The sequence below is a fragment of the Cololabis saira genome, chromosome 10 (genome assembly GCF_033807715.1).
Source record: "Cololabis saira isolate AMF1-May2022 chromosome 10, fColSai1.1, whole genome shotgun sequence".
NCBI lineage: Eukaryota > Metazoa > Chordata > Actinopteri > Beloniformes > Belonidae > Cololabis > Cololabis saira.
Genome location: NC_084596.1, coordinates 28,284,429 through 28,428,607, shown reverse-complemented (window position 1 = coordinate 28,428,607; position 144,179 = coordinate 28,284,429). Strand labels below are relative to the sequence as shown.

Genomic DNA, 144,179 nt, shown 5'->3' with positions numbered 1-144,179 from the left:
GTAAGAAGAAAGTTATTCCTTCTCCTCCTTTTCCTGTGGTGCCTTCTTCATTTGTGCCCTAGTTAACATTTATATTAAAAATAAAACCCACTAAAAATAGACAAAATAAACGTTTCTTCTGTCACTGTTAAAACCAGTTAGGATTTAAAGACCCATAATTGATTTTGTTTTCCATCATTTTTTTCCATCGCTTTTTTCTTTAAAGGCTCTGAAATTTATTACAACTTTTACTGTGTTGCACAATTTTTTTTGTTATATGGTTGCTAATGTCTTTCCTGTTTGGCATGGTGTTAAAAATCACCTGAATGCTCAAAACTGAAAATTGCTCATGAGCAATCAGTCAAGTGCACTTGATTAGTGGGATTTGGACTGGCTTAGTCTGCATGGAACCAATATGGATGTATTGAGATTTTCCACACACAGCTTTTGCCTTTTGGCTTATTTTATGTTAAAGGGAAGGTGACACAACATAATGTGTCAGGTTGTCTGAGGATGTATTTACCCAGTATTAAGACCTGCTTAGGATGGGATGATTTCTGTTTTACCCTGGTAAATAAAACCTCAATCATACTATTTCAGCTGTCACCAGGTGAGGCGGTGGCACCAGGGGAATATAATCCTTTGTGAAAAATAATAATGATAATTCAAAAGAAAAAAAAAACTAAAACAAATGTAGACTCAAGATAGCTTATTAGTTAGACATAATTCTTTCTACGTGAGGGCTATAATGCTTTGTTTTTGTCAAAACAATTTAAGACAGGTGTTGAACAAACTCAAGGGAAAGGCTCTGACATTTACTATTTTGTGATGTAGAATTACACCCAAATCTTAACATCTATATATCATATTATGTAACAATGGTTGATTTGGCTTAATTAAATTCTTGATTTAATCCCCCAAATTATTGGTGCTTAACCTAAAGTACAACGGTTCTCCTCAGGTGGAACTTTAGTTTTTGAGTTTGTGTTTTTGTACTATTTTTATTCTTTTCTATTTGGGGGGCGACACCCCTATAAAAGGCTATGTCCCGCCTAAACTTTCCATCTTTTTTCTGTGATGTCTTTGGGTTAAGGTGAGCTACTATTTTGTTCTTTTAATTTAGCATTTTATTGGTTTTAACTAAATATTTTATGTCACTGGGCATTTCCCATGTATATTTTTTGTGTCTATGTTCATATTACATTATTGTGACACTCTTTTTTCTGTGATGTATCCGGAGAAAGGGATCGGAAATAGAATTTGATAATTGAATGGCTTGAATCGCAGAAGGTACAATTATTTAACCAAAACTATGTGATATTAGGGTATTCACCCAAAAATATTAGATGTTATCATTCATTCTGGGTCAAAACAGCAGAAAATCACAGATTATTTTTCTTTTTAACAATCTAAAACCTTTTCCACTTTTTTTTATGATTTAGATGATCTTTCGTCAACCCAGTTGTTTTGTTACTGCAGCTTTAACAGCAGTCACAAAAATGACAGCAGCTGTGACTGAAATATCTTTTGACACCCATGTTTGGGGCAGTTCTATGCCATAATCCTTGCCCTGCCTACATTTTTAAACATCTTGCTGCTTCATAATTTAAACTGCTTCATACTCCCATTTTACTACATGCCACGCTGATAACGCCACATTGCATTTGTCATTTCACACCCTTTAGTTTGTCCCTCCCATCATCCAGAATTTGGATAAATAGTATCTGTGAGCACTATAAACTGTGTGGGGAGGCTCAACACTACTTAAATAAATTTGACAAGTCAAGGGGTGAACGCTATCTACTCAGAGCTGGAGCAAGAGAGCAACTCAAAAACATGACTGATAGTAGTGTCAGACCTCTTATTTAGATATCTGTGGTGTTTGGCTTAGCTGGTATGTTTAAAAATCCATATTTCTGCATGTTGACAGATTTTGTCTTTTTTCCTCAGCAGTTTAATTCCTGGAAACCTTTTTTTGTCTTCTGTATTGATTGCACCAAAACATCCTTGGGTGCTTCGTATATTGTGTACACTAAAATGTACATTGTTGGCTCTGTCAAAATGTCAAACCATTGCTACTGCACAACCTTCACTTTCTGAATACCAGAATACCTACTGAGGATTTCTTGAGCTGAAGAGTGAATTTTGTCATACTGAATGGTGCTTCAAAACAAGAGGTCAGGAAAACATAACCTTCTTGTTGGGTCGGTATGCTGTGCAAGAAGCCGCTGTTTCTGCTAATTCCCTGTGCAAGAAAATCCAAACAACATGTCAACAAACTCTGTCAGTGCAATAAAATTACACTTTATAGGATCTTTTTGTACGATACACTCAGTACAGATGGGTAGGAAAAAACATAATGCCATGTTTAAATAAAATAACCGGACCCAGAAATTGAGCAAATAAATGATCTATCATTTTGTGTCTCAAAGGGTGATATGATTTGAAAACCTTACAATAACCTTAATGAAGGTCTGCAAAGCACAAATGTGGACAGGTTGTTGTTTGTGGTAGAATAACAGATAACTCAGGGAAATTATATTAGGTTCACATTTCCAGTCTTCTCTAATATTACATCTGTTTAGAAGTAAAAATTTGAAAAGGCTTAAATGTAATCTAGGAAAAATCGAGTGAAAGACAAGTTTAAAAATCGATGAATATTAAATAAATGTGTTTATTATTATTATTATTATTATTATTATTATTATTATTATTATTATTATTATTATTATTATTATTATTATTATTATTATGACTTATCAAATAACAAAAAATCCCAAATAAATCTAAACACTTCCTTTCACCATCTTATTTGTAAGGGGAAATGAGGACCATCCAACTAAAAATTGGAGGAGTGTAATATTGAAGGAAATAAAGGAAATTAGTATTTATGGGAGAAATAGGACAACGTCTCAGATTAAGTTACACATTTTTGAGATAATACATTTGAGAAAAAAATGTAATTAGTTCATTGTTTTTCAAGGGGAGAACACAGCATCACTTTGCAAGACTGATTAAAGTAAACAGGTAGCCTCTCTGTTGGAACACCCCCACAGAGGGCAGCTGTAAATTTAGATCCATCTGGAAACCTCGAAGTTCCTAGAAATTTACAAGTAATGTAACCAGTGACATTCTTACAATTGTCCTTTGCATCATTAATTTTAGCAAAAGCAATCACCTCATATAAATACATTTCTCATTTGTTCCTTGAATAGATCATGTCACAGTCTTCAAATTCATGCTGGTGTTATTTTGGAGCTATAATAAGGATCCTTTCCTTATTTCTATCTTGTTATTAAATATGTATGTATATTAAGCCTTAGGCTACAGCTTGAAGCTTTGTAGTTCAGTAACTGTGTCTTCCAATTTGAATGTATCACTTTATTCTCAGTGAAAATCTAAGCAATTGCTGTGTATTTGTTTATTTTACCGTTTTAAATGGTTACAAAAAAATAAAAAAATAAAAATTTTATATTTAAATATTTTTTTTATAGCAGGAATGTGTGTAACACTTTAAAACTGTAATGATTTGTTCGCTGAGGAGATTTTCACCAGCAACATATTCCTTTAGTTATATATTCTAACATATTTAATTTTTATTTCAAGTTAAAAATATCGCACACGATATCGCCGATGTTTATAGCCGGCAACCTTGAAAACACTATTCAGTCTTGAGCAACGTTAAAGCTGGGCTTAAACCGGTCATGCTGTCAGATCTGGGCCTGAGGAGCACCCACTAACTGAAAAGTTGCATCCATGTAGAAACCTTTGAGCATTTCCATGGGAGAGATTAACCCAGTCCTCTGGTGTTTGATGTGGTTGGCTCATGCAAAGCACCAGAATCAACGCAAACCAGTTCCCAAACTAATGCTTGGAAGTTGGTGTGTGAGGCATGTGGACGTGCTATATGAAGCATGCACTGTGCTAGTCCTCTTAACAGCTTCCAGCCAAGGATGATGTCACTTTTTGCCCTGCAGAGGAGTAATCAGTTTCCTACAAGCCTGAAGGGCCCCTTAGGAGTTATCATTCTGTAATAGTTGGTACTATCGCAGCTGATTCAATCTGTAACACTGTTTCAGGCCCCCAGTGAACATAAAACAAACATACTTAATCATATCCGTAGCCTGAAATGGAGTAAATTCTCTGTGAGTCTCCATAGTTATGTTCTAGTTGCAAGGCATTAATATCAGAAGAGACAAAGTTGTACGCCTTGCAAGAGGTACGATGACATACACACATGGCAGAGGAAGACAGGGAGCGACAGAGAGCAAGCACAGATTCCCATGCACCGGCACCCGCAGGCTCAGAGACTCACACACAGCTCAGTGTGCCACTTCCTCATCTCCTGCTGCTCTGTCCTTAAACCTCTTCACCCTCCATGCAGGGAGTAGACACTGTGCTCTTTTCTCTTTGTCATGGTAATAACACTAAGCCTAACTGTCCCCCATATTGCCTGTCAACTTGCATTTATTTTGTTTTCCTTTTTCCTTTTCTGTCTTCGCCATGTACTGTCAGGTTTCTTGGGGTATGTTTAAGTCCCTCCTTGCAACATTCACCACTCCTGGAACCAATTATATTATCCGGTCTGCCTATTGAATTCCAACAGAGGGAAAGGACAGAGAAAAGGCAGGATCTCTTCTCCATGCCAGCATCACACCTTACTTACCTGAAGATTTTTATTCCTCGGGCTGCTTTCGCTCTCAAACTGTTCACTCTGTAGTTTCTCATTCTCCCCATGACGCCTCCCCAGAAAGTGCGAATATGGTTTAGTCGTCGGCGACACCAGAATACTGCTGTGTGACACATTTTCTGGTCTAGTCTGCCACTGCAGCAGAAAAAAGTATTGTCTGAGCTTTCACCCCGCCACTGGTTATCCACTGTGCTCTGGCCTCAGGCTTATCCTCAAGACTCTGCAAAGCTGCTGGGCAACCGTCTCAAACAACTTCCCCTTTGTATGATGTGAGAGCTGCTTTATGCCAGTATTTGCTGTCCATCTATCTATCCATTTATCTGTGCATCTAAAATATCTGATAAAGTCAAAGCAACATATGCCAGCTGTATGGAAACAAAAATATGAGTGAATTTAATGGTGATAGTATGTCCTGGTGTTGAGCTACCAGTAGGGCTGGGCGATATGGACCAAAAGTCATATCTCGATATTTTCTAGCTAAATGGCGATACTCGATATATATCTCGATATTTTTTCTGTGCCTTAATTGGGGTTTCCCCCAAAGCATTATAGCATAGCATCTCTGTTAGCTTCATTTTTTTCGGAGGCAAAAAACAGTCAGTTTTAATACAAAGCCTCGTGCCAAATGTCACACAGGTTCCTTTATTAACAGAGGTCTGCACAATATCAAAATGTATAAAACAAATGAAATAAAAATAAACTGCCTGCATATATAGAATAAAAATGCTTATTGAATAAAATAAAACAAATATCCCTTTCCTGCATAACAATTAAATTAAAATACACTGTGCAATTAATACAATGTAGACAGTAACAGGCAGACTTTTCCACTGAGGTTGCCAGTTGTGCAAATAACAAAACATTTGTGCAAATCTCAAATAAAACAGTCAAGTCAATTTGTCACAAAATAAGCTATATCAAAATCATTAAAAAAAAAAAAGTAAAAAAAAAAAAAAAAAAAAAAATTTAAATCGATATAAACGATATTGTCTCGTACCATATCGTGTTTGAAAATATATCGATATATATTAAAATCTCGATATATCGCCCAGCCCTAGCTACCAGTATGTCCTTATAATATAGGATGGATGACATCACCATGTATAATTGATTCATCAGTTCCACACTGTTTTAAAAAAATCTGAAAGTGTATGACATGTTAAGGAGGATTAATACAATTATTCTCCATGTGAAAGATGTAATGTAACAATAACATGACATCAAAAGTTTATCTCTCTCAATCTGCAAGAGCTTCAAATCGAGTTCGTCTGTTTTGTGTTGTAGCAGCTGTCTGGCCTTGCACACATATGAGGCCCCGCCATGCAGTCCAGAGCAACATTTTCCCTCTCCTAACACACGTTGTTTTGTATTGATGGACTACGTGTTTTTGTGTTACGTACATTTTATCTATTTGTTTTGGTGGTGGTGTAATTCATGTATATTTGTTGTGAGGCTGCTATAACAAGAGCCTTTTATAATGACTTTCAAATCTAAGTGTTTTTTTGTGTGTTTTTTTGTCTTTTTTTTAATTCATGAGGTGGATTTTGAAACCTTGTACTCTCTAAATCAGCATCTGAAGAATATTCACTCTGACACAGTCACTTATCTTCAGTAAAAAAAAACAACAACAACAGCAGTCTAACACTCTGGTACAACAGGCATTCAACCTCACTGAGAACATGTCAATTGGACCAGACACACTCACACACACTGTCACTCTGACAAAAAACAGAAACATTTTGACCATTCTGTTTTCATAGTCATAGGAAACTCATATTTTTAGCAACGGCTTACTCTGTAACAAATTCACTTTATTTTCATACATAAATAATAGGTCAGTTACAGTCTTTTACAAGTTAATGTTTTCCTAAATGTAACAGCTGGTTGTGAAATACATATTTAGGGATTTAAAATCTTAAAAAAAAAAGGAATACAGAAATTCGCCAAAGCAACTGAGAGGAACGGCAAGAGTGAAGGCAGCCAAATTCCCATAGCACATTGCTTCAATGTCTGCTAGAGTCATCAGACTCTGTGAAGCTAGTCATTGCAATTCCTTTGAGATTGGTGTATCACCAGTTCTTTTAAAGAGGTTTTTCTCAGCTCTCTGACATTGAGTTTTCTCTGCTTGAAATGTGATCCTCAGATTAACACAAATTTCATATGAAAAGTTCATTTCCCCATCTTCAGCATGGTTGCTCTGACTCCACAGCTGGTGACCAGAAGTGTCTGATTTTAAGCTTCACCAGCAGATCAGGCTCTCAGAGATCAGATGAGTGTGTGGTTTGTTTTTTTCTTCTGGTTAAGGGAACACATCATGGGCATAATGGCTCAGACACTGTCTCGTCTTGGGTGGGAAACCTTTTACTTTGTTGGCATGGCACAAAGTCGTTTTCTTTAATATCGGTAAGGTGCTAAAAAAAGTAACGTGAGAGGAAATGTAAAGTGATGCTCAACAGAAAAACCAAGTTTTCTAGTATCACTGACTGCAACCAGGAGAAGCATGAATGGTATATAATGGTATTTAGTTTACTGGTCAATAATAAATCAGCTACACTTCTCCACTAGCAACAGCTGCCACTAAAACAAGTGATTCAATTAAATGCATCTATCCGTTTTATGAGACATGTAATGATTTTGTACTTTAACTTTTACAACTGTCCTGTCCAAATTTGCTAGTTCCATCGTAAGGACCTGCTGCAGCTTTAAAATAATGTGAGCATTGAGCAACATAGTGGCCTATATCAGTCACATCCACGTATCCATAATTTATTAACTTATTTGTGTATATATGTGTGTGTGTGTGTGTGTGTGTGTGTGTGTGTGTGTGTGTGTGTGTGTGTGTGTGTGTGTGTGTGTGTGTGTGTGTGTGTGTGCGTGCGTGCGTGCGTGCATGTGTGTGTGTGTGTGTGTGTGTGCACGCACATCTGCATGTTGATTCGTGTCCACCGCGCTGGGAAGCTGTGTCCTGCAGTTGGAGTCAGTGTTTGAAAAATACAGACAGAACGAAAGTGAAACACATGAAGAATTGCACTGATTGCATCGACAGAAGTCTGCTGACAACTAATGATTGTTGAACAAAATTATGACCTGTGAAAGTGCAAACATATATGAACTCATCAAATGCATAGATGACAGAAATATCTTTTATTCATTTATTTTTACAGCAAAGCTTTCTCCAAGGCGCTTCAATAACACATTCCAATATAAACCAAGTAAAACTGTACTTGCAATATTTAAAGAGATCTAGATATTTTTGGATAGTTTTTTCTTTTTTTTTTCTTTTTGCTACACGAGAAGCATAACATTTTACTGTTGAAATATGAAAAGTGTATCAAATATGATCAAATAAAGTATTTAATAGATGTATATAATGGAAAAGCAGCATTCAGATACTACAGGTTGTGTTGTTAAAGTATTTTCCTTACTAGCTGCAGTCTCCTTGTGGAAATTTATTAGATAAAATGAAGGACTTAACAATCCAACAGATCTCTCAGGATTTTTTTTCTTTCCTTTTTCTTTTCCTTTTTTTATTTGAGTTTCCTCCAATAAACTGGTGACTGGTAGTTGGGTGGATGGATTGATGTTGGACACTGTTGCTCTTTTTTCAGAGATGTATTTTGAGCTTTGAAAAAAATGAATAAATGAAGCATTAATACCTGAGCCATCATTTTTTTGTGAAATTAAGACAATAATCTGTAGCCCTTGTGGGTTATTATTTTGTGAGTGATTTCATAGTCAATACAATACAGAGCTACATTCTCTATTCAAGAAAATTAGAAGAGATATTTTATATTCAGCCATTTATTGTTCTTAGTAAGAACTAATGAAATCAGACCTAAAACTTAATAACTTTACAAATATCTAAAAAACTGTAATCGTAGTGCTTCTAAGTGTCTGACTTTTCAGAGGTAATGTACAGCCCAGGAGCCTGATTGAAACCCCAGTACTGCATTTAAACTTGTCCTCGGGTTTCAACCTAAAGTAGTCATATATAATTTTCCCAATCGTACATTTAATATCAGTACAGCTGTCAAATACTCCCATGCAGGATAATGCACATAATAGCTGAACAAACTTGTTAGGGGAACTCAACAATATGTCAGAAAAGTTTCTGAGTGAACAAAATCATTCAACTGTTGTACTGTGACACCTGTGACAACCTTTTACAGAGAAGCTATAATCAAATACTCAACGTAACAGGATACATGGGAAATACTAAAGCTAATGTTTTTAAAAATATATTTACTATGGCTTATGATCTGTCCTTTTGGTTTTGTTTGTTAGCCCAGGCAGCAGGCATCTTGTCCAAAAGAGGATTTTTGCTTCTTTGTAAACTTTAAGATATAGATTTTCAGCTTAATACAGAAGTAAAAGCATGGAATAGAATATGCACAAAAATAATAGCACATGGAGAAGGAATACAATCCTTCACAACATCACAGAACCAAAGCAGATTGTCTAACATACAGCAATCATTTGGAGGCTCTTAGAAGCCCAGTGTAATTGCAACACAAAATGCATATTTCTATAGTGCTGTGTCCATAAAAGTGCTTCTTGGGAATGCTTGGCACGTTATTTCATCATTAATATTCCATTAGTTTTTTTTCCCCCCATAATTCAAACATCATCAAATTCCAATGTCACTGCTGTGTTATGTTACTGCTGTTATGTTGTTATTATTAATGACTGTAGACCCTGTTTGTTCGATGTATTGTCCTCCTCTGGAGAATCAATGTTAGTTGACTCAAAATTCAATATCATTATGAGAACATGTGGATTAATACACAATTGGATAAGTGCTCACAAACATCATTGTAAGGAATGGAAAACGTGAAACGTTCTCAGTTTGTTGCTACGCATATGTTACTGCGCTTTGATGCAATTTTGTCCCTAAAAATTGGCTGTCCAATAAAGAAAGTAAGGAAACAGCAACACATGATGTAATGTTATGTTACCATGACAGCTGCTCTTCAAAAGTTACTCTTTTCATTGGGCCGTAAAAAAAAAACCCATATAAAATCAGCTTTAAATAGTTACTGCTGAAAAACTCCTTCTATCTGTTGATAATCCAAACTCACATGCTTTTGAGTGGATGCAAAAAGTGAGCAAACAGGTGTGTTGCTGTCACTGCAGGCTTAATAAAGCCCTTTGAGAAACATTTCTCACAGTTGGAGTAGCTGCTTAAAGTTCACAGTCCAAACAAAGCAACACATTATTGGCTCTATTTTCTAAAAGACTTCCCTGTTTTGCATTGTCCTCTGCTCCAGACGACTAACGAGGTGGACAAGACTCGGATGATAGGGACATTGTCTTTCAATTTTAATATTATGATTTGATCCTCAACCCCTCCGAGTGTCAGAGTCTTCAAACAAAACACTGTGCCCCGCATGGACTCCTATATACTCAGTGGTGTGTAATGATGAAAGTACTGCATTTAAGGAATACATTTAAATTAAAAATGTATAGCTGTGTGAAAGGATGAATGACAGACGCATTGTAAAGCTCTTTGTAGAAACAACCAACAAAAAGGATCAAAAGCACAATACCAGTGTGAGTCACTGAGCATTTACCTCGAGCTCTCTGAAGGAATTTCTAGCTTTGACCAGGGGCAGCCATCATTGAGATGCAGAAAAGATTACCCAAACCTAATGTAGTCAGCGGTAGCGGTTATTTCCCTTTTCATCATTATTGAATGTGGGATTAAAGTCTTTCACTGAGAAACTGAAGACTATGTATGTTCATATGCAAAATCTAAAAGTATCTAAAATCTGTTCCTGGTTTCATTATGAATCGGAAATAAAAAATTGGTGCCACTAACATTTTTTTTTTCCTAAATTTTAATATGATTCCCTTTAGCGGGGCTGTCATAGTCTCCAATGGTAGAGATGGAAAAACAGATGAGAAAAATAGACAGGTATGTGTAATAGACAAATGCTATGCAACTCAAGTGCTCTGTCCCCAAATATCGTATGATATGCGATTAAAATTAATATGAAAAGAAAAAAAAGGCAGTGGTGTGGTGGTTGCGAAGAAGTTATTGAATAAAGCTCGGCTGCTCAAGCAAGGGTCCCATATTTGCACAGCAGCCAAGCGAGTATTGATCTGAAGGTGAAAATGTTGTGATTGCAGATGTTGTCATGAGATTCAAGGAAGCAACAATTTTAGCGGCCTGGGCAAAAGCACGATGCAGCACACAGAGCTTCAGCAGGAGACGCTTGATACTTACGTTACTGACACTTCAGGCTCCCAGATTTCTGATCTGGTAGCGTGTGTGTGTGTGTGTGTGTGTGTGTGTGTGTGGTAAGTCTGTTAATGCTGGGAGGAGGTGCAGATACAGACTCAGAGCGCTGCAGGCACAATCTTATTTATATTCATTATATGGATTCACCCTGACTCATCATGAAGCAGGAGAAGTATTAAGACTGCTGATGCATGTCGCTGGATGAGAAAAAAAATCCTCTTATAAACTTTGTCAGTGATACTATCATAGAAAATCAATCACTTACATTTGACAGTTGTCAATATGGCTTCTCTTTCATACACACACATGTTTATATATATATATATATATATATATATATATATATATATATATATATATATATATATATATATATATATATATATATATATATATATTTCGCCATTATAGCTACAAAAATCTAAAATGAATAAAAGATCACCAGATTCCATCAAAATCACTTCAGAGTCATCTGAGCGTCTGAGTGTTCGATTGAGTTTGCAAACCTTGTTGCCAGTCCGCTGCCATGTACTCCGAGAGATGAAACGATGCAGCCACACCATACTCTGTAGGGATGTTTTATCATATCGGAATAGCAACTGCTCTTTTTGATGCCACGAGCCACAGTATAGAAAATTCACAGCTGCCTGTGTTTAAGGGTCTATTAATTCCAGCCATGACTGCTGACAGATGAAACAGCTGGCCATAAACTATCTTGACAACCTTGTGTGTTGTGTGAGAAAAAAATAAAAAAAATGAGAGAGGGAGAGAAAAAAGGACAACCATAGTTAGGCAGCCGGATTTGTGTTTCCTCTGTCATCACTTGTGCTCAGTTTCCCAGCTCTGTCAGACACATCACATCAAAAGAGGGAAAGAATATTTCATTTCTAACTATCTAACTCTTCACTTAGGACGTTTTCTCAGAAATCCTGAAGGACCACAGGTAGACCTTTTTCAGGGGTTTTTATGCTTGCGCTCTGCTTTCACTGACATGAAAAATTAAACAGATCCTACACGAAACAGCTGGGAGTATACCTCCTTTCTGGATTTCTATTCCTAAAGCTGTAAATAATTGTCTATGTGGGCAGCATTGGTCAATCCACACTCGTCGGCCAAATAATATAGTTAATGTAACATGCAAGTTATTAGTCTGTTTTTGAACGTCAGCCTTGAAGATGCTTTCCCTTCTCTTTCATGAAGCCAGCACCTCTTGGGGGCAGTAGAGGCATCAACACTTCCTTTCATCTCATCCCAGTAGCATGAAAGTGGCAAGGTCAAAGGGGATTTAAGCTTGGCCCACCACCACATGTTTTTAGCTTGCCCAGGCTTGCTTAAGGCACAGATTATCACTATATACTGGCTACTGTTAAAATCTACTTCATGGCTGGGGTGATATGCAACCAAAAGCTCCTTCCTTACTTCACTGATGAAAATAAACACAAACATCATGACATTTAAAGGACTCTTTAAAGTGTTCCCAGCCTAAATATACATCATGACAGAGCTAAAAGCCTTTTAAAGAGCTTTAACATGAAACACTTTATCAGTGAAGACGGCATGTCATTTTCTATTAGTAAAGTCTAATGTTTTGTTTTTATATTACATGCTCTCTGGTTGATATAAATTGGTCTTTTGGGAACCACTTCTTGCACTATTTGTTCGGTTGTTTCTACCTGAGCATTCAGCAGAACAACCCTTTAAGGATTTGATGTTTGCAATATAAAGCTTTGGGTGTCCTTTCAAGAGTCTTTGATGCATGTCCCCTTCATGGTCTGAATTTGTTTCGATTGAACAATATTCATTCTAAAAAAAAACAACAACAAAGGCTTTCTGTTATAGTCTCCAAATGACTTATACGTGGCATAATTTTAATGATGATTTTGTGCCGCATTAAAAGCATCAGGCAGAGGGTGATTAACAACAAAGAAAATAATATGTTGGAAATAATAAGCAGTAGATGTGTTTCATCTCAAAGTTTCTTAACATTGAACTCAGTCTTTTTCCTAACTTCACACTGTAATGCTCTGGATACCTTTTATATGTATATTTTTCAATGTAAATGGTGTGGTATTTTTTTTAAACTAAGCCGCGATGCTTCTCAACCCTGCTCAAAGAGGTTTTGGTGCTTATATCTAAGTTGAATCAAAACTGATAAAAATAAACATCTCACATGAAGTCACAGAAGACTTGAACCATGTGGATATGATAGATCTAAGTTAAAGAAAAAAAAAAAAGAACAAAAAAAAAAAACAAGAACTGACAAGAGACTTCCAAATCTCCAGGATAAAAAGGTCCCGAAAGTTGAACATCTAAACACTCAAACTCTGTCACTCACTCACAAGTTGAACAGTCCTGCATGTTGCCGGGGTGCTAGTTATATTTGAATGGGCTCTAATATGGCAGAGTCCATCTTTTGCGAGACTCATGGTTGTATTGGACCAATCAGCATCGTGTACTGGCAGTTGTAAATGGGGACTTAAGGTGTGATGACAGTCAGCTCCTGAAGAGATAAGACAGACACAGACGTCGTCTCTTATAGCCAGACAGGAGAACACTACTCTAATTAAAGCAACACGAAATGAGACGCTGAAAGCTTTTCATGGTTGAGAAAATACTTTTTTTCATTACAAATCTTCTTTCCCCCAATAGCTTTGACAAGTTTGATTCACTTGCAGTTTTCTTTATCTGGTTGGTTAAAGACAAAAGACAAACAGATCGGTCGTTGTCTTTTTTTGAAAGCACCTAACCCTTCTCTAACAGTTTTCAACAAAGACTTCCTAGATATTTTAGTGTGACTAATGTTCTGGATTGTCACGTTACATGAGTTTTATAATTCAAAAGGTTCAAAAACAGGACAGTTAATAAATATTGTTTGCATTTTCTTTTTAAAGTGACAACTTTTAAAAACCTTCCAAATAGAAAATTAATACTTTTATCATTATTTGGAATTGCACCTATTTATTAGAAGAACATAGAAAAATTGACATTGAAAGTGGACCAAAGTTTGAATGGTGTCTCATTTTATTCTTAAGGTCAATATTGGCACCTATATTTCTCTCAGTTAAAGTCAACAGACTTGAACTCTGATGGCCTCTGAATCTTACTGATTCCCCCATAACAGATGCAAAACTAAATACCATGAAACCATTATTGTTTTATTTAGGCTCGAGTAGGACTCCGCTAAGACTCCCAGTACGGCGAGGTCGAAGTCATTCAGCAGTGGCCTCTGTCTGGCATTTTACCCAGAGCACATCCTGTGGGAGTAGGAGCTTTGGAGCCGGCTGCGCGACCACATCAAACAATGGCTTTTTGTTGTAAACAAAGCCAGGGCAGCTTTCCGGGGGCCCTCTCTTTCTGTCTCTCTCTTACTGCTCAAAGGTTGGATCCAGTCTGCCTGCCATTACTCTGGACTGTCAGACAAGTGTGTGCCAGTGCACCACAAGTCTCTCAATTACATTTGTATTTGTACATAAAGACCACATCTCTGGCAGGACAACAGACAAAGTCATGTTCATCAACAAAAGTCAAGCAAAATGAAAACTAAAGGCTCTCCTCCAGAGGAAAACAAAATCACCTGAAGAGTTTTATGACTTTGTGTCCTGATGTTTGTTTATTGGTAGATTTAACTGCTGTTGCTGCTTGTGTCTGGAGGATAAAGCACCAGTTGTGCATAAAACAATTCATGTGGAAATATTTTCCTCAAATAAAATATTACATATGCTCGCTCATGTTCTCAAGCATTTTCTTGAGATGACAAAACATTTTATCAATAACTTCTTTAACTTTCCACATTTCTATTTTTTGCTAAGGATAAATACAATTGTATTTCTTGATAACATTGTAAAAAGAGATAGCAGTACAGTAAGGCAGTGAAGCTTTCTGTACACTTAAAAAGTCATTTTTCGGACCCCATTTACACTATCTATGAAGTGGAATGAGATTTTTAATCTTGTCAGAGGCTCAACATAGCATTTTATAGTACTGATGTTCATTTTAATTGCCATTTTTGTATACACTTATATTCTGTTCTAACTCAAAACTGATTCAATTCACTTTGTTTTGGCCTCTAAAACAAAACTTTACACTGCTTAGCATCTAATAATAGACCTAGAAAATGATCTAACTCCAGAATGTTCTTTTAACTGTTTTCCTTCAGTGTCCTAGATAATACTTTTAAAGAAAGTTATCAGAATCTGCTTTATTCCTCCTTTTTACGCACTCTACATCTCCACCGAGTTTCAATGAAATTGTTCTGGCGGTGCTTGCATGATCTGAACACAACTGAGACAGAGGAGTTGTAGCTTCTTCTTCAAATCACTTCCTCCATCGTAGTTTCTGTATTTGGTGAATGAATCTGTATAACCCAGTAAATATTAAAGAAGAATATTTCATTTAGAGAAACCAGTCAGACGAAATCAACATTCAAACTAAGTTTTAGTCTTAGGCCAAGGTTGCCATCTCTGCCTCACCAGTTACAGCTTTCACTTGCTACCGCACAAAATTACTCATAACTGTGCTTCAATTGTTTTTTTCTAATACTGAAAAGGTGATATTGAAGTAATAACTCAATTTTTCTCAAACATGTTGAAACAGCATTTTGCTTCTGTAGGTTAGAATATAGATTGCCAGCATGATGGAGCAGTTAGCACAGCGACTGGTATAGCTAACAAACCACACGCACCATGAAATTACACTTAATAGGTGCCCAAAGGTTCTAAACTGCAGAGTCACATTACATTGAAAAACCATTTCAGGGATCAGGTACAATTCCAAACATGACCTAATGCTGCAGACCCTGCTGCCTCATGTTAGAGCCTTTGCCTTTCGTGCATCTGGTCTGTGCTTGATCAAATGTGACAATGCAGAGTGTTTTCATAGGAGAGCTTGGGCTTATCCGAGTGATTATCACCACATTATCCTCAGGGGTGTTGACGGCACATGGTTGTTATACACCAGTGATCGTGCCTTAGCTATGTTAATGAAATATTTTAAAACCTCTGTAATTGAAACAGTGGTGCGAGGCAGCAGCTGGGGTTCCTACTCGGCTGTTATCGCTACTAATAGTTGTGATTGGAAAGGCAAACAGGAAAAGATAGGGGAGGTCCATCGATGTGTCCCAGGAGCCCTGAGGGCCCACACAGGCTATCTCTTGTCTGTTTTGTTCTGCTATATATGACATCTGTGTGCCTATACACTTTAGCCAAACTGATATTCTGTCAGCAGCTCGTGCACAGTTGCAGAGAATACGGAGAGCTGCTTAAATGCAGGGTTGGCAGATAATTGTTTCATTAATTTGAACATACTCCCATTGTTCCTGGCCAGGCGCACGGGCCCAAACCTATGCAAAACTTGGCAGTAGTTTTTAAATGAAGGGGAAATGGAACAACCTGCTTCACTGCCCCCGCTGATCCCTGGGGTTTCAGCTAGTTTTTCTTTCCTCTCCCTTACCTTGTGTGTCAAGGGCATTCCCTATTTCCAGGCTTCTGGAAACATGCAGAGGTCAATTATTCTAAAAGCTGGCGGAGGCGCACGGCAGGGGAGCTGATTTAAGTACTCCCCTAATATTCTCTCTGACAAAGTGACCAGGACGTTTGCTGTTACAAAATATCACAGCTGGAGCAGTTCTATAAAAATCTCCTCTTTAAAGAAAATGTACGCCATAATGTTCAGGCATCATTTGTATTGTTTCTGACAAAGGCAGATTAGCATCCTGTTAACATTTATATCCTGATTCTGTTACATATGAAGTAGAAATTATACTGGATTGAATTCAAACCAAAAATGCGCATGATAATCATGCCACTTTGTTATCTGAGACCCACCATGGTGACTGCTGAAGGGGAAAGATGCTCCTATTGATATTATTTGAATCCATTGTTGAGCACATGTTTCACTCTCTATGCTGAGGACTAGGGTTATAAAGTGTGGCGATGGGAAGAGCTCCAGAGGGCGGAGGCTATTGGTTTTACTGCTATTTGGAGCACTGCTGTGTGTCTTTGAGGTTTAAAAAGTTTGAATTAGATTTGCTCCAGCACTTCTCCAGCTGGGTCCTATGTAAAGTGACAGTAAGGGACTTTGCTGCAAGAGTTAAAACATCTGCCATCAGCTCTAAAGCCAACGATACAAGCATTTTAGGTCCTCTATGGGTTATTTACAATTTACAATTCAACATGTACCAGCAACTGAATAGGTTCCTCTTATCTGGTGGGCATCTTATGGCAAGAATGCAACCATATGAGCATATCCGGCTGATAAAATCTGCTTCCAGTCTTTTTATTCAAGAGAATTATTCCAGCATGAAAATATTTTTCAGCCTGTTTTTGTTCTTTGAGCAAAACAGGATGCCGGGGCTTTTCATTCAAGAGCAGTTTTACAAAATATAGTGAGACTTCAGACCCATCAGTTCCTCAGCTTTGAATCACAGCGTAATTTCTGTGTACTGCCACCAGGATCATGGCTGTCGGTTGCCTGCTGTAGCCTGTACACCCTGGGCAGTGCTTTACTGTCAGAAACAACAATCCCCCGTCGTGGCTTGTGGCCAGTTTTTCCTTGATCTGCAAAAACCTGTGAGGAGTCGAGGCGCCTTCGCAAAGCAGAGCGAGGGAGGAAAAAAAAAAAGGCAATCATTTATTATTCAAATGAAATGAGGTCCAGCAGATGGTGGAAGAAGGGCCACGGGCTTGCGGCAGAAAACCTCCTGCTCTCTACCTCTGTGATTTCAGTCAGGCCGTGACGATGTAAAAAGTTCAAAGGGAATCAGTGATCGTGACGAATCTCATTAGCATATTTCCAATGAGCAACATTAGAGGCAGAGGAGGGGGAGCCGAGGGTTTATCCTAGGCAGGAACTAATCAATGTGTGCTGTGTATACATGATACTGCGGGCTTTACTCTTCTGTACATTTACTACTGAGTGCACAAGAACTTCATCCTGTTTCAGACAAGTAGAGTCAGTGATGAAGAAGTGTTCCCACGAAATAGAAATACTCATCTGCTGCGTAGCTAACAGCGGGTACAACAAAGTCCTGAGTATACAAGACACAAAGACTTCTGTTTATAGAACATATTTGGCTAGAATTAATTCTCTGAAGTTTCTGAACATTCTTAGCCATTTTTTCCATTATATAATGTGTAAAAGGAGAATTTTCAGATTTGTATTGTATTTGAGCATTTTGATGAAGGGATTTTCTATTTGCCTACTTATTCAGACAACAAAAGTATTTGTAAAACAACAGAAACACAAAACAACTTATTTTACATGAAGAACGTTACACTGAATGATAAAGAAAAAGAAATTAGAAGGAAAATTAATGAATAGAAATATGTGCTGCAAAGCTGCAAGTCATGATCGGCGGTTTTATGTACATATATTGCGGTTTGTGTTGTTTTTTTTCTTTTACTTTTGTATGTTTTCTTATTTTAACGCATTAGATTTGAGTTGGGAAGATGTGTGTGAGGTGTTGTAATGAGGAATGAGGATTCAGCTCTGATGAACTGCAGTAAAGGAGACCAAAGCCAGACGCATAACACTCTTTGTAGTTTCGACACTTAAAGTGCATGCACACGCAAATGCCGAAATGTGCATGTGCATTCCTACCGCGAGATTTACAAAGCTGTGAGTACATTTAGGTTTCTTTTATAAATCTAAATCATTGTGAAATTATATGCACATGCATAAACCTGATTTTCACTCCCATTTTTAGTCACAAAAGCATGCATACATTCTCCTACTTAGCATATAAAACCATTGTTTGTTCCAGAGCTAAATAAACACAAGAATGAGAAGAAACAGAAAAAGTGCGATTTTATTGACTGGGATACAGAGAGTCACATTTCAGTGAAGTAAAGAAAAAGAAATCTATTTTATTTGGTGATCTCAGTTCTGGACTTAAGGAGCAGAACAAAAAAAATGCTGGATGGAAAATAACAGAAGAGATCAGCTCTTCAAGTTCAGAGCAGTTGTCTTAGAAACGAGAAACCCAAATGTGCATCAGTTCTCACTCCTCGTTTTATAACCAGCAGTGAGATGCAACTTATGAACGCATAGCTTACATATTGGGTCATACGGCCTTGCATGGATATGATCAAGAGGGAGACGCAGAAGTACAGAGGACGTATGGTATGCCGGCTTTCTGGAAACTCAAAGCAGTGCACGGAGCAACTATTGTCTGGTTCCAAAAAAAAAATTAGAATGATTTATGTTTTATGATGTTGTTTTTTTCATTGTCTTTTCAATATATCACAGCATTAAGGTGCTCAGAGTATACTCGTATGGACAGGCAACATTCTTCTTTCAAATCCATGTTGATGTGTAGAAAAAGAACATGTATGATCTCATGTTTTGGTGTCCAGAACTGTTGTTTTGTTGGCCACTGTTAATGCCACCAATTCAGGCGTTTGGATTGGATTGTCAGACTGTTTGATGCTGCAACTTTGTTAAAATTGGGATACTTAATAAACACTGTACAACAGATGCAGTAAAGGGTTTTTCGAAGAAGTCCAGAACGGCTCTATTCTTTCTGAGAACTCTATGTATTATGGAGGAGCATTGTGTCGTGCCATTTGCCTGTGAACTATAAAACACTGCCATGTGTGGGGTCAAGCAACCAAGGCTGGGCTTGTAAAAAGCAGAAAACGCTTAAGCTGCCCTTCAGACACATAAGACTTGAGCACCTGTCAAGGGGTTGCTTAAGTGTCAGCCTGTAACCAGGTGCACTCAGGAGCATGCAGCTCCACGATCCTACAAGGCGCTCCATGTCATTCAGCGCATTATTCTCCAAGAGACCATTCCCCCTTCTGTTGAGAACAGTGAACCACTCCATCTTTGATTTGAAATATTGGTCCGGGAGATGTTCTCGACCGCTAGGCTTGACTGTATTTCAAAAAGTGAAATCTGAGGGAGTTATTCTGAAGTTCCCTGTGGTGCTGTTCTTGTGGACTATGACAGCCCACAGATCTGGCAGCAGAAGGCTTTTCTCAGAGAAAATACAGAGGAACATCCACCCATTAAAAAGCACAAGAGGAATTTGGTCAGAGAAAGAATGCAATAAAATACAAAAAGAAAGCCAAATTTGACTTTATACAAGGGATCTAAGACGGTCACAGAACTAAATGAGGGATATAAAGGAACAAATAGATCACAATCCTTTTCATTTTGGGGCTATAAAGAAAGGGATGGTGTTGGTTATCACATGGCAAAGGAATGTTCTGTCTGCACAGACTGGTGCTGGATATAAAGTCATGCTGTTTGTGAAACCCTCATTTTAAACTGATTGTGGAAATAGTAGCCACAGTTGGCACTTCTACAACTTGTTTTAAGCACATCAATGAATTTAATAGAATTAAAAAAAGGGGAACGGTCTTTCATTTTGAAGGACTGGGAGAATCATAATGAATGTCTTTCTAAATAAACTTTTGGTTATTTGGCTGAGCACTACTTTGCTTTTTTGTTGTGCACAAATGACAACAAAGCCTCCCATATTGCTTTATTGCTCACAGTCATTGTTGCAAATGATTCGTTTGAAGATGAATGGCCAAAGATTTTGAAAGCAGAATAAAGCCAAAGCAAGAGGGTGGTGAAATGACAGTCTTGACTTAGAAGGTAGATGATGGCTGTCTCACAGCCACTTCCTGCTGCCAGATAACCAGAGCTGTCACTGAGGGGTTTTTGCAGCTCACCAGACATTCTTACAATATCAGTTTGTGAATCCTGCTCCTCAAGCAGAAGCACTTTGCAGTGTCACCTTGTACATTCCTTTGCTCTCTTTCTCCATAGAATTTAGTGCATGGGAAAAGAAAAGACCACCATGTGTTTGGAACATAGCTCTGCTCACAACAGGTTCTTCTTCCTCTCCCTTTTTCCCCTTCGTTTCAGCCAGAGTCCCACCCAAACACGTAGTCCTCTCCGACCAGAATAGAAGCAGCCAAGTGACATTGACGAGTCCACTGGGCCTGCAGGTTGATGTTAGCCCACCCTGGGATGAGGCCGGTGAAGGACCACCCCGGCAGGCAGCTCAGCCCACGGTGCCTGGGACAATTTATGATACCTACAACGGAAGAGTGCACCGTAATCAAGTCACTGGGTTCTGGACGTGCACCGCTTCTGCCTTCCTTCAGTCACAGCTGCACTTCTTGTTCTTTTATATTTATCACACCGACACCTTTCCTTGTTTCCTCTACTCCTGTGATTTCTTTCTTTTTTCCTTCAAAGCTCAGAAGCTGTTTGTGATACAAATACTGTTGATTCACATGGCTATGAATAATGAGTGGATGGATGGATGGATGGATGGATGGATGGATGGATGGATGGATGGATGGATGGATGGATGGATGGATGGATGGATGGATGGATGGATATTACACCACTTATTTCCCACAGTTTTATAAACAGAATTTATCTCAAGCACAGGCTCGTGAAGGTTATTAAAGCCTGAACAACTCATGCTCTTGGATAGGACATTTCTTTTTCTTTATATGCATGATCATAAAAGTAATTACATATCGGAGGATGGAATTTTGTCAAACTGTCATCAATGTAATAGTTATTTTAGGTGATGAAAAACTGTGTTTTTCTGTCATTCAGTTGATCCAGCTTTGTTTCCCAACTTACCCAGTACTTCCAACACTTTATTTTGTTTAAACTTCATCTTTGTTTTTACACTGTTTGGTTAGATTTAAGTATTCCTTGGACAGGGTTAAGAAAACAAGGCTTGCCTTACTTACCTCTGGCTTACAGAGTGACATTTCCCACACCATCTGCAAAAGACGGAAAACATAGTGCAGGCAAAAAAAAAAAAAAGTCTGTAAATGATATTCATTACTTTGAAAGTTATACTGAGTGCCATGAAAAAACAACAAGGAAAACCCTCAAAAAACAAAAACATGCCTTGCCTTACTTATTTATGCCTATGGTGCAAAATACTATAACGTCATATGCACAAGCAAATGATTTTCTCAATGTATATCGTTGATTGTTGCAATAATGATTTATATGATGTACACAAGTTACAATACCACACATCAGATTTATGTCTTATTTATAGTATTAAGTCCAAAAATAATTCATGTTTACTACACATTAGTACGGTGTATATAGCAGAGGATAAAAGCAGCAGCTGGTTTATGTATTATCAACCAGCTGAACCAGTTAATGTATCATGTACATGGTTTCTGAATTTATATTCCACAATGTTTTTACATTGTACAGGGGGTTGTGATGTCGCATGTGGCCCAAATTTAACTATACCCATGACATATTCCACTCATATGTGAAAATTCTCAGGATGGCTTACTGTCAGCTTGAGCTCATGCTCAGTAGAAAAACATGTTTTAGGTTTCTCCACATTTCCAAAATGTAGCACTGTCACAATCCAGGATAGGCAACTGCGAGATGGCAACATATCTCAACACTGTTGGTTTGTATAAGGCAGAGTCCACAAGAGGTGATGAGAAAGCTTACCCACATTTTTCTAACTTTAACCATCTATTCTGCGATATGCAAACATGTGCAGTGCATTAAAGAGGAAATAACAAGATTTTTTTCAACCTCTTCCTTCTGGCCACCTCCAAAAGCCTCCCAAATTACACATCACGATGACGGTTGTGAAATTGATGAGGTTTAACACTGAAAATAATTTCCGTTCGAACCCTGGTGTATGGGTAGATCATTCAAGCCCATTTTAACTGTGTTAAGCATGATGCAACCGAAGGCCAATGTTCCAACTTCCAGGTCAAAGTCAATGTGAAAAGAGAAAAAAAAACGTGCAGTTCCTCTACTAACCACTGGGGACTGGCTCCAAACCCGAGTCAATTTCTACTGACCCTCCATGTTCAAATGACCAACTATGCAGCAGAAATAATTATATTCATATCCTGGTTCAAAAAATGGTTTTGGTCTTCATAGCTAGATTTCACAACTGTCTGGGGGATGAACAAGTTCAAAGTCTTGCTGACTGGCAGAAAGGGTAATCAGCAAGACTCCACCAATCATATCTGGGGTTTTTTTTCACATTAATCTTTTACCACTGATCACTTGTTTAAGTTTTTATTAGCGGAATGTAAAAAAACATTTTTAACAATATATTAAAAAACTCTCTTAAATTGATCACATATTCCACCTTTAACCCTAACTCAAAACATGTACAGTACTCCCAATCATTTGCAAGTGAAAGGTAGAGAGAAAAATGACAGGACATCTGTTAAATGCTTGGTCTTAGTCTTGGTCTTATTGTTCTGTTATCATTTTATTAGACATCTTAGCTTATATTTACTGATACTTTAATAATTTGTGGCTTTTATATTATTTTTTAGCTTTGTTTTGTCTTTATTTTTTAACATGTGTAGCACTTTGATTGGCTGAGGTTGTTTTAAATGTATTATAGAAATAAATATTGACTTAACTTGATAGTGGAAAACATCATAAACCATCACAATCAATGATGTGACTCATATAAGTTTGTAAATTAACTCCTCCCACCTCCTTTTATTAAGTTTTTGTCATAAAATCAAATGTGCCAAACATGTACATGGGCGTGATGATGGATGCCTGTGGACGTGTGTCATGACATAGTAACATAAGCTGCATGTCTGTGGGGAACAAAGTAAGGAAAAACTTGTCAATGTATAATTTCACACACTTTAATATACAGTATGATCTGGTTCCGTCAATAAAGTCCATCGAACCTAAGTTGTCTTTGCATCTCTGTCACTGCAATGGCAAAGTCTATATAACATAAAACATTCTCACTATAGCAAAGTAAATAAGTGTTACTGAGACCATTCAATTAAAAATCAGACTTAATGATTTTTTTTAATGCAGGAGGCCCATTCACTTGCATTATTTTTATAATTTAGTATCTCCATACATTTGAAATGCTTTTTTTAACTTAATAAGACTACTTATTATTCACTTAGTAGATACAGACAATCTCATCATGATGACATGAACATTTTTTTTGTGATATACTGTTGCATTTAAGTCTAATGTAGGTATACTTTAAAGTCTCCATTAACTTTGATTGTGTCTATAACTCAGTTAATATGTTTAGGCTGTTTGGATTTCAAACCATCATAAAGCAATCCAAAAATAATGCAGCTTTTATTATCATCGACTCCTGAAATTCATCACGTGAGTCTTCAAAGGTATCGGCAGTAATCAGAAGCACCCCTCTAGTGTGAGCGCACAAAAGGACTAAAATTAAGACCAGACCAGACTGTGGACAAGGCATAATCCACAGCAGATTCTCGCCTCAGCTTGAATAAAGCTTTCCAGCGAGGCGCTCTTCTAGGTCTCCTTGCTCTGGTAACAAGCCTCTTCTGTGACTGGAGAATTCATAAGCGAGGAAAAGGTAGGGAGAACCTCCCCTCCCTTCCTCTTCAAACAGAGGCACACTGAGCTTCAGTGGAAATGGTGGTTGTAAGGGAGCACATGGGAGCATTCGAGCCTCTCTCCCCCGCAGCCCACGCTTTTTTATCCAGCCTTTTCCACGACTCAGTGTGCATGTGAGGCAAGCCAAAATAGATAATCAGGAATGTCAGCTTAGAAACAGAAAATCACCTCTGCCAAGACCAAACTGTTCCAGAGCACTGGCTTGCATTCCACAGCAACTGTGAGTGATTTATTACTCCCCAAAAAAACAAGCCCCCGAAAAGACATCTAGCTACACAGCTGGTTAATGCCAACTGGTTGTGACTTGTGATGAGTAATGACATCCCTTTGACTCAGTTGCTTTGTTCTGTCGTGTCTGGATGATGGATCATTCTTTTTAAGTCATTCCCAAGAAGAAGAGATTATTCATTTCAAAATAATTATTTTTTAAGAGAGCCGAGAACTATAAGAAGTTATTTCCCCCTCCATTGGGTCAGTTGTGTTATCACGTTTCTGCGGAGTTGGAGCAGCAGTTGTCCACTTTTCACAGCGCTCATCAACAGTAGATCCAGAGTCCATACAAACCCGATTAAGAATCAATTTGAGCTAGTGTCAGACAGTCTGGCGCCTGGAGAGGGGTAAATGCTTTTAATATGAACATTTTATCGTTGTCTCACAGTCTTCCATCGTCTAACAGTCTGGCATGTGTAACGTATCTGTCATTAAGCCATGGGCCTGAATACTACCACAGTAGCTCATCCACAGACCTCAACATGGCCTGCACATGCAAAGAAAGGTGTATAAAAACTTATATGTGGACCAATCCCATCTGAACTGCAGAAATCCCCCCAAAATCAAGGCGAATGGGACTTGGTTGGCCAACATGATTGGCATGTAGATTCTGCTTGCTGCTCAGTTTTTGTTTTAGTCCCAAGACAATTGCCATGGCATGAAATTCACTCTTGATGCACGTCAAACATGTCTGACGTGGGCCCGGAGTGTTGTGATATCCATAAACGCTTTGAAAAACTGACACCTTCGCTGCCATTATCTATGCTTCCTCCCACTTCATCTACCACAGCTCAAGCAACAGAGACACAAAAAGAGCTACAGAGTATATTTATATCTGCACGTCTTAGAGTTTGTTTGTTATGGATATAGCTCGGTCTCAGCTCTTATCGTAAGAAAAATAACATCATTTTTAAGACCAATTGCATGTTTTATGGCTGAGGTTGTATAAAAATGCAACAAGGTCAGGCTGAACAAACATGTTGAGCTCTCCGTCTGTTTTTACAGCAGACATATGCCATTTATAGTGGAGCTATCAAAACAATTTCAGGCTATGCTGTGTGCCAGGTTGCGCACTGCAGATGTAGTTTCCATCAGCCCAACATTTCAGGTAACAAGAGCCTGCGACAAAAAGCAGACAATGCCTGTCAAATAAGAGCCTCTTCAGGGTGGCTCTCTCCACGCTGACATAACTGTGGCTGTGAAGTGCTGTGATTATCACTTGAGGCAACGCTGTGCAGAGACGATGGCTTCTAACAGCAGAGTGGCAGTCAAGAAATGAGTAGTGTTTTCTGAACATGTTCAACTCAGCATAAGGGTGATATTTGCACAAAGACCCTCAAGAATGGCCATAGTTTTCCATGTTTTTATTGATTGAGAAATTAAGGTTAGTTGTGCTGTTCTGGGGGTCAGTGAAGAGAACTAAGGTTAGGCCAGTTATTGACAGGATGAATGCTTTGAAGCAGCATAAACAGGCAGTGCCTCGACAGGTGTGACATTGACATTGCAAAATATCTAACTCTGCCATGGCAGCATATTGGACCAGAAATGTTGCCCATGCTTGAGATTCTTTACAGGTAGACACTGAGTTTAGACTTAACCTCCTAAGACTAGAGTTCTGTTTTCAATTGATTTTTTTTAATTTTTGCTGGACTTTCATTCTTTCTGGTGACCTAATGCACAACAGTGTTACTCTGCTGATATTCAGCTCTAAGTTTTCAATAAAAATAATTACTGCAGTAGCAAATAAAACCATGTTAAAAAATAACCATGAATTAAATAATATTGTTGTGTTTTTATTCAGCAACATTTAAAAGTCATTGCACCGGTAACTTGATTATGAGCATCTGAATCATGAAAGCATGCTGTTAGACTGGATCAAGCTGAAGGGCATAGCCAGAGGGATCCCTGTTATATCTGATGTTACAGGCTTAGAAAGAAATCCTTTGAGGAAAGTCTGACTCTGACTTAAAATTGCCTCTGGATAATCATTTCTTAATGATTAGACCATAAATATAATTAAAGCTGCAAGCAGCGATGAACGGGCCCTCGCACTCACGGCCACCGCCCCCATAAGCATATCAGAAATGACACCACCCACGACTCTCTATGTCAAACCATTCAAAAGATATAGCAGAAAAAAGGGACAACCAATCAGAAGAAGAGGTGGGGCTAATTCAGGCCAATGAAGGTCAAGGACTCCATACAGAATCTGATGACACCACCCACGACTCTCTATGTCAAACCATTCAAAAGTTATAGCAGAAAATCGGGACGACCAATCAGAAGAAGGGGCGGGGCTAATTTTCACCAATTATGGTCAAGTACTCAATACCGAGTCCCATGACACCACCCACAACTCTTTATGTCAAACCTTTCAAAAGTTATGGCAGAGAAAAGTATTCTAGGGGGCGCTGTTGAGCCGTTAGGCCACGCCCATTAATGCAAACCATGAAATATCAAATTTATCGCCAGGCCTGGCTTGCATGCACGATTTGGTGACTTTTGGAGAACTATCAAATATGGACCAATCAGATGAAGGGGGGCACGCTTTTTGGTGTCTAGCGTCGCCACAGTAACACTTTTGAAAGAGAAAAGTAATGTGCGTAGTCGCAAGATGAAGACGCACATTTTGATGTATAACACACCTGGGTGCACGTTAAGGTTCGGGCCGTATTAATTGCCGAAAGTGGCATAAATTGCGCCAAAATTACACAATTAATTCAAAATGGCCGACTTCCTGTTCAGTTTTGGCCATGTCGCCAAGAGACTTTTCTTTAAGTTGCCACATGATACAGGTGTGTACCGATTTTCGTGCATGTACGTCAAACTGTATTGTGGGGCTTGAGGCACAAAGTTTTCCGGGGGGCGCTGTTGAGCCATTAGGCCACGCCCATTAATACAAACCATTAAATATCAAATTTATCGCCAGGCCTGCCTTGCATGCAAAATATGGTGACTTTTGGGGAACTATCAAATATGGACCAATCAGATGAAGGGGGGCACGCTTTTTGGCGTCTGGCGTCGCCACGGTAACACTTTTGAAAGAGAAAAGTAATGCACGTAGTCGCAGGATAGAGACGCACATTTTGATGTATAACACACCTGGGTGCACGTTACGGTTCGGGCCGTATTAATTCTCGAAGGAATGGCTCATATTGCTCCAAAATTACGCGATTAATTCAGAATGTTCAAAATGGCCGACTTCCTGTTCGGTTTCGGCCATGTCGCCAAGAGACTTTTCTTTAAGTTGTGTACTGATACAGGTGTGTAGCGATTTTCGTGCATGTACGTCAAACCGTATTGTGGGGCTTGAGGCACAAAGTTTTCCGGGGGGCGCTGTTGAGCCATTTTGCCACGCCCATTAATGTAAACCATTAAATATCAAATTTTTCGCCAGGCCTGACATGCATGCAAAATTTGGTGACTTTTTGGGCACGTTTAGGGGGGCAAAAAGGCCCTCCTTTCGTCAGAAGAAAAAAGAAAAAAAATTCCTACAGATACAATAGGGCCTTCGCACTGAAGGTGCTCGGGCCCTAATAAATGACAATGGAGAATAGAGAATACGGTAATAACTTTAGTTCTAGTATCCATTGAAATAAGCAAAAAAACAAACCATATGTGCAAAATTATCAATTGAATCTAATGAAAACGGCAGACTGCTACACATGTGCAAGGTTTTCCGTGGTGTTTCACTATTTTTATGGCTTTTTTCTGAGCTCTGTGGCTTAAGTGGTCATTACTAACTGGTATTTCTGTAAATGATATCCATCTTTTCCATACATTTTCAATGCAACATCACAGTTCATCCCTCTGCACCAAACTGCTGTGAACCTGTGAAGATAAGTGTATCAAAGCACTACCATCACTGCTGTTGCAGGATTCTCCCACTGACTTCTCTTCTGGGTAATCAGGTCTCCCCTTTTTGCTTCTGGTTCAGACAGCTAGAGTTAATCCAGTATAAACCATTGGAAAAACTGTTCATGTCACTTTCACTGGTAATTCTTTGAGTTGGAGATAACAGAAATTGTCTGGCTCAGACAATACGTCCCACTCGGTGAAAAGACCTGCAGACACGTCCGCAAACTGAACGGCTACAAAATTCCTAGCCGAATAATTCTCCGCAGCTGCACAGCTTTTTTCATCTTAAGCAGTAAAAACTGAGCTTGTTAGGTCATCTGAAAAGGACATCCATCAGCCGCCATCAACCACAGACCAGTGTGCTTATCGAAGGCTAAAGTTTAGTCTTGCTCTCTCGGTTGATCTACTAAGTGCCGGAAAGAGCCACAAGGAGAAACCTCATTGTACCTTTTAAATGTCCTTACATTTGTATCCTCTCAATTTATTCACTGATTTAAAAATGTTATAACTTGTATTAAATGCAGTTTAAGGTTTCAGACAAGCTTATTTTTTGGGCATGCGTCTGATGGATGAACTCGTCTCAGGTTTTCTGGCGCTTTTGTTCTTCCAAAGCACAGGACAAAAACTTCAGGCATGGAAGCTTTTAGGTTTCTGTCAGATTAGTTCATCTTAGAGGCTGCAGAAAAAAAATGTGAAAAAAGGAACATTTGATGTAACTTTTCATGCATATAATCATAATGGTAACCTATTTGTCAATCACCTTTAAAGCTCTTTTAGTGGCACTAACTTGTGCAGAATTTGCTAAGTAAAACACACTGACATGACCTTTCATAGAACTTATGCGCATCATTTTTAAAAAGATACTATTTTAGTTTTTATTTGGTCTCACTTGCTAATCGACAGTGACAAACTCATACATCAGACAAGGCATTCATTTAGACAAGGTTATCACCGGGACTAAAAACCATAGAATTATCTTGGAATAATGTGGAAAAAAGTGTGTGAAAGGACAAGATGGAATTATGATAGGTGTTAATACACAATTCTATAAATAATTGCTTTCTCCTTTTTCGCTTCAGCTGAATCATCCATTTCATTGCCGCTCTGTTTTCTCCATATTTTATTACTGGATTACAGAGTGCAGCATACTTTTACACAGTGTTATCGTGTTATATTTGTACCCAAATATAATCTGATTATATCGTTTTACTTTAAAAGACAAGAGAACAGCCGCCAGGAGAACTGAAAAGTAAAATAGGGAAGAGTTTGTACACAGTCTTCGTAAAGGGTTTAATCAGCCAGCCGATGTAAACGTTATGAATTGTTTTTTTCTTGATTAGAATGGAATCGAGTGTGGATTTATTATATGCTGCAGACTTATAAAAGAAACCCATTTTGAAAAATAAATTGTGGACACTAATTGAGCCGAAGCTCGGAAAGTGACAAATATAGCCTCAAAGTCCCACCTCACTTCAAGGCTTGCTGTGTTCTTCTCACATCTATTCCACCATGCATTTTTGCATAATGGGTTTACTGCACCCAATTTTCCCACTGAGCTGCTTTGCAAATTATTGACTTCCAACCAACCCTTGAGTGGATAATATCTTCCTGTTTGGCACATTTATTATTTATTGTGTCTGTGTTTGTGTGAGGGTTAAACTGTATAGCATGTGTCTGCATCTGTGCTTCAGTTACTAAAAATAGAAACAGTCCCAAGACTCATGCTTCAGTGACAGGATTCATTTCCTTGGCCCTATTCCTTTTCCCCCAAAAAATGTCACCCACAATAGATATAGGTAGGTATTTCAACAAGTGTACTTGTACATTTTCTAAAGCCAAACAACCTAGTTCAGACCAAATTTTAAAGATACATTTCTTTCTTTATAGTGAATTCTCGTAAACATAATGTAAAGAAAACTTAACTCGGCTCAAGTCTGCTACTGTTCAATGGCACCATCAGACTTTTTTTGGGGTCTTTTTTTCCCTTTCTGACTTTTCACACTGGAACAATGAGCATCTGTTTCCATTTTTCTGTGTTTCGGCTGTGGAAAAGCTCAGACTCACAACAGCAACAACACTTGAAACTACACGCAGGAGGAAAAACCCTGGGCATCCGAAACCAGATTAAAACAAATGTTCCCAAGTGCCTTAAAATGTGCAGCTACAGATTGCGATGCCTTTTTCAGATAAGCTTGTTTTGGGGCTGAGATGCAGTGATGTTTTTGGACCAAATCACACAGTTGCAAAGCAGAGACTCTGGTACATTATATTTATTTGTTCTATGCTTTTCTCCATATAAGAGCATTTTTGCAAACGTTCAAGGACAGACGAAGGGGAATATTCTTAAAGCCAGAAAAGATCTAGAAAGGAGACAAGTCTAGATTCATGTTGCCTGTCAGATTTTATCCATTGTAGGAAACTGAACGCTCTTTCTATGTGTTATCTAACTTCTGTCAGTGGAATCTGCTGTTCACACAAATCTCCAGAGACCATGTAACCTAGTTTTAAGAGGATATACTCTGCTTCCATGAAGAACATAATAAGATTCTGAAAATCAAAGTGTCCTCCAAAAAAAAATTTAATATATATATATGAACAAAAAAAATTATATATATATATATATATATATATATATATATATATATATATATATATATATATATATATATGAACTGATAATTGGATGTGCTGTTTATGCTCTGACTCAGTGAATGTTCCTCTTGGTTTTGGTTGTTTTCACTTTCATCAGTCTTTTTCAAAATCTGCCTCAGCACGATTGCATTCAAAATGATTTATTAAGGGGAAATTTATTCACAGGTACATTATAATGGCCTAAATTTTGAGATCTTATGCAGTTTCTACCCTTTCTAACCAATTGCCTAACAGTGTTGCAAATAGTTTCATTGTATAAAACTGCAGTTCATTTCATTTTTGTGGAAATATAACGAACCAAACAGCTATACGAGCCAAGACAAAGATCATTTTTTCATATTTCTATTCCTTTAATTAGGGGACTGTTATTGTTTAATGGAACAACTCCCCTGGCTGTCATTCTAACATGTTTAGACATGATTAGAGTAATAACTCACTTCAGCTGTAAGAATTATTTTTTGCATTTTGCTGTTTTTTGAGATTCATAGTTAATTGTTGGTGTAGGGGACAATGTTAAATAGAAATGTAAGTGACCATTTTTAATTTCCTCTTGACTAAAAAGCACCCTAAAAGGTACTACCAGTACTCTCTGTGCTTCTTCACTGTTTGTTGAAGAAGACAGAGCCGACTTTCTTTATAAGACCAGGCTGAATTTCCGGCCAATAATGCAATGAAGTCTGCAAATGTGCAAATGGGTCCCGGAATCATTACTTTTGCACCAATATAAATAGTAGATTCACTTTCAGTAACACCTTCTCCAAATACTGTGAAATGTGACTTGTTTTTAACACCCAACCCAGTAACTGCTTGGATAATTAGTTGGCTAAAACTGTCACAATGTTTGCAGCATTGGAGGACCAACACGCAGAATAGAGGTTAAGGGGTGCAGTTGTGCAGTTGCAAGAATCTGCACAAAAATACCATTAGCAAAAGCCAAGGAGTAGATAAACTAAACAAGCAATCAATGGAAAACTAGATGTGTATGACAGGAACAGAACCTAGGTGAGGAACAATTCTCAAAAGCCAGAACATATGTGGAGAAAGCAAATACAGGAAACAATGGTAATATAAATGCCCAAGGGAAGAACTGCTTTGAAAATATGACAGGAACTTAAGATAATCAAAACACGGAACCTCCAAATTCCCCCCCAAAAAACAAAAGACTAAGTTCAAGCAAATGTCAATTCTACAAATGACGACATCTAATACTGAAAGAGTGAGATGTTGTGTAAAAGGTCACCAAATATAAGAGGACATTAATGAGGTTAATTTTCATGAAGATATTCAACATGATGATATTGACACACACCTGTTAATTTCCATTCACTCCAAAGCAACACAATAGTTTCTTGAAAACATGTTGTACAGCTTATTTCACACATAAAGTTTGGAAAATGTCAGATGCTTCTAGCATTTCCTCAATCAATGTGTTTTGCTAAATTTCAGTATGACTTCTGCAGGACTTTCACAAGCACACGGATGCCAGAAAACTCAACAAAAGAGTGGAAACAATATACAGGAAAGCAGAAAAGAGAACAAAGCTGCAGGACTCATTAGCATGCACATTGAATCTCTGAGAAATCTCTGAACAGTTGACTGCGCACAGCCTCTGTCAGACATTACCCAGACTTTGTACAACATACATGTAGGTAGCTGCTTGGGTGAGGTCATTGTCTGGTTTAAAAGAAATTGATTTTTGTGTTCATGCGTGGAGTTGCTGAAATTATATTCCTTTAATAATGGAGGCCACTTATAAAAGTGATATTTACATTTGCAGATTGTGCTGAATCTTAATGTTTTTCTTGTTCCGTAAAGCATTTTTTGTAAGTCATGTGTACGGATTTTTCTTTTTTCATTCTTGATTTATTTGCTCTCTACAGAAATTGGCTTAAAATGCATTAACATATTTGTGTAATGATCTTTTTAATTTTAATAGTGCAACCCGATTTAGAAGTGAAACTAACCAGTAGGCTAAAACTTTAGAGTGGCTGTACACATAATTTAAGAGAAGATGTGTAAGTAACACAAACCCTCATTTTAGTCAGAAATTAGTTGAGGCATTGTCCTATTTAAAAAAAAAGTATTACATTGACCTGATCTGAAGGACCATGAAGACTACAATTACAACAGAATCATGATGATCCACCACAACCCCCAACTGCCACAGTTTTTTTAACCAATACCCAACCCTGCTGCTTTGTGAATATAAAAATACAGAGAGCTACCCCAGTAAAACTGATGCCCAAAGAATTTGCTTCATCTCAATGCTAAAAGAATAGAGAGAGCGTCTTTCTGCAATGAACAAGAGCACTTAACAAATCCCATGGAAAATCCTGAAAAACTCAAATCCTTTGATTTTACTTTTCTTTTTTTTCTTTATTTCAATAAATAGCTTTCCCCTCCAAGGTTTGAGATTGCCTTTGAATTTGTGGCTTTTGATCTTAATGAGTAAAACCATCTAATAGTGACTCAAGACATATTTGCCACAGCGTTTCAAGCTACCCTCTTTTTTAACCGCACGGATGTTTGTTGAAACGCCTCATATTATTATGAGGTTTTCCACCATTGTGTGAGTGGCACATTTGGAGCAAGAACACACACAATGTGTTAGAGTATAAAAAAAGAAAAAAGAAGACAGAATGCAGAGGTGAAAGAACTTGAATTATCTGACTGTGTATCTCTGTGAGGTCGCTACGTTGCAGCAAAGCAAGAAAAACGTTACCACAAAGACATTTTTGATCATAACTCCTATGATTTAATGAGGCCTCTGAAAGTTGCATTCACACGAAGAGGATGTGTATTCTTATACATATGTTACTGTTTTCCTCCGCTTGTGGACCTAATTTACATGTCAGAATAAAGCGAAACATCAGTACGCATCTAAAGCAATAGATAAGTCAGTGCAGAGTTTTAGGTTCAGTTTTAAATTTGTATTTAATTTATTTCCTTTATTTTATCTGCTATATCTCAAGGGATTTAGCAAATAAAATAACACTTACCTCTAAGGTAAATGTTATTTTACTTCTCAAGAAAAGTGTAAAAAAAAAAACTCCCTTGAGTCTCTTTTCCTAGATTGAACTGACAACAATACCAATTAAAATAAAATGTTTAAATATGTTGTAAAACCATACTAGTAAAAATAACACTATACTAGAATCTCCAAACAACAAATTGTCGTAGTGTTTCACGAAAAACAGCCACATCTTCCTCACCATAGCCTTTATGATACCCACAAACTCATCAAAAAAAGGCTTTTTTAATTTCATTTCTTCCTGCCGATTATTTCATGTCCAAAGAGCACAGTAGGGAATGTTGTTTTCCCTAACACAGGTACGGTCTGGGTTGCTCTGAAAAGCAACCACTTGGCAGAGCCGATAGTTGTAAAGCTCAGGCGAAGAAGGAAGCAGAGCTGAGCTGGACTTTTACCCAGTATGGCTTTACAGACAAAGACATTCCAGTACTTTTGTCAGTGAGCAGCCCACGAGTCGTACTGTACCTCACCGAGTAATGAAAATTACAATAATGAGCATAAAAAAAAGTGTGCCTTACCAATGAGACGTGAGGATGCATGAGTCAAGGAAACATGGGTCAATAAAATAGAGGAGGCTGTGTGCAGGTTTATAGTATCGCCTTAATTAGTCGCAGGCACAAAAGCTGCTTCCTTATCTTCTTTTAAACATTAAGAGTAAGACAGAATTTCTTTCTAAAGAAAGAGTTTTTTTAATAAAAAAAAAGAGAAAAACCAAACTTCACTTGAACCTTTTCAATATGAATATAGGTAAAATGAGAGCTTGCTTTAACAGCAAGTATGAACTAAAAATTATGTTCATACAATATAAGCAAAATGTATAAGCAAGTTTTAAATGTGTCACTGACTGAAGCCAATCAGCAGGGTGCCTGTCTCAGCCTTACATCAAGCCAAAATGGCGCAAACCCCAGTATCCTAGCAACCACAAGCAATCACAAGTGATATAATGTGTATGTATGGATGGGAGTTATTCATCCTATTTCTAATTAAAACTAATTTAGCAGACATGTGGAAGTTAAGCTAAGGCAGCGAGTGAGAGCAGTATAATGGAAAAAGAAGCATGCTCTTTCGGCGCAGCTATAATTTCAGCTTGACTAAAAACTCTGTGTTCTTAACACCTACTATTTACGGCATTGTGGAGTGCGTTGGTTATCTGCTCTTGAGTCAGCAGCAAAACTGAGGATTGCTTTTAGCCGTATGGTGATATTACTCTGGATTTCGATTGCACACTGCACGCAGACGAAAATGACAAGCTGCAGTGAGAAAAAGCAAACCCGAGCATATTTTTGACCGCTTTATCAAAAAAAAGAAATAAAAAAAGGGTAAAAACAATAAGAGGAGAAAACAGAGACAAGGCCCAGCTGTGTGTATTAACATATACAGTACATTGACCACAGTGAATAAAACACAACAAGTGAAGCTCTCCCGGGTCAGTTCAGATGAAATAGAGAGTTTACACTTTCAGTATAGGCTGTGCATAAACATTGTTTCTCTAAATAAGGATGTGAGCCAGTGGATCAGCAACATGACATCTGTTTTCTTTTACTTGGCTATTCTTTATTAAGTAAAATACGCCTCAGAAAACATGCGAGCGCTGCACTTAAGCCTCTCACTTTCCACCTGGTGAATTTGACCCAAATTCACATTTCCCTGCGACCAGAGGACTGTTTTTTCTTTCTTCGTTCTTTATTTTTATTGAAGCCATATGTAACAGAGACCGACCTGGCTATGCACTTTGGCACATGAGTTGAACAGAATGGATATTCAGAATATTAATACCTGATCAAGTGTTTGTTCTCAGACTTTTCTCAAGAAAATACGTCTCTTACTTGAATTTTCAGCACTGAGGTAGCTCTTTTATTACAATGCTGCAAAATAGATATCTAAAAATAGGAGTAGTGTTAGGGGAGAGTGAAAGCTCCTACTAACTGTATAATATCACGTTCAAAGGAAAGCTGCATGTGGCTGAACTTTAGAAGCTGGAGGAAAATGTTACCCTAAACCTGCCACCAGCTGTGTGGATCTCTTTCCTTCCAGTACATTGATTATTGTGAAATGAGAACACAAACTTCACATGATACTTAGAGGAAAAATGACAGAGCTTAGACGGCCTATCAAAAATGGCAGATTCTCAAAGAAAAAAGGTTGCTGTGCAGAGACACCACAGCTTGCATTAAGGACACAGCTGGTAGTACAACTCAGGTAGACTCTGCACATCCCATAAAGTTGCCTGTGCTGCCTCGGCTTATCAGTGGTGTAATGGTTTTAAATAATAGCCTGGGTGTACTTGCTGAATAAATCAATGCATTATGAAATACATTTATGTCTTCATTTTTTTTCTCCTGTTTTGGAACACAAAACAGTGCGCAGCCTGCGGCTGCCACATCCAACACGGTCAACAAATCATGACTGAATAATTAGAGATCCACGGTGCAAAAAAAATGGTGCTGTCCAGTTTGTCATTAAGATTGTATCATATATCTGCAAATGGCAATTTAATGCTAATGTTTTGCAGCTTACAGTAAAATCCTAATGGACTTTCAGCTTTGAAGTGTAGTTTCATCGTGAAAAGCCAAATCATTTTCACTAAGCTCGGTTATAGTTTCATGATTTTGGGGTGCCAAGTTACTTACACTTCTGGTCTCTATTCGTGACCATAAAATTGGGATTCAAGTTTCGCCCCCTGCTTTGTAAGCAACAGAGGAGACATGGTGTGCTTTAGAGATGAAGCAAGGATCATTGAACCAGAACATTCCTGCATAAAGGAGAGTTCTGACTCAAAGCCAAGGGTCTGTGGTTGCAGTAGCAACACATTACACATGACACATGCATCTTCTTTTCAGGGAAAATGGTAAAGACTCCCTCTGAAACTCCATCTTTCCAAATTATTTTACGGAAGGCTTGTTCTTAATTATAGCTATACTTGAACAATAAGATACTCATGAAATATCACAATATTGACTCTCTATTCTGTTCTTATCTCATGTTTCAAAAATATGCTCATAGCATTCAACGGCATATTATGAATTTGTACCACACTGATATTAGCCTCAATTTGAAACTGAAAAAATCAACCACTCAGCATCATCCAGTTCCAATCACAGACTGTTTCAGAACAAAATAATTAGAGGACCCTATCTCATAGCAATTTGTGTCCCTGAATAAAATCTATTAATTTGTGTTCTTGGGCATGATTTCTTCTTTTCTTTCATTCACATGGACCCAAGAGGAGTTACAAGCAGGCTGGAAAGAAACATTTGGGGGAACTGATTTTTGTTTTCCCATTTGAGTCAGCAAACTTTTTTTGTGTTTTACAATCCATTCATTTCACTAGCTATTCAGTTTTACTTGCTAATTGGTTGCTTTTTACACAACCACAATAAGTCTGAGCATTACAAACTAACCCACTCGATGAGCTTTTAGAGACTGTTACAGGAGAGCTGTAAACTAAACCATTTCCTTTAAAAACCTGGAGTGGGTTAAAAAAAACCCAACTAATTTTGGGATGATTTTAGTAAATGTAAATAGTACATTTACAACAGGTACAGTATATGTCAGTTTTCCTCAACACTTATTGTGCACATGTTGATATACACATTTCCAGAGGTGGGTAGTAATGAGTTACATTTACTCTGTTACATTTACTTGAGTAAGTTTTGGGAAATTTTGTACTTTTAGGAGTAGTTTTGAATCACTATACTTTTTACTTTTACTTGAGTAGATTTGTGAAGGAGAAACTGTTACTCTTACTCCGCTACATTAGGCTACGTTGATCTCATTACTTTTCTTTTATCCCTTTTATCCACGTACACGTCAATCTCATGACATCACTGAGTGATTCTTTGGGAAAAATGTTTGTTTTTGCATGTTTTGTCACATTTACACAGACTCAAACACACACAGAGTTTCTATGAGTTCATGGGCTTGTTCTAGTTCTGCCTGGTTAAAAAAGAAAAGTACAAAGGCTTGAAATTTTGTGGTACTTTTGCTTAATTTATTTTTTTATTCTGTTATTATTTTATTTATTTTATTATTTATTAAAGTACTTGAATTTACTTTAAGCTTATTTTAATTTAAGCTATTTTTTATTAATTTAAAATAATTTTATTATTTTATTGATTTAATTTGCCTGAATAGGATTATTTTGTACTTTTGTCTGTTTGAATGGTTGCGTTAAAAAAATAAATCAGACGTTACTCAACAGTTACTCAGTACTTGAGTAGTTTTTTCACCAAGTACTTTTTTACTTTTACTCAAGTAATTATTTGGATGACTAATTTTTACTTCTACTTGAGTCATATTATTCTGAAGTAACAGTACTTTTAATTGAGTACAATTTTTGGCTGCTCTACCCAGCTCTGCACATTTCACAAATAACACTAGTTATGCAGCATCCTTATTGTAAATTTAAGTTAAAAGGGATATCAGAGATTCTGTATGATTTATCATGTCGATCACAGATATGTGAAGTGTGCTTTTTATCAAAGATAATAAATAGGCATAAGACCTGTACTTTAGACAGCTGAATGAGGTCATTCAGATCTTCTAAGAGGCCACTGGTTTTAATTCAAAAGCTTTTATTCCAGCACATTCCTGGGCCTCTTTTGTATGGAGTTTGCATGTTCTCCCTATATCTACGCGGATTTTTTTGGTTACTCTGGCTTCCTGCCACATTCAAAAAACCTGCAAGTTAGGTTGTTTGGCGATTCTAAATTGACCGTAAGAGTGAGTGAGAGGCTGCGAGCTTGGCTGTCTTGTTTGTCTCTTGCCTGATGACAGCTGGGATAGACTCCAGACCCCCGTGACCCTGCATAGAATGAAGTGGGTATATACAGAACGCATGGACAGATGGATAAAAGCCAGTTGAAAAGCCCATGAAAGTGGGTTCCTTTGCCTCTTTTTATTCAAAATCATCTGCATGAGGCTCTGGTGCTGCACAAGAGCCAATAAATCTGGCCCAGTCTTTTCCAAGCCAATTTTCAATGCTGTTCTTAATTCAGATTTAAAAGTAAAAGAAAAAAAATATCAGAATCCCCCTGACTATTCTCTTTCTTGGTATCCACTGTGCCACCTAATGCCAAAAACTTTCTTGGCTTTTATAATATTAAAAAGTTGAACAAATACCCCCACCCTCTCTAATGTATCTAACTCCAGAAGGCATTGTTAGCTGATTTTCATTCCGTGCAGGGATGAGGAAATAAATAAATAAATAAATAAAAATAATGAAAAAAAATCAATGGACTTCTGCAAAGTAAGTGTGGGTGTTTGTGTGTGTGTGTGTGTGTGTGTGTGTGTGTGTGTGTGTGTGTGTGTGTGTGTGTGTGTGTGTGTGTGTGTGTGTGTGTGTGTTTGTGGGGGGGGGGGTTATTGGTAGCCTGAAACTTCCACTAGTTAAGTTTTTTTTTCTATTACACGACTTACATGGACCCTTACATATCTGCATTATATAAAAATAAATAATTATTAGAGAACTTAAGACATCTGCTGAAAAGTGAGCTTATATTGTTTAACATATGAAAGAGACTGAAAGTGACCTAACACAAATATGAAGATGTCCTAATTAGTTGTTTTTGCAGAATCATATTTGTGCATCTGCAGTTTCCGTGGAACACCATAACATTTAAGCGTCTAAATCCTGTTTCAGATGCTTTTTGGTACTGAAAAGCATAAATGAGATGCCGGAAATTCAAACATCTTTCCTTGAACATATGGGTGGATACTAAATGTTTGCACAACATCTGTTCTTAAGTACTGATTGAACATCACTGTCAGTGTACCAGTACTGTTGGTGCGTGTTTGTTGGAGTTTTGATTGCTGGATGTATGTTTGAAGACATAAGGGTTACGTGAAACTTTTCACGAGAAGGCACTTTGAAAGTTGAAGGAATCTTAATATCATTTTACAGTGCACCCGCTTGCTGGACCTACCATTCAAAAGGGTTTCTGGAGTAACTCCACACAGATTTTGTGGTAGATACCATAGCTAGATAATTCATTTGTTCTGCACATGTTCTCTGGTTTACTTAGTTGCCCTCATAAAATTTCTTGAAGCCTCAGTTTTTTTTCTGGCAAGAGGTGAGTTTCTTATCACCTTGTGGCATTTTGTATTCAGTGCTGCATTCAAAAAGTCTAAAGTTGGCCTCAGCCAATTAGGCTAAACCTTGCTTCAGTCTCATTATTTTTGTGCTGATATGTGTCTTTTTATTATTATTATTATTGTTATTAATACTAATCGTCTAGGTGAAACCCTCTCTGCCCACACTCCTGGAATTTTAATGGGGTTAAAATGAGTGTGTTATTTACATGAACTGCTTTTGAGTGAGATGGATTTTTGGTAATTAACTCCCTTCGCCCTGCCCTGATGAAACCAGGGGATCATTGCTGATTAAAATATTCCGTAGCGTGGCTCGCGTCCATCACCTGGAGACAAAAACAAAAAAAAAAACAGAGTACAACTTGTTTGCGCTTTTAACACGAGCGTGAAATGTGAACACAAGTCAGATGAAGAAGCTACACAATGGCCCTAATTAAGGCTGATTTATGGTTCCGCGTTACACCAACGCAGAGCCTACGACGTAGGCAGTGGTGGACAGTAACGGAGTAAATTTACTTGAGTACTGTACTTAAGTACATATCCAGAGGATTTGTACTTTACTTGAGTATTAGATTTCTTTGGTACTTATTACTCTTACTTGAATACATTTCCAAGACAAATATTTTTACTTTTACTCGAGTAAATTTCTAGGAAGGCTGAAAAGTACTCGTTACTTTCAGGTCTGCTCTTTTTTCTTCTTCCCTAAAATCCTATTGGACACAAGCTGTTTTTGTCACAGGAGGAGACCTATCACAGTGCACGCTCTCCACTGGGATGTACGTAAAGCGGAAATATGTCAAGCCTCCTCAAAACGATACCGCCAAAGTAGCCTGCGTTTGTCAAGACAGAGCCGCAACAAGTCAAGACATACTGTAGCCGCAACAATGGCTACGCCTGCGTATGATCCCATTCATTTGATTTGTTTTTGGTGTTTCTGCAGGTTTTATATAACATTGTGGTTCTAAAAGCAGCACATCAGTGCAGCTGGTTTCAAAGAGTTAATTCTCAGAAACAAGAGTTAAAAGATCCTTAAATTAATTTAGAAAAAATATAGTAATTTACTTTTGGATACTTAAGTACCTTTAAAAGCAAGTACTTTTCTACTCTTACTCGAGTAATATTTTGACTGAGCTACTTTTACTTGAAACAGAGTAAATTTTGACCAGTAGTATTTGTACTCCTACTAGGGTTGCCACCCGTCCCGTAAAATACGGAATTGTCCTTTATTTGAGAAAAAAATGGACGCGATTTGTCCCGTATTTTCATTAATTTTTACACCATATTCTAGTTGAATTATTGAAATAAATTAACTTTTACACCATATTCTAGTTGAATTATTGAAATGAATTAACTTTTACACCATATTCTAGTTGAATTATTGAAATAAATTAACTTTTACACCATATTCTAGTTGAATTATTGAAATAAATTAACTTTTACACCATATTCTTCACCTGTAGGCTATATTACATCTGGGCTGATATGGACATACGTAGCATAGGAGGCTATTTCAGTTGCTATATGGTTGGCTGTCTGTACAGTCATGCAAGTTCAATGCTATTAAAGCACTTTAAACTTTAAATCAAAGAATTTTGTTTTTTCATATAAAATAAACACATTTTTATTCAGTTTAGAAGTTTTGGGGCTTTTTTTTGGCTCCTGCGCTGCTGAAATCAGGGCGTCCCTTATTTCTATTTCTGAAAGGTGGCAGCTAACTCCTACTCAAGTACTGGGGTCGAGTACTCTGTCCACCTCTGGACGTAGGGTACCGCGGCGACGCGCACCGTACGCCGTGAGCTCCGCCGTACCCGACGGCGTACGCTCTGCGTCGATTTAACGCGGAACCATAACTGGCTCCGCGGCGTGCCGGGGATCCGCGCCGGGTTTTGCGCGCCGCCGCGCCCGGCCAGCTGCTGCAGAGCAGAGCTCCGCTGCGCCGCTCCTCCTCGGCTCGTCTGCCTCCAGTCCGACTGCAGCTCCGGCGGCTTGTCTGCGCTGCGTGTGGGGGAAAGGAGACGCCACCAGCAGACGCAGGGCTGAAGAAGTCCCATTCCCGGTCCTTTACATTAAGACTTTACGCGTCCAGCAAGAGCTGACGTTGCTTCGGAGTTCCCATCGTGCAGCAGCCACATCGGGGCGCATCTAAGTCTCCTTGAAGTGATCCCATTTTTATCCGTAGAAGCGCTCCCCGTCGGAAGGAGTCTGGGTGCACGCACACGAGGAGGGGGAAGAGGAGGAGGAGGAGGAGGAGAAAGGGGGGAAGCAGCGATCATTACTTTTGAACAGACCCCTTTTCGGTATGGAGCTGCTCGTCCGGGTCCCGGGCGCACACACCGCTGAGAGATGAACACTTACCTGCGTCTGGAAACCTCCTCATCCGTCCACCGTGAGCGACGGCGAGACTGCAGCACAGCTCCAGCTCGATTCTGTCTAGTTTTTGGGCGCTTCTTTTAAGGAAAAGAAGCCCGGCGTTCATCAGAATCTGATCACACTTCACGCCTGGATCTACGTATTTTTTTTTTTTTTTTTTGCCACAGCACAGTAAGTAGCCCCTTTTTAAAAGCGCATGCTGGAGTCTTTTTCGTGGGGAGATGCTGCCGAATCGATACCGTTTATTTACACTCCCATGGTAGGATGAGGCAAATGTCCGAAAACGGTGCTCACGGGCTCCTCCAGCAGTTTGAGCTGCTTGGATGAGATCAATATAGAGCTCAGGGTGAAGGATGTTATTGTGTGGGGGACCGAAGCATCCACACATCAAGTTAATAGGAAGTTTTTCGCCTTCTGGCATCACTAGTGCTCATATGAGTGTATAGATTTTGCATAGTGCATAGATTTTAATGTAAATAAAATTAAAATAAAGTATACCAGTGGATGCATTTTTATTCCACAGTCAAACTAAAATTGTTGTGATTTAATATTTTGTAAATTGGATTATTGTCTAAGATGCAGTATAGGGAAGGGGGATATGACCTTTGATTTGATATGACCTAAAATCTTTTTTAAAATAGATACTCCTTGAAAAATATTGAAATGGATAAAAGGACTGAGGAAAATAATAAAAATAGAAAGGAAATCAAAAAGCCTGCCAGTCCAGAACATCAAGGAGCTCAGGATGTCTGTTGCTGTCTCCATGTACTTCTCCATTTTGCGGCTGTAGAATAAGATCATTTCACAGGACATGTATAATTCACAGACCTGAGCCAGCCATGTGTGATGATGGGACACACAAATACACACACACTCACACTCACACCAACACACAGTTTTTACTGGCTGAAGGAACCATATTTCATTCTTACGTGAGGCTTTTAGAGATTGGGCCGCATAGACCTCACCAAGAAATCACAGGGGACCCCGGCTGTACCGGACCGTACTCCAGCTTAATAACATTTGCCTATAGTACATACTGTCTATCCCAAACCAGGATAGTGGTGCAGCATTATATAAGCCAAACAGGCAAGTTAGAAAACTGAAATGCTTCCTTGGCATATGCTTATATAACGGCTTAATGCTGGAAATTATGGATGACTTTATGGTCCTGGCAGGCTTTTTTTTTGGTCAGTACCTGGCTAATTTCTCTGTCCAGTTTGTAAGAAAAGCAGAAACATTATACCGGCGGCTACCGGAGTGCGAGAGACCATCTCACCACCTAAGAAGTCCCATCATACTTTGACTGGTGAAGTTGTTTTTTGTGCGCCAGCCATTTTAGAAGACAAAAAGTCTCCTCCATTGGAATCATGTTCTGCCTTTTTGCTGAAAGCTGATATTTCCATCACTGATTCCTAATACCTAAAAGCCCCCCTCACCCCCCACCCCTGCCACAAGCAGGATGCTTTATTATTAACCACAGATTATATATTTTTATGGGGAAAAGTGACTCCAGAAATGTTTATTGGAACAAATACTTGAACAGTGAGACGTAAGGATTCAAGTTGTTGAGGGAGTGGCGGTGGTGGTGGTGGTGGTGGCACTGGTGGAGACAAATGGTCCGTTGCCTCTTCCTCTCACCCCCCACCCCACCCCTTCCCCAATACTCTTTTTTTTTTTCTTTTTTTTTTTTTGTACCTCAAGTCCATCTCTCACCCTCCCAGGACATGCTGGTTTGGTCCATTTGTCTGGGCTGCAGTCTCGGGAGGAAGTGCCACCCCATCTCACATTGCGCAAATGGTTCCAGTGCTTGCTAGTGTGAATTCTAGCAGGTTTTTGTAACTGCCAATTTCCATATCAAAGTGTCTGCATTTCAATAGGGAGAAGTTGAGCTACCAGCCCCCCCTTGCTCCGAGCAGTTTTGTTCTGATGAAGAATTGCGGCTGCGGCGGCGGCTGCTGCTGCTGGCGGTGGTGCTGGTGGTGGTGGAGGAGGCTACTGACAGGATTTCTGGATACGGCAGTTGGTTGTGTGTGTGTGTGTGTGTGTGTGTATCTGTGAGGAGCAAGTGTTTGTGTTGGAAGCAGATTGGGGGAAATTTGTTGGCAATAATCAAACACCAAAAGCTATGTTTTAAGTGAAAATTGTGGATGCAGCTCAGGTCATGTCAGAAGAGATTTTTTTCTGTTAAAACATTTTCTGAACTATTCTTCTGGACGAGTAGAAAACTTCAACAAATATTTTATCATCGAGAAGAAAAGGGAACCCACATTGTTAGAGAAAACAACAAAGAAGTTGCAGAAAAACAGTTTTTTATGCATTGTAGTGATTTTTGGCTGCAGCAGAAATGAATTTGTTTTCAAGTGCTTTCTTTCACACCCAACGGTTTAATTTGACATTGATTGAGTGAAGATGTAAAGACAAAGCTTTCATGCTTTGTGGGAGACGCCGCGTGCCTCGTGGTGTCTGATTGTTTTTCTGTCGCAGAGATAATATTTATTCCCAATTCTGTGCAGCTGTTGTTTGTCAGAGAAAGAATGCAGCAAGACACTGTTTATTTTGATGGATCCTTATTCTCCGTCCCTCTTTGTCTGGTGATACGCAGCCTAATGCTCTTTTCACTTTCTCGTGCAGGTTAAATGGATGAAAATAAACTGTCTGACTCATTCGCACAATGCACAAAGAGAAAGGCAAAAACAATTTCTTGCCTTTGTGCATGCCCTCACTATGAAAATGAGGATCGGGGTACTGTAGGTTAATAGTGAAGGAGAGTTCGCTGAGTGAAATGTTGTTACACAGACAGGGAATGTAAATGCCATTGGAAGGGCTATAAGGGTCGGTGGTCCCTTCATGGTCATCCCGCTCCTGAGTAATAACACGAGCCAACTGCTCCCCAGCCGGGTGGAGATGGGAGCTCTCTTTCCTCTCCTTCCTGTCTTTCCTTTGTTCGGACAAAGTAACATCACAAAACCACGGTGCGGCAGGTCAGTTTCCAGTTTGAAGTCCAAAGAACAGGATGCAGGAGGGGGGGGGGACTTCACTTCCTATCCTCAGTCAAGAAAGGCAGGTTGACAGCTGTCTGGTTGAATTCCACCAATTCATTTGTTGTGAAAAGTTGAAGGCAGAGATGACTGCGTAATGGTAGATGGGTTTAGATAAGATCGATCTCAGAGGAAAAATGCTGGTAAGATGCAATGCACGATGAGTTTTCTCATGAATGGTGCAGTTCCCTCCTGTTAGTGATTTCTTATGTTTCTCAGTTCTGACAAAGCCCCGACACAGGCGGCCTGCATTCTTTATGTGTAGGAGGATAAGGCAGGAGCAACTGTGGTAAGTTTGTCGAGTTGAAGGAAAAAAAAAAAGTGAAGGTGGAGAGGAAACCATGCTGTGGTGCTGAGCTGAGCCCGGCCGTTCAAATTATTAAAACGCTGCTGAGGATGAGAGGTACATGCATTCTACTCTGGAGGCTGCTGTCAGGGAAGTAATTGGCATCAGTGCTCCCTCTAAGGTGCATTTCCTGCTTCTCTCTTTAAACCCATGTCGAGTCGAGGAAGTAGTCGCTACGTCTGAGAGAACGACACAAAACCTGATGTTTGAGGGTGATGCTATGACGACCTCCCCCACTTTAAAAAAAAATGTTGTATTTATTTAATTAAAGGTGTTTTCTCATTTTGCACGTTGGGAGGAGAAAGAAGATACATGTGGAACAGGAGCATGTTGGAAAAAAAAGAGGAAAGGGCGTTTGGAGTACTTAAATTGCTTGAGAGACTTCCTCGTTCACTGCGAAGCTCGTTGTAGCCATTTTGTGGCTTGCCTCAAAACTAAAGAGACAGATGAGTGGAACAAATGCTTGTGTATTGGGGTAGTTAACCCCAATTGATGGATATATGGCCTCCCCCCCCTAAAAAGTACTTCTGAGGAAGAAAAAAAATCTTTTCTCCACATCACCACCTCCTGTGTTTAAAATGACGGTTAACTTTCCCCCACTGCTTCAAAATGGATGTTTAATGATCAACAGAGGCTCTGAGCTTAGGATCTCGCAGTCACACTGGCTCTGTGTGTGCACTCGGCTAAGAAAGCTACCCCCTCGGTGTCGTCGTGGGACGCTCCACTCGAAAGAGGCTAGTTCTTGAGTGATGGATCATCAGAGGTCTCTTTGGGATGTGTGTTAACCCTTTGGAGTGTGCAGATCTCTCTCGGTCGGGGAGCCGTCGGCCGCGGATGATGGATGTGTCCCGGGTGTTTAGGCTCCATATATCAGAAGATTAGCACTGACCTGCGAGTCGTCTGGGCCGCCCTCGGAGCGTCTTGTCCAGTGCCGGCCGATATTAGCATGTGAGGACACTGCTCTGTCTCAGGGGGATACAAAGATAGTGTTCTTTATTCGGTTCTGTCGTACTACAGGTCACAGGAAGTGTGTAGATTAAAGGCTGAAGGCTTTGTGGCGGTATTAGGTGTATCTGACAGGTCATCTGTCTTCAGAGCTTGTCTCTTCCTCAAAATACTAAATAGCACCGTTCAATTAATCTAGAAATTGAAGTTCAGGCCATGCTTCACTGCAGTTCCTGTTCTGTGGTATTCATGAATCGTATAAATATGTAAATTGTTCAAATGATATGGCGCAATGCTGTTATTTCTCATTGCATTGAAAGAAAAGAAAATTGAGGTGTCCATCCATGTTTTATGTTCCAAATGAGTAATCTGCATAGCCGCTACATGTGATGGATGGCTTGATTTCTTCTTTTAAGTGCTTTCATATGAACAGCATAAGCCCATTTGCCCCTTATGAAACCAGTTATTCAGGGCTTTAAAAGGCTAAATTAAATCCTACATTGGGACTTTTTCACTCACCTCAGTTTTCTGGAGCTCCTTTCAAATGATCATGAAATCTTTCTGCATTTACCGCTCTCACGCAACACTTTAATGTCACCTCCCACGGTATCGTTGGCAGTTGTTCTTGTTGTCTCTTCATGTATAGAAATTATACTTCAATTGCCAGCTTCAAAGAGCCGGTTTGTGCATCAGTGAGAAAACGGCACAGGATCACCTGTAATCTGCAGATTCTTTGTCTGCCATGTCGAATGGCTATTTGATGCCTACTTGGTGTCACTCGGTGTCTTGTGATGAAGCCAATCTGTTTTCAAGGTGAGGCGATATTGTCAAAGCCCTTGAACGGTGCCCAGGCTTTGATTGGCAGGCGTTGTCACGGAGGATAAGGAGTGAGAGGAGTCACAATACAAAAAGAATCTATTACCTTGGGTAGCAAAGGCGTGCTTTCACAATGTGTCAGCGAAGTCAGCCATCTTGCACGCGCTTGGTGTCTCGAATAGTCTCTTGTCGGGGCAACAAGGGAGCAGCCTTCAAATTTAATTTTTGTATTCGCCATAAGTAATACTACTGAGGTTTTATGATGAATCTTCCTGTAAAACCTAAAACATAGAAACGTTCATCAGTGTCAGCGAGTAATCTGTTTTGTGATCACTGCCAACATTAAACAAAGCAGTGTTGCAACATAAATGGTACTGTGATACAAAAAAAAAAGGAAAAAAGAGACAATATAGAACTCCAAAGTAGGCTGAGCTCTTTCTCGAGAAGTTGTGCTGATTTCCGTCACTTCAAAAGCCTCTTTAGTGTCGAGAGAAAAAGACTGCTGCCTCTGTGAGTTTCAGCGAGAGAAGGAACCTTGTTGATGATCAGCCAAGCAAATCAGATCTTGATATTTGAAGAGTGGAGTTGTGATTGCTAATCACTCCACTGCTGGGTTTTAATTAGGAAACTCATAACCATTCCGGTATTTCTCAACACATCATAGCCAGGCATCAGATGTACTTTAAAGAACGAATAATTAGGTGTTTTAGTAGCACGGGCCACACTTATTTTTTACTCCATAGATGGATTTCATTCTTCAGTGATTGAAAATTGTAGTATAGCTTCTTTTTCATACAACGTGGTGTTCTTTGCACATCCCCAAACATTCACGACCTTATTACAATATAAATTAGACTTGTGTGGACACCTTTTTCATGTGCTTATATAACCAAAGGATGCCGCCATCTAATCTTGAGCTTTTTATGCCCAGATTTTGCTATAGATCGGGCCGAGCTTATTTTGAATGGGTTGGTTTCTGTCCTGTGCTCCTAAGACCTTTGTTAGGACATTTTAATTACAGCAGAGCCGGGTGTAATTGATCTGGGCTTAGAGGGATTTCACTGTCAATGTGAATGAGCCTGGGCGTTAATACAGCCGAACAAACGCTTCCACCTCTGTGCCGCACCAACTTACACCCACGGTCAAGCAGAAAGCTGGTGGAGACCAGAGGAGCTGCGTCTTCTCATTGGCTGTCCTTTAATTCAACGAGGCGTCTTATCCTTTATGTGTAACCGGCTAGTGCAGATGAGTCCCCCTCTACCTCCCCTTTAACATATCCGTTGCCAACATTGTTGCTACCTGGGGTCTCCTCTTACGAAGCGCTTTCTTTATGGTTCTAGGTTGTCACCCACAATGTTCAAATTTTTATAAGGCTGTTAGATAATGCTTCCCGATGACGGTGAATTATTGATGGTCTTGTTCGTATGAGTGGGACAGGCTAGGCTTTTAACTCTCTGAGCTGCATGGTCTCTTATCCGGTAACTAAGGGACACCGCACAAACACCCAAAGGAATGATGTCCTGGAGGAAGGAAACAAACGGAGGCAGGGGGCTGAAAATAAAATAAAAGAAACCTGCATCCTTTACGCTGCTTTTGGGCTAAACATAAACACAAGGAAAACTTTGGCAACAGAGAGATGCTTTGCATTGACATTGTTGAGGCATTGAGAAGCTGTGTGGCCGGCGGTAGTGCATGCGTTGCTTATGTTTGTTTATGCGCACATCAGTCTGGCTCTGCCTGCTCCTATTGTGTAGGAACAGAGGTTCAGATTTTCTGCATATTAACATAAAATTTTGGAGAGTTGAGTGGACAAGTGAGCTTTGTGGTCACCAAATGAGTGGAATAGGTTGATGAGCTTATCAGATGGAAATGAATCTGCATCCTCTTTGCCTGCAAACCGGTTTCAAGTCCACCTTCAAACAAGTACAATCACTTTTAAGTCTATTGTCTCTGGTTGGATTTGAGGTTTTCCCTGTCTTTGAGATTAATGTGTGCACTCTTTGAACTGCTGGCATGACAAGTCAAACAATAAGAAGAGATGCCACATTGGCCTCTGGGATTCAGGGACAAGTGCATCTCTCTAGTTTCTGACATTTTACAGAATAAATGAGCTGTGAATGAATCACATAAAGGGCCAACAGATGCAATGGTAAGGAAATTAATCATTACTCTTTCAAGCAGGAATTTATAGACCGAATGATGCAGAACATTCACAGTCCATTTGGTCTGAGTTGACTGCTTCTTAAATTGAAGCACATGCGTCCTTCCACAATTAGTGGATTAAAGCAGTTACATAAACCTTTTGTATTGTTTTGTAGTTAATCCAGTGCTGCATAGAGAATTTCTGAACAACATTTTCATCTTGGAGGAAAGGAAAAATAACCCACATCCTATTGGATCTATTTCTATGGTGAAAATGAAGTCTGAGTTTCTTTTTTGACTATGGGTGATAAATTGTGTATCAGCCTGCAGAGACACATCATTTGTCTATATCTATGTTGGTTGCAGAAGGAGCCCGGTTTTCATGAAACTACTCCTTAACTGTTAATTCTGGGCGTGCACACCCTGACAGCTGTCCTAAGTCTTATTGCATATGCTCTCATCATTGTTCAGATTCACTCTTTCTGCACTTGTATAGGCCTTGTGTTTGCATTACAATGGAGCAAGGAGAGCAAACTCTTGGAAATACTTTTTACGTGAATAGCTTAACATGCAGAAACTCAGCTGTGTGGTCCTTGAAGCTTTTCCTTGGGTTTTGACATTCATCCAGGTTTACAGCCAAACATGTTTCACTTGCTCTTGAAAACAACTTTTCTTCATTATATGACAACTTTTTTCATTATATGTGGATATATATATATATACATATATTATATATATATATATATATATATATATATATATATATATATATAATTTATCTTTTTTTTTTTTTTACTCATTTATTTTGAATTGATTTGAACATTCTTTCATTCCCCATTTAATTTGACATGTAAAAAGTTATGCTTCAAAGATTTTTCTTTTTAAATTTAGCCGGGAAAATTCAGAATAAACATGTGAAGACATAGATACTAGACACCCTAAGCCAGAGGGTGTCTCATAAGACAGGAACGGCTCCACAAAGCAATTATGTAAAACGAAACAAGAAGATCGAGTCCAACCAGTCTCCGTTTCCCAGTGGAAATGTTGTAGACAAATGTTTCCTTTGGAAACCCAGACAAGAGCCAACAGAAGAGGTTAACAAAATAGAATAAAACCAATATTAGGAAAAAATAAGATTGCAGAATTTATAACAAGGAAACTTGTCCAGGCCTACAGTATATTACTTTCATGGCTCATTTCCAAGTCCATTTAAACAAATAGTAGACCTGGGTAATATGACTAAAAGATATTAACAGACAGTGTAAGTCTAACTGTAAGATCGGATCTCTACATAATGATTTTCCCGCTAATAACTACTATTATGTAGAACAATCAACCTTTTAATAATTTCTCTAAAAACAAACCAAAAGTATTCATGATCGCCAAGAATGTTAAATGTTGCTTTAGACAAATTAAATTCAGTCCGAAATTGTAAAAGTGATCATGTTCAAAACTGTACTTTTGCAACACATAATTTTCCAGGTTTGTCTCGAGCTCTCACTGAACCTGCTTTATGTCAAGAAGTTCCCAGAAGCGAGCTCCCACCTTGCCACATCTAACATGCCATTAGTCATGCCCAATTTTCTCTCGTGCTCTTTCATTAAATGAAATATAAATACATTTCTAGTGCTTTTTTTTTGTTAACTACCTTGTTGAGTGCCCCATTAGGAATAAAGGAGCTAATCAGCACATTTCATCATGAAATTACGAAAGCCCCAGTCTAAATCGCTTTTTGTTTTGGGAAACTAAAACCCTACTGTTTTGTATTTGTTTTTTGTTTTTTTGTTTATTTTTATACTATACATATTTAAGCGACGCCAAACAAATGTTATAAACGCAAACAACAACATGAAAAAAATGGCCAAAGTGATCATCGATATCTACATTTTGTTGGAAATGGTTAAAACTACGTAGATAAAACGACTACATGCAACGGGAAAGAGTCCAGTCATACTTCTGAAACCACTCAGGGAAACAAAAAAAAAAGAAACTCTGTAATGCACCTGCACATAATCAAACACCAGACAAACAAATTTAGCGACTAGCTAATAATGCAGTACTTAGGAGATTAAGAGCCAGATATTTCCCCCAGGAGTTTTGAAGTCTGCAGCAGAGCTAAAAGTGAGTGCATACTGGCCAGAAAAGCGTCTCCAAATGAATAATAATTCTGGTGTAGAACTGCTGGATGTGTAATTAGGCCGTTGTTTGCGAAGACTGTCTGAAAGCGCTTGGTAATAATGTGTCATTGTTGTGTTTGCAGCTTGCTCTACTGATCCTAATCCTCGAATTAAACTGATTTAAAAATAAAAATACGAGCAATCCCGTTTGATGCAAACCTCCAACAACTGGTGCAATAGGATGCATGAAAGTGAACGTCTTAAAGTCACACACACACACACACACACACACACACACACACACACACACACACACACACACACACACACACACACACACACACACACACACACACACACACACACACACTATTGCCACTGCTGGAGGAACTTGATAATATTTCGAATAAATAAAAAAAATATATATAGGTGATATTGATAAACATATATTTACCATCTCTCAAAAGTACTGATTACTTGTCAATTCTCGCCACCATGAATCAAGTCTGCAGAGAAAAACAATGGATTTGAATGAGAACTCAACACAGATTCACAAGTCTCACCTTTAAATTGTGGGGATCTGACAGAACGTGAACTAATGCCTGAATATTATCACTGGTATTAATAATGACCTTCAGAAAACACTTTCATCTGAGTCTGAAGTTAACTGGCGCTGAGACTCTGAAAAATGAGCACAGTGTTGAGTGTTCTCAGGGTTCACCTGCGGAGAAAAGCAGGGAATATCTGCTATCGACTGTTAAACATGGTGGTGTGTCTTTAATAGTATTGGCAGCCCTCTCGTGGGACTCATTAGCACCGAGGATTACTCCACACAGTGCTGTTATGGCCGAGGTGTGTGGGGCAGTTTTACGGGACCACTGTAGCTCGTGCAGCAGCGGTTTTATGAATTAAATCAAATCCCGGGGTCTAATTTCCCACTGTTACCAGACCCAAACTTCCTCTAACATAATGGAAAATCCTGGAGCGCAGAATAAGTCTACACCCAGATGCAATGAGGCTAATGTGAGTTATTATTGTCAGCACAGGTGAAAATGAACATTTTTGACAATTTTTATGTAGAGTTTCATGGAGTGCTTTATTTGTATTATATGAGCACAAACTGGAAAATTGTTCTGTATTTCAATATTAAAACGAATATCAGCTAGAAATAATCTTTTCTATCCTTCCAAATCCCAGAGTTTTGCTTTAGCAGGATCTTGATTTATATTTTTTTTTTTCTTGCAATTTTGCTCCAAAATATTGAAAAATGAAACATTTCCTATATTTTGGGTGATGCTTTCAGATCTTTTATCTGCTTTGTTTGGAAAAACAAAAAACAAACCCGAACAATAATTTCACAAATATCAAAAATCAAAAATATATTATTTATAGGAACATACAGTAAATGAATTATTTCAGCTATTGTTCTTGTTTGGGCTAAAATACATTCACAGAAATAGTCCCTGCAACAATTCTTCCTTAACCTGTTTCTAGTGTCATCATCAAGTTTGCAGCTTCTGCTTGTGCTGAATGGTGGTGTGTGCTGATTGAAGCCTTTGAATAGAAAATGAATTCTATCCTTTCACTACAATATGCATGTTTTATAGTTTCAGAAACACCACTTTTGTTTCCTTCTTATCCTTTTTTTGCGTGTTAATGAGGTTGGCACTTCTGCTCAGCCTTGAAGTGGATCAATGTATGTCAGTCACTGAGGTGAGAACGCTGCATTAATTGAGACCATGCAAACCGACAGCAGCCTGATTGGTGCGCCAGTAATGTGAAGCTGGCCAAAGTTTGTACAAACATTTCTGACAATCCACTCTAGGAATGTGTTCAAACCGAGGGGATGGATGTACGAGCGTGTTTGAGTGTGAGGCGAAGCATGAAGTTGTCATTGCAGAGGAAATAGTCACTGCAGGAAATTGTTCCCGTGCAGCAGAAAGAATTCATATAACTTTAAATAGCTTCTAAAATCTGTATGAAGGTGCCGTGAGCGCGAAGCATAGACAAGGATGTCAGGAAAGCCTCACTGCTCGTCTGAGGGATGTAAAATCCCTGATTAACAGGATGTTTTCATGAGCAAAAATAGTCTGCGTATGTGAGAAATATTAAAGCTGTATGTAAGGCTGAAACACGCAACGGCAAGACTGCATTACAGGCTGATTTGAAGAAATTATAATTAGTGTTAATGAGGTTTGTCCAAAGACACATGATTTTGTCTCATTTGTGCTCAGTGATAATTAAACAAATTAATAAAAATTAGTGGCTTTGATAGATGGAAAACAGTACATTTTCAAATGGTGTCTTTCTTTCCAAAATGTAGTTTTTCATAAACTTTACTCGTGTATTAAAAACACGGATGTTATTTCAAAAATGAAAATGGACATAACGATGTATACTTGCTTTAAATCTGCATTCGATTTTCTTAAAGCGTCTATTAACCTAATTACTGGTTTTACAGAGGCATGTTTATTTTGTTAATTGCAGTTGTTGTTGGAGTAAAATAGACTGAAAGTTCATGATATTGTTAACAATCCAGAATGGCATCTGAACCGTAATCAAATAAAAAAAATTTAGAAATGCAGTGAATCTTATTTTCATTTAGATTTTAACTTTTTTATCAAATTCATTTCAATTGCCGGTGTACATCTATTCTCATTGCAGCCTCTCAAACAGAGTAATGATTAGTGAAGTCCCGATCTGATCACATGGCTAGAAATTGCAGCTGATCACGTGATATCTGAATGATTGGGATCGGCTAGATTGATTGGATATTTTTCACATCACTAATTTACATTTTTAGTTTATTTATTGTCGATCAATAAGTTTCACCGTTAACAGTTTCTATCAGACAGGGAGTAGGCTTAACCTTCAACCAAGAGTAGCAGTTGTAAATTGTGATTGATTTTTTTTTTTTTTCTTTCAAAAAAGCAACTTATTAAATTAAAAATAAAAGAGCAATTTTTTTCAAGTGCCTTTGAAGACTTTTGTGCTCTCAAACTTGAAGGCTCGTATTGTTCTCACTCTTCTGAGCGAGCAGCCGGTGCTGCTGTGCGCCCCGTCCCCGCACCAAAGCGCTCTCGTGCAGCCCAGTCCTCGGACAGCAGCCGCTGTGAGCTGCAGCCAGAGCACGAGACGTGCAACTCTCTGCATGCAGGCTGCAAATACATCTCGGGATCCACTGCTGGCTGATCTGGTACTGGCCCAGTGCCATTCAGTAACAATAAATAAGTATTCATATATAATTCTAATTTCATTTAATGGTTAGAATAAATATTCAACGGTGCTGCACTGCCTACATTCAGGACAAAGGAGGAGAGTTGCAATTGTGACTTAAAAAAAAAGAATTGACAAGGTAAATTTGTAGTTCTAAACTTTTGCAGTCTTTTTTTAAATCCCTTTTTATCGCTCCCACGACTTGTTTCCTCTCTCCTACAGCATCCATTACAATTATGTGCAAATTGTAGAGCCAATACTTTCCGTACTCCAGGGTTGGCACCGCCGGCCGACACAAACCTAGAACAAACTTGAAGCAGCCTCCTCGGTATTTCACAAATTGGAAATATTTCATGTTGGACAGTGAATGCGCTGCTACAGCAGCTTTTACTGTTTGTAATTTGGGAATTAGTTGCACAGAAACGACAGAACTGCTCCTGTTTTTTTTCCTTTCTTTCTTTATTTTTGATTGCCAAAGTATCTGATCAGGACTTGTTATCAACTGATTTGTTTTTGTTTTAAACTGATTTTGGATGCAGCATTGTTTTTCCTGTGCTCCTGTTGAGCTTTAGTGATTACATTTGCCCATTATTCTCCATAATTGCTCATATTTTTATGCTTTTTCCTACCTTTTTAGCTATATTTTTGGCAACAAACATAACTTTGTCATTAAGTGACAGCATCCCATTTAAACAGGATTACTGTTCGCAGGATGGTGGCAGAGAAATGTAATGGAAAAGGGAGCCTGTGCCTAAATTTGAGCTCCCTCTAAAGCTTGTCATGTCAGTCACTTGTGTGTATTTTAGCAGTCAGTTCGCCCGCCCCTAGCAGAAATAACCTCTGATAAGACCCCAGTTACTCTCATCTGAAATGACAACCCTGTGATAGTTTTTAAATAATGTGTCACGTCCTTTGAAGAAAGAGGGACTTTGGGGCTCTTCTGGCTTTCACCCTGGAACATGAGATCATTACAGTCCATATGTAATAGGCCTATTTCCATTGTTTAATCAAGTTGCCATCAGTTGCAGAAATTATGTTTGATTATTTTGATACATGCAGCTTTGGTACGATGGCAGCGCATGAATGGAGTTGTGTAAAGCTGGAGACTGATTAAACGGTTTTGTCCTTGCCTGCTCACTGTTTATTAACATCCCAGATGTTATGCATTAGCTTTATGCACTCTCCAGAGCGGCTAATCCACTCTGAACGGGACTCCGGTGTGTAAAGATTTTAACATCACGTCAGTGCATTTTTCTCCCAGAAGGTGCGAACATCAACATTTCGCTCGTTGGTAAAGCGGCGAGGGTGAATGATTCTGTTGTGCGTTGATGTGCCGCTCACGTTTAGTGAGTTCAGGTGGGGCTGACATTGCCGAGCCAGTTATGGGGGCTTGTAAAAAGTGCAGTTTTAACACTGAAGAGAGCCAAAGGTGAGAAGAGCATGCGTGGGTGTGTTTGTGGATAAATGAAGGGGAGTGTGAGAATCGAGCATGGGAGGAGGTGAGAAGTTAAGCTTTCAGAGAATTTATGAAGAGACTGATTGAAATGAGAAACCTTTCTTTTCCGTGCCAGTGTCAAGCTGCTCTCTGCTCCTCTCTGGTGACCTTCCCGCTCAACCAACTGCTCTAGGGGTCAGTCTTTTCAATTCGGTGCAAAATTGAAACTGCAATAGAAAATAGCCTCAATATTAGTAAATAAAACTGGTGCTCAAGTAATTTACTCTTTATTTTTAATACATTTTTTTTTATTTATTAAGGTGCAGAATTTGTATTATGACTCAAAACAATAAAGTCAGGTAGCTCTGATAAGCAGAATTATAATATTCAGGATTCTGATAATGTATTAGTTGCTTTTAAGCAAAGCACCAACATGCAGTTTATAGCCTCTCAGATGTAAGTATTAATTATGATAGCGTTATTAGCACAATCTGTCCCCTATAAACAATTTCAAAGCTGCCTTTTCCTGAAAACCACATTCAGAGATTTCACAATCCCCAAAACACCCAAATAAACCATGTAATATACATGGGGACTGAAGCAAAACATAATGTTCTGTTTCTGTTTTTGATGCTCTGAAATTACACATCAAAAACCCGTAAAATGGGTTGTTCAGGATATTGTTTTCCTCATAAAGCACAGAACTGCTCTAAAATCTATTCATGACATTTAGAAGTCCCCGCTCTCTCTGTGAGCGCAGCTCCAAATCAAAAGCTGCCTCTCGCTGTGAATCCAATATGTTTGGGTTTTGGACCAAACAGGATGCTCGAAGATGAACTTTTAGGGCGATTTGAATCACAGGTTTCTTGTGATGAATCATTTCAAGTAAATGGTGATGTTTCTTTTTTTTCCCTTTTCTTTTAATTTTAGACAAACCATGCTGAGTCCTAGCAGCAAACATTTTTGACACGATTTATTCGGTCATCAGATTATTTAACTCAGGAAATTGTCTGAAACATAGTGTTCACTCGACTACGGAGCTTTTTTTCATCTTATTCTGCTTGACACTAACGTGGTTGTTCAGCTTTTAGTCTTCTTTGTTCTTTTTACTATACTAAGCTTTTTCTGCTCAACCCTCTCTGTTTCAATATGTCCATTTGCCCCTTGGCACTGTATCGTATCTCCTGCCTCGATCATTTGGCAAAGAGTCTCCGAACACACCAACTGTTGTGTGCACTCGGTAAAATAAAGACCCATTTCACCTTACAGGTGGTTCCCGTGTGAGCTTTGTGAGTTGTGCTGAATGCTATCCCACCTTTAAAAGCGTATTTAACTTCTCCAAAGTCTCTAATCTAGAACCACTTTTCCAAAGAGAAACGTTTGTAGTTTTGTATTCATCTTATGCTCATTTTGGCCCATACCTAAATGCTATCCAATATTTTATTACTAGTAATGTTTTTCTTATCATGCAAAGTGGTGGAATAAGTCACAGTGTGAGAAAATAAAATATCCAACAGGGCACTACAATCATATTGCATCTACCCAATATACTTTTTTTTATTAGTTTTTCAATAGATGTTTTGAATATTAGAGGTGGATTTGTAAAAAGTCTGTTATTCCACATAAAAGGTATAGATTTATAAATACCGTATTTTCTGGACTATAAGCCGCTACTTTTTTCATAGGTTTTGAAACATGCGGCTTATACAAAGGTGCGGCTATTCTGTGGATTTTTCTTCCACCGCTCGGGGCGCTCTAACCGGTATTACAATCAAAACTAAGACAAAATAAATGCAAAGAAGAATACGCTACTTCTTCTTTAGCAGATAGAAGTAGGTAGAAGCAGATTTCAAACAGATAAATAGATAAATAAATACCGGTTATTTTCTCTTGGTTCTGTCCCGTTTTAATCAGCAAAGTTGCTGCCGTGTTAAAAGACACTGTTAGGAAAGGATCTATTTAGGTACAAACATGTACATCATTTACAGTTCAAAATCCTTCTGTACATGTAGTAAATATCTAATCTAACAACAGAAATATCTGCGGCTTGCATATCTTTTTTTTTTTAAATAGAGCGGATGCGGGCGGCTTGTATATCTTTTTTTAATTATTTTTTAAAAAATAGAGCGGGTGCGGCTTATATACAGGTGCAGCTTATAGTCCAGAAAATACGGTAGATATTACCAATGAACATGTAGTATAGCAATTAAAGTTTAGGAATTTTGCCTTCTGGGCTAATGTAAATCCATTAATCGATGAATCAGAAAGCATTTAGCTGTAGTTAAGATTTAGCAGACATATTTCAGTGTTCCAGAGTGTGCAGCTGTTAACCCTCCTGCCTATTAATCATAATAGTGGGGTATCTTATCAGCTAAGTGTTGATAAAACTCTCTTGGCAGACTGCGCTTTGTGTTGGTGCATTTCTGCTTCTGACAGCTGGTGGCAACTTCTCTTCATCACCGGTGGAGCCAAGGAAATGACATCATGTCCCTGCGGGGCTTGAAGGCGCGGACCTGACAGGACTGTCATGACAAAAGAGTCTCCAGGAACATCAGGGTGCAACCAGGACAGAAGAAAGTGTCTTGAGGCCATGTTTTCTTAGCTCTCGCTGTTCCCATCCACCATTTCTCGCCCATCAACCATCTTCTGGTGTTTGAAACTCCCTTCTCGCATGCGTGTCTTTTTTTGGGTCTTGAATGTGGGACGTGGGGGTGGGGCAGAAAGTTCTCCAAATTAGTAGTTATTCAGAGAGTTGGAGGACGATTCATTGTGCTGGCGAGAGATCCAGCCCTACACAGCCACATCTCTATTTCACTTGTAGGTTTTCAGCTTACACTTGGACTTGCGAATTAGTTTTGTTCCCGTCTTATTTGATATGTATGTATGCACTCTTTAGCGCTCTCTTCTCGGTGTTGACAATTGAAAATAAATTAACATTCCTGGGGCTTTATTTTTGTCTTCTCCAAGCTTGTGAAGAAAACGCGGAGGCGAGCCCACGAGGTCAGGCCATACTCACAGCCTGTCAATCCTCCTCTGTGACCCCACTGCCCCTTTCTTTCTCCCCCATTCCATTCTTCTCCTCCTCTGTTTCCCCCCACTCGTATCTATTTAGACCCTCCTGGCTTAGAAACCCCGAAACTCGCCCCTTTCTCTCACTCTTTCTCTGGACGCCCCTCCAGCTTGAGTGAGGCAGACACAAGCTTTGAGGAAGGAGCCTCGCATTCATTCAACAGGCTGTTGCCCACAGCTTTGTATTTCATGTTAAGACATGTGGGCTGTCTCCCTCCGTCCATTTATTTTAATTATGTTATAATTGCCTGCTGTCCTTTTATTTTAAATCCTTGCTTATTATTTCTATCACGCCGATGTGAAAAATTTGCTGTGGACTGTGATTTTCTCCATTAACCGAACTGATGATAGATCTCTCTGCTCCGGTTTCCAGTGTCTGTCTGAAGAGACGAAAGAAAAACAGATGTCATGAGTGTTTGTGAATCATTTTTCATTTCACTGGTGGAGTTTTATGTCCCATTCCAGAGAGATGTACCGTTAATGGAGAGAAAACCGTTGGGAATATACAGTATATCCTTGTATTTTCTTTAGGAAACGGAGCTCAATGCACAGATGAAAATGAAGAGCTTGTATCAGTTATCCTCTGGTGTATATTACACGTTCGAGCCCATTAGATATAGTCACACCATAGAGTGTAGGTGGTGACAGTTAGTCATAACTGTGTACATTTTTTTTTTTTCACTTATCTGCCTCACTTGAACGTCATGATCATAATGCGGAAATCACTGGCCCGGTAACAAATAACCTCAATTCCCAGGCTTAAAGGGGGCTCAGTGTAGATAATTCCTTTGCACAATATCTAAGGGGTTAACGATGCCTCACTTACCTCTTGAAATAATTTTTTCTGCCTGAGAACATTGTAGCCCCCCCCCCCACCCCTCACCCCCCACCCCCGTTCCCCTGGTGTGAAATTATGATGCATCTGTCAGTACTTGTGTAAAGCATCTTCACGTTAATCGCCTAATCCCTTTATCTCAAGTCCGGACCGATGCAGTGATGAAATCCCACTAAACAAAATCATGTTTTTAGGAAGATGAGCATGGCTGTTTCCTCCACCAGCTTAAAGGAGAAAAGAGGCATGTTTCTCAGCAGGGCCATAACTGATCAGGAGAAAGAACCCCGGGGTGGAGAGGGCAAGACTTCATTTGCAAAGGCCGGGCAGGCTCTCGCCTCCTGGTGTCTGGAGGGGCTGAGTGGCTCAGCAGGTCCCGCTGGCCAGCAGGGCAGGGGCACGTCCCCTCCCAACAGTTTCCAATCTCCTCCTGTCAGCCTACATTATGGTTACCCCATGGCCCCAGGCTTCATATTTGGGGGGATGATGAATGGCTGTGGGAGAAGACCCGCATGTCTCTGGAGATTTGACGCTATGCCCCACTATCGAACTGGTGGCAATCTTGTTGGAAGACTGAGGACCAGGAACTGTGAGACTTCCCGTGCAGGAGAGCGAGCCCCCCTCCACTTTGCTCTTATCTGATTTGCTTCGGCGCCACTGCCAGATAAACAACTGTAAGGCAAATAAAAGCTGCAATTATTACGAAGCCACCCATGTTTCACTGATAAATCACAAGTTGGCTGCATGTGTCACCTTGGCAGAGACTTTGCTGCACAACTGCTTGATGGCGGGGGAACTCCCAGTGTAAATAAATACTATCAGGGTGGGTGGAAATCCAAGTTTTTGCACCACTCCTATACCCGACACAGATCACGTATACAATAAATCTAATAGTGACATGAATAATGGCTTGGTATGTTAATGTGAAAGCACTCTGTGTTTTGTGGGTTTTCATGTTGGCAAAAATAACGGAGTGTGCTAGCAAAGGCCCGGAAAGGGATCAGAGCTGACTACTCTGCTGCTCAAATTTAGCTTCATTATAAAATAATCAGACTGGTGGACGGGTGAAGCACCAGGAAACATTCACTCTTCTCTGCATAGCGACGGATACCAAGTGACCGATCCTGCGTGCGTGTGTGAGTGCGTGTGTGTGCGCACATTGAGGAGATGCAAGATGGTAGCCACAAGAGAATAAACAAGATACTGATGTTTCTCTGAGCTTCTGATTGTGTAGTTTTCTAGATGTTGTCTTTGAATCTGAATCCACATCAAAGGGGCAATATTCTGACTATATGTTTTCTATGCCGGTGTGTTTGTGTGCGTTTGTGTGTGTGTGGCATTTCACGTATGATGTGCAACACATTCTCCTCTCCGTTTCACATTGGTAAGCAGCTTATCTGTCTGGTGTGTTAGTCTGTCTCAGCCTCTAACCTTTTGCTGCTTTTGCAGACAAAAGGCCTTTTTTTTTCTTCTTTTTTTTAATGTGCCGCCCCTTGATAAGGAAGGAGACAAAAGTGGCTCTCAGAGCAGCCATGTCTCTAATGGCGTCTTGTGTGAACTTGTTGCCGGAGCGACAAGCTTTCTCCCGCGGGGATCTGGGAGTGAATGGGGAAGGTGGTACATACAGGAGTGGGAGAATGAGGGAGTGTAAACATTTAGTTGTAACACGCAGCGGAGTGCTAAATAAGTGCCGAGCAATAGGCGCAGTGCATGCTTTGTTTTTATAATGAAGCCCCCGTAAACATGTGATAACAGAAGCTTTAGTATTTCCATCAAATGAGCTCACTTGAAAGTGCTGTGGCTTGCTTGATGGAAGTGCAGTTAGTAATCAGACATTTGTTTGGGGACATCACAAATGACTCACACTTGATTTCCGCACTTGCACTGCAAAAACATGCTTCTACTTAAGAAAAGGAACTTTTTTCAGGAAAATTAGAAGACTATTTTAGACTACATACATAGTAAACTATAGTTTTCAAAATTTTTGTAAAGAAAAAGTAACTTTTTTTGCTTTTATTAAGATCATTTTGATTAGATCTATGGAATATTACGCTTTTTTATAGAGGGGCTGTTTTTGCAGTGTGTTGAATTCCGATACACCAATTAAACCAGCAAAGGTACTTTAATATTATTGATAACTGCCCTTTGTTTTTAATGCAGTTTCTCCTCTTTCTGTTTCTCCAGATGAAATGATGAGTGGTGATGCTTCTCAGAGAACTACTGATCGTTGACGCCGTTCCAGCTTTCCATCCTCCCACTTCAAGACGTTGAACCGCATCGCGCCCCTGGATCATTTGCTTACAGCAACACAATGGCATCCGCACAGTGGCGGCGTCCAGTACTACGCTGCCTCCTGCTTCTTCTCTGCTGCTTTCACTGCTCGCAAGGTGAGTTACCATGGAGTTGCATTTCAGAGAGCGGCGTTAATGTGATTCTAGAAGCTCTTTATTATTCAGCCCAGAAAGTGTTGAAATTATTAATGCACATTGTTGTGGCCACTTTCAAGAAGTAAAAAGCTGCTGCTGCGGCTGATGCGGTAAGGTTGCCACGTTTTTCTTTGATGTTTTATCCTTGAAGTTCCTGAGAGAGGTTTTTTAGATTCAGACATTTGTTGCTGAACTCACTGAATATTCCTTGCGGCACATGGATCCTGACATGTGTCTTCCCTTTCGTGCCTGAATCCTTCCCTTCAACATGTCATGACTATACACATTCTGCTCCAAAAGAGCCACAATATGAGTGTGCTTTTAAGCAGTGCTTTTACTGATAATGTATGCCTTTTTGTATTTGATCGTTGATAAGATTTCTCTGAGCAGCCAGTTTACCTGGAAGCATCAAAAGCAGTGGACCAGAGTCAGGAACTTGGAAATCATGTGGCTCTGGTTTATATCTGTAATGACATCCCAGAGCTCTCATTCTTTGAGTTCCTTCTTCCTCCCCTCACTTTTGATTAGTATGTTTAACAGTAATTACAAGTACTGTGTTTTGCCCATCAAAGCTGATGTTATACGTCTGCATTAATGATGATCATTTCCTTCTTCCCCTTTTCTCTGTCCCATTGTACACGGAAACAAAGTAGACCAAAATCACATGCTTGTGTGCCAGGCATTGATTACAGATAGATGTTGAAGCACATTATTTTGGGGCTCTCTTAATTTGGATATTTTTTTTTCTCTCCCTCGCTGTTTTGTTCAGTGACAGATTTCTTTCTTTTATTTTACAGTAGAGTTGGCTTTGGCGTACAATTTGTTAACAAAGACAGACTATGGAGCAGGCAACCCCAGCAGTCTTTCAGGCAGAGACCCTTTTTTCTTTGACTTTATTATTATTTTTTCCTATTAGATTAGCAATTTTCGGCACATGGAAGAGCGTCTTGCTGAAGCACTCGGAGAACAGACCTCTGATTTGGCCCGGCTTAGAAAACTGAGTTGAATGGTCCTGTTGAATTTCTAAAAGAGGAATACTGCTTTGGCATGCAGAAAGCGGAGGTTTTAGGTTTCAGTTGATGTGAGGGCTCTCAGGTTCAAGAATGCATATTTGCCGATCCGTCAATAAAGGAACGTGTGTGTGTGTGTGTGTGTTTGGGGGGGCGTGCATGTGTCCATCTGAAAACAATATCTGATTCTGTCCACATGCCACTCACCTTCAGCCTGTCCAGCCCTGAGGGCCCGCATCCCGGCGCTCATGATCTAGTTTCCATCGGAGTCCCTGCAAAGCAAACTCCACTTGATAATTACCTCCTGTCTCTCACCAGGAGAGGGTTTAATCACGTTAAGATTTTTCACCCAAAACATTCTGAAAGCTTTGAAATCCTCACTGACCTACAGGAAAGGGGTCTTTTTTCTGTTTCTTTGACTCTTGCAAGGAAAGAATGTGTATGAATAGAAGATGACTCTTTTCTTGAATATTTTAAGAAATATTATTTTTTTATTCCCGTCTTAGTTCCAAGTGCAAACAACTTGTTTGACAAGTGTCACAGTTTGCGAATGCATTTGTAAACATTTATACATTTTTCAGTCCTTGTGGGGATTTATTTTTTTTCTCCCTTTCTTCCTGTAAAAGGCTTCCAGCTCCGGGAGTCTTGGGCCATCACTCATGCATAGTTGTTTTGAGGTCTGTCCACCGATTTTCTATAACCTGTAGGTCCAGGGACTGAGAGGGCCACTGCAAAACCTCTTCTTGCATCCACAGCAAAAAATCTATTGCGGATCTGAGCTGTTGTAGGATCATTATCCTGTTGGAATCCCACTGTACTCCCCCCCCTCAAACATGTTTCCTTCCAGTAGTTGCTGTTTTGTTTTTTTTTCTTCTCTTTCTTACCAATGCGAACGGCAGCACACACAAGCTTAAAGCATGATCGATCCACCGCTGGGCTTACCAGATGAAAATCTGTTTTTCTTATAAAATTCCACAATCTTTTCTCCTTCAACGTATTTTCCGCTCATTGCAGCCAAAACTATTTCAATGTCATCAGATAAAGGGCTTTTCGTAAGATGTTCAGTTTGAAAAGTTTGTGGTGAGGAGGAAGAAAAGCTTTCTTTTGTTGCCGCTCCCATGAAGGTTGCATAGTGGAGGTTCACGGTTGAGCGGACTACCACCTCGGAAGTCTACTGAAGGTGTTCTGCACTCCACCAGGCGCCTTCCCCTCCTTACAATCCTAGTAGCTGTTCTTTCGGAAAATCTTCCTGGTTTGCAGATCTCAACTTAACCTTTACTGTTTCTGTTAAATGCCTTTTCTTAATTAGATCACATGCTGAAATGACTACCTGAACACATCTTATATCCTTGTTCTGCTTTGTGGGCATCAATTATTTTAATTACCAGAGTGCTTGGCAGATGCTTAGAGAAGCCTGTGGCTACTGATAGTTTGGACGTGGTTAAAGGAGGATAGAAATAAAGGTTTAAATTTGCATCACCTTGGCTTGCTTAATAACCGTTGCCCTAACAGGCACATTAAGCTGTGAGACTTTGGTGAATGCTCTTAGAGCATTTTTTTTTTTTAATCTTTTTTTACTCTGCAAGTATAAAGACACAAACAATACATTCAGGTGGAAAACATTTTTTAAACATTTTAGTTTAAGCTTCTAGAGACCAGGAGACACATTCTTGTTCCCACTTTTGTGTACTGTAACAACAAAACTAACAACAAACTCAAATATTTAGACTCAGATTGCTTTTTATAATTACCATTATTAGCTATTATTATTCCTGTCTATTTGACAATGAAATATCAAATATCAATGTGAAGAGGGCTTTTCTCGCCGGATAATGAACCCACACAGAATTATCGCCTAAATCTGCAGCTCTGTTCAGCTTTGCAGAACTTTACGGCAAGTTTAAAGAAACTTTGATAAGCACACTTTGCACTTGCTGACACGGTAAACAGGAATGGATGGCAGTCATGTGGTGGACATAATGGAGCACTTAGCATGTCCCACAGGAGCTGGTCAGAACCAAAAAAGAGAACTAAAATGACAGGAGGTGTTGGATTTACATTCTTCAGAGGAAGAGGTAAATAGATAAAATTAAAAACACTAATGCAGGATTACATGCATGCACCATTTTTGGATCCCCTGTGTGTGGAGAGGAAATTTTAAATCTGTGTTGGATCAACGGAGGGCCCCTCACAGGGATGCGACTCTTTAGGTAATCCGGTGTTCGATTCAAATTCTTGCAGTCACAGTTGAATTCACAGTTCTCCGTTGATTTATTATGAAGGAGTGCTAGTTTCTGTATTTGTTCAAGTCCGCCTTGAGTAAAGAAAGGAGGAGTGAGCTTGACAGCAGAGCAAAGCATGTACATTGACTGGCCTAAAACAAAAAGAAAAACGGCCACCTGGATTAGTAAATAATTAACTGACTCCCATTGCAGCAGTGCATCAGGGACTAATGTGTTTCAGGTGTCAACAAGTTTTTAACCCTAAGCGATAGCTTCCTCTTCCTTTAACGACCACTTCTGAAGATGAATCTTGTGATCATGGAAAAGATTTTTTACTCTGTTTCAATTATTGGTCAATATCAAGTAAACAAAGCGACTTCGCTGAATGATGGCGTCAACCTTCTCCTGTGTCAGCAAATAAAAATCTTGAACAATTACACTTCAGTCAGACAACTCATGCAGTAAAGACTTCAAAAAGTTTATTAATGATACAAACTTACATGAGTTTGTGAGAATAGGCTCACATTGATCCTCTTTTATTGGGCCTACATAGACATATTGGGTGTGATGTACTAAGTTTAACCCCCTTGTCCATAAAGTCTTAGCAAAAAGGTGGAGGTTGGGTTTTTTTAAGAGGGACAGCGAGCTTGGCAGATGAGAAGTTCGGAGGTATCTGGGAGACACGTTCCTCTTCCTCTATAGAGCGTCTAGAACGAGATGGAAAAATTGGAATAACCATGCAGAGCGGTAGAGGCAAGCTGCTGAGATTGTCTGCCTGAACTGACTCCTAGGGGGTCCTCTCATTTGGAGATCTCTTAAATGTTTAATGAAATCTAATAGAAGGAAATTAAAACTAGAACTAGTGTGTTTAATCGGCAAAGTAAGAGTGTTCCCCACAAACATATAATTCAAAAAACGGTCAAAGTCTTGGGACAAAACAGGCATGTAGCCTCATAAAAAAACCACTTAATATAATGGTAAGACAAATATTGGGGGGTGCATGGGGGTCTTTAGTTTGTTAGAGACCATAAAGATTAGACTCTGGAGCAATGTAAAAATGTCATGCGGTGCGATGTCCAGATTTATCCTGGTCCAGCGGCGCATCTGAGTGAGAAGAGTGAAAGATGAAGTGAAGCAACCATCACATCTAGCGCCACGGTGCACGGCACGCCTGTGGGGACAGTATTATGAACTAGGTTTGCTGCAGCTGGTCATGCGGTGCAACATTATAAATGAGAGGAATAGACCTAAGCTATCAGTAACTAGCGCTAGAGTCTTTTCCATCAAAATAAATGTCACAAAATACAAATAAAAGGTTTATTGAATATAAATAAATAAAAAAGTGCTACTTCATCATGCCTCTTCTGTGGAAAACAGTTATCAAAAATATTGCAATGTTTAGAGGGCTCATGGGGATATTTTATAAAACCTTGATATTGTATTGTTATGTATGCATGTGTGTGTGTGTATATATGTGTATATGTGTGTGTATATGTGTGTGTATATATATATATATATATATATATATATATATATACACACACACACACATATGTATACATTTACCTCAAATAGGTCAGCAGAGGTTTGGCTTTCAGTAAGAGGTATAAAATGCTTTAGTGTGACTCCACTATACAGGTGTAGGTGATGGATGCAGATTCTTCTGCCTGTTAAGAGTTTGCTTGGACTTGATAAGTCATGACACATATGTCATGTTGTAGTTTGGTGACACGACACACTGTTCAACTTTATTTTTTAATTTTGGTTGACTGTAACTAATGTTAAGACATTTGAGGTGTTCATGGGGTAATTGGTTTCACTTTGCAGCCTTGCTCGAGCTTTGGTTTTATTTCATGCTGAATTTCTTGCTGCTCCGTTTCTTGCCATCTCACCATCTTCTACAACTTTAATAACAACTTTAATAACTTGCATCTCCCGTCTTCCCAATCATGGTAAAACGTCATCATCATTAACTTTACCCATTTTACCGAGGACGGACTAATTTTAAAATGAAAACCATGACTTTTACGTGAATAGTTTTTCTCCTCGTCCCTCCAACAAGCGAGATAATTTAACCCAATTCATTTATTGCTGCAGAAAAGAATGACCGAAAGCCTTCTGATATCTGCTGGGAAAAAAATAATTTCAAGTTTTGTTAAAAACGTAGCTTCTGAGCTCTTTGTATGCTCACGCCTCTTCTGCATTTCTTCCACAATCTTGCACTAATGTGTGAAATAGGGCTTTTGCTTGGGCAAAGTAGAACATGAAGGTATTAGATTTGCTGTAGATCTTTTAACATCCTTTTGTAGCAATATATAAAGAACTACGACCTGAATGGAAATGAGCAGCCACAAAGGTGGAGCAGTCACACAGCAGGCATATCAGCTGGGAATGAATAGCTGTTATCGGACTTGTTAATTTGAGGAAAATCAATGTCAACACCTTTTCTTTTTTGCTGTGTTTATTGTCAAAAGGAGGGCCGGCTGCTCAGCTTTCATATCTAAATATTGCACAAATGTCTTATGTAGAAGATTAAATTGTGCTTGAAAGCTGTGTTTAATCTCTATAAAGTTGGGGATCAGTGCAAGGAGGCAGTGTTTGAAAAAGTCCTATGCAAGTTATTCCAGCATAACCAAAGTGTGTGGAGGAGAGATAACTATCTGAATTTTTAATGAGGAAGTCAGTTGGGGGGGAAATAAAAAATGTCTAAGGAAATGTAGCGATGGACTCCTGAATGGAGGTTTTTTTGAACATTATTTCTGCCGGCTTTTAACCCCACACAGTGTAAACCTCTCACCGAACGAGTTTCTGTTGATTGTGAAAGATTTCTCAGTTTAACACACCAGCATGCTTGTGTTTCTCCCGAAAAGGTCGCGAGGGTTAACACCACGTCTCGGCACAACATTTGTCTCAAGCAGTGCCATACATTGTGCTGATGGAGGACCCTCCCTCGTGCCATGCTGGTATTTCCAGTCCCGGGGTTGACTGAATGGGGGAGGCTATTATGCTCTAACTCCTCACTGGCCCCGGGCCATACACATCCAGTCTGTCATCCATTGATATGCTTGGCTTGCCATTTTATAATTCATATCGAATGCTGCGGGTCCATGGTAGGGCGATCATGAATTATCTGCTAAACCGTGGGATATTCACAGATGACTGGTCAATCTGTTTGGTGAGAACAAGCACAGGGGAGGGGGGTAAAATGTGATATATCAGTCTTTCACTGAAATTCATCCCCAACTGGAAGTATTTCAAGAAATAAGGCAGGGGTTCATCATCTGGATTGAATGGACTTTCCCGCAGTTTGGGAGCCACGTGGAGACAGAAAAACCATCTCATTTCTTTTTTTTTTTTATAAAATTTTCTAGGGCAGTATTGTCAGAGTTCTGCCCATATCTGTGCCTGCAGAAGCCGCTTCCCTCTTTCTGCATCGTGCCCTGGACGCATTTCTGTATGACGCTGCGCTGCAATTTGCTGCTTTAATAATAACCTGGAAAGTTTTGAATCATAAGCGAACATGAAATTGAAATGAGCCAGACCCACATCACTCTCCAGGATCAGGATTTCACTTGGAGGAAATGAAATACAATATCACCCTTGATGGGGTCATCCTGGATTTATTGCAACAGCGATTTCCTGAGTGGAGTTTTTGGTGAAGCGAAAGCAGCAAGAAATGTTTCCATCCAGAACTTGAGTGCTAGAATACAACTGTTTCCCCTCCAGGAAACTAGCTTGTGCATGATTGTGTTTTTGCACATGATTCTAAAGTTGCAGCTATGTGGTAAGCTGATGAACAAGGACTTAATTTAATGGGTTTGGAGCTGCAGTTGCCTGGCAGTTTGATTTAATTTGTTAAGTGTGCCTTAAATCTCACTCGCTTGAAGCATCTCAATTCACACCCCCTTATAGCAACAAGTTGTATAAACATTGGGCCACATGCTTACCTCACTCTTTCCTTCTTTAAATGATGTCTCCACATGTTGTTTTTTTTTCTTCAGGCACCCTAATTTAAATAATAGATGAGCCCAGTTTACAACCATGAGGCAGCTTGCCTCAGACGCTTACATTTTCGAATTTGCTTGCCGTAAGGCGCTGTTTCACAGAAGGGTTCAGCTGTCATAACAAAGCAACGCATTTAATCTTGACAGGAAGCAGAGGAGTTTCGAATAAAATCAAGTCTATACTATAGAACGCTGCGGAGTTTGTGCCTTTCATTGTGTCTCGGGGAGTGTTTGCCAACACCATAAATGAGCTTTGGAACTCAGACAAAAGTATTTACGGAGAGAAAAACCTGATGCGTTTTATTGCGGTTCAATGTTCACAATGCTTTTAGATAGTTCGGAGGCATGTGAGAACAAATATACTTGAGTTTAAAGCACAATAGCTGAAAAGACACGCAAAAACAAAAGCAGGTAGCTTTATGACATTTCTGTGCTAAGGTATATGAAACAGGTTGATTCCCTGCATACCTGCACCAGTATTTTCTAAAGCACCACCTCTCCAGCTGCTTTGTCTTTCCTCATAACATTTATTTGAAATAGTAATTTGTCGAGGAGAGCTGGTACACAGAATGAATGCAAGAACCCAAATTCCATTTGGACAAAAATCAGCTTCTTGTTATAGAAGAAAAAAAGGAGACTAAAGCTCTAGTGTGTGTGTGTGTGTGTGTGTGTGTGTGTGTGTGTGTGTGTGTGTGTGTGTGTGTGTGTGTGTGTGTGTGTGTGTGTGTGTGTGTGTGTGTGTGTGTGTGTGTGTGTGTGTGTGTGTGTGTGTGTGTGAAGATTGCTCTAAAATGATGCATTTGTCCTCTAATCTCTTTCCCGCTCTGGACCAGAAATGCCATAACCGATCTCAGATTGGTGTAATTTACAGTATAAGAAAAAGGTAGACAGAGAATGGTTTTTAAAAGTGGGGAAGGGAATAGCAATCAATAAAAATATTGTGGTGCATTCAAAAGAATGTGCTTTATGTGACTGAAGTGCATGTTCTGTACTTCCAGATTTTCAGGCTAAGGGACTGGTGATTAAATATAAGACTAAACTGGCTTTATTGTGGTTCAACAAGCACTGGTTTCTGTTTCCCTCGCTCTCGCTTGGCTAATGGTCATATATGATGTGAGTCAGTGTAATGATGTGTGTACGGTCTCTTTTCTCTGTGTGTCTGCTGGCTAGCTCTCACTACAAGCCATGAATGTGGCTCCATTGCATTCGCTGCTTTAGTAATCTCCTCGGGCTGAGTCTGTGCCATAGAGCATGACCACACTTCTTTTTTTTTTTTTTTTTGTCCAGGAATTAAATGTCACCTCAGGGCGGGTCACCTGCAAACAAAAGGCCACCAGCCGATTTGCAGGTATAAACAGTCTCAGATAAGGAATCCCTCTCCTGCCGTGCAGGAAATTGAATAAGTACAGAGCAAGAGAAAAAGTCAGCGAAACAGCCAAGCACAAAGAACGTTTTTGTTTGCTTTACGCTATCAGCATTGACCTCTTGTAGCGTTTATCCTCATTGAGTGTGCACGGCACAATGGTCTTATCAAATATGAGGAGCAGGAAGCTGTCTGTCATCTTGATCTCCCCGTATGGGTATCTGTTATCAGCGCTCCTGTTTTCTGCTCACATTGACCGGAATGCTGGTGGAAGGGAATGGGGCAAGGTCATCACGCTCAAGTCAATCAAAGTGGTCAGTGTTGCAGAGATAGCAGAGGGTTATTGCCAAGGAATGCGTTTTTTTTTTCTTCTTCATTGACTTTCCCGGTAAAGCTCTCCGAGACTCCAAACAGAGCTGTTAAAATGTTCACAAAGGCTGTAATCCTGCACGTTGCGTCTATTTGGATTCACCAGCTCAAAAATGAATGGTAGTCAGAGATTGGAAGAAATGCATGCAGAAACTATTTTTTTTTCTTTTTCCAGGCTGTTTATGTTCTCAGCTTCCTAACAAGCTGGGGTCAGAGCACAGGGTTAGCCATGATACGGTGCCCCTGAAGTAGATAGTGTTATGGGCTTTGCTCAGTAGCAGTGCAGGGGCTTGTACATCCGACCCTCTGATAAGTACCCTAATGGTGTTGTTAGTACTGCACTCAAATGTGTCCTTATTAAAATATGTAAATTGAAAGCATTTGCTCATCTAAATTCCTGGCATAACACTTCAAACCCTCAAGACACCACAGTCTATATCTGAAACTTGTAGAGAGTATACATGTATCAGCTTAAATGTCCTGAAACCGGACACAAGTGCAAGAACACGCTGGTGTTGACCGACACGTTTTTCTAATTAGCTTGATGCAGCGCTCGCAGTCTGGAAAAAGGACTCCTGCAGGATGTACAGTTAACAGGAGCCCAAGATGTATCCTGAAGACATAACTGATAAAAATCACCCATTACTCTAAGTCAGCACACACTCTGCCTTAGTTTTATTGAAAAGTAGAATTTTAATGTGCAATGAAATGTACACTAAATGAAAAACATGTGTGCGATCCAAAGAAGCACAACAAAAGAATATGTGACATGGAAACATGAACGACAAAAAAAAGTCTTGTGTGGAAGATGAAATACAGCAACACATATTCAGAGTATCAGTGCTGAAATTAACTCTAACCCTAACCATCAGTTACCACTTTGCAAATGGGGGGCAGGAATGTTTTTTTTTTTTTTTTTAATTAAACAGACAGAAATACCAAAGTGGTCAGTGGAAGTCTTAGGGCCAATCCCAATACACCCCCTACTTTCTACCACTACCCCTAAAAAAAGAAGCCACAGATTTTAGGGCACTTGAAATCTTCCCAGGGGCCTGTCCAAATACTCCCACTACCCCTACTTTTCAGCACTACCCCTAAATTTTGCGTGCTACGTCACTTCGTGGTCACGTTCGGGTACGTAAGCGACGGCGTAGTTACGTTTGCACATACGTCACACCATATCAGGAAGCTGTAGCGCTGTTAATATGCCACTTTATTAAGTTTTAATATTTTTTCAGGTGTAAAAGTAACCGTTAATATCCCCAACCTGGGCTCAGTTTATCCAAATAACGCCTGTTAATAAATTTGATCCGATGTTTTGGGCGATGATAAGAGCCGCTGGTCCGGGGCGCAGCAGCAGCCGGAGTACAGACGTGATCGCCGGGTCAACCTGCGCCGTTGTCCCGGGGGAGAGACCTTAAATTTAAAACCGTAAATTACCGTTGGCTCAAATAAATCATTTAGGAAGATAAATGTTGGTTTAATAGATGAAATCTAACAGTTGTAGCTATGCCTGTTAAGAAATTAGCTCCGAAAATTTCGGGATTTCTGCCTGCCTGCTCGGGAGCTGATTTATGGGTCAGCGTTAAATTGACGCAGAGCCTACGGCGTAGGGTACGGCGTAGGGTACGGCGTAGGGTACGGCGTAGGGTACGGCGTAGGGTACGGCGTAGGGTACGGCGTAGGGTACGGCGTAGGGTACGGCTCGCGTTGGTGTAACGCGGAACCATAAATCAGCCTTTATTCTGGCGAGGTTTGAAAAAGACTTCGTAACAACGGGCAAACGAGTGATTATGTACACTGGGTGAATATTATGAAAGTAAAATATATTTTACACGCATATTTTAATACATTTTTATGCAACTCAAAATATTGATTTTATTCACAAAAAAATAAGAAATGTCCGCCATGTTTTTTTTTTTGATTCAGTCCGCAAATGACGAGGAAAAGCATTCTGGGACATTTTTCTAGCCCTCGGTCAGCTGGTGAGCATCTGAAATCCCTACCTGTGTAGGGCCAGATTGATAACCACTCGCCCTCGATATCCCCACTCCCCCTAGGTGAAAAGAGGAATTGGGACACCACTACCCTCACAGGAACGCGCAAAATTTAGGGGTAGGGCTGAAAAGTAGGGGTAGGGGGAGTATTGGGACAGGGCCTTAGTGTGCCCGTGTTAAAGAGCCCTGCAGGGTCTGCATCGGCAAGCAAAGTAAAGTCTGTGTTTCTTATCAAAGTTGGCCGTTCATTATCATCTCAGGGCCCTGATTTCTTCTCCTAGTCATCATTGTAGGCGCTTGCTCATTATTCATGTAATCCATGATCCAGCTGCAGCGTCTTCTGACAATCTGTCTGTGCTCTGTACAGGCAGGCCCGGGGGAGAGATGCTGGGGGCTGATTAAGGGAAACTGTGCCCCAGCAAACAAGAACAGAGACATGAGCATGTGATGGAGTATAGCCCACATCCTCCACCTCTCCTCCACGTTTCTTGGCTTCATCCTTCTCTTTCCTCCTCCTTTCCTCTATCCCCACCCTCTGGGAGACACCTTACTTATTCTGAGACGTTTCTTGCGTGAAAAATCCAGCTGGGGTTTAAGTGCAAGGGTAAAATATGGGCTTCAAGGGGAGCTAGGCATCACTCAGGATAGATCAAACCTGTGAAGCTGTAACCCCGCTGCACTCAGGAGAACTGCTTTAACTCACCTCTTTCTGCGTGTTTCATCAACTTCCCTGAAGAGATGCAATAATATGTTAGTTATTGAACAAGCAATGAACTAAATCTGTCAAAGTGGCATCCTCTCGGGGGCATATAGGAGGTTTTCATCTTCAGAGGAAAACATTTTTTTCTTTTAAATGTTTAGCCTTTATGACAGTTATTTGTATTTTCATGAAAGGGCTATTTTCTCAGGAGATTATGAAAGGTGTCGAAAATATAATTTCCTTTAATCCAGCTGATGTGTCTGTGGGCCAAACAAACCAGAAGATCACAGAAATAACATCCACAGTGGAATTATTCCTGTCATTACTTATATTAAACATCGACCCTCTTTGCATTTAGAGGATTATATGTATTAGTAATGTAATGATGCTCATCTCTTTCCACGCAGCCTTTCTTTGATGTGCGCCCACAGGGTCGGAGATCTTGCCACCAATCGATGGCGGAAAAAAAAAACCCCAAAAACTTAGATTTTTGCAGTCAAATTAAGACATAGTCATTATAACTTCAGCTTTATGGCTTTTTTATTTTTTATTTTCCTCTGTCTGCTCTCATGTGAGAAATTTCTTCATCTTCAGTCCTCTGCAGTTTAGCTGGCTGTTTTGGAGAGCCAAAAGTAATCCACCATGTCCACTCGGGATCTCTTGTGGAAAGCTGTAAACACTTCCTGTGTGTGTGTTTTGTAATCCCAGAGAATTATTTCTGCAGCATCCAAAATGAGGTGCACAGAAAGTTTCAAGTATTTAGTATTGTTTAATAATAGGTTGCTGCATTTTTCAGATGTGTTCTCTAAGGTTGTTTTTTCCAGTGGGCCACACCTACTCACTCATTTTGAAATAAATGCAAAAAACTTTTTAAACTTTTCTTATCGATACTTTATTGTCCTGAGCGGTCCCTCTTTTATCATAAATGGCATTTTATTAGTGACATCATTACAAAATCCATGAGCTGCGAGTCAAATGCTATAATTGATTTTTTTCTCTCCTCCTCAGCTGTTTACGATCATGATTTTAGCGCTCAACATGAATGCACCTTGATGTGTTTGCAGTGCAGTGCAGCCACTCTGGTCTGTTCTGTTTGGCTCTTCAGTCTCACAGGAATAACAAGATTACAGGAAATAGTTACAGCCTCCTGGAACTATAAAATGTAATTTTCTTGTACGAGTTAAAGAAGTGATATATACTACCAGTCAAAGTAGTACCCCTTCATTCTTAAACTCACAACTTTTGGATGATATATGATGTTCCATTAATGCTTTTACTTTAAAATGTATAATGTGTCAGGAGATTTTGGACCAAGACTTTGGACCAAGAGAGGCTGTTTTCAGTGCCGATAGAGCCCACTAATGGTTTCCAGCCTAAAAGCTGTGCTAAAAACTGGCACACAAAACCACCAAATACAAAGATCAATATTTTCTTTCGTATTTTGCACACCTCAGTTGGCCTACGGTGGTGTATTATAAAAAGAAAAGTAGTTGAGGCATGTCTAGAAATCCTCCAAAAGCAGACCACAGAAGCTAACCGCCACATCCCACATCGACTACAAAGTCATTTGATGACATCATGTACGGAGGCCATCTTTATATTTTAGCAAAGCTTATTACAAGTAACTTACCACGAGGAGAGCCTGCAGAAAACTGTTGACAATGCATCTTTGCTCATTTTACTTTTTTGTGCCACACGAAACCAGCCTGAGGAAGACACTTCTGACTTCCATCAGACTGGTCCCCATCTCTCTTTTTTTTGCCTAGCAACCCATTCACGTTGTAAAATTTCTGTCTTGTGGAATCGGCCAGTCACCCCTCCCATTCACAGCAATTTCCACTGGTACAGACTTTACCAAAGCCATTGAGAGGCATGGGTGCGCCTCATGCCATGACTCATACGGGAGGATCCAAAACAACCAAAATGGCTGCAGAACTGCTTATAAAATCCCATGATCAGTTTTTAAATGCAAAACTGACAACAGTTTCTCATTGGCGCTCCTTTTCCACTGTATGCCATTTTGGATGTCTTTTGTTGTCTATTTTTTTTAAATTGTTTCTGTTGTCAAGTCTACTGTAGTTGTGACACTACCCAAGTCAAATATTTCATTTCATTAACCGGTTGTACGCCTATTCGGGTGACATCAGAGGCAGTTTATTTTAGTGTCCGACCGATCAGCCTTTTTTTCGATTATTTCGATCACCGATTAGGGGGAAATCAAAAAGACCGATAGCCGATATCAGTCGATACGATTATTACCCTTTTTTTTACCTTTTTGGGAGAAAACAAATTTCAATACAAGAATTCATTTAAATGAATGGTGAGCAATTTATTGCTTTAACTAGGAAGGACAGCAATATTCACTTCGCACGGCTCACACATCAAAAGTGCAAATTATGGAACATCAAACAAAACAAGCAGCATTTCAGTTATTAAAAATAACATTAAGTGAATTTTCTCTTTACATAAAATAAAAAAGCTGCCTATAAAAAATAACAAATTAAGAGGAATAACAGCCTCAATTTTAGAACAGTCAGGCACAATACTCCCAATTCCCAGACCCAAACCACAGCCAGTGCCTACTTGGAGGTAGTAACAGTAAGCTAACTAGTACACATGACAAACAACCAAACAGTACAGGTTGTGAAAATGGCTACACAGGTTGTTTTTTAAGTGCAATTTTTACTTAAGTTTACTTAAGTTTGAGCATGTTGAACATTCTTAATACAAAAAGAAAATGCAGTATTTCAGTAAATCTCTTAATTTTTCTTTAAAAAAAAAAAAAAAAAAAAAAAAGAAATCGAAATTTTTTATTTTCGATTTTTTTTTGGGCGGGCCGATACCGATTATTAATAAAATTATGAATATCGAATTCGATAATCGGCCGTCGCCCACTAGTTTATTTTGCATCTGTAGATACTGAAAGTTGAATCCAGAGATACCAGACCAATTCTTGGTATCAAGATGTTTTACTGGCTTAACCAGGCTGACTTTTACCCACAAAACAGAATTCAAAACCACTCAACTGGATGCAAATCCACTTTATCCGCCAACACCGGCTGATTTGTGATTCACAAAAACCTTAGAGATATGTTATCAATTTTCTTATTTAACTGGGAATAAAGATTATATTTACATCTTAAAATGTTTAAAATATTTACTAATATTTTACCCACTTTTATTATTACTTACAATTATTAGACAGTTATAAGATGTATAAATACAGCATATTTAAATGTTTTACTACTTAGCTAATGGAAAATATTATCGGCTCCATGTGATGTCGTAGCATCTAGTTTTCTGTAAGTGACCCACCTGAGGAGTCATCAGGCAGCAGCAGGATTTGTGACTCTTAACTTCTGCACAATGACAAATTCTTCTCCTTAAACCCTTTCAGTGAGACATGTGTCAACTCAGAATAATTGATTCTTTCCTCATGTATGTTTTTTTTTTAAGTTGGAACATATCAAGGAGGAATTCGAGATAAGTTTGTGGTCATGAATACAAATTGTGGCTTTGGAATTTGAAACTGCGATGCTGAATTCGTGTATCACCAAAGAGAAAAGGGATACTGCTCAGAGAGCTTTATCCAGCCACAAATGGAGTCGGTTCTATATTGCCGGTTCCTATTTTAGCTTTCTTATGTGGGAATCAGGAGTGTCTGATAGCAGCAGTCTGGGAAAAGCTCCTGTAGCCCCAGGGTTTGTGGTTGTGTCTGACACTGTCTTTAGAAACAATTCCCAGCAAGGTAGACCAGAGCGGGGACTAAAGTGTCATGGGAAATGGTGCCACATGTCCAACTTGATTTCCAGTGTTTCACTACATTTCGACGGTTGAAATGAAATACAAGTTGCTGCGGCTTGGGGTGTTGTCTGTATTTGAAAAGCAGGTGTTACTTTGTGAATCCCAAATCTCGGCTCTAATCTCCCACCTCTCTCCTGTGTGCCTCTCGCGTCTGATGGGTGGTCAAGTCTGGCATCTGTAAACATTTTGGGCTGCATGTTACACAGACAGGGATGTAGACTTGGACATTTTGCATTTTGTGTGTTTTGCAGTGTATTTGTTTTTTTTTTTTTTTTTCTAGTTTACAGACATTCAATTGTACATTGTGTTATATTTGGCTTCCTCCTTGACTAACAGCTCCACTGAACACTTGAGAAGTAGAGAACAGGGAGTGAAAACAAAGAGACAGACCACTGATAAAGCCTCGTTCTGAAGGGTTATGGACTCAATTTTGATTTTAAGTATTTCTACTGAAATTCTTTAAACCACTAAATGAAATGGGCTCTCCGGATATGGATTATGGAGGCATCTCCCACCGTTGGAGGAAAAGCTTGACTCTGAGATTTGCTCATTCTTCCAAAGATGTCGGCTACCAGCAGTATTGGGAACGAAACAACACAAAAAGACAAACAATCTTGAAGTACTCCTGCTGTGACCACGGTGGGGACACTCTTATTTGACTAAAGGCTACACCCTCCTTTATGCTGCAGAAGAAAGCGTCTCTGTCAAACCAAAGCCAAGAACAATGGGGGCCAGCTTCGGGGAAAAGGGGCCATTTGCATGCAGCTGTTTGCCGTTTCCAGGACCACAAAGGCCAATCAAAGGGACCTTAATGGAGGATGACAAGCGTCAACCAACGCCTTTGCTTTCTGTCTGTGCCAGCCCTCGTCACTTTCTCTATCCTCCCTAAAAAAAAATGTCCTTTTTTTTTCTTCTTGTGGTCAAACATTCCTTCGTTTTTTTTTCCTCCCACCGTCTGAAGTCCCGAGAGCGCGCAGTTTGAAGGGTTAAAGGTTGGTCATGACTGCAGTATTGAGAGCTGACACTAGAGATGGGCGGTATGGACTAAAAAATGTATCACGATAATTTCTGGCATTTATCCCGATAACGATAAAAATGACGATAAAAAAAAAAACAATTCAACTCCACCTTTAACTATAAATCAATCTCGCTCTCAGATCCGCCATGTTTGTTACACAAAAACGTCATCAACGGGAATTTATCCTTCCTTCTTTCTTTCTTTCAGGCTCATTTTTTTCTTTCTTTCTTTCTTTCTTTCTTTCTTTCTTTCTTTCTTTCTTTCTTTCTTTCTTTCTTTCTTTCTTTCTTTCTTTCTTTCTTTCTTTCTTTCTTTCTTTCTTTCTTTCTTTCTTTCTTTCTTTCTTTCTTTCTTTCTTTCTTTCTTTCTTTCTTTCTTTCTTTCTTTCTTTCTTTCAGGCTAATTTCTTTCTTTCTTTCTTTCTTTTACTTTCTTCAGCTTTACACAAAAACGTCATCAACGTGAATTTATCGTTTTTACCACGAGATGACAAATTCTTACCGTGGGGAATTTTTTTTGACGGTTTATCGTGAACGGTAAAATATCGCCCATTCCTAGCTGACACACAGAGCCCCAAAAATGGTTATGTGTGACGTAGTCCGACGCCTGCCGTTGCCTCCTTTGCAATATCTCCGCACCAAACCACCATTATCTTTTCATTTCATCTCCAGGGCTTAAACAGCGCTGAGTGTAACCCTGTGGATGGTTACACATGCACCCATCTGAGCCACAGTGGCACTTCCAATTCAAGGGTGTTGATAGAAAACAAAATATATATTATCACGGGAATCGTCGCAAGTGAATTACAGGCTGTCAACCAGAGGGTGAAAAAGGAGAAGAAAACTCCCAGAATGTAACGTATTAAGCCACCATCCTGGCCTTCCTTTGCTCCTTTGAGCTCAATAGACGGCTTAGCAAGCAGGTCAGGGGGGATGAATCTGAAAAGCTACTTTCCACGCAGTCACTCACTGACCAGAATGCATGATAAGGCCTCATGTCAACAAGGGCAGGAATGAGGATCAGAGCCAATTATCGCTAAGTCAAAGTGGTTACCATAGTGATTTGACTAGATGGACTATATCAAGCATACGAGTCCCTCACTGATTTATGTAATTCAATGTTAAATCGAGTCACTGATACAGCAAAAAAAACACCCCGTTCCCTGCACATGCTTACACTGGGGTTGGTGTTATGGATTTTTATCCTGCCGTTTTCTTGAAAACATTTCCCCTGCAGCTGGCGGTCTTCTGTTGCAATCTTTAACTGCTGCAAAGTTGAAAAGTCAAAAAAAAAAAAAGGAGAAAAAAAAGGCACAGAGCGTGAGATGAAAAGCTCTTCATGCCTCCCTAGGACTCTCTGTGCACACAAACAATCTTTGCTTCTTTTCAAAACCTTGCAAAACTTGTTTAAACCAAGGAAATCTACTCAGGAAAATACACAAATCCAGAAGCGTTTGTTGTCGGAAAGTTTTTCCTTTTTAACTGTGTCTAAATCCTGAGATCCTTAGCAACATCCTGTTAAGTTGCCAAAACTATATCCTCTTGAGTTTCATCTACCACACATAAAGAAAGTTACAAAAAAACTGATAAATAAATCCTTAAGCACAGTTTATTTTAAATTCTAAGACAGATTTGTCATGCGTAATTACCAGTTGACAAGGCAGTCATTAATGAGACCACAACTATCTACAGTTTGGAGAAAAAAGCTATTTGTTATTGAGGCCGCCAACACAGTCTAGATACTCCCCCTAATTGATGTAGCGTTAGCCTATGACCAGAGAGATCTATACCAATGAGGGGAGAGGAGGCCAGCAAGGCACAAGCCTAATCAATTGTTGGGCTTCTGTTGATAACAGCATGCCATCATGCCACAGCCCTCTGATAGATGGGCAGAGCCGCCGGTGGACAGCCAGGGAGAGTAACAGTTAGAGAAGGCAGATGGAGAGTGTGTGTGTGTGTGTGTGTGTCCGTGTCCAAGAGGGTGTTTTAGTCGAAAGAGTGTCTCTCTCTGCTCCGAATTTTAAAACCACATGAGATGCATTCTTTCTTCCTGTTCTCTGTAGCTGCTGTGATAAACCCGTCACTCCTTCCATGATAAATGGCAGACGGGGCCAATCATTATTCTTTGCAGTGAAGTTGACGATGTCTGTCTGTGTTTTATCATCCACCATTCTGGACAGGTTTCCTAAAAGGCTTGGGTAATTGTCATGCTCATTGGAAATGATGGAGTCCTTCACTTATGGTTGGGCTACACTGACGTTCCCTAATGAGGTGATAAACAGTCCAGCTAAGCAGAATCTACTGGCCATTAGGTGGATCATAGTTTTATAATCAAAAGTGTCGTTGCAGAATGCCAGAGAATTAATGCCGCTGCTTTCACGTTTTGTACCTTCTAACGCTGCGAGCGTGTGTTGATGTTTCTTCTAATATGCAGTGACTTTAGCATTATATTCTTAACTGTGAATATTTTGCAGATGTTGTTTTTGTACATATGCTGGTGTGGCACGAGTGGACTTGCATAGAATATCATTTCAAGTGAGCCGGGTGGTGCAGGCTGAAATGACTTGCAGACATGTGGGTCGGCTTTTAAGGGTAGGAATTTCAAGCCGGAATCTTTTCAACTTTGAGTAGTTCAAACAATGTTAATTGCATCAGGCCGTGACTGTCAAAAGTGTAAGGATAATTAGAGTGAGGGGGGAAGTGAACCTGGAGTGGTAAGTGTTAGTACATGACAATGCTCGGGAGCCAATGGGAGCATGGAAAAGGTAACAGGCTGAAAGGAGGGCTAATTAGGAAAGAGCAGTGCAGAAAATACAAATGGTAGCTGCTCCCTCAGGGGCCCACCAGTGCTGAAAACAACGCCGATTATTGACAGTTCGTGCAGAGCTCTGCTTGCTCTCCTTTAATGCGGCACATTTCCATGTTCTACTCAGTTTTTACCGAAATTGTTTGCTCAGAATTGCTGACAGTTTTCGAGGCTCATTTTAACTCATGTTATTGGAGTTCTCATTGCATTTCCCCCCCATTTTTTTTTAATCATCATACACTCACCGGCGACGTTATTATGTACGACTAGCACACATTAATTTTTCTTTTTTTATATATATATATATATATATATATATATCCCATTCAGCTCTGCTCTGTCCATAGACTATTCCTCCTATGTGGATTCCAGGCGCCCCCCTGTTCGATTGTTGGCACTGTAAAATGGATTATACTGCCCATCGTTCTGCTGGGATTCTGCCTTTCTTTGCAGAGGAAATAAACCAAAAGAAACAAATGAGGAGGGCTCATACAACTGCAAAGCAAATGTTTTTGGTTCAAAAGGATTTGGCCCCGGTGGTGAATGCTGTCCATTGATGAAGACCATCCTGAGGCAGTGTGGCCTTTGTATTTGCTTAGAAATTTATTAGATAACCACCAGTCTCCAATGAGTCAAAATATTTGACAGCCCTGACCGCAAAGAGATGGAGAAATTATTTTTTTTTTCTTATTTTCTCATTTCTGGATTGCGTGTTATGGTCCATCTGTTTGAAACTGTGGTAAACATTGGGCTGCTGTTGCCTGTTTATACTGTGGCTGCAGATTTTTGTAGCATGATGTGCGGTCTCATTGTATTGTTGCAGTTATCCCTTCACCAATTAATTCTGCAATGCTCTTTCTTCTCTGCTTTGTGTGTGTCTCTCCCTCCGTCAGGGTTCAGCCGTGCAGCCTTGCCTTTCGGGCTGGTCAGGAGAGAGCTCTCATGTGAAGGATATGCAATTGATCTCCGCTGCCCGGGGAGTGATGTCATTATGATCGAGACGGCCAACTACGGCCGGACCGATGACAAGATCTGTGATGCTGACCCTTTCCAGATGGAGAACGTCAACTGCTACCTCCCTGATGCCTACAAGATTATATCACAAAGGTATAAAGTGCTGGGGAGAGATCTAGTTTCACAAACATGACCAGGAGCTGGGGAGGAAAAATATGGACCTCCTTTTTTTTCCCCTCTGTCTGCTACTGCACCCAAAAGAACTGGTTAAAGAGCCAACTTTATGTTTATTTCCCAGTTTATAATAGTATCTCAAGAATGTATTACAACATATGGACATACTTAAGTTTTCTGGTAGTTTTGTGTGAAATGTAACTTTAAAGCTCCTCTTCCTGAAAGGATCGAAGCGATCCAATTGGTCAGCTAACTTGTCAAAAATGTAACAGGACCAGACATATGATCATTCTTTAATTGTAGTATATCATCCTAACAACTAGGGATGGGCGGTATGGACTAAAAAATGTATCACGATAATTTCTGGCATATATCCCGATAACGATACAAATTACGATAAAAAAATACCAATTCAACTCCCCCTTTTTAACTATAAATCTATCACCACATTCAGTCTTTGGAGCCCCCAAATCACTGCTCTAAAAGAATACTAAATGCTACTAAACGTCATCAATGGGAATTTATCTCTTTCTTTCTTTCTTTCTTTCTTTCTTTCTTTCTTTCTTTCTTTCTTTCTTTCTTTCTTTCTTTCTTTCTTTCTTTCTTTCTTTCTTTCTTTCTTTCTTTCTTTCTTTCTTTCTTTCTTTCTTTCTTTCTTTCTTTCTTTCTTTCTTTCTTTCTTTCTTTCTTTCTTTCTTTCTTTCTTTCAGGCTCATTTCTTTCTTTCTTTCTTTCTTTCTTTCTTTCTTTCATTCAGGCTCATATCTTTCTTTCTTTCTTTCTTTCTTTCTTTCTTTCTTTCTTTCTTTCTTTCTTTCTTTCTTTCTTTCTTTCTTTCTTTCTTTCTTTCTTTCTTTCTTTCTTTCTTTCTTTCTTTCTTTCTTTCTTTCTTTCTTTCTTTCTTTCAGGCCCATTTCCTTCCTTCCTTCCTTCCTTCCTTCCTTCCTTCCTTCCTTCCTTCCTTCCTTCCTTCCTTCCTTCCTTCCTTCCTTCCTTCCTTCATGTACGTTGTGCGTGGATTTAACGTAGAACCATAAATCAGCTTTACACAAAAACTTCATCAACGGGAATTTATCATTTTTACCGCGAGATGACAAATTCTTACCATGGGGAATTTCTTTGACGGTTTATCGTGAACGGTAAAATATCGCCCATTCCTACTAACAACTAGGCTGGAACTGTGGATACATAGCATGTTTATGCAATGATGTCATTAAATGTTGAGAGAGAAAAACAGGACTTCAAAAGAGGCATTTCAATGCAGTTCAAGGTCAGTGTTTTCTGGGGGGAGTAAGAGGTTTTATAACTGCAGACCTTTTACACGCACAAAATACCATATGAAAAAGTGGAAAAAAACCAGTATGATATGTGCAGACAGATGAACAATTCCAGGTAAAAAGGCATCATCTGGAACTGTCCTATACCAGAATACATAGGTGACATTTGAAATCTAAGAAGACTGCGGTGCAGATTAATTCTTGACAGGCAGGAAAGTGACTTCCATGCAGCAGAGCTCTTCACAGCAGCTGTGTGTTGTTGCTTCCGTTTGAATCCTAATCAGTGTAGCTCAGAGAGACCGCGAGTCACATGAACAACCTCTTAGTTCCCTATCTGGAACACTGCGCTTGCTTTGTTCAAACACTTGTAGAGCATTGAAGAGGTTTTGCCTCAGGTAGTGAGCAATGCCCATCATCGCGCTTTTTCATCCCGGTAACCCTTTCTCACGATGCTGCCTTGTTGTCAGGCGATGGCACAGCAACACTTCAGCTCGACTGCTGCTTACCCCTAGAGGTGTGTGTATTTTTAAAGAGCACTGGATGAACTATTCAGAAATAGTAAGCAGCACAGTTCACTTTCTAATGCACCGCTCTGTCTTAACCTGCCTCCCATTTAAGGCTGACTGCCGAACGTCATCGCCCACATTGTCAGACCTCTGGGATTTTCTCTGCCTCATTCTCTTATGCATTTGATCCCAAGAGATGCAGCTCGGCAGAAGACTTTCATTTATACATGAAGTCTTGATGTCTTTCTAAATTTACACCACAGTCCCCCAGTACAGTGATGTAGGAACATGTTGCAAATAGTGTCCATGCCCTTCGGTTTAACTGCAAGCTGCTGTAAATCTACTGATACGTCAGTTTCACACTCAATGGAGCTGCACCTCAAACTTATCTCCACTGAAAATTCCCAGGAGGAAGAAGATGAGCAAAGGCCTTGTGAAGAGCCTGCACCACCAGCCCTTAATCAAAATTATTGTAATGATTCAGATCAGAGGAAATGGGCTTCTGACTGTAATTAAAGACGACACGATAACAGGGAGTGTTAAAGCAGTGGCAAATTTTTTGAAAACCCTGATCCGTCTTCCATCAGCGTGCAGCAAAATAGAGCGAGGGCATTCAAACTCCATCACAATACATTGTCAATACTGTCAAGATTAACGAAAGGCAAAAGCCCCACGGAAAGATAAATAAACATATTGAACTAGACAGGGAGGGAATGGAAGCATTTAGGAGAATGCTGAACAGAGTGGTGGGTTAGTTTTTTTTGGGGTTTAGAAATTGTGTCAGGAAGTATTTGGGGAGCAACGTTTTTCAAAACAAAAACAAGAAGATAGGAATTATATAGTCTGATTTTCCACAGCGGTTTTTCAAAATGGTTTGTCAAGACAAATGTTTGGTTGTTAGGGAGGGAAAAAAAAGTGGGTGGATGAAAGATGATTGTAAGGATTGGTGGAACCCGATGTTGATGTTCATATAGTCGGCTAGTACACCAACTAACCGTCATGTGTACATAACACCCGTAGTTCTCCAGCTAACGGATAATGGCTACAAATTAATCTTGACTTTTGTACCATTTACAATATATCTTTGCCTCTCTCCTCTCTGTTCTTCATTCTCTCTTTCCTATCTCCCTTTCCTACTCTGCCCAGCTGGCCTTCGGTTTTTCCTTGCCAATGTTTGGCTTAAGGTTTCTTTCCCACTAGGGGAGTTTTTACCTGCCATTGTTTACGTAATAATTACTCGGGGGTCATGTTCTGGGTCTCTGGAAAACATCTAGGGACAACTTGTATTGTAATAGACGCTATATAAATGATTTGAATTGACAATTTAATTGAATTAATGGGTCTACATTTAATATTCAGGTGACTTTTCCCTTAGAGATCCACTGCAAATGGATTTTTCTCTCTTCTTTTCACCTTTCAACTAGTTCATGTACAAAAACCCACAAACATATCCATATAAATGCACTATATTTCCTGCGATCCATGACCTTATTTAAAAAAAAAACACAAACACTTTTGTCTGGTCCAAGGCAAATGTGAAGCTTGTTGACAGTGAGCCGGATTCACTATCGTTAAATTGTGCTCGGTGCAGTCGCGGTTACACTAAATGCCGCAAGTACCTGCTGTGAAAGACAGACTGCTTAGCAACAACACCTCCCCTTTCTTCAAAGCAGAAAGTGTCTACAAATTACAGTCGAACAAAATGCCACAGGGGCTTCTTACGGCTGGAGCAGTGGTGAAAAGGTATTTAGATTCTTACTTAAAGGCGAAGTACACTAATCAATATTTAGTACTTACAAAGGATCAAATGATACATTATGAAAGGTTTTCTCTCATAACGACGAATCCACTGAGAATTATCCCCTAACATGTTTGATCTTTTTTTAAACTCGCTGCTCTGGTTTTCCGGGCTGCAGCCTAAATGTTTTTGATTTGGTCTCACGTCAGATTAGCTGTGTGCAGCCTGCTAAGCAGCAGTACACAACCGCCAGCCGCAAAGAACTCGCAGATAGCCAGACTTTTGATGATATCTGGACTTGATAGACACCAAAACACAAGCTCAAAGTTGAAAAAAATGACTCATCAGGTCTCTGTGTGTGGTATTGTCTCCTTCTAGATGCCAGCGTGTCAGTGCTGACAGATTCATCTTCTGTTTACAAAGAACCAAAAGACCAAACTTCAAAAAGATTTAAAGCTTAGTTCATCCAAGCAGTGAAAACAGGCTTTTTTTTTTTAGAAATTGTACTATTAGTGATATTACTGATGTAATAGTGCAAATTAAATTGTTAATAATGTATAGGTGTTTTATGTGCTCTAATAATGCTCTCTGTGGGTGAAATATTAGATAGTATGTGATGTGTATAATACTACTCACTTATGGTTCTTCATGAACTGACAGAATTGGCCAAAATCAAGGAGATGAAATGCTCCCAAGCTTATGTCATCTGCCAATAGAGATAATGCTGCATCAGCGATACTTCCTGATTCTTACACAATGTAACCTCAAAATTCTTTATGTTTAAAACACATGCATCAGTTTGTCAGAGTCTTTTCCTCTCTTTCTGCTCCTAACTTTTTATGGCTTCCCTCGCAATGATTTACATTGAGAATAAACCTGATAAAATGCATCCTCAATCAAGTACTTATTTTTTCAGGGTTTTTTTCTGGTTTAGTCTGGAGAAAATTTGCGAAATAGCAACCATACCACTTATCTGACACTCAAATGATGAGGAGAAATGAGAAAAAATTACAAATTTATCAAAAGTGTAGACAGAAAACATGATTTGCATTCCATCGCTGGGAGCATAAAAACTCTCATGGCTCAACAAAATTGAATATTTCTGAGAGCGTTTCAGGTAATTTCATTGCTCTCACCTGGTGGCAGACAGTTCACGTTTTGTTGCAGTGACACTTTTACCTTGCGGCAGCTCTTTTGACCATTTGCTGCAGTGCAGGCACAAAGGTAGCGCTCCTAAGTGCAGCTGGCACTGCCTTTTTATTGAAGTTTAAAACCGTTGCTGATGGAGCTGATAATTTTTCTTGCCTTCATAAAGGCCTCTGCATGTTTTATACATTAGTTGTAGAAGTTGGGTGTTGGTAAGCAAATGCATATCACCTGCGCAGTAAAGCCTTATGCTCGTTACTGTACTTTTTGAATGAAGTATTTTAGACTCCTGCTTCAATCACAGCATTCTGTCTCTATTTTTTTGTGCAGCACTTCATAGTGACAAGGCATCTAGAATCTCTAATGGCTTGCCGTCCACTGTGCAAATCTAAGTCCAACTTTCATCTCTGCTTTTGCCCTTCTCAAATACACATCTTAGGCTTGCAAACTGTGAAATCTTTCTGTTTAGGTGCCAGTTTTTTCCTTGTTTGCCTCTCTTATTGCTAACACCATTCTCAATCCTTTTGCTTCAAAAGAGCTTGATTGAAGTGGAGCCAATTTCACCCTATACAGTATTTACGCAAACACAAGTCTTGTGCTGTTCCCTTTTTTTTTGTCTTTGTTTTTTTTTTTTTTACTCTGCTTCTTTTCTTGAACTATTTCAGCACCCAGAAAAACATATGCCAAGGCAACAAACAAGTGAAGACACACACTGTCTGCCTTTGCAATTCACACGTCAGACTGTTAATTCGCTGAGGGACACCATTTCATACTGGAAGGCAAATAACCTTTCAGAACGATGGCACATTCACGTCTTGTTCAGGCGTACATGCAGAGGGAGACATACTTGAGGCTACCCATTCCAGTCCACTGCATGCCACCGCCACCTGTTTGAGCGTGCGTGCGTGCGTGTGTGTGTGCGTGCGTGCATGCGTGCGTGCGTCCGTGCGTGCGTGCGTGTGTGTGTGTTTTAATGAATGTCCTTTCTTTCAATAGCAGTATGAAGACAGTAATTCCTCACATGCCTTTAGCTGCTCTCTCACTCTGTCATTCATTCCATTACCTTCATTTGCTCGCCCTTAATGCTTTCATTCCTCTCTCCGTTTGCCAAGGTTTAAGCTAAGATGCATAAGTGACAGTCCTGCCTGGGATTTCATCAGTGTCAGTGTGACTGTAACAATGAACTTTTCCCTCCTCTTTGTTGTTAATGTTCTCTCTGCGGAGTACTCTTGCTGTGGGTACTCATGATGAAATCTCTGGTCAATCTTTTTCTTTCTAGGTGCAACAACCGTACGCAGTGTGTGGTTGTCACTGGCTCTGATGTCTTTCCTGATCCATGCCCTGGCACCTACAAGTACTTAGAGGTCCAGTATGAGTGTGTTCCCTATAGTAAGTATCGCCATCCGAATCTCCTACTGTGTGATAGCAAACATGTGTGATGTGACTGCAGCCTCTCTCCATTTTAGACTATCTCACTGTTTACTTTAGAAATACTAATGTACAAATGCACATCAGCTACAGTAGTGTATTTGGAAGAATATTTAACGATTTAATAGTAGCAAGTTAGATAAAGCTTTAGTTCACGCGTGAGTAAAAAAAGCTAATTTTCTTAATTACCTCCAATCAAATCAGGTCATCCGGATAGTTTAATGGATTCAGTTTCTCTTTTTGAATTTCAAGACATTTCTCTTTAGGCTGGTGTTTCCATCTTGGATCCAGATCGTGGTAAATTCTTGGAATAATAAAGTGCCAAAGCTAACAAATGTCTAATCCAACTACTTCTTTCTTCTCCCTCTTATTCTGAAAGCATTCAGGATGCATTCTTCTCATTTTTAGTCGATGCTGCTTGTGCAAGGGCATAGCTAGGTCTTTACGAGGCTGTGAACCATCTCGAAAAATGAAGCCTTTGGCGAGGATGCTGGTTGCAGAGCAAAGCTGCGACCTTGGGAAGCAGTCTTTAATGACTTTATGGTCTTAGTTTAATGTCTTATTTAACAAATGATTGGGTTTATTTAGTGAATTATGGTCTCATTTATAATCACTTAGTAAATAACGCAATGTATAAACTTGGACAGGGGTATGTTCTGATTGACAAGCTTCTACATAATGGCTGTGTGTAGTTTCCATGGTACCAGTCTGATCCAACTTTCCCCAAGATGACTTAAAAATGAGTACACAAACCAGTCTGTTTATTTTATTTTCCACAGCATTTTTAGATTCTGATACAGACGAGCTGCAGTGAATAGATTGAAACAAAATGGAAAAAGTCATTTGATGTGCTTTTAATATGCACAAGGAGGGGTTAGAAACTACAGCCATTTGTTTCAAAAAAATTATGTAAAAAAAATAATACTGAAGATGTCTTTTGTTGTCCTCTCTGTGGTTTTTCTTTCCAGTTAGCAGCAACAAGACCTTCTATACTTCCTCCAGACATGATCTTTTTTTCTTCTTTTTTTTTTCCCTCAAAAGTTCACATAAAATTTGCTTGACAGTTATCTAGAATCACAGCTACTGTAAGCCATCTGACAAGCCAAGTATCACTCATGGGAGATTAGCTTCAGCTAATTAATTGTAAATCTCCACCAGCAAGATTAAAACTTGGGTTGGTGTCACTTAATGTGCCTTCTGTGACTGTGGAAGCTGCACACAGCAGCACGTATCAGTGTTTCGAACCCATCAAGTCCTGTGAAGCTGTCAACATCTGTGGTTGTATCTTCTCAACTTATGGCGAACGTTATTTGGATACACCATTGCTGTCAGACATCATAAACGTTGGTGTTTTTTAGCTTTTGCTGAGGTGATGAATCAAATCTTTCTGTTCTTGTCATTTATAATTCAACTAGAAATGAAAGCAGAAACCAAAATGGATTCAAAAGGTGTCTCAATTTCTACCAGAGGATTTAATTAAGGATTTGGATGTGGTATTACAGTGTATGCCTGTCTATCTGAGATCCCTGGCTCAACAGCAGTAAACGTAGCCCATATGATTTGCTTGTCATTCTCGTGTCATTTGAAAATTAAATTTTCATATATTTTAAATATTTTTCTGACATCAGAGCAGTTGCTTCTCTGGATAATTCCCATTTCCCATCATGCATTTTCTTTTCATTTTTTAAAATAAATTATTTTTCTCGTATTGTGTGCTGATACGGCAAAAGAAATTATGCATTTCTGAAATGTTTATCTGCATGATTACATGTCACTCATACTGAGTAACTAAATTTAATTTTATTTTCTATCTTATGTAGATTTGACATCTTTGACCAAATTATTGTCCTTTTTTTTTTTTTTTTTAGTGCTGTGCATTCACTAGTTTCCTGTGGTAATATATATGATTTCAGTGCGAGACGGGGTAAATATCCCAAATATAAATTATGAGATACTTCTGCATTTTCCATTAGATTTAGTCAAATTGCTTCAGTGTGAGTGATTGATCACGTTTGCTCCTCCAGTGGTTTAATTAAGTGTACTGCAGAGTTGGTTCAATCCAGTCCTATTTTAAAGTTAATCTACCTTAAAAGGGTGTTTCAGAGTAGTTTATAAACACATCTCAAGGCTTCATTCCTCTCGGTTAAAGTACTCAGTATTTAAATTGATGAACTGTAAACATGTTCAGAAATATTCACTTTTTCTTTTCTCTTTCTTTCAAACAGACCTCCCTTTCACCTAATTCCTCGTTCCCTCCGACTAACCTCTTTGCTCTCATTTTTTTCCCCCCAACTTCCAATCTTTCACATATTGTCTCCAGCCTCCCTCCCCCCTCCTCCTCCTCTTCGTATATGCAGCTGCAACAGTCCACTAAAGAAACGCCATATAAGGGAGACTATTCATCAGTCATCTCATGTGCTGTTGCTCTCGTTGGCTCATTTAAGAGTCGGCTCTGTAACATTAGCACTGTGTCATGTTGTACGTGTGTGGGCGAACAAGTCTGAAATCAAGCTCTGATTTGTATTAAGAAAGTTTTGAACAAATTCCACCCTCAGCCCAGACATGCCAAAAATAATTTCTGTGCTTTTTTCTTTTAAGAATGTTATCCAAGTAAATATGACCAGAATTTTGAGATTTTCCTCCCTTCTCCCGCCACTTAGGAAAAGCACTCTTAGAGGGATTTTTCTCTGCTTTTATAGTGGCAGGTGTATTATTTTGTTGGCAGAAAAGGACAGTAAGAATGAAAAGTGCAGAGCCCTGGAAAGCATGGCACATAGCTTGTCTTTTGCCGTAACCTGTGTGTTTTTATGTCCTAGGACGAGAAGCCGTCTCGCTAACAAACATCCCTCTCTTTTTCCCCCTCCAGTTCTTCCTTCTCCAAGCAGCCCTGCTGTTCATTTCATGGTCATACCCTCCAACTAATTCTCTCTCCTTGTACCTGATAGTTGACTCATGATAATCTTTCTCTCCCTTTTGCACTCTTTTTTTTGCTTTCTTTTCCAATGCCTGAAATAGAAGTGGAGCAAAAAGGTAAATGAGTGGTCTGGTCCTTCCCTCCCCCTACTTCTTCGGCTCCTTGTTCTGTGGTGTTGAGTACAGCTCCCTTCACGTTCCCCTTTCCCTCCCCTCCTGATTGCCTCTCCTGTCAAATGCTAAACCCATAGGAGGATTGTTTGCACCCATGGAATTCAAATGATTTGCAGAACAGAATTTCAAATGACAACCATGGTCACCAAACTTTAGTAGTTCTTTGCACTAAGAAAGAAAACACCAACTTGCTGCCGTTGATTCGCTCCTGGAACCTTCCCCTAGCAATATGACCCGTGAAGAATGACTAGTTGTGTACCTACTCTTATTTGGCTCAGTCTTTGCTTGGCCCTAATTCTGCTGCACCCATAGCACGTGATGTGAAATAGCAGTGATGGCTGAGTGAGTTTGGCACTGACTGAAAAAAAGTTTGAAAAGAAAAAAAAGAGAAAAAAAAATCCCAGTGTCCCTTTTTATCCAGAACTAATTTGTTTAAATGGGGATCATGCCATGGCCTCTCTCACCCATCAGTGGTTACTCTTGTCTGTCACCACAGAGGTAGTTACAAAAAAAAAAAAAAATCCCCTCCCACTGTCCTATCTATTCTTCAACCTCCACTTTCATTCTACCTCTGCTTTGCTGCCGCCACCACCATCGACAACCTGTTGTTCACTCTTATCACAAGATGTGAAATCTGTTGCCTTTTATCATTCTACTTCATAACCTTGGTCCTGTAAGTATGCATGTGCAGTGTGTTCATATCTCCAGCTCCTCATGTGGCATTTGACATCAGAGACATGCTGGTAATTGGTAAAAAAAAAAAAAAAAATACTGACTATTCTCCTTCCTCCATTCCCCATTTCTTTCATTTGCAGGATTGGTATATTTCTCATTTTCTTTTGTTTTCGTTCCTTTTACGGTGTAGCAGCAGACCGTTTAAGTGCAATTTCTCTTAACCTCTCATTTTTCATTCTGAATAATCACTATGACGCATACATTTGTTTTCTTTTTTTCCCCTCCTCATGACTACAAAAGCACTAGTCCAAACCTTCCTCCAAACTCCAACTTTTTGTCCTGCACTTGAGTTGCACAGCAGCGACAATTATACCTGTCGATTGTGTAATGTGTGTTTTTTAATCTTTTGCTTTGTTTTTATTTCCTTTCGCTCTTGTCTTTGTCACTAGTTTTCATTTGTCCCGGGACTCTGAAGGGAGTGGGAGACGCCACCTTCCTGTTCGAGGCCGAGCAGCAAGCCGGGTCGTGGTGCAAAGACCCACTGCAGGCCGGCGACAAAGTCTTCTTCATGCCCTGGACGCCGTACCGCACGGACACGCTCATCGAGTACGCCTCTCTGGAGGACTTTAAAAACGGTCGCCAGACGACCACCTATAAACTCCCGCACCGCGTGGACGGGACGGGCTTCGTCGCTTACGATGGGGCCATCTTCTTTAACAAAGAACGCACACGCAACATCGTGAAGTTTGACCTTCGCACGCGCATCAAAAGCGGCGAGGCCATTGTGAACAATGCCAACTATCACGACACCTCGCCCTACCGCTGGGGCGGCAAGACGGACATTGACCTTGCAGTAGATGAGAGGGGATTGTGGGTAATCTACGCCACGGAGCAGAACAACGGGCGCATAGTGGTGAGCCAGCTCAACCCATACACACTCCGCTTTGAGGCGACGTGGGACACGGCGTACGATAAGCGCTCGGCCTCCAACGCCTTTATGGTGTGCGGTGTGTTGCACGTAGTTCGCTCCACGTATGAGGAGAACGAGAGCGAGGCCAGCCGGAGCCAGATCGATTACATCTACAACACCAAGCTGAGCCAGGGCGAGGACACCGACATCCTCTTCCCCAACCAGTACCAGTACATCACGGCTGTGGATTACAACCCCAGGGACAACCAGCTGTACGTGTGGAATAACTTTTACATCCTGCGTTATGACCTGGAGTTCGGGCCTCCGGATCCTGCCGAAGGTGAGAGCTCCTCCTCCTTTCTGCACAGTCCGTCGTCTGTGTGTAATTCTTCTATTGTTTGGAATGTCACAGATGGCTGACTTTTAATTTTGAATGCAATTCAGGTGTGATAAAGAAAAGAGGGCTGTGTTATTGTCGAGGAAAGGCCTCATTTGCAGACATAAATTACAGATTCACCTTGGAATGAAGGATAGCTCCCTGTGGGGTTTGCGCTGCTACTAAAAGTGGCTTCTTTATTACCTAGAGGCAGGCAGAGGCACTCGATCCCGCTGATGCTTGAACCCCATCAAATTCTTCAATCTCTGGCCTTATCCAAAACCATTATGAACACTGCCCTCCTGAACTTCCCTCTCATGCTGGGGACATGTCTGAGATGCATAGTGCACAGTATGACAGAGGTGACCCCCCCCCCCCCCTCAACCTCAGGTTTTCAAATTGTGTTGCCATAGTTACCATTTCAACTGAAACCATTTTTTTTTCTTTCTGTAACAGATGAGGCGATAATTGCCAACCTATTGTAGGCTAATATTTTTCAAGGGTTGATATATGCATGAGTTATAGACCGCATGGTGAAATTGTACAGAAGAATCACTGGAAAGAGATACCTATTACGGTGAAGAATCTTGTTAGGCCTAAATTAATCTGTGAAGTGCTCCGAGGCGACACACGTGTCATCAGACAGGGGTGTTACATCAGGCTGATAATGGTTTTAGTGACATGACAGCAGCCAATTTATCCAGTGCAACCCAGATAAGTCTCCTGTATGGAGTGTCGAAACAAGAATCTTGGCCTAGCTCAGTGACACGTAAGAGGCTCAGGTTCCCCCCCCCTGAGCGCTGGTCCAGATTAGGTTATGATTTTTAACTTCTGGATATTCAGCAGGGGGTTGCCAAGCACAGAAATCTGATTCTTAACCTGTGCTGTCAAAGGGAAAGGGGGTTGATGCTTCAGTGGAGGCTGCGTGCTTCTGAACTGTGACCTAATGTCAACACGTCTGTTTGTTTTCCTGCTGTTCGCTGGAATCTGCCCGGCATGATAACTCGACACCCATGGGGGGGATGGGGTGTGGTAGGGATCACAATTTTTTGTGTCTGTTTTGCTGAACAACCAAACCTCTCAATTAAGAGTACGTTTGGGGAAATATTAAAAATGCTCAAAAGTGAATGAGTGGATCATGCACGCAGACGCCTAAATGCCTCCGCTGCTCCCGTCCTGATGTATGTAAATGTAATTAACCACTGAATTATCATAATTACCCTCCTTGTCTCTAAAGAGTCTCTGAGAGAGAAGTGAGTGGCCATCGCAGAGCATTTTTGGTTGTGGGTTTAATGTGCTCTCAGCTACTGTAATGCCTGGGTAAACATAAATGCCACATAGACTTGATGTGACTTGCTGCAGTAACAGAACTCCGTTGTTGATTTCACTCATTACTCTAAGTGCCGGTTTTCTGCCAATGATTTGTCATTTGAATTAAATCAGAAAATGTGCCTTTGCAACAGAACTTGTCATTGTGGACCATTAAGTGTGCTTTATGAGAACATTTCAATATATTCTGTGCTAAACAAGGACGTATCTCGAGATGCCAAGTCCGGCAGCAGCAGCAACAGCCGCCGCAGCATCATGCAAGAGTCTATGAATGCCACTGAAAATAATTAGTTCTTGTTTATTTATTTTATTTTAGTTTTTTCAGATCTACACCTTTAACACTTTTACGATGCAGCTATAAAGATTTATTGCTGCCCATGATATGTTGTTGAATTAAGCAACCTATTCTGTAGGGTAATCTAATGGAGCTGAAATAATGTCTCTCTCTGAAACTGGGGGGCACTTGAGGCGTAAAAGAAATTAATTGTGCCTATTAAGATTCACCGACCACAGAGGGAAGTTACCTTGAACATCACATTCAGTGTATATCCTCTGGTTTTCAGGATATGTGTAGCGAAATTCAGTGTTGGTGTCCTTTCCTGTCAGGAGCATCAACCTTGGCTGTGTTGCCTCTGCTGGAAAAGGGGCTGAAATAGCAACAAGATTATAGGTTCATATTAAGGGAGTTTTGACAAAGTGATCAAAGCAGAAAATCACTGACCTTAGCAACATGTCTTTTCCTTTTACTTTCGAAAAAAAGCATCTAAAACATTGTGTGATGCTAAATTCTGGTCCCCATCATTCCCCCACATTAATGTATCTACTTACTGTCCCAACCAATTCACCGATTCAGACAAAAACCACCAACAACAAACAAAAAAAAAAAAGCAACTGCTCCCCTAATTCACTGTGAACACAAACCAATAATGAGGAGTTCAGATGTTGAGCTTAAAAGAGCACATACCAATGAGAAAAGCACACCTAAGTTACAAAACTTAGAGCAACACCAATAATCCATTCCCATTGATGTGCAACTACATTTACTAATTACCTAGGTGGTAATTGCAGAGAGCATTTCACACTAACAAGTACAGAAAGAAGAAAATGAATTTGTCTTTAAGGTAACATTGATTCAAGACCTTAAAGACAAAAGGGTACCATTGATGGCTTTGTCCAAAAGGCTTAGCTGTTTGAAATAATTTGGTAGCAAAGAGTGTTTGTGTTGCATGTGTTTGTGCATGTGTTTCAAGCTTATTTATTTTGCCGTCTCTCTACACTTCCCTTTGCTTTTGTATCCTTGTACAATGACTCTAGGTGAGCCTTCAAGACGCAGGGTGTTTATAGATGTATCGTGCAATAAACCTGTAATCCACCCTCTGAAGCATGACATTTTAAAATAAAGGAAGGGCATGATTTGGAAGAGCTTTAGTTTTTCTGCTTGTGGGATTTTGGCAAAAAACAACAGTTTAAGTGGACCTCATAGGGGCAGGTGACAGAGTTTTGGAGTGTTGTGGTGCGAGTGTCATTCTAAATCTGTCTGCATGCTTGTGTCTGCAGCGTGAGCTGCTTTCCCATCTCCCTCTGACTCAGACCGTCTAGTTGTGACTGTGCTATGCCTGCTGCTCCACAGTATTCAGTTTCAGACCTCATAAATTACCCCACGAGGACACAAGATATGTCGGCTAGAGCTTTTCTTGTCTATTGCTCTTTAAAGAACAAGCATCAATAAAGCTGGCAGCCCACGCAAACATTTCTATACAACTTTCTCCCTATTTTGCAGGGATAATGACATCTTCTTCCGCATCAAATTAGAGGGTGCACATGAATTGTTTTGTGGCGCTTTCCTGTACAAACACAAGTCACGTAAGCCTGAATCGAGTAGAACAGCATGAGTGTACATAAACAGCCTGATGCAAATTTCATGTCTTGTGGGATTTATTTCTCTGCCATTAATTATCAGAGTGAGCTCCAGGTAAAAAGGCAGAAGTCCAACTGTAGCTTAGCTCTTATCCTCTAAGACAGCCTTGGTTTGAAGCTAAACAGCGCAACAACTGGATTTTGGTGGTTACACATAGATACTCAACCAGGAGTCTGTCTCATCCGTGGTGAGCTGACCAGCTGTTGGGGGTAGCTTTATATTTACCACACCATAAAAAGTATTTCTCCCCTTCCTGTATTTGGTTATGTCCATTGGAAAATCCAAATTTCCCTGTTAATTTTAAGTGATGATTATAATTTCCTCTAAGCTGGATTTGTCTGTTTATTAGTCTACTGGGTGGATTAGCCTCGTCAGTGATTAGTCTACAAAACTGAAGCCAATTAAAAAGCTTGATTTTAGCAGGAGTTACTTTTAATAGCAGTTAGTCATCCTTTGAGCGATATCTATTTTGCAATGGTCTGTATAGGTTGAGTTTTGTCTGCTCTGTTGTTTGAATTAAAAAGGCTGTTAATGGAGCACCCTGAGCCATAAAAGCAAGGACAAACAGAATATGAAGACCTCTCATCATCTGATTATGGCTTAATATTTTTGTCATCTTCCTCTCAGATGCATGAATGACTCAAGGGGGCTGCAAAGTGATGAAACTAATTTTGCCTCATCTCCAGAGTTTCGACCGGTGATCTTGCAGGATAATTTCCTTCCCCTTAGCTCTGTTTTAATTTACCCACTCTGTTTTGACACTGGTCACAGTCATTTTTCAAGTGCTCAGTCTCAAACTCTGCCATTATTTACAAGAGGTATTATTCGCCATATGGCAACAGTATGCCTTCGGTGTCAGATTTCCCATAAAGAGTGACTTCACTGCCTCTTGAGAGAAATGGAAGCTAATTGGCGCGGCCCTCTCTTAGATGAGTGCTGTCAGAGGACACGAGGCTCTCACTGGAGGGGAATTTGCTCTTTGCAATCAAAAGAAAATTGTAGTGTGCATGGTGCAGTGGTATTAGTACAAGCCTGCAGATGCACTGCCATCTGAGCACATTACTTTACATAATGTAAAGTAGATGTGATTCATATCTGATGTGCTTGATGTTGCCCGCACTGTTAAACTCAACACACGACAACTACAAACAACCACAATGATAGCATCTTGTCTTTGATTTTTTCTTTTAAATCCCTCGGTTGACATCTGAGTGCCCCTTCCAATTAAAGCAAAAGGGCAGAGCCTGAAAAAGCGAGCAAGAAAGTCAACAACCAAGTTTATTAGCATGAACAAGTAATTGGAGATGCCAATGTCATTAAAGGATTTTCAGCAAATGATTTTATTTGAAAATGTTTACGCAGTCATGTTCAAGAGTTAGTACCCATTTTTTTTTTAATTTTTCAGGTTAAAGGTCTTGTATATCAGAACATATATCCATCCATCCAACCCCCCATTATCCATACCCGCTTAATTATATTTAGGGCCAGGAGGAACTGCTGTAGCCTATCCCAGCTTTTTTGGGGCAACAGGCCACCACCAGTTCATTCTAAATTCTGTTAATTGTTTGTTCCTTAAAACTATGTTCAGATGTTTCTCAGTCACAGAACTAATTGCAACCTCAATTATAATTCCCCTAGTCACCGGTAATGAATCCGACTCACTGCTGGCAATGTGGACCAAACTCTTTCTGTTTGTACAGGAACTCCATTGACTGTAAAAAAAACAATGGGCTTTAATCACGTGACACATTGGTTTGTGAAAAGTGGTTTTGAAGCCTCCTTTTCTTCATATACCGGGCTGCCATGTTGCCCGGCAAGTCAACAGCAGCATACTGTCTATGAGCTCTTTCTGCTGGTATAACAGTATAACAGTTTTGCATAATAGATGCAAAGCTGCTGGAAGAATATACCGTTTAACATAATAATTCAATGGTGAATTCAGAAAATACTGTTGTGTTTAGCCGACGCTGAGTTAGTACAAACTGCTGATTACTTCGGCAAGCTTGCTAGCATGATGATTAGGGTTGAGGAAATGATAATAGCTAGTTATTGGCTGAGCCGACTCTCAATCAGTCATACTAGAAATACATTTATTGCTTTATATATATTGTTCTGATTTCTTTTTTTTTTTAAGATTTTTTTTTAAAGATTCAATACCCTGGCCATTTTAAAAGAAGAACCGACACGATATATTTTTGAAGCTAAATGATTTATAAATTATCGACAGATATAGTTATAATATTTCTTTCCTTGCAGCCCCAAAGGAGATGAATGGAGAAATATATATTATTTTCCTTGTAAATTAAAATTTACAATGTTCTTTATATCATATCTAACTCAACAGATTCTCTAGTGAAAAAGTGTAATTAAAATAGTTTCCTCCATCTATCCACACATTATCTATACCTGCTTCTTCCTACTCAGGGTCAGGGTCAAATATTTATTTTTGCCAAAAGATAATTCCACAGAAATATGTGTTAAAGTCTCGGATGGGACAGAAACGGCCTTGGGAGCAGGTTAGTCTAGTGGTGTAAGCACCATGTTACAGACAGATGCATATTGGGGTTTATATCAGCCTGTGGAAAAAAGCAGAAGTTTACTCAGGTATGGAGAGGTTTAATATTCTCAAACCAAATTACACTTGCCCTTGTATTGCATTATGTGTGTCTATTGAATCAATCAAGCCAGCCTGTGACTCCTCTCAGTTTTCCTGAGTCAATGAAAAAAACTTTTCCTGCATTGCATAATATATCCCAAACTTTTTGATCATTTTATGAATGTAGCATTCATATACCTTAACAGCCTCAGAGCCTTAATCTATTTATCAAGAAATGTGTTATATAAAAATCAGTCCATTGCACTTACAGCATGTCATGCTCCACAAATAGATGGCTATGTTGAGTGTTTTTTTCTTGCTCTTAACTAAATTTTAAGAATGCCATGACTGTGGGTGATGCCTCATTAATGGATGGTAATTCAAACTGCACATCAACTGTTAGCAGTGCAGCCAAGCTGATGTCAGTTGCACATGCCATTTGTATCCACAGGCCAACTCGTGAAATTGTGGGTAATAGGCTCACAATGACTGAATGACTGTAAGCTAATTACCCAGGGCTCCTGTCAGGGGGGGGAAAGGTCACTATGTGAAATGCCACAATTCAGCCACACTGTACCCCCTACCGCTCTCTCCCCCTCTCTTGCTACGACTCCCGCCTCTCTTTCTCTCTCTTGCTGTGGCCTCCCGCCCTCATCGACAGTTATCAGTTTTGCAACAAACTAAAGATATTTTATGTGAAGGAAAAAGGAAATCTCTTCCTGACTTGCTGATTACTGTGAAACATGAAATGTCAGCTTTGTCACTATGCTCTCTATGGAAATGGAGATGGGTGTCTTATGATAGTGTGTCAGATAGCATCGCATTGCATTTTTCCAAAAGCACCCAATGAACCTGAAAACAACACTTTAGTGCCTTTCAGATGGGCACACCTCATTGTGGGAAGCTTCTTTTATCTCAAAAACACAATCAGGAGAAATGCAGGCAAAAATGTGTGGTCCATCCCCCAGGACACGAGTAGCCCTCAGCATCCACACGCGCACGTACCCACAAGCTCTCACTTTGTTTTTCCATTTTATCCACATTGCCTATTCATACTGTATTAAATTGACAGATTTCCCATTTCTGCTCTCATTTCCTTGCTATCTTCAGGCTCTCTGCAACAGATATCAATCTCCAAGCAGGCAGTGACTTTAAGCAGGAACACACCTGTGTAATGGAGCAAACAAAAGTGCAATACCACTCACACATGTCAGCTTTCACATACGGATTTGCTCAATGGGCGTGGACTGAATATGGTAGAATCTCATTATTGCTGATGTGTGGTTTTTGCTCAGGGCAGTGCAGTTCGCCTTGTGCACACCAGCTTTATCAAAAAGAAAATAAATGAACAAGGCAGGGAATAGGGTAAAATCTAGACAGCCTTTGTCTTCATTGCTGATATTTAATCAGCTCTATACACATTGCTAGAGAGAAATCACTGCTTGTCAAAGATTGCCATGCTGCTTTTCGTTGTCTGACTTATTGGCTTAAGTAAACCAGAAATAGCTAGGGAACGTATCAGTTGGAAGTGAAGCATGCACAGTCCTTTTATTTCCAGGACTTATGGGGTATAATAATGTTACCAATACCACTGTGCAACATAGAAGTCAAAACGACTGCAATTCCCCAAGGTGATAGAAACTCAAAAAGTCAAAAACAAGATCAGTTCTGACTCAAACAAGCTCACTGTTCACTGTTCTCTCACTCTAGTGGCAACCATCGAGGAGATCTCCGTTTCATCACCCACACCCAAGACCACTATGACGTTCACCACCACCACCGAGCCCACCGTGAGGGGCCACGGTGACACAACGGTCGCAGGTGCAGATCCAAGAGAAGGAAGAGATCCGTTTGAGGACAATCATGGCGCAGGAACAGCTGAACCCACGGTGCCCGAGCTGCCTCCAACACCCAGACGCTTCTGCGAGGCCACCAGGAGGAGGGCCATTGACTGGCCTCAGACGCACAGCGGGACCTCCGTCGAGAGGCCCTGCCCCAAAGGGACGAGAGGTAAGGATCAATTATGGGGTTCAAGGTTTTCCTTTTTGTCACCACTTTAGACATTTCAACAAAATTACGTGTACATTTGAGCCCTTAAAAAAAGTGGGGACTATACATTTTGTAACAAAATAATTGGATTTAAGGAAATATTCTTTTGTGGAAGTTTAAATCATTCATATTTTAAAGCATTAACACTACAGACGGTATACTCAAACTTAACTGAACAGCCCAAAAAAGCCTACCTCTAAAATTCTATTAAGATATATCGACAGATATGACAGTGGTGTCAGTTTTCTCATCTAACCTACAGCAACAAAGCAAAATTAATAACAAAATAACATTGGCTTTATCAAAAATGTAATTATTCAATTTAAAGGTTAATTAATTTTCAACAATGTGACAGCATCAATATTTTGATTATAAAGCCTGCTCCCAAATGTCTTAAAAGGAAATAATAATAAAAATTCTAATTCAGTACAAAATTCATTTTGGAGTACAGTAAGACCTAATCCACTGCAACTACACCACAAGCAACAGTCTTAGAAATGTTATTTCTCATGGACATTTTCCAGTTTACAAAAAAGGAAAGACACATGTTGCAAGGATAATTTGCATATTGATTGAAAATTGACAAATGTCTTATGTTTTGTTCTTGCTATTTTGAATGACCTTGAACAGCCTTTCCTCTGAATAAAAATGCCAGAAACTGATCCTTAGCTCCAAGCAACCTGACAAAAGATGTTGAAACCGTCCCTATTATGTTCATGTCAGTGTAATTTTATATTTGACAACATTTCACCTAAGCATGAAGTCTTTTTTTTTTTTTTTAAACCTTGGTTTACGATAATTAGAGGCTTTCACTTTCCCCGAAATGGAAAAAGAAGAAAAACCAACAAAAAAAACATGAAATGAAATTAATAATGTACATTCCTGCTGTTTGCTCATCATTTGAAAATATTATATTTAACACGATTTAAAAGCTACCAGAAGCTTTTTGTGATGTAGTGATATGAATTTTTCCAACTGATCCCACTGCAGTAATGTTGCAGAAATTAGCTTTGCAGACCATCCCAGAATCTGTCAGTACGATGGAAAAATATAAAGCAGGTTTGTCAGAGAATTAAATCACGAAATAGACTGTAGTAAAGGTCTTATTCATGTATTTTAAAAGTAAGGGAGAATATAGGATGGTTAAAGCTGTGCAGTGTCTAGGTTTGTGAGAAATGATAAACTGTGGTTGATCCTCTTTGTTGTTACTTCTCTCTTCAGGTAAGTTCAAGCTATGTAGTATAAGTTTTTTACATTTTTCCTTTAAATGCATTCTGCACAGTTCCTAAGCTTTCAGATCTTTTGAAATCATTGCTCCTGCTGAACGGTTAGCTTCCTGCACAGAGGTATCTGTGGAAATGGGAGATCAGTGGGAGACACGGTATCGGAGCAAGATTTTGGCTCTCCTCCAACAGTTATGTTTCTCTGTGCAGGCATCGCCACTTTCCTCTGCGCCGTAGCAGGGACCTGGTGCTCCAAAGGACCAGACCTCAGCAACTGCACCTCCCACTGGGTGACTCAAGTGGCACAAAAGGTAAAATGATAGTTTGTGAATTATGTTTGGCCCGAATCAAACAGGGTGCATGTGCAATAGTTGATCCCGTCGCTTTATTGGTTTATTTTCCAAACAGGTACCCTCTTTTTTTCAAGTGCATTTAATTTTTTTTAGGGAAGTTAAAACCATGTGACAGCAGAAAGAAATGTGCTATCTAAAACATCAAGAGCTGCAGCGTTCTGCTGGGAATCAAAGGCTCGGCTCCTTTCCTCAGCTCTTCAGTGCTTTGATGTTGTGCAGGTAGAAATGTAGATGTGCTGATAAGAGCTTTGGTAGCCTGAATGCACAATAATGCAACAGAAACACAAAACATATTGCACCCTGGGAGAGGAATTGACTAAAATAAAGTGTCTATGGAAAACAGAAGTCTGTTTTTTCATGTTAGACAAAAACATTTTTTTACAACGGTTACCATGATTCAAAAAACTTTAGTATGCAGCATTAACTTGGATACTTTTAGCACGTTGGACTGTCCTGTTCTTCATCCTCCCTCAAGGCAATATGCAAATAACAAATAGTACAAAATGAATAAACAAATCAAAGTAATTTATTGTAACATTTTGAGCTGCATTCACGCAACAATGCAAAGTTGTCAGGAAAGTGAAGCGCTATTGTTGTTGCAGTTATTGTCAAATGGGTATACTCTCTATTTATGTGACAGAGCACTGACAGGAGCCTTGGTTATCTTATTTATTTTCAACATATTTTGTCTTTTTAAAAATATGAAACCAAAAAAAAAACGTGTATTTTACTGCCTCTGTTGAGAGTATTATAACAAATATCAGGTCTTGCTTACATTTAACTTCCAGTGACTGGGTTTATAGCCATTGTACTATGGTTTGTTTTTAAACTAAATAGCCAATACTGAAATAAAGATTGAATTGTATTAATGCTTTTCCCCGGTATTTCCTTACAGTTTCCTTTTACAAATCAATTTACACCAAATGCAAGTGACTCCCCAGTCAGGATATAAATATAATCTTTGAAATGTGCTGTATAGCAAGGCGTGTTATAATAGTACCTCCTGGTTTATGCTGGTCACAGTCAAACGTTCATGATTGTTAGGCACAGATTTATTTTTTCTTACTTTTCTTAAGCTACCCGGTTACGTTTTTTTTTTCTTCTTTTTTTTTCCTTAAGTCAGGTTTCAGTGGATTATAACTGAGGCGTACTGTATGTGGAATGAATTATTGAGGTTGGCGTTACAAAGCCATTATCTCAGGCCTGCATCTCTGACATTTCCCTTACACCTCTTTGCTTTCCTCTCTCTCTTGTTTTTTTTTTTTTTAGATTCGAAGTGGTGAAAATGCAGCCAATTTAGCCAACGAGCTAGCACGGCACACGCAGGGACCGGTGTTTGCTGGAGATGTCAGCTCCTCGGTGCGTCTGATGGAGCAGCTCGTGGACATCCTGGATGCTCAGCTACAGGAGCTGAGGCCCAACGAGAAGGATTCAGTTGGACGCAGCTTCAACAAGGTGCTATGACAATCCCTTTTTGCCTCTTATTGAAATATTTCCCAATTCTGAAGATAATCATGAGCAGGATACTTAGAGGTTACACACAGAGCTGCCTTTGCGCTTTCACATGCCTAGATATCACACGCATATGTTCGGTGAGGGGGCTAAGGGGCTGGCCTAGCCCTGAAGGGAACCTCATTCCCCTGCAGCTCCAGGGTAATTATGGGCTTTTGGAGAAACAGGCTCACTGGGAAGTTCCACCTTGTTGGAGCTAATGGCCACAAACCCCCCAACAACACAGAGAATAACTCTTCATTGCTGACAAGTGTGGAACTGCTCTGTCCTGCAGCTTTTGCAGGCACCTACTGAGAAAAGAGCAGGCTCAAGACAAACCTACCTCTTTCAGCTGTTGGCAGTCCCATGGAGAGATGAATGACAGCTTGAGAAATTGCATTGCTATTCAAACTTTGGAGACAGTAATTGCTCGGTAAACAAGGGAATTTTCACCCAAAGTTTTCACCATATGTTTAGATACATACACAACTATTACAACTATTGAAAAACAACCCCGTGCAACTCAGAACATCCTGATTTCTTTATATCTGCAGCAATGTAAAGGTGAATCCAATGACATTACGGATTTATGTTGTTACAGCTGCAGTGAAACCCACCTCACACATGAGGCAAAACAGAAGGCAGTGAAAACCTACTTTCAGTTATTAAGTTACTCTTGAAGCCGCCTACTATGACTTGGGAATTAAATTATTCAATTATCCTTCCATTCAGATGGTTGCACCTCTGTAACCGTAGTATTTTCTCTTTCTGTGCACTTTGTCCCACATGTAGACTTTTCAACATCTCCATCAGTGGTTAAGAAATGCAGGTTTTCATGTTGGAAAAGCAAAGCACAACGGCATAGAAGGAAAGATTTTAAAAAATGGTGTGAAAGGAAAACATAATAAAAGAAAAATGTAGCCATAACAAGATATTTAAAGAAGCACTTTGTCACATAATTTTACAAAACACATTTATTTTTCAAATAATATATTTAAAAGAAACACACACACACACACACACTGATTGCAGACAATATGTTGCAGCCTGCAAAAATGTAAATGTAAAAATAATTTAGGCTTAAGACAAGACAAGGATGTTCCAAAAGTCCAGAATGTTTACTCAGCTTGCAAAAATAAATTCAAATAAACAGCAACAAAATACTTGACATCCGAACCACTACATAGATGAATTATTAAGCCTTTATTTGTAAGCTTGATGTGTATTTGGGAAAACCACTAAAAACTTGTTTGATCACTTTAGGTTTCTGCTGAAACACGTCATTTTTCTGCCGTTTTACTCCGTTTGAAGGGAATGTGGATTTTCCGAAGACCAACAGATTACCAAAGGGTTATAAAACTGGCTAGCGCAACATTTTCTGCATGACGTGAATTAAAACTGGCCTCATCCCAAATTGTTTATTTTCTTGTGTATTTTGAAGTGCCACTAATGGGGAGCATCAAAATGTGCTCACAGCATTTTTTTCTCTTTTCTCCAGTCTTGGTGTATTTTTCATCTCCTCCTTTCACTACTGTCAGATGTATATTCTGAGTTCAGACTCAAACTGTTGACTTCCCTTTGGACTTTTCAGGACTGTCACTTTGTCTTAAGCTTATATTTCAGAGACCGATGCCTTTCCTTCTTTTAATTATTTTTGTAATTGATCCTAACTCGCAAGATTTAATGCTTCCTTTTCTCTTACTACCTCTCTCTGCAATCTTTCTCTTATGCTTAATTCTCCTGCTGTGTGGAAAAGCTACAAAAAAGAGAGAAGACATGCCGAGCATACATGAAGGTATAACTGCCAGGCTTTTCATGTTGCTCTTTTACCCCAGTTCCTGACGTCTGACTCTCAGCATGCAGCATTGTCTGTGTCTGTCTTTGGCTGTGTATGTGCCAGGTGACCTGCTTTTTACAAAATATATGTGCTTTGTCAGCTGTCTCTGCTGTCTGCTTCTCTGTCACTCTGTCCGTCCGAGAATGCCTCTGTAAATCATCCTGTTTTGCCTCATTCTATTTCTCATGTGTTCCCTTGGTTCTACGAGCGTCTCTCATTTTTCCTCTTTCCTGCACTCTTTTTACGCTCTCCATCACTCTTGTTGGCTTTTTACGCACTGCGTGAATAATTACCTTCTCACAATTGTTATAGCACTTCCCTGTCAGCCAGGAGTGTGATCAAAGTGGCGGTGCGCTCTGTCACTTGTTTCAAAGGTATCTCTAGTCTTCCCTGGCCTTATAGCCCCCCCCCCCAAAAAAAATCCCCTCTCCCCCTGGAGCTGTTTCATCTCAGGGATTAATTCCTGAGCTCATTGTTATGTTTACGTTTCTGTCTAATTGTCACTTATTTTTTGGTGGAGTTTATTTTCTCAAGTAGATTCAGTTGAAAGACAACTGCAATGTGTAAACACATGAGACAAGATGGATTGCACCGACTTAAACAAATGATGCTATTTTGTGTTACTTACACTCGTGGAGTTGTAATTCTGGTTTCTTTTATTTTCATTTCACTGACATGAAATGGTTTTACCATCTCCTTCCACTCATTTAAAATGATCTTTCTATCTCAACTAACAGTGCTAATAAAGGTGCCATTGCATTGTTAGTTGAGCTGCTGTCAGTTTCTATTGACCCCAAACATGGAGCAGATATTGATATTGGTGCTGAGAGGTTGTATTATGATAACTGGTCTAACTGTTGCAGGATGTGCAAGAGCGTTGCAACAAGCAAACCCATCTTAACAGACTGTTCACTATTCCACAATTGCTTTAATGAGTTAATTTAAAGAGTGACAATAATCAGCAACGGCACATGTTTAAGATACTAAATGCTTGAACAGAAAGCAGTTGGACTTGTTTATTGAAGCAGTCTAGTCAATACCTATTAATGCACTTGGAATTAGACCAGTCCAGTCAGGAGCATAGGCAGGGAAATCTTTTCCACTTCTGTTGGTTTCTGTATCTAATTTGTTGAAGTTATTCATTGATAAGATAGATAACTCATACAAATTGTCTGAAAATAGATGGTTGTTTTGTTTTTTTTGTTGTTTCTTTTTGGAGGGGGGTTTCAAATGGTCCCCAGCTATGACCTATGAAGTGCAGCGATGAAAACTGTGGTCATTTTGCATTTTTCTTTTACTCGTCTTCACGCTTGCCCCATGGAACTGTTGGGTCATTTTTCAAAATAAGACACAAAATCTTTTATTTATAAAAAATTGCCATGAAAGTACGTGTTTCAGGCAGTGCTTTCTGTGTGGCCCAATATGTCCAGGGAAAACTAATTTGCTGGCCAAACCACAAAGGTTAAATATGACACTCATAAAGAGCATCAGCAGATCGACACAAACTATCCAGTGACAGATGCACTGAACTGCACTGCTTCTGCCTGCTCCGTTTATTAAGGAGGAGCCTGCTAATCTGCAGGATGTACTGACGGGGCAATATAACTCAATACGCCCTGCCGCAGCATCAATGAAGGGCTGTGATTCAGTAAGTTCACGGGTAATGTTTAAATCCAGTTGGTCACAGAAATTTTGTTTAAATGAATCCCTCTACATCAATGTGTAGGACAAAACATTATAACATCTTCTTTTTTTCCCCATCAGAGGATTAAATGTTTCTAATGAACAGGTAACTTAAAGTATTACGACAGTGCTGTTTTATTTTAAAGGAAAGGGCATTGTTGAAGAATTTAAGATGTAATAATATAATATATAATAATATAATATATTGTAATGTCCACATACCGATATTATGACATCATTAAAACATTAAGATGGGGTCTCGAATCATGTCATTTGATATTTACATGCCCACAAACCACTGATCATGTGAGCCAACAGGATCATGATCTTCCATTTCTCTTGTAGTTAGAGCAGCTTAAATGTTGACTGTTCAGTGAACTCTCACCATATGCTCCTGTAGCTACAGGCAACCACAGAGGCTCCCTTCGTCGCACCCCTTTGATTTGTAAAGTGACCTCCACCCAGGCGTGAATTAAAGTTCCAGCCAGAAGACAGGTTTCTTCTTTGCAACAAAAATTAAAGACAGACTTTTTTTTCTTTTTCTTCTGCTTCTTCCTCTTCTTTTGGATTTCTTGCATCCTTCGCGGATGACTTACCTGTACGTAGGGGAAGGCTTTCCTGCTGTAATGGTTCCAAATCTGTAATCACCTCTGCTTTTTCTCCTGCCTTCTTGCTGTCTCTCGCATACACCAAACACACCTACTCCAGTCGCGGCACACACGCTTCCAATTGCCAGCAAGGTCACGGCCACAGAGATTGATTTTTGTGCTTGAACCCGAGACGCACAGGCACACGGAGAGCTCTTTGTCTGGATACAGTTATCATTTTTGTGGTTACCATGAGCTCGGTGGTTAAAGCTTGCGGTTAATCATATATCAGTGCAGACTTGGGTTGATCCCTTTTGTTTTAAGTCCAGACATATGGAAAATCCTCTCATTGGTCAATTAGTGTTTGGGATAATCAGAGCTGTGACTAATTGGTGCTGTGAACTGGGACTTGTTTTGGTTAATCACCATTATTTAGCCAGGTCGTGCGGTTAATCGCACCAATGGTAAAATTGTCACTCTGCAACAGGCGGGAAAGGCTGCTCTAGAGCTTTATGCAACTGTCCTGTTTTTGTGGGATTACAGAACATTAGTCATGTTGTTTCTTAATTTTGCCAGTCCAGATTCATGAACTCACCCGTCCAAGGTCAAAGGGAACTTTTGTTTTATCAACATATCATACTTGTGTGGTTTTGTTGGAATGTTTTTCTTTCTTACAGCTTATCAGAAAGCAGGAAATTAAAGGATTTCTATTGAAAACAAGCAGAATTTCTCCCTCCCCAGTTTGAGTGAGACTTCTGGTTGGTCATGCATTTACTGATAATGTCCTCTTTTCCTCCTGGAAAACAGTGTCAGCAGTTCCTGTCGTTGAAACGAGAATGGACCATGAATATGATTGTTCTTTTGTCTGAAGTTTTATTCAGTGAAGGAGAAGCGCGCGGGGAGTGGAGGGGCATTCATTTTATTTATTTTTCTTCCATTTTAGCTCTCAAGCTGGTGTATGTTTTTTAGCATTATTAATTCAGTTATCCGTGATGAGCCCTCATGCCTGCAGTCGGAGTGAATTTGATATTTCCATTTCAGTCTTGCTGCTGTCAGTTTTGCCCACTTGTGTCCCTTTTTATATTTTACTCACAGTCCCCAGCACTTTGTTATTAAACTCAAGTTATGATGGGAGGGGACAGCGACCTGACATTTCACTTGTCTCCATGGATACAGGCAATCGTGGACACTGTTGACAACCTCCTGAGGCAGGAAGCGCTGAAATCTTGGAAAGACATGAACTCCACAGAGCAATCGCATGCTGCCACAATGCTCCTGGATACCCTGGAGGAAGGGGCGTTCGTCCTTGCAGAAAACCTGATCGAGCCTGCGATTGTAAAAGTACCTGCGGAGAATATCAGTAAGTTCATGTAAACCAAAGATAACTGCGTTTGTGCATCTGTCAGTCAGGTATTATAATGCTGATGGCTTTTCACTTTGGCTGCGCTCAGCTGGGTCGCGGTCTCAAGAACAGTCACGTCTTATCTTGCGGTAGTTACAACGTAAGATCTGACATGACACAAAAGAAAAGAGAGCAAATTTGTCCTGACAGGCAGTTTATTAGTAACACAATCTCATTCATTTCAGTCACCTTTGTACCGTGAACTGTCATGTTTCTACTTGTTGGGCCGCTAGATCTCTGTTGTTGTAGCTATGGGTTCTCACTCACCCTTTTTTGTCTTATCCCGCTTTGATTTATGATCTTTTCTTTGTAAAGACACCTCATTGAATGCGTGCTGCAAGATGAACTTTCCAGACCTCTGGGGGAAAACAAAGACACCAACTGAATGGCACTGTTCCATTCAAACGGCTTTCTATCCGCTTTCCAAGCCTTTCTCATTAAGAAGCAGTTACCCAAGCTGATAACGGCTAGATCTCTCTTCATCAAAAGCGCTGATTAATAGATTTGTGCCATATGCTGAACATTGACTATTTAATCACTGCAATCAGGTAGAATTCATAAGCTTGTCAAGCTCTGCTTTTCCCATGAAGGAGATAATTTTCCAAGAAACATAAATACACCCACGCAAATAAAAAACACAAAAGCAGCTAAAACCTTATCTGACCTTTTGTGGCAGAGTTGAAAAAGCTGAAAATTATTGTTTTGTTTTCGTTTTTTTTTTCTAATTAGCACTTTGTTGAAGCCCAAATTCTCCCGGTGAGAATCAATGACAAAACAAGGAGAAACAGAAAGTAAGCTGCAAATCTAGACAGAGGGTGAAAGCAAGCGCAGAACGATTTCTGATCTCTCCCTCCATCCTCCATCTGCGGAAGTGAGTTTGTTTCTGACGGGAGGGAGTGTGTCGATATGCACGTCCTCCTGACCCTTTAATAATTTCATACATCAAAGGGAGCACCACCCGGCATCTGGCGTACCAGAGAAGACGGCTGCAGGAATTTGGAGGATTTTCAGAGATTTGCTCATCATGCCCCGAGTTATGTGAATCCACAGGGAGAAAGAAAGTAAAAGTAAAGCTCAATTACATGTTGGGTCCTATGAATATTTGACATTCACGCTGCAGTGGGCTGTGTGCTTGCAGTCACTCATCCTTGATCGCAGCACTTGTCAATACTTTTTCCTTTGCTCTTGCCTCAGAGGCTTCCACAATGCCAGCCAACAGCTTAGTGACATGATTTTTTCTTTATGTAAATGTCACCCCACGGGATTCTGCCAATACGATTTGACTTTTGTTACTGTTACAATGGACATCTAGTCTTTGCAGACATGCCACCAGGCTTCACATTAGAGCTTTATTATACACTGTGTGAAGCTTTTGAAATCTTGCATATAAGTAATACATCTCCCTTTTTACCTCTTCCCTCACCTCCCACCTTCTCTTAGTGTTGGACGTGTACGTGTTGAGCACCGACGGTCAGGTACAAGACTTCAGATTTCCACAGACGAACAAGGGCGGGGCAACTCTTCAGCTGTCCGCCAACACTGTGAAAGTCAACAGCAAAAATGGTGAGAAGATGCTACATTGGCAGATGCAACCTTCTTTCTGTCTTCCACACAATTACTATATCTTTATGTCTTTCAAATATTTCCCATAACAATTAACATTTTTGATTTAATTAGATATTTCAAAAGAATAGTAAGACGTCTGGTGAATAGTCTGACTGGCAATGCGTACAAGGGGCCGCTTGATGTACGTGTTGTCATAAGAGGGTTCTGCGTTGATGAAATTATTGAGACTGATGAGGTCTGCTGACATGATGCAAGTGCTCCAGAGATACTGTGTATTTACAGAAAACAAACCTTCAAGCGAACTCTGCACAGGTATTATAATGAGAACAACCGTGACTGCTGTGCCCGCAGTTGTCCTTGTTCGTATCAGCAGCCAAGTATAATTGGTCCCTCAGAGCTTGGGCTATTCACACAAAGAACTATAACCATAACAATAAAAAGATATCTTTAAATATAATTCCAATTTAAGTGGTAAGCAGCATTGTTGGGATCACTTTCAGAGCAGTTTCATAAACAATTAAAAAAAACAACTGCCAATCAAAATACACAAAAAGATTCCACTAGATATGAAGCACATAGGTCGGTCTTTGGTGCTGAAGGTTTCCCATGGTTCTTAGCTGATGTTCTCTTGACAGTTCTCAGGATAACATCAAACATATATTGACTCATTATTGATACATTTATTTCCTTAAAAGATAACTCTTCTCATACTAGAATGGTCCTCGAACTCCTCACGTCTTTGAAGAGTTTAATTCATCTAGACCCGGGTCGCCCACATCTGGCTCTCGAGGGCTGCTGGATTGAGAGGTTGCCAGATCATTGCAGGGCCACACATAAACAAACAATCACACACACGCCTGTGGGTAGTTTAGAATCAACAGTTAACCTAAGGTGCATGCTTTTGGATTGTGTGAGAAATCATGGAGAAAAAAAACGTATACCATCCGTGGAGGCTGAGGTGAGTGTAAAGACCACAACCAATTTTTTTTTTCAGCTTGGCAGGGGGAAATGATCTGTCACCCTTTCTGCCAGTCAGGTTTTACTGCTTGCATCCATGTTATTTGCTTGCACTTGTCTCATACATGTGCTCAGTGCACACGACTGGTGTTGCACACATGCAAGTACAGAAGCACCTGCCATCAGTTGTGTAGTGAATGAGCTCAATGGCCAAAATTGGTGTGTGTTGAAAAATAAGGTTTTTATTTGACACAGACTGCATGCTGCAAGAAGTAAAAGTAAAGTTAACATTGGTGCAAACAAATGGCAATGAAAGGCGATGACATGTTAGCCATATTTCCGTTACGTATGATTCAGATGGATTGTTGGTTCGCCGCTCAGACAATAGGTCAGGAAAACCCTGTTCAACCTTGGCTTTCAGTTAGCCTCTCGACATGGACACTAACATAAACAAGACTGCATCAAATCCACAGTGCATGTAAGTTAACTGCTAGTGTGTACGTTTGAATATATTTCTGTGGGGAACATCACGTAAGTTAATTGGTACCCAAACAGACAGACAGAAGGAACGTGAGGAAAGAAACCCCTAAAGAATTTAAAGGGGACCTATTATAAAAAACACTTTTTTTCTTGCTTTAACATATATAAAGTGGTCTTCCCTCAGCCTGCCAACTCAGAGAAGGAGGAAAGAAACCAAATTCTGCAGTGTCTGTACAGCCGCCCGGATGAGCCGTCCAGTGTGATGTGGCTTCTACGAGCCGTTCAGATTCTGCTCCCTTTCGTTACGTAACCAAAATGCGATTTACATAGGTTGGCCTCCGATGCGTGAAACCACGCCCACAACTAACTCCGCCAGCCGGAGCTTCCGCCATTTTTTCGTATCGGTGTATCGCGTCATCCAGGCAGCCAATCAGCACAGTGCCTCATTATCATAGCCTCCCCGCCCACTCAGAATCCCGCATAGATAATGAGGTTAGAGACTGGGAAGATAAAGACATGGCTCAGAGGCTGAATTTCTAATTTATTTAGCAAAAACAATCAAAAGCTTGTTTTTATGACATTCAAGGCCTGTTTAAAATAGGTGTTAGATGCCATAATAGGTCCCCTTTAAGTATTTTGTATATTAAGATGCATTTGTGCTTTTTTTGCTCTTTCCTCCAAATTTTCCAGGCATCCACTACTCCAGCTTTGGGGTTAGGGTTTTCCTCCTCACTTCTAAAGTAATAATAATAATAATAATAAAAATAAATTTAATTTATAATGCACTTTCCATTCGGAGAATCTCAAAGTGCCACAAAAAAAAAAAAAAAAAAAAAAAGTACAGTTATTGTAGCCTGGTATGAATCTGAGGTATGAAGTTGGGGGCCAATAAAGCAGAATAATTCTACACTGATCTGGGTCTGTGACGTCATAGTACCCTGCAATCAAATCTTCAGGCCAAGGCTGCCTCCACTACTTGAGTGCTGTGATATCAGAGTACTTGAGTTGATAGTAACTCCCCAATAATTGTTTTTTAAGAAAAAGTGAATATAAAATACTACTACTAATATCTCCCCATTAAACAACCAGCATCTTTAAAGTAAATTAGCCCTCAGTTATTTCATTCATGTTGCCTTCAAATGCCTCTTTCAGCATGTCTGTTGGTTCTTCATGCTATTATTCTTCGTTTTTTGTTGTTTTTTTTTCCTCAAAAGCAATCTATCCCATGCAAGAGATAGAAACACTGGAATGCTTTGGTTAAATATGAATTTGAAAGAAAATAAATAAATGAATAAAACATTTATTTGGGATCACAGCTGTTTCTTCAGAATGGTATATTGTTTTCTTTTGTATGGCTATTTCATAGCTTTGCCTTTGATAAGCCATTGTGTTTATTATAATTTGGTGACTGAGGATTAAAAGTATTTATATAACTCAATGCAATAGTAAAGAATGATTTGATTATGTCATCAACTGTGTGCATAGAAAAGGAGTATCTGTGATATGATGAAGTGTCTAACAACACAGAAATGCATCTCATCTGTCTCCGTACTCAAATGAGCAAAACATTAATACTATTAGCGCTATTAGCGCTATAAGAATCTTTTTAATCATTTCTAAAGTGCAAATTCAAAGGATGGCAAAGAGCCTTTTAATGCTTTGAATATACACTAAGCAGTGACCGAGTAAGTGGTGTATTTTTGTTGCATTGTTGTGAGTTTTGCTGCATATCTGATGATTTTCTTAATTTTTTTCCTGCAGGTGTGGCCAAGTTGGTCTTTGTGCTTTACAAGCACCTGGGTCAGTTCCTCAGCATGGAAAATGCCACTCTGAGGGGAATGGGGGACCTGAACAAACACAACCTCTCTCTCACCGTCAACTCCCACATCCTGTCGGCCTCCATCACAAAGGAGTCCAGCCGCGTGTTTGTGGCCGACCCCGTGATCTTCACACTGGAACACCTGGACGTAAGACCCCTCTTGAGATTCACCCAGAGCACATTATAGAGCTGGGCTGTGGCAAATGCTGAAATGATTTCACTCCCATTTACAGTGATGGTTAAATCTAGCACTTTGTGTGTTGTGGGGAAAAAAAGAACATTTATGAGAAGGCTTTCGTGTAACTTACACTGATGAGACATGTAGATAAAAGTTGCTGTTTTGTGTTTTGCTTTGAACCTGAAATTATCATGATCTCATATCTCCTTATCTTGTCAAATTTTGATTGTTTTTAACGTTTATTTTTAATCCTAAGCAATTATCGCTAACCAAATTATTTTAACTGCTTAGATAATAATAGGTCAGGCGGCGTAATTATCATCTAGCACTGACATCCTGTAACTTTAGTTAAATATAAGAACATATAAAGTGTGTCTGTCCACAAAGCTGTAAGTTTAATAGTTGTTTTTCTTTGCTTTTGTAGAAGGAACACTATTATAACCCCAACTGCTCCTTCTGGAACTACTCGGAGCGAAGCATGATGGGATACTGGTCCACTCAGGGCTGCAAACTGCTGGAAACCAACAAAAGCCACACCACTTGCTCCTGCAGTCACTTGACCAACTTCGCCATCCTCATGGCTCATCGAGGAAATGTGGTAATTGCACCTTACCTAGTGTTTTGCATGGGCTATTTTCTCCTTTCTGTTACTTCTTCTTCCTACTATCCCTCCGAGTGATTTGTGCACTCACAGCCAGATGGAGAGTGGCATTTCAGAGGAGATAATTTGATAATAGCTGGGGGAGAAGGTAAAGGTGGAGCGAAAGGTAGGAAACAGGCAGGAACTGTCATTTTAAAAGAGGCAGACTGTAGATCAGGATAGGAAGTGGCACAGCATTATCGAAGGCAATTATACTTTACCTGTGGTCCGTGTCTAATATTCTTCCTCCATGCACGTGTCCCTGATTATCATGGGAAACAGTGTAGCCTCGGCTTTAACTTATGTTTTCACCCTTCTTGAAGTGGTGCAGAATCCATTTGGTCACAAAATGCAATTATAATCCAATTACAAGATAAGTAGTATGTATAGCGCGAACCTAGCCAGTAATAAATGTAGAGGATAAGTTTGTGGTTTGTTTAATAATACATCCCAACTCCTGAACTCTGTGCCTGTCATCTGTCTAAACCTCAATCTTAACCACAGTTTGAAACCAGAGCCCAGCGGCTGGGCTTGGCCTCACACCGATCACCCCTACACATCGCCTCAACTGTGACTCCTGGCCTCAATAAAATTACAAATATCACAAGAGGAATTACCCCTTCTTTTAGGCCATCATGGCTCAGAGTCATATTTTGGTCAGGTCCCCTTTTTTATATTTGCCTGAGGGCCATAATGAAACACATTCAGGTTTTGATCTTTTAAAATACTGCATGGTTTTACCTCACAATGCACAGATTTGAAGCAGCATGAGGCAAGTTTTCTTCTGAAGGCACTTTCTGTAAGATGTTCTGCTTGAAATGATGACTGATCATGTTCAGTTTGAATACAGAATGTCATCAGGTTCAATTAAAGCTTATTAGTTTGTAAAGTTTGAATTACACTAATCAATCAAATGTCCATAAGAACACTAGCGTAGATCCGACTCTGACAGCAAGTTTGCTATTGAACTCAACGAGAATTGCTTTCCATAATTTAGTGTGTGTAAATATGTAAGCTTTAGTTTAATTATAGCAATTAATAACAATTATGTCAACATTCAAAACATCAAAAGGCTTTTCCTTTTTTTTGTCTGCATATATATCAATGGTTATTGCCTATCTGGCAAAAACCTTTTTGTTAGTATATATGCATTTCAATCTTGCAGCAGTTTTATATTGTGTGCAGGTGTCTGTGATTATTAGAGTTCATATTGCAAGACAAAAACACACAAGACAGATTGTGTGTTTCCATTTTCTCAGTAAAGATTTATATTGTTTCCATGAGGGCTGAGTTTACACTTCAAGAACGATTATGTGCTTAAAAGGCCTGCCCCGATAATGACAAGTGCAAATGTGAAGGTCAGCCCTTGCTTTGTTGTGTGACCCTGCAGAGGGAGGGGAGCCTGCATGAGGTCCTTCTGACCGTCATCACCAGGATGGGCATCGCCGTGTCTCTGGTGTGTCTGGCCATCAGCCTCTTCACCTTCTGCTTCTTCAGAGGTCTGCAAAGTGACCGCAACACCATCCACAAAAACCTCTGCTTCAACCTCTTCATTGGCGAGCTTCTCTTTCTCGTGGGCATCAACATGACGGAACCAAAGGTACAGTGGAAATTGCACTGCAGCAGTTCTTAATTTTCAAAGTGTCATCTGTTGTAATTAACCTTTGTGACTGAATTTCCTGCTCACTTTTGCATCTAATTTGCAAAAAAAAAAAAAAGGGGAATAAATTAACAAGAATCTGATTGGAATAGCAGCACCTTTTTCAACTAGAAACATTATCATTATTACCATTATTAGGTTATATTATTATTATTTTTTTTTTTTTCACAATACTTTAGTAGAGGTAAGAATGGAAAAACGTAGAAGTTTAGAACTGTGTGTTTGTAAACCCATCAATGTCATTGTCAATACCAGCAAATCAACAAAGAAAACATTAATTTTCAAATGATTGACTAAACGGTGTGTTTTGCTGCTAGCTGGTGTGCTCCATCATCGCGGGGGTCCTCCACTTCTGTTTCCTGGCTACATTCACCTGGATGTGCTTGGAAGGCGTGCAGCTTTACCTCATGCTTGTGGAGGTGTTTGAGAGTGAGTTCTCGCGCAGAAAATATTACTACAGCTCTGGCTACCTCATCCCGGCACTGGTGGTGGGCATCTCGGCAGCCATCGATCACAGAAGCTACGGCACACAGCAAGCGTAAGTGTGGTTCAAGTTCTTCTTCTTTGCAATGGTGGGATAAAAAAAAAAATCCTGAGTGTTTCCACTGAGATTCATTCTCACATGTGCTGCATGGTGTGTGCTAATGAAAGTGATATCACAAACGCTTGTCCACGTCTGCCCCTTGGCAAATTTGCAGCCTGTCACTGCTAAAAGAGGAGCCTTTGACTGTAGCAGCGGCATTAATTAATGTCCTGGCTATCTGCACTGGCTTGCCAGTATTTTATTCTTTGGATGTAGATAATTGCTGCCCTTGTCAGTAAAAAAGTTTAAACACTTTTCTGTTGGTCTTCATCCAAACAGCAGTCTCTATGATTTGTAGGAGTGCAATGCTCCTATTTACTGGATTTAGGTAACCTTCCTTTTCCAATCTTGTTTTTTTTTATTGCTATACTCTTAACTTGGTTTCAGTTTCAATTTAAACACAGACCAAGATGCAATTCATTCTTGTCTAGTATATATTGTTTACTATTCAGAGTCTTAGGCACACACAGCCATCTCACATTTGCAGACTGTGAAGTCATGAGTCCAATAACCACTGTCTTTTACATTCTCATGGCACGAGGCCAACACTCCTTTAAGGTTGGGTTTTCTTCTCTGCGGTCAGGGGAGACACTATTCAGTTGCTGTAGCTGATCATCCTCCCTGCTCTTCTGGACACTGATCGATGAGACGCAACTTTGTTTTGGCCCTGAGATGATTTAATGAACTCAACATTATATTCTGCATCTTGCAGATGCTGGTTGAGGGTGGATAACCATTTCATCTGGAGCTTCATCGGACCCGTAACCATCATAGTAATTGTAAGTTTTGTATAATCAGTTCTTCACTTTCAAAGGGAGCTTTGAAAAAGTTGATAGATTTTCAATCCGTGTGTGTGTGTGTTAGGGGAGTGGGGGGCCTCTTAACTCTGTTTTCTCAGATCAATTTGCATGAAAGAAAAGTGGTCCCATTATAGCTGACACAAGGACATCAGTGTCCACTCAGCTATGAAATCTTCTGAAATCAGAATTGTTGAGCAGCAACAACTTAGAGCTGTTTGGTCCTCTTTGTGCATCTAGAGTATACTCCCTTCCTGCAATCGAGAGGAGAAATCGTTTCAGGCATGAAGGTCATTTGCTCAGTGGGAAAACAAGGATGATGCTGGTGGGGGGTGAACATGGAAGTAATGAGTGGGTGGGCCAGACATCTATTTCCACAGCTCGTATCCCTGCTGAGGATCATGATGCATCCCCAGCCAATCCGAGCGCACGGACATCTCCATCTTCACCTCTTAATATTTCATGCAGAGTGCAGGGTGTTCATAACGCGCATAGACAGGCGCGCAACATCCTTGCACACGGGCCTGAACAAATGACCAGTGCCTATACACACGGCAGCACGGATCTAAATCTGTCCGAAGGCTGTAAAACACATTAAACGTTGAGACAAGCCACATTCGTAGCACTGGTTTTATCTGCCTTTTTTGGCTGAAAAGTGAGAGACCAGAAAACTGCCAAAGTTGTTCCCTTAGAGACTAAGCATATGGGGGGGGGGGGGGTAGTGGCGAGTCCACATGCAGGCAGCCTCAGCTTTCTGCAGAGTGCCTCCCAGCTTTTCGCCTCACTGTCCCTCTGTCTGTCTGTCTCATTGGATCTGTGTCATCACTTAGAGCTGTGTTAAATGCATCTGCAGCCACTCGACTCATGTGGACGCAAATTGGCCCCAGTGGCTAGGAGACAAAACTCTGATCTAAAAGCCTCTTTTTTCATTTCTTAGTCACTCTTTTCTACCATCGTTGCCCCTCCTGTTTTTGGTTTACAAATGCATTTCGCTTAGACTTTTGTTTCTATTTAAACACGGTGGTCTGTTGCCTTGTAGTTTTTCAGAATGAAACCACATGAGGTAATAATAAATAATAATAATAAAAATTGAGAACAAAGCATTTTAGAAACTGAGCGCTACTATTAGGTTGTTATGTTTTCTTGCAAAGTCTTTGCCTTTATTTTTCCTTCACATACAGGATTTCCTACATTTTAAAAATGCATGCTTGGGAACATTTGAAAGGTTAAATATGGTATCGAGCCAAATTGAAGCTCATCCCCTCCCTCCCCCTTTGTGGCTACGGGCCCTGCAGTGCTCGCAGAGAAACATCTTGAGAGCATGGAAATCTTTCTGGATGTATGGACTGAATCACTTAAATGTTTTTCCTGGCCCCAGTAAAACTTGCTTTTAAAATATGGAATTCACCTCCGTGCTTTCCTCTCTCAACGCGTCTGGGGATTCTGGCCGTAACGCGTTAGATCTGTTTGGACTTTTTTTTTTATTGCACACATATTCTCATATGTTTTTTCATTTTAAGCACTCAGTGTTTGGGATTGACTTCACGACAAACATGAGAGCAGATGTAAACACTGAGCATATCTTAGGATGAAGCCTTGAGCGGCGTGAAACAGATCAAAATGAAAGCCATGTCTGCTGTTTTTTTTGCCATGAAAGTCAGCATGCTTCGTGATCATCACAGAAGCATCAAATTTTCATAGGTCTCTCGCTGAAGGTATGAGTGTGTTGCACACTATATGGCCAACACCATAGCATGAGTTAGTAATACATTCTGTTAAAATCCTTATGTTTTAATATATTAGTAATGGTAACCCAATTATATAATTATATATATATAGCTGTCCCATGTGTATTTATTTCAATTTGAATTCTGAATACACCTTTCCTTGTTCATCCTTAAACATTTTTCTGAAGTAATACATATATACAAGGTTTTTACTTAGAGTATCTTAGTGATACACATAAATAACATTTAGTGCTGGGGCTGTGGCGCATTGCTGAGAGTAGGTCGTCCTCCAATCTGAAGGTCAGTGGGCCAAACAATTCATAATCCTGCCCAAGCAACACTCCGCCTGTTCAAGAGGCCTTTCAGTCGAGTCTTGCTTTCCATTAAGGTAGCACATCTCGGCGCACTTACACGCCGTCTAGTCAGACATCTGCTAATAAGACATGGACCGTTTATCTTGAGATAAAAATCATCTTCCCTAAAAAATGTTCAGAAATACTGAACTCATGAGTCTACAGAGGAACAATAATATGGATTTAGATAAACTAATATAGTTATCTAACCGTTTGACATTTTTATTACCTTCTTTTCTTTGTCTTGAGTCTTGCGTCTCATTTAGGATTAAATTTACATAGAAATGGAGAGGAACTAAGAAACATGTTTGGCATTTATGTTGAATAAACTTTAGAATCACTTTATCGTTGCATTCATCATGTGCAAAAGTGACAGTTTTACTCATAGATTTAGTATTATATTTTGTCATTATGAGTCCAAAATGTGTGATTTATGCACAGAAAGGTAAAATATATGCATTCAATCATTTCAATCATCACTTTGGAAATTCTATGTGTTTTGTAAATGTTTTATTTATTTATTCTTGTGTTTTGATTTATATTATACACATTTCCAGTGTGTCTTTCAATAATAAAAGTTCATCTTCTTAGTTTTGCCCTGCTATGTGGATCATGCAGTGCACCCTACTTGGATATGTGATGTCTCTTTAGGTTAAGCTTTAAAAAAATGTGTCTTACAATGGAACTGCCTTGAGCAAAACACAGAACCCAACAAAATACTATATAGAGTACATGTATATAAAAACAAACAGTGTTTACGTGTTTACATTAAGTGGTACGCTCAAAAACCATTGTAAAATTCTTCCTAAAACCTAGGCAAGGTTAAAAGAGGCACCATGCACGTATGGATCTGAATACCCTTCCTCTTCGCTGCTGCCAAAAGGAATTGAACGCCTTCCTAAGTGCAGTCCGTTAACCCTGACACACATCTGTTTTGACAGGTCAATGTCATCTTCCTGGTGGTGACAATGTACAAGATGGTGAAGCATTCCACCTCCATGAAACCCGATTCGTCCAGGCTTGGGGGTATCAGGTGAGGGGTGTCACTCTAGGAGATTAAGAGGTTATTGCTGCTTGCTGTGAGACAGTGTTTGTCTGTGTCTGCTGAAAGTATGCAGGGGTTGGGGGGGACGAATCATTTATGTATGAGTGTGTGAGAAAAATAATATGCATCATCAGTGCATCTGCCTTCACGTTATCTTTTCAAAAGCTGGATTTGATCCACATTTATTAGATTTTTCAAACCAGACCAGCCGTTTTCTTGTTCTTATTTTAGTGCAGTCAATCAATAGAGCCTCCTTTTTAGCTCAATGCGAGTATTATTGGATGAATATAGGGGTATATTGCCTCTTTTCTTTATGACTTTATTTCTGACCTTTGGCTCTTTTTTTTTGCTGTGCTCATATAGTTTTTAAGCATCTGTGGAAGAAGGATTCTGACAACAAGCCTTGTAGATTTCAAGATTTAAAAAAAATACGAACCGGGGTCTCCATCTTGCCTCTCGTCGTCGGCTGCATGCGGTTGATAAAATGGAAAAATCCTTGACCATTTCTCAGCTTGGCGCCTTGTTCAGCAGTATGTTTGACGGCTTGCCAGCATATGTTATGTGGGTGTTTGATTTTAGGCAGCTACTATGATTTTGGTTAAAAAAAAAAAAAAAAGGCATTTAATTGGCTTTCAGGTTTGTTTTTAGGACAGAAAAATGCCACATTTCTGCAATGCTAGAATTTTAAATTATAACAAGCAGTCAAAACTCATTAACTCCCATAAAATTACAGTCTAGTTCAAATTTAGCTGTATTAAGTTTATACTGTACGGTATGTTGAGTTGTAGAGGAGGAAATAATTGGCTGCATTTGGTGTGATTTCTTTTTTTTTTTTTTTTTTCAGACAATGAAATGCCCTTGCACATAAAATACACAGAGACAGAATATCTGATCCAATGTGATTTTTTTTTTGGGGGGGATTTCTTTTTCAGTTCATCTTTACAGCTTTACCTTATTTCTCCCAGGGTTCACCGTCTCTGTCTCTGGTTGGCTCAGCTCTCTCTTGTGCATCAGTAACAGCGAGCCATTGTCTCTGTTAAGTTACTTTATATCATCTAGGATCTCCCCAGAAGGCGAAGAGAAAAAATTGCTGTGTGTGCATACTCTACAGCCAGCAACTCAGAGTAAGACTAGGGAAATAGTTTTTGACTCATATTAACTCCAACAAGTGGAAAAGCATATGAGGATGTGTTTTTGTGTGTTTATATGTGTGTCTGTGTTCGTTTGTGTGTGTGTTTCTTTTTAAAGGTGTAGTCCAGGAGTAGTGAAACATCACACCAAGCAAAGATGTAACTGAGCACAGTTTTCCTCCTTCACTTGTCAACATCACTCTTCCTCTTCGTTTGCAGGTCATGGGTGTTGGGAGCATTTGCACTGCTTTCGCTGATGGTTCTGACTTGGACCTTTGGCTTGTTCTTCGTCAACGAATCCTCCATCGTGATGGCCTACCTCTTTACCATTTTTAACACGCTGCAAGGGATGTTCATCTTCATCTTCCACTGTTTACTCCAGAAAAAAGTAAGATGTTTCCCTGTGTGATTAATAAAGTGCTTTTTCCTGTGTGATCAAGGACAGCTACCAAACATTGGCCTCTTTAATGACCCTTAAATTCATCCAGTTTAAACATCACTGGTTTTTAAAGGAGAGGACATAGCGGTAGTTTTAGCCAATCTTCTACTACTAAATAATAATACTTAATAATACTAAATAAATGATTAAAAATTATGAATTTATCAGTCGGTTAACAGAATCATTGATCATGCTGTTTTGTTAAGTTGCTTTTCATGCATGAATAGAAGTTTCTTCTTTCAGCTTCTCAGGTCTGGAGTTTTTTACTTTTCTTTTTTTTTGAATAAATAAAATAATAAGACATTATTTTAAGTTTACACTATTAAACAAAAGAGAAGGAGGACAATCATTGTCAGTGGACATTCAGCAAAAAACTGCCTTTTTCTTTCAAAATCAGTTTTATTGCAGACACAGATCATTGATATTGCAGTATTTTGATAATTCTCCACTGATACTTTTTCATATTCCTAGTTAGCAACACCCAGATCAGTGTGCATCCTTAATATTTGTTGCACAGTTTGCGTTTCCCAGTCTTAACAGGTATGGCATTTAAACTGCTGTCAGCTGGCTGCCATTTGGTAACGATTTGGGATTTGCTGCTCTCATGAGGGAAGAGGAGTCACAGTCTGAGTCTGTGTGCTCACTGTGTCCTGATATTTCGCTCCTCTGCAGGTTCGGAAAGAATACAGCAAATGTTTCCGTCAGTCCCAGTGTTGCGGCGCGCTACCGGTTGAGGGTTCCCACAGCTCAACTAAAGCTGTCACATCTCGATCCACAGCCCGCTACTCATCTGCTACACAGGTACGCCAGCAGGAACCAGATAAATCTGAGTTTAGATTCAGAAAGGCATATGCAACAGAGCCACATAGTTTTATGGTTAATATCAGCTTTCTACAGCTGTGCGTGTTTATGGGGAGCTCTGCTGTAACAGCACATAATTACTTATAATTTTTAGGTTTTTGAAGTAAAAGTCTAGTCATTTTTGAACAATGTCGGCCAACTCCATGAAAAGATCAAAAGGGAGAGTAAATTGTATTCATGATGCTTCTGTACTTAGAAGATTATTGTTATTATGCACAAATAGCTTCCAGAAAGCTTCTGACAGAAGTGTGTTGGCTACAAGACACAAAAGTACCAAACTGTTGATTTTGGTTGTTGATAAAAGAGAACCTAGAAGATCATGTTTTTTCATGTTTTCTGTCTCTTTGATATTTGATATTTATATTTATCTCTATCTTGTGTACGGTGTCCTTGAGTGCAAGAAAGGCGCGAACAAATAAAATGTATTATTTTACTTTTATTTTACTCGCAGGGATTCTTAGAGGCCAAAGTTCCATCTTTCTGTCTGTGAAACCAATCTCCTTAGGGGTTCCATATGAATACGGTCATATTTTCAAATAAGTGACACTGCGGCACAGTGCTTAGTCACAGTGCCTATTCAAGCTTTATTAAAGCTTTGATAACGGCTCCAAAGAAGGGACACAACTCAGTTTTCAGGAATCACAAAATGTTACAGGACAGGGTGGCTCACAAACTGTCTTTGTGAATTGAATTTTTTCTATCCTGCTTGGTCAGCAGGTCACATTTCACATGGAGAAAGCAGGTTTTGTTCCATCTTAGAGATCATAGGGGGGAAAAAAACAACAGCTTCTCTGGAGTGACATTTTATTCTCTTCTTAATCCTTCATCATTTATTTATTTACTTCATAAATAAATGCTTTTGCCACCATTTATAACCAATAGATTTTGTGAAATATTCTTCAAAAGTAATAAGAGCTTGCGATTAACTCTGATGAATCAGTTTCTCTGCAAGACCTCATAACTTCACAACATCAACCTTGAAAGAAATTTTGTACACACCAGAGAAATGTTGTTTGGCTTCATTATGTTTGACTATGCGGTAATCTGTTATACAAACAAGTTTTCTTTTTTGACTTACAAGGTTTTCATCCGACAGCGGCTCTTGCTCTTAGTGTGAGAAAAAGAGCTACTCGGGACCAGTCTCTCAAATTACAAACTCAAAAGATTCTCGGCGCATCCATTTTCGGTAGCAGTTGGATCAATAGCGCATTGTAGCACAAACACGCCGCCACGCAGCGATTGGGTTGACTCTTGTATACGGCTGCGTGTTTGAATCACAAATGCACACAGCGACTCAATAACCTGGGGCCAAGAGCCGTGGAAAACAACAGCACCACGTCGAGTCCTGATCAGTGACTGTTTTTTTTTCTCGACGCAGAGCCGCATTAGACGGATGTGGAATGACACTGTGAGAAAGCAGTCGGAGTCCTCCTTCATCTCAGGCGACATAAACAGCACCTCCACGCTCAACCAGGGTAAGCAACCTTCTTTTTTTTCCCCCCCATCATCAATGAACCGCTAACATGAGAATCAATCTTTTTGTGATGACGCTCCCTTGTTACAATTGTCACTTCAATGGACGGATCATCAACGGCTCTGAGGTAGCTGAGTAAAGAGGAAGATTAGACCTGATTTCATGTTGCATTTCTCCCAGCGGCCAGCAGTCATAAATTACAATAAATACTGTCAAATTTTGCAGCATTTTCTCACATGCTCCTGCTAGCCTGGAACGTCTTAAAGAAGAAAAACCGGAGACGGGTAAAAAGGTGCAAAATTTAGTGAGATATAAAATGTTATAGGTAAAGACTTGAGTTCTTGTAACGACCCTGGCTGGAGAGATTGATTGTGCGGCAGCCTCCTAAATCATCTTCTTCCCAAAGTGAATGTCAGGGTGGAAGGAAGGGGAGGGAGATGAGCAAAGTCAGGTGGAGGTTAGAGCAGGTTTTTGGGAGTGATCCCAGTGTCATGAAGCTCAGTCTCCGGACCGTGCCAGTACAGATTTGGCTTCAGTTCTTTTTCCTTTCTTTTTTTTTTTTTTTTTTTTCCAAAAAGAAACTTGCCAGTGCAGTTTCTCAGCAATCCTTCCAAATAACTGAGGATAGTTATTATATTCCCCAGGGCTTACAGAAGCACGCTGGGGTTGATGGGGATACTGTGTTATCCGTGGCAGGCCACTCAGACATGTTTTGTCTACTGCTTGGACTGGAGGAGTTTGTTTAGATGAATTTGTTTCATATACACACTGCAGCTGATTGTGTTGCTATGGTTTGGTTAACATTTGTCGCTGTAATATTGTTTGTCAGTTACATCAGCACGCTGTTTGAATGATAGCATCACTTTGACCAGCGTTTCCATGTGTGCTTTGTCCATGATAGAAGGCACACGGCACTTTGGTCATAAGTCTCCCGCGGTGTCAGACTACAGAGAGTGGATATCAGTGTTTGTTTATGTCCACAGTCACCCAAAGCAGCACCGCAGTCGCTGAAAGAAGGGACCTTTCACTCTCTTCCTCTGCTGATTTCCGCCTTCTGATTTTTCTCCATTTCTGTCTCTCTTCCTGTTATTTCAGGGATGACTGGCAACTACCTCCTAACTAACCCTCTCCTCCGAACCCACGACACTAACCCTTATAACAACCTGCTGGCAGAAACAGTGGTGTGCAGCAACCCTTCCCCACCGGCCTTTCACTCCCCAGGTGCACATCCACCCTCCACTTTCCTTTTCTTTCTTTCTTTCTTGCAGACATTTGTGGTTCTTTTCAATCACACATGCAGCATTTTCAGAGATTTGCATGTTCAACCAGTGGATAGAATTAGCTTAGCATAAATGGTAGAAATAAATTAATATGTTAAACTTAAAAAAAAAGGGGGGGGGGAAGAACGAGCATAGCTCTGGAAACAAAATCCACCTGTTTTTCTAAAACTCCATAATTAGCATGTTTTATCTTGTTTTTCTTAAAACAATAGGTTGTGGGGTTTAACAGAGATCACAGTAGCTGTACTAACATAATCTATCAGCTCCTCAAAAGCATCTTAATTAGCATTTGTTTAATCCCTACAAAAACAGCAATTTGCCACTTTGTCTGCTAGGTTATCTGCCACTCTGCCGCTTGGATTTGAGTAGTTCTCAAGCAACCAGCAGAGATAGGAAGAACGTTACTGGGCTTGTTCAGTGAATTATCATATTTATACAACAGTACTTGTACAATAAATAACACAAATACATGTTGAATATTGGGGTTTAAAGGTGGCTTCAGTGGGATGTTGTTGTTTTTTTGGGGGTTTTTTCCACAGTCGGATTAATGGTTTTACTGCCGCCATCAGACTGCACGTTATCTTGAGATAACCTTCTCCTGGCTCGGGCCTCGTATTCAACGGACACAATAGTGATAACAGTTTTCTCATCTGCTGTAATGCTTGGCCAAAAACCAAATTCCTCTCAAAATGCTCAACTACTCCATAAATGTCTTTTAGATTTATAAAAAATATGAATGTTGTTGGTGTGAAAATACATGAATGATAATTGCACAAGACATACTGGTCAGTTTTTCTTCTTATTTGCTTCTTCTCCGTATTGTTAATCAAAATCTGAATCATTGATTGGTCTTATCCATGCAACTTCCTCTTTGCAAATATATTAACAGACATACTATAAATGTTAACGCTTTATCATTAAATCTACTTGAAAATCGTCCCTCTGTTAAATTCAACTCCTGTCTCTTGGTCCATATCATTTATCCCGTTATCAAGTATAAAATATCTGAGATAGTGACAACTTGTTGAAATCTTTACATTCACTCGAGATTAGACGGGAGTTTGAACGGCGCTGGTGTTTTTGTGACCTAGTTTCTCACTTGAAGAGCAAAAGAGACCCAATCAAAGGAGAAAAACAGAAGCACATGACGCAACGCGGGCAGAGTTGCAGGCCTCAGTTATTCACAGGCATTTGATCATAAAAGAGAATGCACAAGAATGGCGTTATGGCAAAAGCGCGTACGGAGCGGATATGCCGATTAACCTGCTTTACTCGCTGTGGTGTTGTTTTGTGCTGCGAGCTGGCTCACAGCACATTGTTAGCACTTCACACTTGGAGATAATGAAGCAGAGCTGGGACCAAATGATGTCTGCACAGAAAAATCAGCGATACTTTTTAATGTGATTTTTTTTATTTATTTATTTCTTCATTCTGTTTGGGGGGTTTGGGAGCAGTAGGGATTTAATCCAAGTGTGGATTTAATGCTATAAATTGTTTACCTGCTTAATCTTTTTTGGATAAAAACATGTTAACCCTGGAGCATAGAAGACGGTTACATGTAAAAAAAAAAAAAAGAAAATAATATTTAATTAGCAGATCATTTTCAGTGTGAGCATAAAGCTCTCCCTTACCTGTGGAAATGCTTTTCTGTCGCCCTGGAGCGAACTGCTGGAGTTAGCTATGTTCAAAGCAGGCACAACAGAGGGACTGCTACACATACTTTATTAAACAGCAAATGCAAATGTGGTGACTGAAAAAGATTTAAAAAAAAAAAAAATTGAGGATTTAACATATGGAATGTCGTTTGAGTGGAGCAGGAGCAGCGTGACACACAAATGTCAAAACCTGGTGTGAATATCACCAGCTAAGTATGACATATGCGTAGAAACACTGTCAAATTTAACACAAGCTTCTTTTATAGTTGCCTGCCATACTGATTACGTTTAGTTCCTGCAAAAGGACGAGCCTGTCTTCTATTATAAGTGTATTAATACTAAGTAATACTCTGCAGATGTTCATCCAATGCAATAAAATTGGAAAGGGGAACATCTTGGATGAATCTCTGCTGGAACGGTTCCCAGAGTGCAGCTGTCGCCATGTCCAGTTGAATTCTGTTCACATCATTTCCCTCTCTCCCAGTAGACAATACCTGTCTGCGGAAAAATCACAGCCTGTGCATAAACAAATGCAAATTTGAAAGAAGCATCCATCGAGAGATGTGTTTAATAATCGCTCCACCAGCATTACCACATCCTCGCCCTGCCCTTTTGCTCTCTGTGCTCTTTTTACTCTTTTTAGAAATGTCTTTGATATTGTTGCAAGAGCTTTTTTTTTTTTTCAGTTACCATCCATTTTTCTGACATACGTTTGAAACCTAACACTACAGCTAATCCCCTTTTGTGTGCAAAAAAACCGCCTGCAATGACACCACCCTCACACTATAAAATGTCACTCTTCACTGTCGCTTAACAGACTTGCGGCGTAGCCAGTAAAATCCTCATCAAATGAAATCAGTCTTTTTTGCTTTCATCCCGCTATACTTCAGCTTAGTCACAGAGCTGCGCAAACAGTCCATTTTTTGCAAGTATGTGTTTTGCATTTTGTTCACATAAAATCAACAGATGAGTTAAAAAAAAAAATCATATTTTATCATTTCGTTTGAAAATATTCTTTCTTTTACTGAAGACTTGTTTAAACAAAAGATTGTGCTTGCTACTGAACTTTTTTCACCTGCAGAGTCCTGGATTCAGTTGTCCTTGATTTGGCTTTTAGCAAACCGGTAAAGACGTATTCTTATCCTCTGAACAGTTAAAGCAGACGTGGGCTAAATTGTAGTTTAAGTGCAAGAACAAAATCCAAGTTGGCTCAGCTGAATCCAGGCTGAATGTTACAAGCTTCCACTTTTGCCTTATTTTACTGATTTTGTTGTTTCTGCTGCAATTGTTTTACTTTTGTTTTGTTTTTTTCTTTTGGCAAATCAGCTGTTCTTAGGCCAGATAGCCTGAGCAGACACACTTGATGTGAGTGGTGGCAAAGTGAGTCATTGCACGGTGCCTGTGTGTCGTGGTGTGTGGGGGTTGCTGCTGTGCTCATGGGACCCCCAGAGCAGTGAGGTGGCTGGCCATCTGTGTTTGACATTATCCTATAGTCTTGCCTTCTTTTAACAGGTGGAATGTTTTATTCATTGCTAATGCCACAGCATTTCCTCATCAGCTTGTATCCATCTATGCCTTTTAGTTGCTTCATTTACCATTTCTCCTGCTGCTGTGTTGTTACATGGTCATGAGCTGCTTTATAATATGTTGCTGTACTATATTCTTTTTTACGTTTGAAGTCATCTTTTGTTCTCATTTCTCTTATATTGTTCAGGATAAGTACTTACATTGGCTTTATCGACAATATTATTCAATAGAGAACTAAAATGATGGAAAGCTAATTGGGTACTCCTTTGGAGTTTTGTGAGTTCAATGGATGAATTTTGTACAAAATGCAAATTAACTTGGGGGCTAAAGAGCCCAGGCATGACGTGTCCTGAGCAGTATCAAGTATATGTGGATGTGGTTTAGTGGAGATTGTTTTGTTTTTCTCCAAATGCGAAAAGTGAGATCTTACCTGCTGTTCTTGCCTTCTTTCCAGGACAGCACTCTCTCAACAACAGCAGGGACATCAGCGCCATGGACACCCTCCCCCTTAATGGTAATTTCAACAACAGCTACTCCCTGCGTGACGAAGACTATGAAGCTGTGGGTGTACGAGCCCCAGGTGACCTCGGGGGCTTGAACCTGGATGATGCGGCCTTTGAGAAAATGATCATATCTGAGATTGTCCACAACAACCTAAGGCCCCGCGGGGCTCCCAAAGTTCGTGAAACCCCAAGGGAGAAGGACAGGGCCCTGCCCCCCCAGTTGAGGGTGACAGTGGACCAAGGCGGTGGAGGGAGCGGAAGTGAGGATGACGCCATTGTGGCGGATCATGCCGAGGCCTCGTCCCCTCAGAGAGGAGGTGGAAAAGGAGGCCACACCACCCTCGAGCTGCTCCTACACCCCCACCATAAGGAGGTGCTGGACGCCCCCCTCCTGCCCCAGAGGACTCACTCTTTGCTCTACAGCGCCCAGAAGGCCCCCAGACACCTGGAGGGACAGAACGGCCAAGGCTCCGAGACTGTTACTGCAGTGGAGGACACGGGCTCTCAGTCACCAAACAATAATAGAGACTCCCTATATACGAGCATGCCAAACTTGAGAGACTCTCCATCGCCTTCAGCGTCACCTTACCCGCCGGAGGAGGAGGAGGTGCTCTCACCCTCACCTCAAAGCGACAGTGAGGATGCATATCATAAAAGCATGCCTGAGCTCGGCGATGCACCTCAGCCTCTGTCCTACTACCACATAAACCGAGGCACCAGCGACGGGTGCATCCTCCCACCCAACAATGAAGACTGTGCGCAGGAGGAAGAGGCGCCCAGTGACGGACAAATGCAGCTTATCACCAGCCTCTGATCGAGCCATTTTTGTTTGCACAGGTTTTAACAGATTGGTGCTTTCAGCTGTTGTCAAAAGACCCTCGCTCTGCACATGCCCTTCCTTTCAGAACAGGAAGTGAAAAGTTGCTTGTTGGAAAAAGGAGTGAATAAATGACCTTTTGCACACGGATATTGTTAACACACAAAACACATCTAATGGAGGCCGGGAAAATGTGGGCGGTGGAAGCTCTGCAGTTGGACTAATGAGGTGCAGTGGACAATACAGAGGCCACAGTTTGATGGTCGAGCATTTTCGTTGTATTGGAAGAAAAATTGAATAAGTGTTATAAAAAAAAAAAATACTCGAAGCAAAGAACCATGAAACTTCTGACATATCCCTGGGGGACTCTGCTTATCCAGGGTTTTTTTTTTTCAGTTTGTTTTTTTTTTCAGTCAAGAAGTACAGAATTAGAACTAGTGTGGCTTCACTACACCGTAAGGACCGTCAAGTTAAGAAACCACTAATTCAGACTCAGGCCTTATATTTTCTCTATTGCACATTTAACTGTTGTCAAAGTAACAGCTAAAGAAGATATATTTTGCTGTACCACTAGTGTAAAAAGTAAAACAGGAAAAAAACTAAGGAAAAAAAAATAAAAAAAACAATGGCAACCATTCAGTAGTGATGCCCTTCCAATGTTAGAATTCTTCAGACAAGAATTATAAAAATGGTGGAAAATGTGCTTTTTCCTCTCACACTTGACTTGTTGTAGTATGTTTGACTATGAAAACAAAACGTTTTGAGAGATATCAGTCCATATGAAACCATGCTCATGTCTTTACTTGTGAAGTGCTTTTGCTTTCATGAATGATGAGTTTTTGCCAGTAGTATATTTGTTAACACCAGGCCATGCACAGATTTGAAGTGAATTGGATATTTGTGTAATTTATTTTACTTGAAAGAAATTGTCAGGTTGAAGACTTATGTTCATGTCATTGCGATATTGCAATTTTTGCAGACATGTTTCGTCCTTTGACACTAATTAATTTATTAACTTTTCAGAGAAAAAAAAGAACATGGTTTGGAAGTGAGAGTTGTATTGTTGCAGCACTGATTAGGTTCATTTTATTTCTTTTGTAAGAGCCCATCATCATCTGATATTTAATTCAAATCCTGTTTGATATCAAATAAATGTGAAATTTTTTTCTTGTTCGCAGATGGCTGCTTTTTCAAATTAAATTTTGTACCGTAAATCGGCAGGAGTGGAGAAAATGAAGTGGGAAAAGAAAATTACACACAATATTTAGCTTTATAGTATTATACTAATTTCAAACTATTTAACACTAGTGAGCAAAATATAAATTCACGCACCATTTATTTGGTTTTTTTAAATATCAACATATGAGAGGGGATGGTGTTTCATCTGAATCTGACCTTTCATAGCACAAGAGCAAATCCCTTGTGGGTCCCTGCCGTGACATTCTCATAGCAACAGTGTGTCCCTGTCTTGTGTTTTGTCACACCCTGCATAGACTTCCTCTCTTCTGTATGAGACATCTGTTGTCTCTCCTTAAAGTCATTTAATGTCCAGCTACAGAAGTGCCTTTGTGGAAATCCCTCGCACTCCCTCATGATATAGATGCACTTTGAAAAATGTCCACTGAGAACATAGAAACCAGTTAACACAACATGTGATTTGGTGAAGAAAAACAAAACAGACCTTTTAATCATCGATTTCTCTGTGTCAAGAAAAAATATGGTGCAATTTTTTGTGTTAACAGTTTACTTAATATTGTGTAAAGTAGGGTAAATGAGAAATTAAGGGAACATTGTGGGCGTTTGTGTTTTGTATTTAAGACACAGAAAAGAAACATCCATATGCAGACATGAGACTTTGGGGTCAGTATAATACTTATTGATTGGTTGATAGGTTTTAGCTGGATACCATTTGTAAAGTTCAAAACCGAATTGATACAATCTAAACCATTTTATTCTTGCATCTTATTTTTTTGTTTTTTCTCTATTTTTGTTTCTGAGTAAAAAAGATTGAAAACTGAAATAATGATTTATTAAAAAAAAAAAGTGCTTGAGCGTCATGACAATTTTCTTTTAATTTAGTATGCAGCAGATGCCTCAAACTCAGGTGATGAGCGTCAGTCGAGACATCTTGAGCACACAAAGTCTAATGAAGGACACAGAGCAGTTTATGATTTGGGTCTGCAGGTATTTGTATGCAGCGTTCATCCAAATGTTAGTTAGTAATTTGAAAGTCCCATGAGGTCTCCCTGAAATAAATCTCATTGTGAATATGTTAAATTCGTAATTGTTATACATCACTTGTTCACGAGCAGCCGGCCAACAACAAATAAGTTCAGTGTTTCATTTACTGCATTTGCTGCAGGAATAGACACATTTTTCATCAAATCACATTTTCTCTTTATGTGAAATGTAAGCAGAGCAGATGCAGTGTGGTGGGTTGTGTTTGCTGGTTTGTTGAAAAACTAATCCCTATCAAGACTGATGGTGTGCAATTACACATAAAACACTAAAATATCCATGTGTTATTCTGTTCAGGGTCACAGGAAGCTGGAGTGTTTTCCAGCTGTTACAGGATGATAGGTGACGTACACCCAGGACAGGTCACTAGGACATATGGGAGCAAACAACATGGTGCTATGATTGATACATACTACAGAGAGTATCCCTGTGACAATTTTCACAATTTTTCTGACAAGTGAATATACTGTACAGTATGTAGACAAGTCCAACTGGCTGGAAGAGCTTCTAGTATGGAGCCAACAATTATCATCATACTACACCCTGTAACAGAAGGGCAAACGCTGAATGTATTTTCCATATGTACCCCTCCCCCCAAAAAAAGTCCATACTGCTGCTCAATACGTCCTGCATATCCTATACTGTCATGATAGATATCCAGTTGTTGAAACACTGTGCACATTGTTTCAAATCCCCAGATTTCTACACTTTTATTTCCTACGGCTCATGTCTTGCTCCCTCGTACCTACAAGTATGTGTTGGCATGCTCTGTACACACAAAAATGTGTATTGTGAGTTTGAATTATTTTCATTCTACCTCGCCGAGTGTAAATCGAAGCCAAACTCTTGGTTTCCAAAATGGTGACAGTTGGCTCAGATACTTTTTAAGTGAGTGTTTTCGCTTTGAGCGCCTTCATTTTGATGCATATGAGAATATCAGAAATATCAGAGAGCAGTTCAATCTGTTACGACAAAAAGATCCTCTAACCTAATCCATCACTTGGATATTTTTATATTGTGGATGAACTGTGGATCAAAAAGAAAAAAAGAACTGTAGATTTCTGTAGAGTTTCACACAAACGATTTTCATTTGACAATCAAGAAAAAATGGTTATTGTTTTTCAAACAACAACAATGATGGTCCATGCCACAGAGGAAATAACTTTTTAATCTTCTTTAGAATCAGTTAATATTTTTTTTTTGTTAGTCCACAGCCTTTGACTGCCATTGCAAGAATGCTGTGTGTGAACTGGCACAACATCAAGATTGTAAATGAGTCTCCCTTGCAGATTTAGAAGATTTAGCGTTAAAGTTTCATCCTGGGGTTACCAAGAGTATTCCGCAATAGATGACCACACACACACTTGACAGGACGACAGTCCCAACAGTCGCTGCAGGATCAGGGTAGTGCACTTTATTAATTGAGCTGGATGCCAGTTTCCTGCCAGGAGACTAATGTGGACACCGAGCCGGTCCACTACGGCTCTCAGCGTAGTTGTTTGAATGTCCGGCTCTCAGATTACACAGAACCCTCCAAAAAAACCCTGAGACACAAAACAGAGCTGTAAATCATACTAAAACTTGGCTTCCCTTCAGTTATAAATCAAATTAAGTGCAAAGTTGATGACCTGCTCAAGGTTCACCTTTAACGGACCGTTATCGGTGCTGAGCGTTTCCTTGTTATTGAGCTCTGGAGCTCAGGACGGGCCACACATGAGTCCAACCCTTCAGGACATGTATGATGTCACTGCGAGGAAGGTTTCCCTGTCTGTATGATGAGTTTCCTCATCTCTGTTTCATAACAGACAAAATGTGATGATACAATGCAGTGAGCTCCTTTTTCCACGCATAAGAATCAGTTTTGCATGATGCATATATATTGGGTCATTATCACTTAGTCACCTGTGCTCCGTATTAGCTGTCTCGACGTACTACCTTAAAGAATATTGGGTGATAGAACTGAACAACATATAGATGATCCCACACTTCCCTCCCCCCAAAAAAGATTGGGGGGCTGTTAGAGAGAGACGATTGGATACAAAGAATAACATTTCCTGGGCTCTCCTTGTCCTGCTGCGATTATTTCAGGGCATTCATCCTCTTCAAAGACCCTCCTTCCACCTCTGACTTCTCATTGAGTTGCTGACATTCCCATCTGTCCTTATCTGATTATATTAGGATGCAGAATATTAGCTGTGCAGTGTTTGCAGTGCAAATGAAAAAAGTTGCTAAAGTTTGTTGGAGATGAAAGCACTTAATTTATCAGCTCATCTTTTATCTGTCTGCACTCAAAGCCCAGATTCCATGGGGCAGTGGCAAATGAAGGCGCAATAAGGCTCGGTCCAAGAAGACATTACTCTGTTTTCATTTGAAAGCGTTTGATGTTCCGGCCCCTGGTGATTTGGACATTATTTCATGTCCATCATCAAAAAAACATCAAACAAGATGCTGCATTTAAAATCAGATCACAGCACCAGGACCAAAAATCATCCACATGTACATGTGCCTGAGTCGAGTGCTCCCTGCCTATACGTTGTACTGTAACTGAACTTTAAATCAAGCATACATGTTTAGTTTCCCATGGATTCTTCTAACCTACTGAAATAATTATTATGTTTACAGAATCTGCCTCCTGACCCACTTCACTAAGGTCTTGCTTTAAAAAAAAAAGTAAAAAAAAAAAAAGCATTATTATTAAAACTAAGAATCAGTCTTGCAGAAAATGTTTATGTTCTTGGATAGCAATCTTTTTTGAGCTGGAACAGGATCTGTGCATAATTATACAATCACAACCATATTGCAGAAGGAGTATTATGTATCCTGAGGGCCTCAGCTTACATTCCACTACATTTCTCTCTGCAGCTCGAAGATAAAGAACATCTGAATCACTCGTCGCACCAACAGCACGGCGCTGTCAAGGCTGGTTGGTGCATTTAACCCTTTTGTAAAGGCAGCATAGTCCTGTCTGCCAAACAAGGCAAATGCAAATTCATCAATATTTTTTTATAGTTGTGTTATATGGTGAATTTGAATTACTTTTATCTCATCAGCTCCCTATGCAATGGCTGTTATGCTACGAAATTAATTCTTTCAACCACGTGACATTTTTGCTTAGTGATTTTTTTGTTTTGTTTTAATAAACCTGTTAGGAAATTACTTCAACTAAGCAAATCAGCAACAGAATGCAGTTCATGAAGAAATATGGCTTTTGAGGTCAAGTTATTTATGAGAAATTAGGTCTTTAGGCTTAAAATATGCTCAAAAGCTCTTTTTGAGTCTGTCATTTGTTGCCTGTGTGTGTGTGTGTGTGTGTGTGTGTGTGTGTGTGTGTGTGTGTGTGTGTGTGTGTGTGTGTGTGTGTGTGTGTGTGTGTGTGTGTGTGTGTGTGTGTGTGTGTGTGTGTGTGTGTGTGTGTGTGTGTGTGTGTTGGGAAATAAAAGACAGAAACGGATTTTTTCACAAAGAGACCAAGAGGGACCAAGTAGGAAAAAGAGGGCAAAAGAGAAGGGGATAGATTGCAAGACAGACGGTAAGCAACAGCAGCCTTACATGTCAGAAACGATCTGAGTCTGAGCCCCACAGCTGTAAAAATGTCATAGCTCGTAGGAAACACCAGCAGTGACCTCAGAATTAGGCTAAGGTAGCCTGTCACACCCATTATACAGTAAACACTCTCCAAGGGCCCATGTTTTTGTTGGGTTGTCTCTGTTAAAATAATGGCAATACATTCCCGCGAGACACAAAAATAACATATGACCACTATTAGTCAAATGCTCAGGAGAAGAATTTTCCCATATTTAGCGTTTGGTCCAGCAGTTTTTAACCATTTGAGACTAAATGTTATGATTGTAATGTTTTTGAAAATGTAGGACTGGAAGGAAGAAAAAAGACGTGTGAATAAACTCAGTCAGATGTGTGAAGAACATGTTAAATTGGAATAAAATCATGTTTTCATGTTACATTCCATCAAGTTCTTTCTGATGTGACAACTCAGAGGAACAGCATTAAAGGAACACCACATAGACGAGCATCTGTGATAAATGAGACAGATATTTCCCTCCTGGATTGCGTAAAATGGAAATGGCTTGTTTTTGTCCTACTTAATGGCGTTTCAGGATGATAATTACAGTTCATTTATGTGAATACTTTCTATATGTCTCCTCCACTGTGCTTTCATCATATGTATATATGAAAACCCCTGCTACTGAACTAACTCATCTGGCCTATTTTGACTTTGAAATGTACTACAAAAATGTATCAGTAAGAGAAAAATAGCTGAATGAGGCATTCGTGGTTTGATTCTTTTTGTAAAACTGAAGGATGGCCATTACAGCAAAGGTTGCTTGGTCATCGTCATCTTTGCAATCACTTTCATGCACCACTTTTTGTTGCTGCCAACTTTCCTGTTGGCAGGAAGAAACAATTTACAGCATTTAAAAGGCTTTTATTCACAGCTTATTTACTTACAGCTGCTATAATCACTCTTCCAGGATGTTCTCAGGCTCGCCTGAATGTGAGCGCTACAGTAACATGTGGAGATAATTATAAAGCCGAGATAATCAATGTCATGCTTGACGTCGCAGTCAAAAGATACCCAAATCAACGTTTTCCTGAAACGTTGGTTTAAAATCCAAAGTGACAAGTTTAAGGGGGAAAAAAGCTTTGGGACTGCAGAGACGTAACAAACTTCATATCTAACTAAATGCACTGACATGCTTCATTATTCCCTTCTTGTAAACACTTGATGACCTGTACCATGTACTACATGTCCAGCAACAAGGTTCATGTTTCAACAAAATATTTAGTTTCAGAGTTACAACAGACATGCATTATCCAAACCACCAAGAAACAGTATAAAACAAACGAGAAACGAGGACACAATAAATAAAATGTTTCACTGCAACATTTGTAACTGAAATATTTTGTTATCTAAACTTTCTGGCAGGGGGTAACTTGTTTGTGTACTTTGATGCTCTGGGAAACTTTTGAACTATTTTATAGAGGCATAATTTGAATTTCTGAAGTAAGCCTCCCCGAGGTCATTTCAGCTGACTGTAAACACACCGTAGGTCTCTTTCTAAGTCTGACCATGTATTTCATGTCTAGGACTCACACAGTGTGTACCTTTTCTAGTAGCTAGTAGGCAACCTTTTATACCGCTGCAAAAAGTAAGAAAAAAAAAAAGCCAAGAAACTGCTTTTGTAGTTAATGTAATTCCTCTCAGTGAGAGAGGGAATATCAGCTGTGTAATGAATGATCAGAGGTTATACTTGCTTGATAAAACTTAAATCTCTTTATGCTGGGCTTTTATAAGTGACATTAAGAAGGAGAGGGAGACTGTATTATCCTGAACTCACAAGAGGTGGAAACTCAAACATGTCCACTAATCACCAGAGGTTTGGATTTTCAGTTTTATTCCAGAAGACATTAAAAAATCCTGTATGCGAAAAGCGATGGTAAATATACTTAAACTAGCCCCTGAGGAACCAAGGTTTTTCTCTCAGGTTGTACATCTTCTGCTCCCAAGCAGTGCATACGTAAAGATTAACAAAATGTATCTGCAACAGTGGATTTTATAATTAATTTTAATAATTGAGTCAAAAGGTATAAGCAGAAAAGTTAATTATTTTACAGCATGCAGAAACAGAGACTGCCAGCCAACAGGAACGTGCAAATGAAATATCAAAAATGGTGAAAAAGAAAAATTGTTTCCATTCATATAGAAACAAGAGTCCATCCGTCCATCTGTCCGTCCATCCATCCATTCTTCTTCCATTTCAGGGTCACGGGGCTCTGCTGCAACCTAACTCAGCTGTCTCCAAGCAAAAGGCAGGGTTACACTCTGGACACGTCGCCAGCTGCAGCGAGGAATAAGATTGTAAAATGAAAGAATGAATAAAAAAATATATAGATAGATAAATAAGAAAGAAAGAAAGAAAGAAAGAAAGAAAGAAAGAGGATGAATGAATGAAAAAATAAATAAATGTATGAATGAGCATGCAAGTGAATAAAAAATAAAAGCAGTTTGAAAAACATGATGGAGCATTTTGAATTCAGGGTACTAGAATTCAAGATGGTTTTAAAACTGTACCAATTCACTGTCTATACTTACTGATATCTGATATTTTAAAGACCACCTTAAGGTTTCAGCATTTGGTTCATACAACCAATGATGAGCCAAGTATTCACTTTTACTTGATTTGTTTACAAGTAAATCCTTAAAAAGCAATTAAAGCATTACCTTTTACTACTGTATTTCTTAATTAGAAAGGTTGTATTCTACTAGCATGCACTCATAATGTTTACCTGTGAACTACATCAAGACGTTTGCTATATGGATAATTAAATTGAGAATCCTGTCCTTGAAAGATCTAACAACTATTCTTCAGAAAAAGTTCAGTACATCAACAAAATATTTTTTCTCCTTTTATATTTCTTTGACATATTTTTGGCTCAGCTCAGCTAGAATCTCATTATGGAAGGATGCCAGATACCAGCGAGAAACTGTTTAGGAGGAAAAGATCATAATCAAGATCATCATGCAAATGAGATACACCATTATTTACACAAGTCATAGCAATAATTATGTGGTTTGAAGTATTGGAGTAGAGAACCAAATACATACGTTGTAAGACTAATTTACTTAAATGTATAGTTGACCCAGGATATAATTGATGTTGTGATTTACTCTGTAATTAAATTTAAATCCACAATCATGGTCTAGAAAAGACATAGAAATACATTATCTCTTCTCTTTTCTTTTCTTCTCTTCTCTTCTTTTATTTTATTTTTTTCTTTAAGTAATTTTAAGTAACAAATATATGAATATTTTTTAACTATCAAACAACAATATGAAACATGTGGAAACAGAGGAAATTGTTTAGCTTGTTGGAAAGTATGAGCCAAAAGAAAGAGCATGCTACCACTTTAGCTAAAATGATTAGCCAGCCATTTGGAACAACTGACAACATGGATTAAGATCTTAAATTGATACCTAAAAATATGTATACAACGCTGAGAGTTATTAGAAAACATTATAGATTAAACATATATCATTTTTGACAAAAAATGAATTTACCGTTTAAACCAACAATAGGAAGTCTCCCAATGAACTGACCTACCTGACCTGTATCTTTAAAGTGAAATTAATCATCTTTTTATTTTGTTACAGAATACCAATGATCAGGAACTACTGAAAATAAGATTAAATTAAAAAAAAGAAGAAATGCAAATGGCTCTTCAGACAGCAAATTAAAGTTGCATGCAGTAACTAAAATATCATTCCAAAATGTTACCTCTCTTATGTTATTACAGTTCTCAGACTGAAATTCCACTGCATGTTGGTTTAGTTGAGCGAGTTAGAGTATATTTTGCAGTTATGTCTAATTTTATTATTTACAAGGGGATCTTGTTATTTTCAAGATAGGAAAGAGGCAAACAAACAGCAGCGGCCGGTGGGATATCTGCTTCTCTATTTCTGCTGAAACTGTATATAACTGCCAAGTTAAGGGTAAAGCGAGAACAGTCCAAGTGCAGTTTCAGCTCCAGTTAAAACAAAACAAGCTCTTGAGCCTGGAGGCCTGGGGCGTACCCACCTGGGAGGAAAAGTGTTGCGATGCTGACATTGCGTGCTCACAAATATTTTCTAAAAGTTTGCTGTTTCCAAACTCACTATTGTGGTCGTCTTCCTGAACAGAGATACTATTATAGCATAAAATAAATGATGAATTCAAGGGCAAATATTTTCTGTGTTCTTTGAGGCCGTTCTTTCATCTTTTTCTTTTCTTTCTTTCTTTATACCGTGAAGAAAGGAAAAACTATTTGAAGGTCTGCTATGGAAAATGTAAAGTCACCCTGAGCTGCAATTCTGTGAGAGATCCAGGCTTCCCTCGAAACCTCTTCAGCCAGAACTTACATACTTCTCTGACATCTCAGTATATGGAGCGCACGGCGCAAAGCTGGCTCCTTCCTTAGTCACAATTTTACACTTCATTTAAAAAACTTCTTTAGGAGGCATATTATGAACTAATAAGCTGCATTCCAGGAACTCACGCCCTCTTCCAGAGAAGATGTGAGTGCAGGAAAGATTTTCTCACTAAAAGAATAAAGTAATATTGGGCTGAGAGCTTTTTTCTAACATTAAAGAATCTCTATTATATTGCTTTTTGAACACTGTGAAATGTCTTCACCCAAGAGCCCTGACAGTCTGAATGTTATGGTGGCATTGAAGTTTTCCTGTCCTTTGTCCTAAAAAAAAAAAAAAAAAGGAATCAATCCATGTCAGACATACACACGCACAGAAAAAAAGAAACATTCTCCCCATAAAATTTGAAAACTAATTTAAAGCACTATGGTTCCAAGCCAAGAGGCACCTTCCAAGCAGTTTAAAACCAACTTCAACAACAACCTTACGCACGTAGAAAAATTTCCTACCAACACACGCCCAAAATCTAGCTTTCTATCTACAGTATTGTAACAGAAACATAGAGTTTCAGAGCCAGAGTTGTTGTTTCCTGGGATCATAATGTTAACTGCCTCTTAGTCCAGATGGGAAAATTTCAACGACTGCAATAAGACGATTATAATAGATCTGTGAAACCTTTCACAGGCAAGATGGTCCTGAAGGGCAAATGATTGTTGATGGTATAAGAATAAATCCAGATGTTTGCTGATTTCTTTTTTTTTTACTGTAAACATTTGCATTTTCACTCAAGGGAATGGTCATGTGAAAATGATAATACACACTCTTTTCAGAGTAAACTTTTACACATCATCATGTCATAAATAAGCTGGTCCTCACAAGAAAAATATTGATAAACATATCTTCAGAGTGACACAGTGGTAAAATGTTATGAAAAACCTCTTTCAGAATATTTAAGGGGTAAAGTAAAGTCAGGTGGTGCTTTCAAATGCAGCGGATTGATTGATCATCAGTAAGTGTGAACGCCCTTAAAAAAACAGACTTATGGCAGTTTGTTTGTGTTCACACAGTGCATAGAGGGAAAGATATTAGCAATGATACTAGAGCAGCAGTTGTAGGTACCCATAAATCTGACAAGGGTAAGAGGACCATTTCTAAATAGTTTGCAGTGGATCATTCAACAGTGTGAAAGAATATTTTCAAGAAGAAAATATTCAAGATGTTCCATCTATCCTCTGTGGGATAGACTCTCCAGCGAACTCACCCCAAGGTCAGTCCATGAAATGTTTAAAGAAATCGAGGGGGAAACAAAGAAAGAAAGAAAGAAAACCTAAAATATGTCAGACTCCATGAGCCTCAGTTAGCATGTTAAATGCTAAAGTTCATGACAGTATAATAAGAAAAAGACGGCCTGAGTATGGCATGTTTGGAAAGACTGATAGGAAAGAGTATCTTCTCTCTAAAAGGAGCAGCATGGCTTAAGTTTGCAAAGTTGAACCTAACCAAACCACAAGACTTTGGAAGGGGAAAAAATGTCTTGGACAGA

At 39.6% G+C, this 144,179-nt stretch overlaps 1 protein-coding gene across 9 annotated transcripts; it reads left to right on the top strand.

The window, feature by feature from the left end:
- Window positions 1-42,139: 42,139 nt before the first annotated feature.
- On the top strand, window positions 42,140-133,645 carry LOC133452779 (adhesion G protein-coupled receptor L2-like). Of its 9 annotated transcripts, none has more exons than XM_061732410.1 (23): window positions 42,140-42,738; window positions 62,711-62,913; window positions 83,138-83,351; window positions 89,319-89,428; window positions 93,679-94,479; window positions 102,069-102,368; window positions 103,841-103,941; window positions 105,253-105,438; window positions 107,231-107,269; window positions 110,758-110,941; window positions 112,424-112,546; window positions 115,748-115,953; window positions 116,408-116,581; window positions 118,014-118,223; window positions 118,601-118,821; window positions 119,579-119,645; window positions 122,685-122,776; window positions 124,138-124,306; window positions 125,030-125,158; window positions 126,597-126,693; window positions 127,788-127,913; window positions 130,954-131,007; window positions 131,609-131,732. In XM_061732410.1, exons 2-22 carry the CDS (start codon window positions 62,838-62,840, stop codon window positions 130,989-130,991), a joined length of 3,663 nt encoding a protein of 1,220 aa, XP_061588394.1. In that variant the 5' UTR covers window positions 42,140-42,738; window positions 62,711-62,837; the 3' UTR covers window positions 130,992-131,007; window positions 131,609-131,732. The 9 variants fall into 9 exon arrangements, with proteins under 9 accessions (XP_061588394.1, XP_061588395.1, XP_061588398.1 ...); XM_061732411.1 differs by having other exon boundaries at window positions 130,954-130,992; window positions 131,609-131,713; XM_061732414.1 differs by lacking the exon at window positions 127,788-127,913 and having other exon boundaries at window positions 42,141-42,738.
- Window positions 133,646-144,179: the final 10,534 nt, after the last annotated feature.

What these genes read in the sequence shown, in the direction of transcription:
- LOC133452779 (XM_061732406.1), top strand. Translation starts at nt 62,838, where the DNA reads ATGGCATCCGCACAGTGGCGGCGTCCAGTACTACGCTGCCTCCTGCTT. An exon ending in AGTACCTGCGGAGAATATCA is followed by an intron (nt 110,942 to 112,423) that starts GTAAGTTCATGT and finishes ACCTTCTCTTAG; the next exon opens with TGTTGGACGTGTACGTGTTG. An exon ending in TGGCTCATCGAGGAAATGTG is followed by an intron (nt 116,582 to 118,013) that starts GTAATTGCACCT and finishes GTGACCCTGCAG; the next exon opens with AGGGAGGGGAGCCTGCATGA.